The sequence below is a fragment of the Mauremys mutica genome, chromosome 19 (genome assembly GCF_020497125.1).
Source record: "Mauremys mutica isolate MM-2020 ecotype Southern chromosome 19, ASM2049712v1, whole genome shotgun sequence".
Lineage (NCBI taxonomy): Eukaryota > Metazoa > Chordata > Testudines > Geoemydidae > Mauremys > Mauremys mutica.
The window spans coordinates 11,511,298-11,655,476 of NC_059090.1; the positions used below are offsets into that span (position 1 = coordinate 11,511,298).

The following is a 144,179-nucleotide window of genomic DNA, read 5'->3' on the forward strand; positions in this document are numbered from 1 at the left end:
CCTGTGTCTATTCCCATGGACAATGCTCATTACTCTAGGAGGAGTTCTCATCCAATTTTTCCCAAGTTCAGAATGTGATGATTGATGGCTCTGATCCTGCAATCACTTAAGCATGAGTAACTTAACACATGCAAACTCAGGGGGACTACTCGCATACATAAGAGTTAGCAGAGTTATTCAGATACATAAGTGTTAGCAAGATTAGGGCATATGGCATACATATATAGAGAAATATATACAGATGTGCCTGCATACACACGTGCACACAGACCAAATTTCAAGTTGTATATTGGCAACAACTGTACAATTACAAAGATAAAGGGAATAGAAACTATTCCATGTGGTGTGTAGATGAGAAAAGAGAGCTCACTAGCCTAGGACTCAGGAGTTAAAAGTTCAATTCCCTACTCTGCCACAGACTTCTTGTATGACCTTGGGCAAATCACTTGGACCTAGATCCTCAAAGGTATTTATGTTCCATTGAAAGCAATGGAAATTAGGTTTCTAAATATCTTTGAGGATCAGGATTTGGGCCTTAGCCTTTGTGCCTCAGTTGTTCATCTGTAAAATGGGGATAACACCACTGCCTTGCCTCACACGGGAGTTGAAAGGATAAATACTTTAAAGACTGTGATAGTACTTTTATGGGGACCATATAATATACACAGCTATATATATTGAGAAATATTCCCAATATGACAGACAGTATTTATCAGAAAGTGCTCTATTTCTCTTACAAATGGGGCTCCGATATATGCAATGCTTCCCAAGTCAGCAACAACAAGCTAACAAGAATTCATCTACGCAATGAACAATCTTTAACAAAAACCTTCATGAAAATAAATATGCTAAACAATGTATAAGCAGCAAGGGAAACACTCATAGCATGCAATGGAGAAGATGCATTGCCTCCTAATTGCAGCTCTTTTGGTGTGTGTTTGGAATTACAAGATTGGTTTAATTTTTCTGTCTTATAAAATATCTATACATAAAATAAATAAATATAAATAAAAACACACAAGACTATTACATCTTTAACTGCAGAACAAGTCTACAAAGAGATTTTAAAAAGCTGGGTCTGAACTGCTTTCAGATTATTCGCTTCTACAGATGAACTCCAAAAATCAGCTCCAAACAATCTAGATCACTAGAGCTGTTTCAGAACTTTTGCTCTTCAGACCCATCTCTGTTTATGTCTTCCTCCCTTTACAGGAATCTTACCATTTTTCAAAAGTTTCAAGGTAAATTTACTGGAAATGACTTTCTTAAATGTAACAGAATACCTCTCCATCAGACAGACAAAAAAAGCTGATCACCACATTTCTAGGAAGTTCTATTTAGTGATAATTGTGCCATTACAAGTTGTCTTTTATCCTGCCTTCTACAGACACAAATTACTGCAGTACTTCAAGCTGGTTAATAAGTGGCAGTTTTATTTATTTTTTCCCCCAATATACATCTGGAAATGGAATTTAGAGATGAAGAAACTGTAGATTTAACAGGAAAGGTATCACAAAATTTCAACCTGCTAAGTAGGGTACCTAATTTCAGCCTGGTACATAAAGATGGTAACAATGCAGGAATGATGGTGGAAGTTTATGGACTATTTAACAAGACTAGGGTGACCAGATGTCCCAATTTTATAGGGACAGTCCTGATATTTGGGGCTGTGTCTTATATAGGCACCGATTACCTCTCATTCCTGTCCCGATTTTTCACACTTGCTGACTGGTCACCCTAAACAGGACTCTAATATGGAACTGCCCATACATGCACAATCCATTTTAAAAATTAATGTTCTCTACATGTAAACAACCTCCCCCCCACACAAACCTTAATAGATAGCTATTATTATGAACAGCAATTTAGTGCATATGTACACCACTGCCCTCTACAGGACAGTGATGGTTTACAGCTAACAGACTATATTTATCTAAATTGACCACTTAAGGGTAAATTAAAATCTACAGAAACAAAACCAGGGCCAAGCGCTACTCTGATTTATTCAAGGATACTAGGATTGTATTTGTCCACATGCAACACATCTGGATAAATTAGAGCTGGACGAATGCACCAGCTGGTGTGTTAAGTTAGGACAGATGTCTATCCCTGGTGTCCAGTGCTGTCCGTCAGCCAGATGTGTTGCTTGTCAACAAATTTAATCCCTTTAGATTTTTCCATTGCTAGCAGAAGTTGCAGGATTAGCCAACACAGTGCACATATGAAGTTGTACTCATGTTATTTTTTCCATTTCAGGGATAAATATGTAGAGACACTGTACCATGGGGCTCCCACATATTTAACAGGAGTCAAGCAGTTCATTCAGACTCAGGTGGTGGAATCATTTACTCCTCCTTGGGAATATCCAACAGCCTGGACAACATGAATGCTAAGGGGCAATCAACTCAATATGTAAATTCTCCAGATTGTGAATTTCTTACTCAGACTGGTGAGCAGGCACTCAACAAGGAGCCCCACTGCAATCACCACATTACTCGCAAAAGTAACTCTTTGCCAAAGGATTCACAATCTGGCTTTAAAATAGCAAAGCTCTCCAGATGATGAAGACATGGCAAATCCATTCTCGCTTGTGAAGCCAGTGGCTATGACCACAGTGTTTCTGATGAAAACAGTGCAGGTTAGATTTAAATGCCATGATGACTGAGACTGCAAACTCTTGAGGGCAGGGACTGTGTTTTTGTTCTGGATTTATACAGCACCTCACACAATGAGAGGACATTCTGATCTGATAATAAAGTTCCAGATTCTGCCACCCCCGGTTCATGCTGGGTAATACCGGTAACTTTATGAACTGTATTTATTTCAGTGGGAGTACTCATGCAGTAGAATGCTACTCAACCCGAACAAGGGTGACAGAATCAGGCCCATAGCAAATTCACTTATAATATGAAAAAACTAACCAAACCTAAACAAAAAACCCCTCACAATACACTACATAATGCTTTCTGTCAACGAGATTTTGGTTAACAGGATTGTGGCCACTCTCACTACACAGATCAGGAGTTACAATAAATGGTTATCTGGGAAGAAAACATGAACACCAAACATCAAATGAACTAACATTGCCTGGAAATGTTTTTGAGACTAGCCTATTTTTAAAACACATTTTTAGCAGTATATTATGGTAAACTGTTAATGTGACCAACAGAGAAATTTGTATTTGGTCCAGGCAGAATTCCACTTCTTTATATGTGCTCAGTTGTCAGATTCTCTTTCTAAATTAAAACCGGATGGGTGATTCAGCCCAGTAATTAAAAAGGCAGTGTCTTGACTTTCACAAGTTTAACTTGTATCAGGTCCATGGTAGCACATTGCATTATCTTGACACAGATGGCATTTTTATCTAATGCTGCTTGTTAGAAGGGACAAACTGAAGACGTAGCTTCAACTCACAGGGAAGAGGAACAACTGAGCAACATTTACCTCAACAGGAGTTTGTAGAAGTTTCCTTGTGAGTTTAACTTTCTTTAATGCTAAATGTGACCTAAACCTGGCCCATATGTTATTCCCTGAAATATTAAATATGGAAAGAGCATATCAAAGAGTACATCAGGGAAAATCAAAGAGTGGAGTTACACATGCAGATTCCAGATATGTTAACAATGAGGGACACTTCCCCTAGCAACTCTGTGAAGTAGCTGAGCAGCACACCTTGTTTACAGCCAAGGCAGGCAGGGCTGGATTTAAAGGCAGGCGACCCAGGTGACCACCTGGGGTGGGGGAGCCTGCACCAGGGCTCAGGGTGCTGTCTTTGGTGCTAGCGACAAAAGGGAAAAAAGAATGTTTGAAGTAGAAGGTTTCAGAGGTATTATGTATGTGGATTCACTTTTCACTAACCTCTTAGAATGTCCTGGACCTTTGCAGAATCTTGTGGAACCTTCCAGACTTTCCGAGAACTACATTTTCCTTGAGCTTCCTAGAGTGTTGTCAGCCATGCCCTGGTGGGTGTCTAAGGGGACGGGCATCGCCAGTCAATGAGATGTAAGAATGAAGTGAAGTCAGAGCCCAGCTGCGATATTGCGAACCCTTGTTTTACTGTGTAATTGTGAAAGCATACTTGTGTTTTAAGATTTGAAGAGTATAAGTAGCGACTAATAAAGGACATATTTAATGAGACACTAGAGATATCTGTCAAATCCTTATCTACCCAACAACATAAAAGAAATACTGTGACTCCTTTTGCCATGCTTAACATGTAATGTCTTTCTAAGACTGAGGAACAGAGACTTTTGCTCTCCTTGTTTCCCCCTGTAGAAAATAAAAGATGATTCCAAAGACACTTTCAGGAGCTGAGTATAGGAAGCGAAAAGCTCAATTCCAATCCAGCTTGCAGCAAGGGGCAAATTCAATGGGAAAATATCTGGTACAGAACAACATAGCCTGGGTTTTAGGCAGTAACAATTACTTGAAAATGCCATTGGCCAGTTTTTGGGTCTCTCTGATGTTGTGCTTCAGTTTGCGAGGTTGAAGGCGAGAAAAGTAACCCTTTAAACTAAAGGACTAGGGTTAACATTCTAAGGCTGTCACCTATTGTAACGCCATTTAATACTGGTCCACCCAATGCTGGTGCACAGTTCAATTTCTTGATGTTAAGACATGTCAGTTATTCTTAAAATTAAAAAGTTTCTATAAGCTTAGAGGAAATGTTTTTTATTTGCTTATATACAGCATGAATAAATATAGATGTACAGATCCTAGCGTGCAAATTTATTGTCTTTATGACATGGATAAATCATGCATGGAAATCGTGAAACAGCCTACAAATACAATAAAAATAAAGCATTCAAAAGTTTAACAAAGTGTGTGTGTGTGTGTGTAAGCACCAAAGATGCTCCTCACCTAGGATGCCATTTGGTCTAAGGGCTGGCCCTGAAAGCAGGGACCAATCCATTGTGGGTCAGGGGTAAAATGGGACCCAGATAGGATCAAACCTCCTCCAAGCACCCTACTGGACTCAGAACTGTTCAGGGGAGACCCTCTTCCCGCCACACACTCTGGGGGCACTAGGAACCAAGCAGTGCCTCCCTTCCCCACTCCCAAACCACCATGTGTCCTTGGGGGAGAAGAGCAGAGAGGAGCCAGCCAGAGATTCTAGCAGGTAGGGGCAAAAGCAGGGACCTTGGGCTATTCCAGTCAGAACTGTCTGTACCGTGTTCTGTCTCCGCCTGTGCTGATGGGCTGCTCCAACCCTCCCATCCCCTCTTCACAGTCTCTCTTTACCCCCAGCTTCACTCCACATCTGCTCTTCCCCCTCTGTCCCTTTTCCCCCTCTCTTTCCATTTAGCTAACCTCCTCCTAAGTAAACCCACCAGAAACATCCCTGGCCCCAAACAAAACAACAAGTCATGGAACTACCATGACGGTTGCTGCCATTGTTCACTCTGCTTCGGTGTTCTATCCCTTCCCCCACCCTGTGTCTATCTTATCTATTTAGACAATATTGTCTCATTGTTTCCTCCTCAGTCCTTATCCAACGGTTTTCTTTCGTCCTATAATGAAACTGTAAGGTCTTTGGGGAAGTAACTGCCTTTTTTGTTCCGTGTTTGTACAGTGCGTAGGACAAAGGGGACTTGGTTCATAGCTGGGGCTCCTAGATGCAACAGTAATACAAATAATAAATACAAATAAATACAAGGCACAGAGAAGTTAAGCTACTTGCCCAAGGTCGCACACAGAGCTATCACACATTGATCATAAAAAAACCACAGGACAACGGGGGAGACAATTTGGTTAGTAAGCTGATGGGACAGGAACCATATCTTTACTTACTGTAGAATGCTGCAGGCACACTCATGATGCTATACACACACACACACACACACACAGATGTCAAATAAGATAGCCCAGTGCTTTCATTATTAGGAAGTACCACTTTCTAAAAAGCCTGTTGATCCTATTTAAAAAGGTGTTACAAATGCAGTAAGACACTAGTGCTCAGTTTAGAACATACTAACAAGTAACCAGTCAACTACAAGCAAGAACCATTGAGAGAGAGCAGCATTAATATAGGATTCTTTCCCATTGCAGATTATTATTATTTAAACTGCCCATAAGAAACCTCTGATCTATTTTTTAAATTCTGCACCTGAAACACAAATGTTTTATAAGCTGACAAAAACCCACACCATTTCACATCATTACTGAGCTACCAGATGTATGAAATTTTCTAGTATACGAATGACTACAACACACTACCAGACAGATAAGAAATGCAGAGGGGTTATTAGTCAACAGAATCTTTAGCAGTTTAATATATTCCTAGCTGCAGCTGTTTTCAAAAAAGAAAATGATCATTACTCAGACTTGCTGCAAGGCTTTCCAAACAGGTGGAAAGTCACTCACTGTTCAGCATTCTTAACCGAGATGTTGCAGGAGTCATGATCAGCATGGAAAAAATCAGCAGACTACTGAGGTTATTTAGGAGCAGACTTTGCAATATCACCCTCTCACCACTCCTGTAATTTCTACATCATCTCTTTCTTTGGAACATAAATGTTCCTAGCAGAACAGCCTTGATGCAACATGAGCAGAAGCTTGTTCATGGTGACTGCTAACTTAAGTTGACTGTTTTTGTTCATTGTTCTGTAGCAGAAGAAATGCTAATTGTCGAACCATTTAAATTAGCACCAGTCAAAAGTCAGAATTTCCAGCTGAAAACAATGACCTTGCATTTTAGAATAAGTAGAATTTTCATAATTTCCCGAGGAAATAAAAACCTAACATTATTTCATTCTGAAATAACTGAAAAATTAAAAATGAAAAATGACACTGAAAAATGAACCATAGTTAAGCCAGCTCCCAGTCTCCTGGTTTAGCTGTGGTTCCCAGCTGTACATCAGGAAGGCTGGAAGCCCAGAGTTCCCTAACCCTGGGGCAGTTTATATAACAAGGCTGCCTCAAAGCTATGGACACTGGAAGCCCTGGGGTCCCCAATTCCAGCGCAGTGGGCTCCCCAGCAGCCTGCCAGGTGAGCTGATGGGAAACCAGGTGACTATTTTTGTAGGGAGTTCATCAAAACCAACAGAGTCCCTGAAACATTTCAGTTTTGATGCATCAACATTTTCTAATGAAAAATTGTTTCGTCAGAAAACTCCTGACTAGTTCTAAATATAATGCAGTCCAGTCATAACTGTAGGATGACTAGAACTCCTTTCTATGAACGTTTAGGAACATAATGAGTAGGGACTTCAGAAAACAATAGGGATATGGTTTCACTCCAGAGTTAACTCAGGTATTCAGCACTGGGTTAGTCTCTTTCCTCACTAGCACTGCACTTGCCCACATGTCACACTAGGGCTTCTGGGGGCATATCCTCCGGTTGTCTGTGCTGCAGCAAGCTCAACCACTTCGCCACCAATGGTGGGAGAAATTGTCTATCCTTCTGGGCACATGGGGGAAATTGTGGGAAAGCAGCAGAGGACTATGTAGCTTGCACCCTCACTGCAAAGTGGTGGGTTGCCTGCCCAAGTGAAAGTGGCACCTGGGCTCTAGTCTATACCCTCAATTAGGCCAAGTTTAAAGCACTCCCAGACTTAGATGAGAGAGATTTGTGTGTGTGGATGGTAGGGGCAATGCCTGAGTAAGAGCTGGAGTTAACTGTGCAGTGAAGGCAGACCCTAGAAAGCACAGGCTGTATGTAGTCAGTCTGGAAACTACAGAGCTTGGGAGAACCTAATCTCTGTCCAATGGCCTCATTATAAAAAAATCCTTTATGATGTTTGCCATCGTGTCTGGAGTGGCTCACAACCATGAGTGTCAATCTCAGGGCAGACTGTCAAAAAGCAGGGCAGACACCCCAAAGTGGGGTTATGTTTTATAGTTTGATTTCACTGCCCCAGTATGAAATGTGCTCCAGCTCCAGAGCGTGGGCATCCCCAGTCCAGAGCAGGGGAGGAGGGTGGATGGCTGCCGAATGGCGCCCGGGCCCGCAGCCTCCCTGGCTCCGGAGCATGGGAAGGCGGGCGCCCGGGCCCGCAGCCTCCCTGGCTCCGGAGCATGGGAAGGCGGGCGCCCGGGGCCGCAGCCTCCCTGGCTCCGGAGCATGGGAAGGCGGGCGCCCGGGGCCGCAGCCTCCCTGGCTCCGGAGCATGGGAAGGCGGGCGCCCAGGGCTGCAGCTGAGTACTAGGGTGCTGGAGCTGCATGCAGAGAATGTCATGGCAGGAGGCAGGGTCATGCCTGGCTGTTTGGGGAGGCAAAGCCTCCCTCAGCCTAAGCAACCTGCTGCCCAGGCCACCCAGGCACGCTGGGCTTAGTGATCAATGGTCACTTACACTAAAGATCACAAAATATTCAGGTCACTTACCCCAGGTCCATTTGTACCTTAGATCTCACACCAAAGACAAGGCTTGTAGCCAAGCCTATAGTAAACTAACCAAGGATTTATTAACTAGGAAAGAGTTATTTTCAGGTTTAAGCAGGCAATTTATATACTCTAACGAGTTACTGTCTGTGGTTCCAAGAGGTGACAGAGTTGTAGTAATCAGTCAATTCGGTTTAGTGTCTCTGGCTTTGTCAAGGCCCAAACATTAAAAGAGAGAGAAAATAGGGATAGGAGAACATTTTCTATCCCCTTCTCCCAGCAGTCAAGCTGATGGGGCAGGCTTTCTTGCATATAGCACCTTCATGGGTGAGAGGCTCATTAACCCAGTCTTTATATTTTGATGTTCCACAATAGCTCATTTAGTTTTGATATTCTTTCTTGATGGGTGGGGGAATTACTCCTCCTGTCTGGGTTCCAAAGTTCAGAGCAGGCATTTTTACAATTATAAAGCAGAATTTGTATATTATTTTATAACATGGGATACAGACGTTATAAGTTTAAGGCATGCAGCAATTTACAATCATTTTATAGAGGCTAAACACATTCTTATAAGTCTAATACCTATCCTGAACAATACTAACATACAAGTGAACTGTTCTTGTTTCCAGCTATGAATTCGTCAGTGCTCTGCTGATGCCTACATCCTTGGCAAGAGTTGGCACCTGGTCTGCCAGCGTCACAATATTCTTTACCAGCGAGCTCTGTTTCACCGTTAAGGAACAACAATATCATCACAACTAGCAACCAAAGAATCTTAGGCAATTAGCAAATGAAAATACAATCGAAGATGTCACTTACAGTGAACTGTGTGCCAATCACATACCACCATTTGAAAGGCACTAGATAGCTTCTCAAGGAGGCAGTAAAAGAATCTGCAGAGAAGATCAAGACATGGTTTAAGGGCTAGATTTGAACTTCAGATTTGCAGCAAGGTGTAGGCTCAGACAGGAGCAGATATTCAAGATGCTGAAATTTCTGGCGTAAGCTGTACATCTGAGGTTGCAATTGGTCCCATCAATTTTGCTGTAACTGATGCATTTGTTTTACTTTTACAGGGAATGCATGCAACAGTAAAAACCCAGGAGAAAATTTACTTGACTGAAGTCCATCTTATCACTAGAAAATTTCACATATAACATGCACTGTATTGCAGGCTCCAGGCCTGACCCAGTTACTCTGTTGGCTCTAGTTTAAAAGTCTACAAGAATATATTGTGTAACCATGTGCTTCAGTGAAAACACTGAGTTAGTCTACCCAGGTCAGAACTGCAACTTTAATAAGTGAGCACGATCATGGCTCATATCAATACACCATTCAGTGAGATCCAGCCGGCATCTCTGTCCAGTGTAAAAGCCATGTTTTTACTGCTTGCCATCTCACTGGCATTAGTTAGCAGCCTATTCCCATTTGGAGAGATGGGATCTCTTCTATGGATTAGCCTCCATCGGGCCTGCATAACAGTTGGGTCGATGGCATCTGGAGAAGAGGTTGCCCTACAGTAGCCAAGAATAAGCAACTTCTGCTAATTTATACACACAATATTTAGAATAGTCTAGAGATTGGGCATTAAAGGTGACCCTTTAGTCCCAGCTAGAGGTAGGTAGAAAATGATTTTCCCATCCAGGGAAAATATTTGAGGTTTCAAAAAAAATGTTCCTATCCCAAACTTTGACAAAAAAAGTCAAAATCTCAAAAAATTTCACCGACAAACCAAACAAAATTTTAGTTTGGGCCAATAAAAACTCTTGGTTCAGATTTTAACCATTTTTTATTTAAACCTGTAATTAGCTTAAAATTTTAAATGAAAAAAGTCATTTTGAAGAGGAAAACAGAAGTTATTCATTTCAGAAATGTACTTGCCAACATTTTTTGGTCAAGGTATTCGTTGAAACAAACCCTTTCCATGAACCATTTCAGTTTAAAGTAATCAATGAGTTTCCTATGGAAAAATGTCTCACTGAAAAATCCCCTACCAGCTCCAGTTCCATTCCAGCCCCCTAATTTACACAACCATTATTTACCCAATGTGGCCTGGCACCCTCACAAATAAGCTATTCCTTTCTTCCTTTTGATTGACAGGAAGACAATTTCTGACACAGTAGCAGCAAAATCACCATGTTTCATAACCAGACACGTCCTATAACCCTATCCTGCAAGCCGAACCTACTCCTTAATTTGCATTAACCCCTTGCAACTAAATCTTCTTTAGGGGGGTTGCTAGGGATGCAAATCAAAATCCTTACCTGCATAGCGAGCATCACTTTGGATTGTTTACAATGAATTTCAAAAGTCCGGTGCACTTTTCCCTGCTCAAGCAAGGAGGTTACTCAGCTTGGATTTCTCCAATGGGCAGGTTCTTTTAACACTCTGTTTTATTCTCTGCTGCGGTGCTTAGGTTTCCAGTGCTGTAGGGGATGCTTGAGGGGGGCAAAACACACACCACATTTTCAAATGAAATTTTTAACATAGTGAGAGACAAAAATGTAAAAGCACTTCTAGTCAGACCAAGTTTTAACAACCCCCCTCCCAGCTTGTCTTTTTTCTTTCCACCACCTTTACCTCATCTCTAAATCCTCTCACCTCACCAAACCCACACAGAACTCATTTCATGGCAGGGCCTGAAGCCCTTATCCATTATCACCTTTACGCTCTATTGTTGTCTGTGGTAGGAGCTTACTTCCAAGGTGCGCCCCCAAACTGCTTTAGGGTAATTGTTACCTCAGTAAAGCCTGCCAGACGGTCACACAGCTTACCTACCATAGAAAACATTCTAAAAGATGAATCAAATGACTTCCCCTTTTTAAAAAAAATGATATTTAAAAATAATCCTTTCCTCTCACCCTCTGAGCTTGACTATCCCTGAGCTTCAGGGCATGGCACTCTGCCCAGGTGAAAAACATTTGCAGTGATTGTGGTTGTTGCAATTAGTGACTGTCTCAGACACCTGGAACAGAGCTAGCCTGTGAGCCTTGGCAGTTAGACATCATTTACCTGCTTTTCAGAGTCTCTGTAACAGGTAAGAAGAGCCTTATGTGTAAAAGAAAGGAAATATACTAATGTTTAAGTTTATTGTTGTCTGTAAGCTACATTAGTCTCCTTGCTCTTGCGGTGTTTTCGGTTGTTAAGATGGAAAGGATAAAGAGTGCTGGATTTTCCCTCCATTTTTTCCCCCTCAGAGAATTGGTGGGGTCTGGTGTGTTTCCAATATTACCTCAGAATACTTGGAGGAGTCTGTGGTTAGGGAGCTGGACTTGAACTCAGAGACTGGTATTCTATTTATAGGTCTGCCACTTGCCTGCAGGGTGATTCTGGGCAAGTCATTTCTTCTCTCTGCACGTTGGTTTTCCTAACTATAACGAGGCTAATGCTTGCCTGCTAAGGTGCTTTGAGTTCTACACCAAACACATCCCATATATGAAAGCAATATTATTTAAAACAATTTCCTTGGTGGTTTGCAAAGAGTGGGTGGGTTAGCTACAGTGTTTATAAGCATCTCTTTGCTGAGTTTCTATGTAATTTGGAGATTTACTCTGCTATAAGCTGTACTAATTTGAGTAAGGGTGATTTCAAAACATGGTAAATGAGCCCATGGCCCACTGAAACACAGAAAAAGAAAATCCATATTCTCCACAGGAAGAGAGGGTTTTAAAAAGTTGTTGGAAAACTAATCCCAGGTGCCAGTGGCTCTATCCCAGGTTTAGGAGCTCTGTACTTTGTGGCGTATTATAGATTGGTTTTAGGGCACAGTATACCTTTTAGTTTATTACCATTATAACAGACTTACCAGGTTTCATGGAGGGAAAGACTTAGTTTTAAGTGATTTTATTTTTTGAGGTCTTTCCCTCTGACCAGGGTTTTTTCTCTATCAGTGAAACAGAGTCAAGTAAATAAGACATCATAAGGAAATGATAACGGGAAGTGTATAAAAAGAATACGTACCCTACCTGGGAAATTAGTAAGTGCATAAAGTAAAGGAATCTGCAAGCTCCTTTGTGGGGGAGAAGCCTTTGATGTGAGTGGTGCTTCACTGAAAGCAATGGTGTGTAGAAATCAGTCCCCATTGCGCAGCTTGCAAGGTCTGTCCTGGAGTTTAGGGGTGAGGCAGGGGCATTTCCTCAGCTCTTCTCTGCACTTAAAATTTGCATCTCTGGTAAAAACCCTGATTCCTTAGGGGTGTGGTTTTTTAATTTTTTTTTAAACTCTTGCTCAAATTCTTGCCCATTAACAAGCTCCATAAATGTCCCTGGGGGTATGTTGTTGTTGGTGATGAGGCTAATTGCTGTAAGGCCAGTGTCTGTTGAATGGGTGTTGCATGGGTGAGCCAAGGTCTCATTTGATTGGTAAGACAGACTCTCATTCCTTGTTTTCTGGGCTGCCCCCCAATCTATAAGAGCTTGCAAATAATGCCCTTAGACCAGCCAAATCTTAGTCATTTAGGATTTTTTTTTAAAGACCGGGTATGTATCTTTATGAATACCACTCTTATGTTGGAAGGATTAAAGTGGAGTGTTTCAAAGACACAATTAAAAACCCCATGTGCTAAATTGTCACTGTTTGACAGTACGGAAAGCATGCTGGAGGAAACCCAGTTTGGAGAGAAGGGTGTACAGAACATCTAGATAAGAGTGTGGTTGGTGGATGAAAGGAAATCTGAGCTATTCAATCCTTTTGGGGATAGACTTACCATGTTGAGCTGGGTGTGTGTGGGAGCATTCTGCTCACCTTAACACAGTAGGTGGAGAACAAAAGGCCACCTCAATGGGTGGGGGACCAATACTCCTCTACCTCCCTCAGAGAAGCAGAGGTGAGCCCTGGGACCTGACTTCAGGGGAGCAGGGGCAGAGAAAGGAATTTGGCGACTCTCCCTTGTCCATCTCATCTGCTGTTAAAAGCAGTGCATGATTGAGGGCCACTGCTCAGGGAGACAGCCTTGACATATTTATCTTTCCAAAGAATGGCTGCTTGTAATACTTTTGGGGGGGTTAAATGTGAAAAGTAATGGCAAAACAGCCATCCAGGCAATAAGTCAGTGGGTGCCGATCAGCACCCTTGTTACACCCACTTCTGTAGGAGGGAGAGGTGACACAGTTTCTCGCAATATCCTGAATGAAATTTATTGACTTAAGTTAAACTTCTTTGGAGTTCATTGTATTAAAGATGCAATTGTTTGTGTGCTACTGTGGAATTGCAAGTGGGTCCCTTCTCTAGGAGACTGACTAATGCACTCTCTGGAAGCTACTGAGAACTTCAAAGGCTTTTTAGAACAAGTGGCTTTCCTAGGAAGTATATGGGGGCAAGGGGAATACCAATGACCCACTTCAAATGTACCTTTTTATAGCTATGCCCTACTAATTACAGGGTGACCAGATGTCCTGATTTTATAGGGACAGTCCTGATTTTTGGGTCTTTTTCTTATATAGGCTTCTATAGCCCCCCACCTCCTGTCCCAATTTTTCACATTTGCTGTCTGGTCACCCTAACTAATTACCTACTCCTGGAAACTCCACAACAAGGACCCCTGAACTGTATAAAGGGTGGACTTACCATGTTATGAGCTTGTGCTTGTTCTGAGCTTAAGCTCCAAGTTGTAATGATCTTGTGTCCCCAAAGGACATTTCTTGGGTGCAGTGTTGGACTGATCCTGCCAGAGACCATGTTAGAGCTGGAATGATGCTTGCTAAGCCTATTAGCATGTATGCAGGTTCTTTTATTGTTTTTAACGTTTTCTCTGTAGTTCATTTACCTTAAGAATAAAATGGGCTCACATAAAAAGAACTGTGGGGTAATTCATAACTATTGGCAATTACTCTGTTACCGGTCTCTGAAGAGAAGGCAAGCCAGCCAACAGGCTGTCTCTACGGGGGATAACATAGTGAAGGCAGTGAACTGTGCATCCTGGAAACACTTCGGTCAGAAGGAAGAGAGAAAGGGAGCGACTCTGGAGCTGGAAGCCTGAGATTGGATGTCCTGGCTGGACCAATGAGAGGACATACAGATGCAGTGGCCCTCATCTGTGACGCTGTGCAGTGCTTAATACAATGGGGCACAACTGTTGATACTACATTAATACAGTAATTAATAATTTTACTGAAATATGTCTTTATTTCTACAAACTTACAAATGTACAGAATCTGTCAATTAATAACAAAGCACTTTGACTCATGGACTGTGACAACTAACTGAGAAATTTAATGTCGTAATTTTTATCATACTAACATGCATTGTGTATCAAAGCTGACCCTTTTGTCAAGATTTTGATCTTTCCACAGAAGCAACTTGATTCCTACAAAGCAAAGCATTTCAGATAAATCCAAGATAATGAACACATGAAGGTGGCAAATTTCTAAACTCTGCTGACCCTTCACCCTTCTGATAGTAATTCTGATAGTTCATACTTTGTTCTGCTACCATTCAGAGCAAGATGAATCGGATCATAGTTAATGACTAAAGTTAACCACAACATCTGTGGCATTTGTATAAAAACTACAGAACCCTGACATTAAATGAAATTACTCTCATTACACAATTCATTTTGAGGTTGTGAGAAGCCATGCTGCTCAATGAATGGAATTAGGTTGTAGCGTTTTAATGTATCTAATCCAGCAGCTAAACCAACATTATACTATGGCATTGATAGCCAATTATAGGAGACTTTGTTTAAATTTACCTTTTGTAGAGGAACTGTACCAGCCAAAATGTAGCACTTAATCTCCTTAATCTAAGAGTTTAGGTGGAGTATAAAATCTTGTGCGGGCCCTTTGTGGGTGTTGAATTTCACCCTGAATTAATCTGAGGCATTATTTTGTACAATGTTCTGCTAGGGGCTGCATTGAATACCATATAGAAAACTTACCTATTAGATAGGATTTAGCCATAACAGCAAGAGGACATATGACTGCTTAGTACCCGAATAGCTCTTAGAAAACTGGCAAGAATAAGATGCTGAAATCCCCTTAAAAAATAAAAATAAATTAACACTGCAGTATTGGTCTGAAACACTGAATCTTACAATGATAATTTTGCATTATTTTAGGCAATTATTGCAGAATGCTGTAGTATTTTCATATGAGTGACTGGTGGTGATTCCACTGTGTGTGTGTGTGGTGGGCCATCATCTAACACAGCAGGGACTGAACTGGGTACCTTTAGGGCTAAAACCATGCACTGCTGGAGCTGAGGAGCCATGATTGTGTGCTTTAACAACTCATGATCTGTGGATTGGCACAGAGGGGAACCTGAAATACATATTCACCAGTGGATACCATATCCATAAACGCTAATATCTTTCCCACACATGAAGACCTGCCACATACTTTTTTGGAGAGACCTCTTTGTGAACAAACATGGGGTCGCCGGAGCACATTATGGATGAGACTCTTCAGCAACTGTTTATTGACGCAAACACAAAATGGCTGCCTGTCTCTGTAGACAGCACAGCAACTAAGAGACTTAAAGCTGCAATATACAGAAAAGAGAGGCAGAATAATTACGTTACAGTTACATAATGTATAAAACTAGAGCTGTCTGAACTCCCTAATCTGGTCACCTCCCTCTTATTTGTACTCCCATTTAGGAATAAGACAGGAACACTATTTATATTCTTTGCCAAATTATCAAAATATACCTTTCAAATAATTTTTAAACCATTAGTACTTCCTGGAGGCGTAGGCCCTGAAGTCTTCTGTGTACATAGGGTGACCAGACAGCAGGTGTGAAAAATCAAGACAGGAGGTGGAGGGTAATAGGAGGCTATATAAGAAAAAGACCCAAAAATCGGGACTGTCCCTATAAAATCAGGACATGTGGTCACCCTATGTGTACATAGGGTTGGATGGCAATGCAATGGCCTTCAGCCATGGGTTGTGCCTGGGGTTAGGAACCCAGGAACTAAAGCACCAGAACTATCGGTCTCTGCTGCTTGAACTAAAACAGTAACTCTCTGGTGGTGGTTATGGGCATTTAGCTTGTATGTGGGCTAGCTGTTAGAGGAAGACTCATCTAATGTATCTCACCAGTCCACTTCTTCAGTATAGAACCACAATGAAAAAGTGTGTTCGCTTTAGTCCAGTGTGAGGTTCTTCATGATGATGATGATGATGACAGGAAAATTAAGGAATGTAGGACTGGAAGGGATCTCTTGGCTCGCTAAATTCTGTGCTCCGCTATTGTAGATTTTTTTTTGTAAAGGAACTGCTCAATGCAACAAAAATCTACTCATACGGCTGCAGGCTGAGAACTTGCTGCTTTATCTAATCATTAGACTCTAATGGCATTGGTATATGGTGGAGGGAGGCAGGACTCCCACTAACTAAACAGGTACAGCATGGATGCAAGCCATAATACGCAGCCCTTTGATGACCACTTTACTACAGGAGGCCACCTTGTTCCGTTTATGAATGGGATTATATGACACATACTTTTTCTTTAGTTAAACTGACAGGCTCTGATCATGCAAACATTACCAATGTGAATGATCCCACTGATGTCAATGGGACTACTTGTGTTGTAAAGTGGAGTACGTGTGTTTTTACATGACTCAAGCTACAGTCCATAACCTATTCTCACTACTGTTGACATTGAGGATAATATGCTCAAATGAGGAAAAGTGATGTTAACTGAGGCTCAGGTTGTAGCCAGGGATGTTTCTTTTCATATTTAAACTAATAAATGTGAATCTATGATACTTGTACAGAGATTTTACTCTACAGATAAACGTGCTGTGGACTCTTCCTGTGCAAGAAAGATTTTTTTTTAATGTTCCAGAATCGGAACTTGACACGATTCAAATTCATAATATGTTTTGAAGGTGAAAAACATGATACAAATGCTTAGTGGGGCTCACTGGTGCTTTAGTATGCACTATGAATGACTTAATATCAGAGAACATTTTGGTCTTGGGGAAACTGAAAATTCTGTGGCTTTTTCTGAACTCTACATTAATTCTGCATTTCCCGCCCCGCTTAAGTCTCTATACTCCCTGCAGCTTTTATTTTGCTGCTGTGGAATCAGTACTACTGAAAGCTTGTCTGTCCTTCATGGCATATGACCTTGGAAGAGGTTCTGTTTTGCTGAAGTGTTGAATCTGCACACTAGGAAAAAGAGATGCAGATGAGAAAGGGCTGGAGAGAAAGAAACAATAGGAAGAAGAAAATTAGGGAGGAATAAACAGCAGATGGAAGGGCAGTGAGGAGGGGAAAAAATGGGAAGAGATTCTCTTCTTCTTCTATTTATTTTTAAAACATCCAACCCATTACTTTACTTTCTGAGCACCAATAGTAATATGTAGCTCTAGTTGGAAAATTTCCAATAGAACATTATTTCCATTGGAAAATATCAGTTTGTCAAAAGTGAAACTTTTTGTGGAAATTTGTCAATTCTGACACCATTCTGTTTAGAAAAAAGTAATTTTTTTGGAACGGGACTGTTTCTGTTTTGAAATACCTTTTCTTTTCAATTTTTTCTTCTTTTATAATGTACAAAATTAAGTCAAAATCTGAGCAAAATGTTTTGATTTATAGAACTGTCAAAATGATTTTTTTTCCAGAATTTTAATTTGCCAGGAAATTTTAAAATGATGTTGTTTTCGATCTGTTTCAGAATAAAGGGGAAAAAATTGAAATCCCAGAATTTCCAGGGAAAATCCACTTCCTACTCAGCTCTAGTAATAAGGTACTCGAGGTGAGTGCAGAACAAGGAAAGTGAACAGTAGTCAGCAGAAAACTCATTTCATGAAAGCTTCTAAGCTCTCTGAGTCCTATGAAATAATAAGAAAGAAAAGAGCAGCTCAGGAGTTGGCGTAGGGTATCAATCAAATCTTGTTAGATTGAAAACTTCTGTTGGTGAAGCCAAAAGTCAGAATTATATGAAGGGATTCTGAATTTCCGTTTCTATTTTCCTTGATTTTTAGATGTTTTGTCCCTGCTCTGGCCCGTTTACACTGTGTAAAAAGGATGGAGCTGTGTAAAGGGGGTCCTTAAAGTCCCTCTTCCAATGAGGCAAGATTCTCCTGGGGCAGGATTACAGAAGTTAGCCATATGGAGAATGCATCTGTTTGAATTGAAATTAGATAATGCTGAAACTTTCTTTGAAATTTTTAGAAAAAATGGGGCACATTTTAACAAACAATTCTGTGGAAAAAAAAATTCCTGATTTTTTTTTTTAAAAACATTTCTAGCTGAAACATTATTTCAGTAACAATACATAGAACTAATAACAGATTTGATAAAATCATAAAAGCATCAATTTAGACAAAAAAGTAGATTTAATAAATTACAGCTATGTTCAGACATCCATCTTTATGGGGAATTCTTTAATAGAAAATAGCTTTTCTATAGAGTTATATATTTTTTTTCTTTCAAATGATTTAAGATGGTTCAAAAGCTTTATGGACTATTCTTTCTGATTGCATTTTATAAGTCTTTAGATATCATTTCTGTAGAACTCTTTTGAAATTCCATAGATCCCATTTGGTTTAATCTCTAATAAATTCTACGTGTTTCCATAAGGTGTCACTCTGTATCTTTTGGAGCTTACATGCTCCAACGCACTACATGCCTCTTCGCTCCTTTTATGCTGCTGCTATAAATGTCTTGGAAGTGAATAATAGTTTAAAAAAATCCTTTCAAAAGAACATGGGCATTTTTCGAACACTGTTTGTTTACAAAAACACTCTTCCCCGTCCCCCACAAACAAACCAAGGAACAATAAAAATAAAATCCAGAATTCCTATTTATAGTAAATGGGGCTGGGCCAGCTGTTAAAGGTATTTTGAATGAGACTATCAGATTTATCTTCCATTCTCTTTCTATAACAAATGAACAAAAGCCTTATTTTTTTGGACCTGTGTCATATGCATAAGGCAAATCAGTTGTAGAGATTTCATCATAACACTAGGTGGCAGTACTGCTCTTTCATTTTACCTTCAGCCTAATGTCGCTAAAAACTTGTTTTCACAGCTGCAGAATGACCAACAACAGTGTGTTTTTTGTTTGTTTGTGATGGTGGAAATTCGTTTATTGAAAACTTGCTGAGGTGGCTCAGTTTTTCCTTCTTTACTCCCACCTCTGCATGAGAGTATCCGTGGCTTGGGAGTCTGAATAATGGTATTTTAGGCCTTCCGCTTCAAGGCCCCATATCTGAATTGAGTCCAAGTTGGTACTGAATGCCAGTGGTTATCCCTGGTGGAGATTGTGGAATGAGTTGTGTGATTGGTTATATCACCCTCTAGTCATGGGTTAGCCACTATTTTTTAAAAGTCCTGTAGAATTTAATAGGATTCCATAGAAATTCCTCTAACAGCCTAGAACATTGAATAGAGAATGATCTCCTTCTACGAGAGTGCAATAGAATAGACAGAATTCTCTTTTTGTACCTTCTATATGAAGGTTCAAAACCCATATAGAAAGGTGGTTATTCATTGTTTAAACTCTTTGGGAATTTACTTTTCCATCAGAGTGAACTTTGTTGGACTCTTTTAATCTTCCCAGTCCTTCCGGTAGGCCTGTGTCTTTCCGGTAAGAAGGTGCACGTGGTTAAGTGCAATTTTTTTAGTTGCGTTGGCACCAAAGTTGAGTAGTCTGGGAACTGTTACTCCTCCCCATTCTTTAATATGATGCTTTGGGCCTTTATATTGGCCGTTTCTGCTGCCATATCCCATTGCAAACTAATATATAACTTGGTGTCCACTTTCACCTTTTTTTCAGTGTCTCTTTCCAGGTTTTCCTCTTCTAGAATATTTGTTTCAGGTTATATTTCTCCAGAGGAACACCCTCACACTTCTTCAACAATAACGGTGATATCTAGCCCTTACATAGCACTTTTCACCAATAGATCTCAGAGCACTTTACAAAAGTCAGTATCATTAACCCCACTTTACAGATGGGGAAATGGAGGCACAGGGAGGGGAGGGAGTTGCCCAAGCTCACCCAGTAGCCTAATGGCAGAGATGGGACTAGAACTTGAGTCTCAGGACAGTGTTGTATCCGCTTGGCTACAGTGCTTCCCATCTTGCTGCTGTTCTGCCTACCTCTCTAGCTTGTTTAGATTCCTATGTATGATCCTTTTTCCTTTTCCAGGTTACAGTTGACAATCTTTCTCAATGTCTAGATGTTTCAGAAACCTGTTAGTTACTGCTTGTCTTTTAACGGCTGGACTCGATGACCTTTCAAGGTCCCTTCCAGTTCTAGGAGATTGGTATATCTCCAGTTATTATTATTATTATTATTAGTGATGATGTTAAATGAGACTGGAGGGAACACCCAGGCATTGGTACCGCATAAGAGATCTCCTCGTCTCCTTCATTTGATCCCGTTTTCATTTCCTCTGCCAGTTTTCAGCCTGTGGGAGAAATGCTTCACTGAAATCACAACAGGCTGCATCTCCACTCATGATCTGACTGGTCAGCGTGATCTTGTGGGTAGAGAACGGGACTGGCTTTCTGGAGAGTTGGGTTCTGTTCTTGGTCCTGAGGCTGAGTTGCTATATGACCTTGAGGGAGACTCTTAACTGCTCTGTGGTTCAGTCCCCATAGTTGTAAAATGGACACAATATGTCTTGCTACGCCACATGCTATTATGAAGCATGATCACTTCTTCTGTGAGGTGAAATGTCTGATGCTCTGATTTTATTTAGTCTATTTAGCCCCCAGGTTTTCAGTAACTGCCCATTCCTGTAAAAACGGTATCAGCTTATGGTGCCTTGACTCCTGATATTTGGACAAATTCTTAATTGGGTTTGGTGGGAAGCATGAGCGAGGGGTATTTCAGGTGTTATTCAATTTCTTGCCGATGAAGAGCTAAATTCCATCTGCTGTGATACCATGTAGTCACCAGATGTCTCTCTTGATTCATGAAAGAGGACGGTGTAATGCGAAACCATTTGTTCCATAAGATCTGCTGGTAAACTCTGTTAATCCCTACCCACTTCTGTGTGCTGTGTTAACTGTATCACAGGTGTCTTGATGCTGGTGAAATATTTCATGTTAGCAATCTGGAGTAGAAATAATTCAGAGGGAGAGGGGAGGGTGATAACATGGACTGATGCTCTTTAATTCTTCAGTGCCTGTGATCACAAAAACCAACACATGAAATTGATTGGATTACGGAGGGTAGGGATCCGTGTCTCTCTCTCTCTCATGAATAGAAACTCGTGGCTTCTGAGGTTTGCCCAGCAAGAAGTCTGAACTAACTTATCTGAGTAAACAATTACGTTTCTATGTTTAGGCAATCACCCAAAATAATGCCTTATAATAAGTGATGTCCACATTTGGATGTAGAAAGTACAAGTATCATTTTCCTCATTTTGCTTGTGAGGAAAATGAGGCATGGTCAGGCTGGGCCTATGCTAGGTAACACAGTCAGAGGGAAATTTGGGACTAGAACCTGGGTCTGTTGACCCTCAGGCAAATTGCCAAGGTGCTAGCCACAAACAAACAACCGCCCCCCCCCCCAGTTTTGTCACAATGGCATTTTCCAGCAGAAAAATATTTGGGTAAAAGTTTTCTGACCCGCTCTAGGTCTGGCCTATCAGGCAACTTTTGGTGACTTACTTCTGGGTTGAGCAACACTGCCTTAGACTGCGTTAGGGCTTGTCTACCCTGGGTCTTAATCTGTACTAGTATGTTGGCCTGTGCGGACCCTGCACACTAAAAGTTCTCTAGTGTGCATTAATGCAGTCTATTTCAAACTGTACTAAATGCATACTAGGGAACTTTTAGTGTGCATCCTCAGGATCCACCAGGCCAGTTAGTGAGTTACACACTAGTATGGACTAAGATTTACACCCCTCTGGTGCGCACTGCTATTGCAGGATGTGGGCAAACCCTTAGACTTATGTGTATAGTAGAACAATATCAGGACATGCATGGGCTTATGGTGAACAAAGTATAGTATTCTGGATAAGTGTATGTGTGTCTTTTTCAAGCAATAAGGAAGTCCTACCACTCTGTTCAAAACCAGACTGGGGCTATTAAACACAAATTAAATCTTATAGTTTCCATTAATTTACCACATGTAGCTGGAGACTGTACTATGCTAACATTAGATCACTTCTTCCAAACAGAAACTGTGATTCACTATCTCATCTGTTTTGTATCCCTTTCTTGTCTTGACTCCGCTTAAAAATACTGAAGGGCTTTTTGGTGAGATTCCTTTTTTTTGGTCCGTCAGTTCATTTTACAAGTTCTTAACCTCAAGAAGAATAATGCTAGCTCTGGCGCTAAGGTGGAAAGAAGAATAGGTGGTTCAGGGTCCTCGAATGATTATAGTTTACTTATAATGTCCATCTCATGCTTTTTTTTCTCTCTCAATAGGTTCCCATTTGTTGGGGGGAAATCTCTTCGTGGAACTCTGCATTCTTGTCTGGTGGCCTTGCACAGAGTATGGGCCCCCAGGTTTTGTTAAGCCCATGACACAGGAAAGAGACACCCGCTGAGGAATACTGACACTGGGGGTGAACCAGATCGCTCCAACTTGTACAGCACAGAATAGCCCTCCCCCTTAGTAGGAAAAGACACAGAGAAGACATTACGTTGGCACCATTTGCTCCCATGCTGGATCCTATATCCAGCATCGACTTTAGGAACTACGGGGCCCGATTCAAATACCCAGTGGTGGTTCAGGTCTTTGGCAGCACTTCGGTGGCGAGGGGTCCTTCACTTGCTTTGGATCCCCTGCCACCGAAATGCCGGCGAAGACCCGGAGCAAGTGAAGGACCCCCCGCTGCCGAAGTGCTGTCAAAGACTCGGACCACCACTGGGTATGTAAAAAAAATTTAAAAGGCGCCTAAGGCGCGGGGCCCGATTCCGGGGTATCGGGGGAATCGGCCTAAAGCCAGGTCTGCCCATATCTTCTTTACTGGCAGTTTGAGGGTCTGAATTTCACAGCTGGGGCCTGGCTGCATCAGGGACTAACACGCCTTTTCTGGCATAGAATAATATCTTCGATTGGCAGGTCAAGCCTTTCCCTGCTGATTGCTAGAATCTTGAATGTCATCTTCTAGTGTCATCACTTGGTCGGTACAGAATTAATTGGCATGTTTTAAATAGAAACCTGTTGTGTCTAATGTTGTGCCAAGTCAAACAGTGAGATCATTGGTGTACACAGACTCAAGTTTGCTGAGGTAACTGCCTTCCACCGGAGCAATTAAACTGCAGAAATGTACCGCAGCTGTGGCATCAGCCAGCAATGTCAAAAGTTTGCTTGCATCGCAGTGGGTGAACTGTTCTTTTCTTTTCTCCTATGACTTTTCCCACCCCCAGTAGAGGCTAAGGGCCGGATACTTGTCAAATGCTATAGCATGAAGTTAAACATTTGACTTGGGGAGAATGACACGTTGACACTTTTCATAATAATTGCTTCCTACACTGGAAACCTCCAGCTGTTTTGGTGGAAATAACATGATGTGACTGTGATGATAATATAGTCCCTAAGCCTGCAGACAGAGAATAGAAATGTGTAGGTCCCATTTTAGTTGAAAAGTAGATTTTGTTTTTTAACCTGTATAAGACTGATCAGTATGGGTAGCTGGATGCTGAAACTCCAACAACCTTAGGAAAGCTCTTTCAGTTGTCCTTTCACATATATAATTGCCTAAATGCTGTTGGATGACATCGTGAATAAAGGGCTGCCTTTATGTCTCTGCAGCATGAAACTGCAGGAATATCCTTTAGGTCTCATGGTGGAACAGGCTTCTAGCTTCTTTTTGCTCTGGAAATTACATATTGCAAGACCTGTATCACTAGTTCATCCTCTACAGAGCTGACAGCACTCCTGTTGGAATGCCCTAAGATTGAACTGCAAAGGAATTTGAATGACTCCTTGTCCTTGAGGAAATATGGTTGTTTCAGGTTAAATTGAAGGTCATCTTAAGGTCAGTGAGTAAACGGATGCCTCCAGCTTAATGCTTTATGTCCTGGACCTCCTATAAGCCCAATCATTGATATGCAGAACTGTTAGGGCCTAATGGGGTATGTATATTTATTTATTTATTGCCTCCATGAAACATTACTGATTGAACAATAAGTCTTAATGAGACCCATAACTTTTTCCATGAGAGGTTGAATATGGTAACTGTTTCATTGTGTATTTCCTTGGAATTAATGCCTCTTCTCCTCCCCCCACACAATAAAAGCAGGATGAACATATGCCTGCTAAATCTTTAATGTCTCTAATGGCCTCTTGATCATTTGCATTTCAGATCCTGCAGCAGACACAGTAGCAATCTGCGATCTCAGAATATGCTGCTGATTGAAGCTGAAAGCACTGGTTTTCTCTCCCTCCATCCCCCAGCTCTCCCCCGCTCCTTCAGCCCAAGGATGCAACAGATAAGAATTCTGCTGGAGGAACTCATTTCTGAGACCTCAGCATATATAATTATATATGTCTGTCTCTTGAATGAGAGTGTTAAGACATCTTCCTGGAGATTGTAAGAGTTGCCAGACTGGACCAGTCCAATGATCCATCTTGTCCTGTATCCTATCCTGTACCAGCTGCTTCACAGGAATGTGCAAGGAACCCTGCAGTAGGTACTTGCGGAATAACCTGTTCATAGGGCAAGTTTCTTCCCCACCCTTATGAGTTAGAGATCAGGCTGACTATAAATATTCTAAGTTTACTCGCACCAGGAATACATTCCCTGTCTTATGTAAGTATTTTGTATTTAACTTGTAAAAATTTATCCTAATTGGAAATGAGCTCAGGGAAGTCTTTGAAAAATGGTCCATTATTTTATTTGATTTGTCATAGATTCTCAGGCCAGAAGGGGCCACAGATTATATTGTATAACCCACGCCAAAATAATTCCTGTTAGAACTAGACCATATCTTGTAGAAAAACATTCAGTCTTGGTTTAAGCTTTGCCATGACGGCTGTGTTCACAGTGTTAGATAACAGGACCGATGCCTCAGTTTTCTTCACTGGCCAGTGACTCTTGGGTCCCTAGTTTGAGACTTATCCAAAGGGCCAAGTTTCAGAAAATGTGGAGCCCCACCTACCCTCTGACAATCAGGTTTCTTCAATGTGTCTCACATCGGAAGCCCACGATCACAAGCCAATTGTGAAAGCCACTCCCTTTCACCTCTCCTTCTCAAGATTTCAGTGGGACATCTGTTTCAATGGGACATCAGTGGGTGACCATTTTCCCCCCAATAAAAACCACCTGGCTCTTTCTTGACCCTATACTGGTCTTGGCTGCTGATTGACTTCCCTCAGGAGCCCTCGGGTGCTACCTCACCCCTTTCCACCTCACTGAGTTGGGGAGCATTGAAGACCTGGGCTGGTGGATCCACTTTGGCCATCTGCCCCTTCTAGGTGGAACAATTACAAATCCCTCTTGCTGCAGTTAACCATATGAGACCAGATCTCATAAGAGGATCAGCACCATGCAGGATCTGGACCATAATGAGGAATTACCAGCAAAGAATGAACTTACAATGTAATTGTTTGCTCCTTTTTGTTGTTAGGCTTAAACTAAGATAAGTATTTCTCCAGTTGTGTGGGGAATCCAAGTGTGTTTTGTGGCACAGTTATTCAATAAGCGCCTTTTGATTTTATGTCTTGAGACCCAGCGTGCTGGAATGCAGCTCTGAGTGTGCTCCAGAAGATATCTGGACAGTCTCTGTTCATCTTAAGAAAGGATAACAGTTATTGATTGCATGACCATTATTGTCACTTTGAATTATTATAAGTCACTGTTTGTTTGCTGATTTAGGTTGCAGGGGACAGTGGAGAATATTCAAGGTACTCCATGCCAGCAATATAATTGGGTTAGTGTTAAGTCTGCCAGGCAGATTCTAGGTGCACATGTTGTTGGTTGATTATGGATAAAGACCAGGTATCAACACTGATTCTTTGCCAGAAGCCTTTGATAGCATTGTGTCAAGTAGCTATGTTAGTCTGTATCCATAAAAACAACAAGGAATCCGTTGGCACCTTAAAGACTAACAGATTTATTTGGGCATAAGCTTTCATGGGTAAAAACTCCATTTTTTCAGATGTATGGAGTGAAAATTGCCTGTATCTGTAATTTTGACTCCGTGCATCTGAAGAAGTGGGTTTTTACCCATGAAAGCTTATGCCCAAATAAATCTGTTAGTTTTTAAGGTGCCACCGGACTCCTTGTTGTTTTTAATAGCATTGGCTGTGAGATAAGATGATGTGTCTGTTGGAGCCTGTCGGGGATAATTTGGGCGCACTGGAGCGGTTCTGTTGTTCTTTCTCTTGGAAAATGCAGAGGATAGAATTGGGTGATTGCTCACCTGCCCGCAGGGCTCCCTCTTATGAGGTACAATAGGGTCCTGTCACCCCTTTTATTCAATGCATATATGATGTTACTATGGGAGGCTGAGAGATGATTTGGGCTGCAGTGCCATTGGTATGCAGAGATGACCCACACCTCTACTTCATCTGTGTCTTTGGACTCAAGTGCTGTGGTGACTAGGACTTGAATGAAAGCTGGCTGGCTGAAACTCAACCCAGCTTCCTGCTGCTTCCCCCAGCATCGGAAATGACAAAGTAATGGATGCCCCTTCGATTTAGGGCCATGTCCATCATTTCTCTCTGGGGCTTGGGATCTTGTGTGGCCCCTCAGTTGCTCCTGGATGTGAAGATAGCAGAGGTAGGCAAGAGTCTTCTGTTCATGGCCTGAAGGTGAGGACCATTCTTGCTGGGTGTAAACCTTCCCACAGCAATCCACACCTTTAGCTAATCTACACTGGATTATTGCAGGGCACTCTACTTGAGGCTATGATTGAAGGTCACTTCATAAATCCACCTAGTGCAATGCAGCTGCTTGCTTTCAATCATGCTTCATGCACGGCGTGTACTTTGAGTGTTCCATAGCTGCACTGGTTTCCAATTTATTTCCAGATGCAATTTGGATTGTCCATTTTGATCTATATAAGTCCTAGCATGGTATGGGTTCTAGATGTCTTACACAACCTCTGGCCACTTTTTATCCTGACAATTGAGATAAGTTGGAAGAAATGGCCCAAGGTTTTCAAAAGTGGCAAGTGATTTTTGGCTGCCTCCATTTCCAAGTGTCCAACTTGTGATGTCTGTGAAAATTCTTTGAAGAGAAAGGTGCTCAGCATTGTTTGAACATGGAGATCTTGTAAGGCATCAAAACAAGAAATAAATGGAGGCAGCCAAAATCTCTCTTTACTTGTCAATCCCTAGATATCTTTGGCTTGGGACTGGTAGCAAGGCTTTCTCATGGCAGAAGGGCTCTTGACTCAATGAATTTCATTGCCACTGAAGTCTGATGGTCTGTAGAGTGTGTGTGTGTGTGTGTGTGTGTTTTTTCCAAACTCTAGATCACAACCGTTAGTTTATGTGATATGCATGAAAGGAATGATGTGAGCTTGCTGTATAAGATGGCAGTGCTGGCAAGAGCTGTTATGCGTGGTTGAAAGATTTGAAAAATACATTGCATACGATTTTCAAAAGCACTCACTGTTGGTCTAATTTGGATCAAATTGAATTAAATGCTAAAATCTCCCATTGACTTCAGTGTGAGCAGAATTTAGCCAGCGTGGAGTATTTTTTGAAAATTTCCCCTGAAAATAATCTTTTTAAAGCTAAAGAAGACTTGCAGATATTTAAAGGAGTACACTAACAGTTCGTCTAGTGCTGGCTAATGCTTCCTGCCTGCTTTTTTAGCTGCATGGTACAATTACTTGTTTTTAGAAATTGGTTTACTCTATTAATTGACTCAGAAGAGGTTTGTATATATTTTGCCTGTGCAGATTTTTCTAGCTGCTATAAATGATCTTTTGGTAATACAAAGTTGAAAGATTTACAAAATTCTTTGACTAAATTTTACTGCTGGTAGAATTTGCAGTTTCTGGACTGTACAACTCATCTTTTCTTCCTGTCTCTTTGTGTCTCCATCTTAATATACCCACATTTGATGTACCATACTCAGTACCTGAGATTGATGCTCTACTGTTGAGCAATGATATTCTAGACTTTTTTTATGTACTACATCTTGCTCAATCTGTTAAACTGAGGCCCTCAGAATGTCTGACCAAAGTAATCGCATCATTTTTCTTTTATCCTTATTTCAGATTCCTAGCCTGTGACTCATCCCACACATTAACACCATACACTTTCATTGGGGTAGTCAGATTTACATATTGCTGCAATCATCCTGAAAGTTCAAATAAATTTCTCTCCTGTGGCATAAAGCTATTTGAATAATGGCTATGTCTCAAATTATGTGGACTTAATACCGATGAGTTTGTCATCTTTGTAGAACTTGTTACTTAAATCTTTATAGTCGCCTGGAACTGGTTACCTATTTACATGTCCCTCCTTTAAATGACTGTAAACTTTCCATTGCTTATAACTACTTTAATACTTTCCAATCACTGCTGGTTTCTGTCAGCTAAATTAACCTGACTATTCATCTACTCTGCCCAAGTCACTGATCATCTTCTCCCACACCTGTTTTGTTTACTGTTTATGAGTGAAATTCATACCAGCAGGAGGCCTGTGCACCATTGAAGTCCTCAAATTAAGGCTTACGTGGTGTGTGGTTCTCTTGCTGGCCCTCTGCACATGGTGGTTTTTTGTTGTATTGGTGGGTTTTTTTTTATTACTAGTATACAGATTGTACTGAAGGACCCTTTCTTGACTTCATTGGAACAATGGCATATCCAGTCACAAAATGTGCTCCCTGTGTGCTTGCCTATTAGTAAAACCCTGCATAGGTCTGTCTGGTTTAACAGTCTTATCTAGTTTCTCACTCAGTGTCCACCCTCATTTCTGTTACCAGAGAATATGGACATGTGTGGGAAGGGCGGAGTAATAGCTTCCATGCAGCAGCAGGACTTTGAGGTGTTGTTAAGCCTGGGTTTATAACAATCCAAATTTCTCGCTCGAGGGGGTGCAAAAGAACCCCCAGAGCTTAGCAAGTTTCATGTTGTAAAGCACCAGAGTTGACAGTGCACCAGCGCTGGGAGCTATGCCCCTTGTGGAGGTGGGTTTTTTTTTAAGAGGGCTGGCAGAGCTCTGACACGAGTACACAAGCCATTGCCAGTGTAGACTAGCCCTAAGACAGACCTAGAGTGCTTGGAGAAGTGGTATGTGACATGATATACCAGTGTTTTCTTCACATTGTTGTTAATTGGAATACTCATTGATAATACCAGCATGGTGAAAGGGGAAACAGGTAGTCTTCGTATGGTAGTAATATTTAAAATAGTACAGACTACATGCATGTTAAGAGTGTTTTCACAGACAGCACTGTTAGTATTTAGGGCCTAATTCTATCATCAGATTTAGACACGCAACTCCCAATGATGGCAGAATTTGACCTTTAGTGTTAGATTCAGAACCTAATCCAGCCTTCAATGAAGCCAATAGCAATATTCCCATTTGCTGGAGTGGAGTTGGCTCAGGCTGTTGGTAAGTTGCCAGCATGCTATGGAGCAGAGGTGATGCATGTGTGGGGGTGGGAGATGTGGGGTTACTGCCCCCCCTCCAAGATTTGCTGCTTGGCTTGTACAGAGCGTGCTCAGAAACATCTGCTGATGTTGCTGTCCTCAGTCTGCACCCCCCACTATCTGCAGGTACCGATCATCTTTGTTATGGAGATGCACTCATGATGTTGGGAGTTACTAGTCCTTGAGTTCTAAGCCCACCATTTACACTAATTTAGTTAGTTGGTGTTTCATTTTCTCCATCTGTAAAATGGGGAGATAATACCTCATAGGGTTTAGCGGATCAAACTTTATTTTGCTTCGGAGCGTGTGGACATTTCAATTGCTGAGCAGTGGCCTCTGCAAGGCAGCTGGATGTTTCTGAAAAATCTGTTACAATTTTTCAGTCTGAACAGTGAATAATATCACTAATGTATCGCTGCTGTTGTACTTGAAAACACAATCCACAGTGAACGAAAGCAGATAGCATTGTGACAATATAAAGAATTGCATAAGATATTACAAAAGTACTAGTTTTGGGTGATGAGAAATGGTAAAGTATGTACTGTCTCAAGCTTCTTGCTAATAAATAAATTACCTGCCTCTGTTGCATATATGAATTGCTAATAACCCCGTTAAAATTCAGACTGTGTATGCTCTGAGTTAACCCTTAAATTACCACCAGGTTTCTGTATCTCAGCTCTCTCTAAGCTGGCATAATTTAGATATGATTCATTTTTATCAATGTATTTTAGTGCTTAGAAATATTTCCTAGTTTAACCTCATAAACTCTAACTATTATTAAATAAGGACCACTTAAAACAAAATGCTAGGCAGGATACTTGGGCTCACTTGTGCTTATGCAGAGAAAATTAATCCTGGGAAAGAGATGAAACCCCATATAATTTGACTCTAGCTAGGCCAACGCACTAGAAAATGTACAAACGTTAGCGAACTGGCCAGGGCTTGGACTAGCTGACCTAAGTATCCATGTCTAAAGTCTGTGGTCATACTCAAGTGGAACTGGTTGTAAATTCCAGCTTGCCTAATGGCAACAGCTCAATAGGAGTCGTTTCTGTAAGCTTGGCAAAGTTCATTCCTGTTTGGTGAGAGGGAATTTTTATCTTCCTCAAAGCTACTGTGATAGGGTACAAGGGGAGAGGATGCCACTGGATTCCAAGTGAAGCAAGAGGTTAACCTCAGCTTAGCTTCTCCCTGCCCTTGCCTAAATGCTCACGGGAAAGGTCATAAATTTGCTGCTTTTGGGCATAGATAGAAAGTGAGATGGACTGTGGGAAGGTTGGCATAGGACTGGGTTGAGTCCCAACCTATGGAAGTTATCTGTTCTCCCCCCCCCCCCCCGCCATTTTTGACTTAACTAAATTGCTAGTCTGAGACTTTGAAGAAACCCCTTGCCGACTTCATCTGTGTATTGTTTCTGCTGAGTCAGGGTATGTCTGTAGTTGAGATGTAATTTCCAGCTCGGGAAGATGTATGTGTACTAGCTGTGATTGAGCTGATGGCCTAAAAAATAGACGGGTGAGTGCGGTGGTGGGATAGATTAGCTGCCTGAGTAAGCACCGAGGGTCCCAGGTGGTATTGTACTTGGAGTGGCTAGCGATCATGCTGTCGCAGCTATGCTTCTATTTTCAGTGTGTTAGCTTGATCAGAGCGTGAGTATAGATGAACCTTCAGCGTGAGTGTAGATGAACCTAGTCTCTCACTCGTTTACAAGATTATGCTTTTTTTAAATGGGATTAGATTCCATTCTTCTCTGATTTACCTTGTTTAGATATGGATCCCAGGGGGAAGTTAAACTGAGGTTAACCTCCTATTTCACTTGGAATCCAGTGATATCCTCTTTCCTTGTACTCTATCACAATAGATTGACTCTTGCTTTAAACGCCCAAATGACCAGGCTCATTCTCTTAAAGGCCTGCCCCTGCACATGTAAATTACCAGTGCAGTAGTTGGAACTGTCTTAGGGGGTCAAAATGTGTTCTGATTCCCTTCCCATCTAGCATCCAAGTGCTGACCGCTTTTCTAGGCAAAGAATGATAATGGAATGTAGTGCCAATTAATCTAATGGTATTTTTTCCAATCGGACAAGCAAGATTAATCAAGTCTTGATAACATGTATTCACATCTCCAGTTAAATTCCTAGTTTGTCGAGCTGCCTCATTGCTGAAAGACATAATTTAATAATATGAGTGATTTTTTTTTTTAGTAGAGGCAGAAGAATCATCTAATAATTAAATACAGGCTCAGCGATATATTTTTGGCTGTGCTACAGATTTGAGCCCAGATTTTTAAAAGGTATTTAGGTGGTGTTGCGCTCAGCATTACAATACCTAACTGATTTAGGAGCCTACATTTCATTTTCAAAAGGGATTTAGGCAGAGAGGCCAAAACATTTGCACATGTGGCAAATTTTAAGCACCTGAGTAGTTCCCTTGAGGACTGCTCATATGCTTAAGTTAAGATGGGATGTACGTTTTTGCAAGACTGTGGAACAATTTTGAGTGTGTCTGTTTTTTGGGGCCTCAACTTTACACTTGGAAAGGGACCTGGTTTTCAGAAAGTCCTGAGCACCCGTTCTTTGAAAATCAGGCCTCTGTTTAACGCGCCTCAAGCTGGGCATGCAAAATCACCAGTCACTTTTGAAAATCTCTGTATTACTATTTATGTAACTTATCTGTAGCACCACTGAAGTGACCACAGTGCTGTATGCAAAGGGTAAATGAACAGTTAGTTCTTTCTCAAAATGTAAAGAAATCCTTCTATTTGAAAACACAAAAGTCACAAAGTTCATTGTATGATGGAAAATAGTACGGTAGGAAGGAAAACATTTCCTGTGTCTTCATCTCGTCTCCTCTGCCACTAGATATTGTTTTTTTAAGTTCCATACAATTCCCCTCTCCACCCCACCAGATGTAAGTAAACAGACTGTCTCCCTGTAAGATATTTGCTATAGTTTGTCACCCCACGCAGCATTCCGGTGATTTTTGTAGCACGCCACATGCAGAGTTGCTGGAGTACAGAAAGACTGGCAGATGGCTGCACAGCTTCTAATTACAAAAGGGTAAAGCGAGTATCTGTCATGCATGTATGTAGATATAAATCAGGCAAGAGACAATGGAAGAATATTCTTTGTTCAAGCCAGGCAGCAATACATGCTTTGTATTGGCAAGAAATTAGATCCCCTGATTATTACTGGAACTTTCCCATTAACTTCCGAATGAGCATGACACTTAGAACTATGAGGATTTCAGCAGGGCAGGTCCCCACTCCTCATGTCAGATGTGTGAAAGAGCCAGTCCTATCTCCCATAAGCCCTAACTGATTTGGGCAGAGAAGGCAGCAGGTCCTTCTGTATCCAGAGCTCTGGCTGGCTAAAGGCCTGTAAAAAAAAATCCCACCTGTTGACTTCCAGTGGCCAGCCTGGCCCCCATTAGAGAAAAATGCTGTTGCATAGTCAGAGCTTAGCCTCGCCCAAATGTCTCTTGCGCACAGCTGACCTGCCGAGTGGAGGATGTCCCAGAAGCTCTCCTTTGGCATTTATATAGCCATGGGCGCCAACTTATATGGGCTCTTGGAGCTAAAGCCCCAGGAATATTCATAATCAGGGGCTCTGCTCCACCAATATTTGGAAATATTAGATTTTTCCCCCTCCCCGGAGTTTCCCTGCTTGAATGTAAAGAGAGCACACAGCATGTCTCTCTCTCTCTCTCTCTCCTTTGCTGCTGCTGCTGCCGGTAGCCTAAGGGCTGCAGCATTAACATAAGAGGAATGTGCTAAGCATTAACATAAGAGGAATGTGCTAACGATTGCTGAAGCACTCAGGAGGGGGAGGGGAGTGGAGGGGGCCTCCCCTCCCCTCCCGCCCTTACCTGGAGGAGACACAAACGGGCCAGGAGACAGACATCATTCACCTTAGCAGCAGTTGGGACTTTCGTGAGTGTTTGACCCTATGATTTTTTATTATGTTTGAGTGTTTGACCCTATGATTCCCCCCCTGCCCCAGCCCCAGTCCCAGCCCCCCAGTGAGGCACAGCAGGCTGCACAGGGGAGGCAGGAAGCCACATGTGAAGGCAATGCCCCCTCCCCCAGCACCCACCAACCCACCCGCCACAGGAGGGATGGGAGAGGGAGGCTTCCTAGACCTGAGCAGCTGGGGCTTGGGTGAATTTTATGACACCCTGCTCCCCCGTCCCATAGCCAGCCACCACCCTGCCTACCCCACTTCTGCCCCATGCTGGGCAAGGGGCAGCCCCATCCCCCATCCACAGTGAAGTTATGGTGAGGGGCAACATGGAAGGCCACCTGTGCCCCCCCCCAGTACCCATCATAGGGGAGGGGAGGGAGCTTTCTGGACCTGAGAGGGGCTCTAGGAGCATGTGCAGAGTGTGTGTGCCATGGGGGGCAGGAGGGGACCCTCCCCTGGAGCTTGCTGCTGCCAGTGGTGGTGATGGGGAGTCCTCTCTGGCCCTAGCCCTGGGGCAGCCTGTCTGCACCCCAAGTTCCTCATCCTCAGCCCTGCCTCACTCCAAAGCCTGCACCCCCAGCACCGAGCACGCTTCTGCACTGTGAACCCCTTATCCCCAGCCCCACCCCAGAACCCTCACCTGAGGGGAAAAACATGCAACTTAAATTTGGTGGTCAGTTTGGAGTATCATTGTATTTAATACAATATTTGATTATTTTACACCCTTCAAAGTATGTAACTGGTCGTATACAGGTGTTTTCTCTGAATACTGTCTGTGTGCCTCAGTTTCCCCAATGCATTTCTTAAGGCTCTAGATGGTGGGATAAGGGGGTGTGATTGTTGTAAAGCCCTAGAGGGCCAGTGTGATGCTGTCTGCACAGAGAATGGCTGACACCCTGTCTCCAGGCAACTGATGGCCTGGGCCACTCTCCTGCAAGGTGCCAACTGAAGGTGTTGGAGAACAAAGAGATCAGGTGGCCTCCTAATGCTTGGAAAAGAGACAAAGGCCAGAGGAGGGAGTGTCAGTGCCTGTGCAGACTTCCGGGAAGCGCATGATGTGGAAGGGGATGCTGGGATGCTTTGGAACAACTCCATACAAAGCCAGTCAGTACTCTGGGGGAGCCTTCTCTCTGAGCATACTGTCTCCAGGGCAAGAAGCTTCACCTTCCTGGGTCTGACCTCGGAGCATTCAGCATGCCCTTCCACACTGTGCACTTTCCGCAGCGAGTCTGCCCAGGCAGGTCCTGGGGCAACCAGAGGTCCCTGCACCCCAACTCTGCAGTCAGATGTGACTCTCAGCCAGACAGTAAAACAGAAGGTTTATTAGATGACAGGGATACAGTCTAAAACAGAGCTTGTAAGTCCAGAAAACAGGACCCCTTAGTCAGGTCCATCTTGGGGGGTGGGGAGCCCAGACCCAAGTTCTGGGCCTCTCCCGATTTCCCCAGCCAGCTCCAAACTGACACTCCCTAATCTGGCCTTTGTGTCTCTTCCGGACAAGGAGGCCACCTGATCTCTTTGTCCCCAACACCGTCAGTTGGCACTTTGCAGGGGAAACTGAGGTACCCACACAGTATTCAGAGAAAACATTAAGAACATTCCCACTTTGTCACAACAGGTGCAACAAAATTTAATACCGTATATTAGGTATTAATAGGCAAGTGCTGCTTCTGACTTTCCACTTTTAATTGACCCTTGTAATCTTGTGGTGCTGACGCATTGTAGCTTCATTTTATATCAGTTTACAGGGTGAGAGCGGGGGGGGGGGGAGGGACACCACCATTTTGGGCCCCACCAAAAATTATATGAACCTGCCGCCTATGTATATAGCCTTTTACCTACAAATTCAACCACTGATTGGATTTACATGAAAAGCATCCTGTGACTGCATTAAAGAGGAGGGAAAGAGATCAGTAAGCCAACTGCAAACTCCTAATTTTAGTTCACTTTCTCTGCTGGAAACAAATTCTGCAAAACCCACAGCTAAATCATTTGTGTCAGCCAGTAGTCGAAGGATAAGAGCCACAAATCACCAGGTCAGATTTGTCTGCGAACGTGTCACCAGATGGGAGTTGGCTTGTTAGCAATGCCAGGAAGTTCAACCAGGTGACAGTGGCCATTCTTTCCAGGCGCAGCAAATGGAGCATGCCGACTAAGCCACCAGAATAGGCGGTGCTGATATATTAATGTAATACAAGACCAGTTAAGCTAACATTCCCTTTGTGTATCTACAGCCATATTAAATATAGGGAGTAGTTATACTTGTAGTGAGAACCATGTAGTCCACCCTCATGGGGCACAGGACTTGGGCTCAAGAAACCTGGGTTCTATTCCCGCTTGGCATTTGGCCTGCTGGTTGACCTTGGGCATGATACTTCCCCCCCCCCCCCCTTGGCTTCTGTCTCCCTATCCCATCCCTTGTCTAATTTGTGGACTTGAATGATAAGCTCTTTGAGGCAGGGCGGTCTCTGACTTTGTATTTGTACAGTGCCTTGTACATTGAAGGTCCATTTAGGGCCCCGAGGGACTACTATAACGCAGTTAAAGTTACTGTTATAATGGAGTATCAGGAAGGCTGGGGACAGTACCTAGAAATACAAGGAGGTCTTCAATCAAAGCAGTAAGCTTTTGTCAGTGTCCTAGGACCATGAAGTGTGAGTTTGTGTGTGAGAGAGGGGGAGATTTGTTTTTACTATATGCTGGTAGGAGAAGGGATGAAATTGGACAGTGAGGAAAGCCGCTTAGCAGTATGCTGGAAAATGACTGCTTAAAGCAGTCAGGAAAGAGTAACACAACAGATTGCGACAGTTAGGGAGTACGAGTCTTTTCTCCCCTGCATCTAATAATGTATAATTTAAAGTGGTGTTAATCTGAAAAATGATCGGCAACTTTTGAAAGGGAAAAAAAATCAACCATAAAACAAATACTACTAGAATTAATAACATTGTATTTGATGTCAGAGGTCTGCCAAAGTGCTGTACGTGATTGGACCTGGATGTTCTAACAGTGATTTCATTTAGAATGCTCAGACCATGTGGAAAAGCCATAGCTTTACAAGTAGCTGGAAATGTGCTAATTAAAAGTACAATGAAAAATTGTGAAGTCTGGTTGAGCAATATATTTGACCTGAGGTCTTGCAGAAGAGTAATTTCTGCCTCAAGGTGCAGTGAAGTCACTGAAGCGTAACAGCTACATCTATTTCAGACCCAGATCTTAGTGAGATAACATGCAAGCCTTTGATTTTGTTTGTTTGTTAGTTCTCTCTTCTTTTTTGAATAGCAAAAATCTTCTAATGTGTGCGCTTGTAATGATGAAATAGGTCCGTCCCCCCACTCCCTCTTCAGGACATTTTCCCCCTAAAAATATAAATAGGCAAAATATGTAGTAAGTATAAAAATTATAGCCTTAGTTGCATAGCTATTCACAGAGACTGCTGATTTATAATAAAACCTCTCTGCTGTCCTAAAAGAGGTTGTATTCAGAGGAAATAGAAACAGACATGAGATTAATGCACTGGACTAGGAGTCAAGAGGTCTGAGTTCAGTTCTTGGCTATGCCACAGATTCTGGGTGAAACCTTGAGCGAGTCACTTTATAGCTCCATACCTCAGTTTCCCAGCTGTAAAATGGGGACAAAAATATTCCCTTTGTCTTGTCTATTTAGATTGTACATCTTCAGAGAAGGGAATTTGTCTTGCACTTGGTATGTACAGCACCTAGCACGATGGGGGTCCTGATCTTAAGGTACTAGTGTAATATGAATAATACTTAAACTAGGTGGTAGTGCACTTCCCCCCGCCTGCAGCATATAGAGCACTTTAAATTCTTCCGCTTTTCTTATTTAGAAGCTTGCTGGCTCAGCATATTACTGCTAATGGGCTTGTGACTCTCTATCCACAGCAATGTAAATCAAGAGTAACTCCACTGAATCCAGTGGATTATACGCTAGTGTAAAATTGATGGGAGAAGAGAACCAACCTAGTCTAAAAAATGGGAACAACACTCAATGAATATTTTCTTGAGTTTAATTTCCCTTCTTTACATAAAAACAGTCTGTAGACAACATTTTTCTAATGTGTTCTGGAGGAGAACTGGGCCCTGAAAGTAGGAAGTACACGGCCAAAGGGATCTTTTCTTCTATGAAAGGGAAGCCAGGGAAATAGACTTATTTCTTTTAGTGCCATAAATTATCAAGGGAACAAGGCTGTTCTATTATGCAGCTAAAGTGGTGGGGAGTTGTGTTCAAGTTCCTTCCCATTTTTAAAATTCTAGATCAAATAAAGGACCCCCGAATGGGTTTTGCAATGAAAAAATAGCCTGTTAATATTTTGGAAGAGACCTTCTCTTGTACCCTTTATCACATTATCTTGCACAGCACCACATGAATGTGGCTGCCTTTCGAACTCATGTCACCCAGCAGCATGTTCATCCAAACATCTTGGTTGTCTGTTCTGATTAGATGTGGATAACGCATGTGGAGGAGAAGCTTGTATTTTGCTGACAGATGCCTGTAAGCTGTTGGTCGGGGCTCAACCCTCCGGCTGGCGGGAGGGGAGCCACACCGACTCGCTCTTTGTCCCCTCTAACTGGAGGGGCGGCAAGAATCAGGGTAGCACTGTCTCACATCTCAAGCCCTCTGGAGCAGGGGCTGAACAACAATCAGTCTCAGTACCTTCAGGCCCTCTGGATCAGGGGGCTGAATGGCAGTTCAATATATGTCCAGGCCCTCTGGAGCGGGGGGGGGGGGGGGCTGGGTAACAGCAATCAGTCTCAATATAGGTCCAGGCCCTCTGGAGCAGGGGGCTGAACAACAAGCAGTCTCAATATAGGTCCAGGCCCTCTGGAGCAGGGGGCTGGATAACAGCAATCAGTCTCAATATAGGTCCAGGCCCTCTGGAGCAGGGGGCTGGATAATAGCAATCAGTCTCAATATAAGTCCAGGTTCAGACCCTCAGGCAGGGGCTGCACAAGGCACACAGTCAATCAGGGTAAGCCCAGGCCCTCAATTAGGGCGGGGCAGCACAATAGCAGTTCTACGCCCAGATCCTTACAGCAGGAGCTGGGCAACACAAATAGTTCAATATAAGCCCAGACCCTCTGGAGCAGGGGGCTGGGTCACAGCAGTTCAGTATAAGCCCGGGCCCTCTGGAGCAGGGGGCTGGGCAACAACAGTTTATATAAGCCCAGGCCCTCTGGAGCAGGGGGGCTGGGCAACAGCAGTTCAATACAAACCCAGGCCCTTTGGTCAGGGCGGGGCAACACACAATAGTCCACAGGGCTCAGGCCCTGGTGTCAGGAGCTGAGCGATGACAACTCAGACTAGGGCAGGCCTCTCTGTCTGCGCTGGGGTGAGGGGGAGACTGCCACCCGTGAGTGCGGTGGCAGGGGGGACACAGGCCCACCCACTCCACTGTGTCCCAGCCCGGGGCCCTATTAGTGGCTAGCACTGCCGCTGGTCAGTGGGGTCCTGACCGAAACACACTGACATGGGCACCTCGGTGCCTATAGCCTGACAGGGGTCGGCTATCCCCGGGCTACATTCCATATCCCCCTCTATAGGTACCTGCTCCTCGGTCGCCATGGGTTCGGGCCAGTCCACCGGCATGGGGTCTGCAGGACCAGGGCTTGGGGGCAAGTCAGGCAACTCCTGCTGGCAGTCCGGCCAGGCTGGCTCCGGTGGTTCCTCCGGATAACAGCAGGGCGGAAGCGGCGGCGGCGGCGGCTCCTCCTCGTACCGGGCGCGGGGAAGTCCTAGCGGCTGCTCCGGGGTCCGATCCCGGGGAAGTTCCACGGGTTCCTCATCGTACTGGGCACGGGGTAGTGGGGGCCAGTCCGGATCGCCGCCTCGGGTCCTAGAGGGCTCCCAGTCTGGAGCCCCCACCGGCACGTCTGCTCCCGGCGGTGGCTGGCTCCCGACTGAGCTTTGGCGTCCTCCTTTTCTACTTCCTGTCCCGCCCCTTGACTTCCGGGGGGCGGGGACAGGAAGTGGTGGCTCAGCCCAGCTGGGCTTCTGGGAGGGAGCGCCCTCTGCTGGGCAGGAGGGAAGCCACACCGACTCGCTACAATGCCCTTGCCACAAGTTCCTTTAAGATATTACCAGTTAATTATAAAAATAGCAGACTTTTTTCCCCCCCAGCCAGTGGTTTGGTTTTTTTGCGCGGCGGGGAGGAGGAGAGGAAGCAGAGGAAATGTAGGTTTTCAGATCTTTACATCCGTGAAGGAATATTGCTTAAGGGCTTAGTCCTACTCTTTAGTAGGCAGCATGGCCTACCATGTGACTTGAGCAACCGTCATCTGCATTTGGGTGTCATGAGGCCTTAGAGATCAAAGGATGGGAGTCAGCTCTTAGTTTTTATTTTGAAAATCAGGATAAGAACTGGGAACTTGCACCAACTTCTGTCTTTTATTTTTTTAAATAATGGGAGTATTTAAAAAAAAAAGGGAGGTTTTTTTCGCCATTAGCTTAGTGGAGGTTGTTTTAGGTATTTGTTTGCAGACAGCCAAAACTGTAAGCTATGCTGGGAGGTGCTGAATTTCTTCAATATTAATGGCCGCTTGTAGTGGTTTTTTTTCATCTGTAGATCTCAAAGCACTTTTACCAAGGAAGGCAGTATCATTCTCCCCATTTTACAGGCAGGGAAACTGAGGCACAGAGGGGTTAAATGTATGTGCTCAAGTTCATATTCCGAGTCTCATTTTAGTGCCCTGTTTACTTGGCCATACTGCCTTTGTAGCTGACTGTTTTAACTCCAGTTGAATTCCTTATTTTTTGTGTCTTGTACAAAGTTCAACACATTCTCGATACACAATAAATAATAACTAAGCAAATGAGTTTGTCAGTTGCCAAATGTTCCCAGAAATATTAGTAATTTACTGTGCTTTTCTTTTTCCCCATAAAACGTGTACAACTTTATAGAGAGACACTTGCAATATTAGGTGATTGTGGAAGGGGTATTCTTATGGTTAAGGCACTGGGTTGAGACTCACGAATTCTAAGTTCAAGTCCTCACTCAGCCACAGGCTCACTATAGGCCTTAAGTAACTTGTCCATAGGAGCTAGCTGCCTTAAATACCTTTAAAAACCTGGCCCTTCTCTCTGTACCTCAGGTGTACATCCTTGAAATGGGGCTGATAATGCTTCCTACCAACCAGGGATGTTCTACAAATAAATTAACGAGGAGTCTGGTGGCACCTTAAAGACTAACAGCTTTATTTGAGCATAAGTTTTTGTGGATAAAAACCCCACTTCTTCAGATGCGTGGAGTGAAAATGACAGATACAGGCATAGATATATATTGGCACATGAAGAGAAGGAAGTTACTTTACAAGTCAAATAAAAATAAATTGGAGCTCTCAAAAACTACAGTGAAAAAGGACTATACACTATAGTCCTACACTAAACATACACTATTTAGTGAATTTTTTAATAGGACAGAAACAGCGGTGTATTATCGCTTAGGCCAACAAGGCCTAGGCTCAGGGCAGCAAATTTGCAGGGCGGCAAATTTATAATAGCAGCATTTTTGTAATTGTGGCATCAGTGACGTCGCGATTCTACCAATAATAGTGTGTATTGAAACCACCAATGACGGCACAACACCATTTAGTAAACATACTTGCGAGAATCCTAAATGTTGTTAATATGACCGGAAGGAAGAAATTAAGCGGTTCTCAGTTTAAAAAAAAAAATCTATACAAAAGAAAGAGGGGGAAAATGAAATGATAGCAAAAATGCGCAAAATAGATTCTTTTGTTCTATCAGTTAGTGCTGACAGTGAGACAGAAAAAATAGTTGAGAGTAGTAGTGAAGTAAAAATTGAAAATATTGGTGTTGATATTGAAAATATTGATGTGATTAAAATACATGTTGAAACTAATGAAGAAATTCTGGCTACGGTTAGTGTTGAAGAAAATGCTCCAAATACTAGCATGTCAGAGACTACCGGGAATCAGGTTGATCTGGATATCTTTGACAATACTGCAGAGATTTACAAATCACGTCAATCAGAAATTCAATCTGACACTGAAATATCATAAGTGACGACCCGGCCCAATGGATATTGAATGATGGTACAATTGAGTATTTATCAATGCATGGTATTAAACAAAATATTGATAGTGATTTTACTAACTCAAAAACAGAATATACTGATAAAATGTGTGTTCTAACAAAAAATGTGTTTGAACGACATCTTTTAAATGGTGAAGTAAAGCCACGGCAATATCTTGTATATTCAGAGAGCAAAGGAGCCATGTTTTGTGCCCCATGTTGATTATTTGGAGGGATCTCTAGTCTGGCGATGAGTGGATACTGTGACTGGAAAAACATGTCAGCTCAACTACGTGAACATGAAAATTTGACTGAACATAAAATGTGTGTACTGACAATGGTGAAGAGAGGTGAGATATCCAGAAGAATTGATACGAATTTAAAATTTCAAATGGAAGAAGAAATTATTTATTGGAGGAATGTGTTGAAGAGGATTGTAGCAGTGGTAAAGAAAATTTCAAGCATTTAGAGGTGGAAAAATTTGGATCACCTTATAACGGCAATTACATTATGGCCCTTGAGCTTGTTGTAGAATTTGATCCATTTTTAGCAAATCACATTGCATGTTACAGAAATGAAGGTCAAGGTAAAGTATCTTATCTTTCATCCTATATATGTAATGAATTTATAAAATTGATGGCTTCAAATGTGATCTCAAATATTATGAAAGAAATAAAAGAAGCCAAATATTTCTCGATAAGCGTTGACTCAACTCCCGAAATATCTCATGTTGATCAATTGGCTTTTGTACTGAGATATGTAAACAATTATGGCATACCACTAGAGAGGTTTCTTTGTTTTTTACCGAATACTGGCCACAAATAAGAACAGTTAGCTTATGCTGTACTTTCAACTTTTAATTGTTATGGATTAGATATCGTAAACTGCTGTGGCCAGTCGTACGACAATGCCACTAACATGTCTGGTGTGTATATATAGCGGGTTGCAAGCAAGAGTAAGAATATAAATCTTTATGCTGTGTATGTGCCTTGCTCTGCGCATTCTTTAAATCTGGTTGGAGTATGTGCAGCAGAAAGTTGTCAAGAAGCATGTTCATTTTTCTCAACTGTCCAACATCTTTATTCATTTTTTCTGCCTCTACTCATCGGTGGGAGATTTAACTATCTAATTTGAAGCCAGGCAGTAAAGTAATAAAAAGACTTTCTGAGACTCGCTGGTCATCTCGAGTGGAAGCTTGTCATAATTTGAGTGAAAACTGGAATGCTATAATTAAAGCCTTAAATACAATAAAGGAAGATGCTACTGAGAAACCTGTTGCACGTAATGAAGCTGCAGGCCTGCAGCGAAAACTCGATCAACTTGAGGCAGCTTTTATGGCTGGATTTTGGAGCTCACTCTTGGATCGATTTCATATAACTAGCCAAAAACTGCAGAATGTTAATACTGATATACAGACAGTTGTAGAACTCTACAACTCACTAATAGGATACATTAACTCTATACCGGACTTGTTTGATATGTACGAAGAGAAAGCCAAAGAAAAATCTGAAATTGAAAACTATGAATTTGACACAAGGTGAAAAAGAAAGCGTAAACTTCAATCTGATGAGTCACACGAAGGTGAAGTGGAAATGTGTGGTAGAGATAAATTTAAAGTAGATACCTTTTTAACAATACTAAACCTTGTATGCTCCGAATTAAAACGCAGAAGTAATGCGTATCAAGAAATTTATGGCATATTTCAGTTTCTCTCTCTAACATTACCTATACTTCAACAGATATAACAGTTCATGCTAAAAAATTACAGCTATGCGACCAAGGAGATTTAGAAGAATCATTTGTGAATGAGTGTTTACATTTTCGATCATATTTGGAAGATGTCAAAATTCCTGAAAATGAAAAGAAGTCAATTTTAAGGTATTGCAGCCTTCTTTGAAATTGAAACATTCATTCAGTATATCCAAATATTGATATTGCCTTCTGAATGTTCGTTTGCACACCTGCTACAAACTGTTCAGCGGAACGATCATTTTCAGCATTAAAAAGAGTGAAAAACTATTTGAGGGCTAATCTCAGTGAAAAAAAATTAAACTCCCTTTCTCTCCTGACAATTGAAAAGGATCTAACAACTTCTCTGAATTAATTTAATAAGTTTGCCGCTCAGAGGTGTAGGTATAAACAAATGTAAGTACTTACTACTCCCATTTCATTTCTTTTACTGTAACTACATAAAATAAAAAATAAATATTTCATATACACCAGACCCCGCTGGAATGTGGGGTTTTGGATCCACATGCAGTCCTGCGCTGTAAGTGAAATTGTGCTATACAGACACGTGTTCAAGCAAGGGTGTGCTGTACTTGTAATTTTATTTATAATAAAACTTGTAAATGTTCAATTATTTTAATGATATTTAGATTCATTTTAGTTCAAACGAATTCGTAAAAAAACTAAAACAAGTTCATATGGGGCTGGGGGCGGCAAAATCATTCATCTGCTGCTGGACAGAAATAAAGATCACCTTAATAAACTGGTAAGTGAGCTAAAACCATTGATGACTATTACCCTATGTGGGTTCTTTTAAACAGCCTTAAAGATATCTTGATCATACAGATCTGGGGGGATGAGAAATCCAGACTGTTTAAGAATTTATTATAGGTGGTAAAACCTGTTTTTATCGTCACCCAAGGATCCATCAGAAACCAATTACTCAGCAGAGTGCTAGCGAAATCAGGATCTGTGGATTACACATAAGAGGAAATGTGCTGGATTCCTGGGGGTACTGTAAAAAAGGGTTTGCCTATTGAGTTGGATGCTTAGTTCACATTTCATTGATTCTTAGGATATGAAAATGTTACCTCTTTTGCTATCTCCATTAATTTGCTATAGCAAAACACAACTTCTGAATTTACATTTGGATTTAGGTATTTGATCTGACAGTGCTCACAGAAGCTGTGTGCATTTCGAAGCGTTTCCATCCACTCGCGCAACAGAAGCAAAGCAAAACCCTATTACCTAGTTGTCTGAGAAAAGGTGGGTAGGGCATAGCTTACATTGATTTTGTTTGTAGTGAATATTCCTGAGGATAATGCACATTAATAGAAAATCTGAGCTTTAATTGACAGACTCTGACATGAAAACAGAGACCTGACATGAAAAGAGAGACCATTTCTTATTTCTGGACACACAGAAGGTCAGACTAATTGGTTCTCCAGACAACTTGCTTATTTCATCATGGAAAAACTTGAGTATTTCTGAACAACACTGATTACCTTTTGAAATCATTAAGGGACTCACAAGAGTAATGCACCTGAGCAGATGACAAGGTTCTAGTAAACCAGTGCATATTTAAAATAAGCTCTAATTTTTGCCTTGATTTAATGCACCTTCATCTCTTTAATGAAGGTCCTTGTGAATTTTAGAAAAGGGGGGAATTGAAAGTGCCCTGAGATGCAGGCAGAGGCAGATTTTACCTCCATAATTCAACCAGTTGTTCTCTGGACAGGCTTAGCCAGTATTGTATTCACACCTGCTTGGATTCCCATAAACAAGGGCAGATGTGTCTACAGTAGGAGACTAATTTCAGCAGTGATGTTTCCCATGATCTATGGTGTGATATGTAACACTGGGACGATAATATCAGAATCCTGACAAGGGCAGTTGGGACCAATGGTTAGAGCAAAGTCAAACCTGAGGCTGAGTGTAGCAGAGGAGTTCATAGTCTAGTTCCAGGCTGGGGTAGATAACCAGGATCAGAGTCCAAGTCAGATTTCAGGGTCTGGGTCAGGAGGCGAGGTCGAAGCCAAGAGTTCAAGAACAGGAATGATCATGGCAGTTACAGGAGATTCACGCTTTTGCCTGGACACTTCTTGGAACATCCCTTGTGTTTATATTGGGCAGGGAGCCAATCAGAGCCATGAGGCTGCTGCTTGTCAGACTCCTTGAGGCGGGACCTCCTATGGTCTGCATCCACAATGAGTAGTGGAGCGCAAGCTTGTTACCCGCTGGCCCTTACAGGTAATGTGGTTTTGGTAAGGGGGAATTAGCCAAACTTACACATCACTAAATTTGACATGAGAGTAGAGTCTGTTTGCAGAGGTCCTATGATTTGCATCCTCAATGGAACGTAAGCACAGTGCATTCCACAAGAGGATACCCCAGTGTCTTGCTGTTTATTATAGGGGGAGGTGGTAGGGACTGAAGGTGGTTGAGAGTTTTTCAGCAAAACATTTTTCCAATGGAAAATGTTGGTTCGCCAAAACTTCATGGGAATAGGTCTGTTCTGATCAATTTCCTGTTTTTGGAAAAATTTTTGAAAACAAGTTTTGAATGTTTTGAAACGTCTTTTGATATTCTCAAAATGAAACGTTCTTTTTTATGGTTCAGAATGACTTTTCATTGCTTAAATTTAATTTATAGTTTGTTTTTTTTAAAAAAAAGTCAAAATCCTAATGCATCAATATATTGAAATGAAACATTTCGATTGACCTGATCTGAATTTTTTGGAGGATTTGGGTTGGCTAAAACCAGGGCCAGCTGTAGGCACCAGTGTTCCAAGCATGTGCTTGGGGCGGCTCTTCTTTTTTTTTTTTTTTTGCTTCGGCAGCAGCACTCTGGCCACGCCCCCCCCCTTTTTTTTTTTGCTTGGGGCTGCAAAAACCTGGAGCCGGCCCTGGCTAAAACTTCTTAGTGTTCAACTTTTTGTCCCAATTGGGGACAGGAAAATTTTGTGAAATCTCAAAAATTCTCACGGGACAGGAAAACCGTTCCTCGCTCAGATCTAGTAGTCAACCCCTATATTTAGTTGCCTAATGCTTTCCAGGTGACCTTTTTTGAGACTCTCTAACACTTCCATTATTTACAGCAGGCCATAGCAATTCAATAGAGAAAAAGGGCATATGCATTATGATACAGTCTTTAATGACCTGATCACATGCTATTTTCCTCCCCAGAACCTCGGTCCCTTGGTGCACCTGTGCACTGAATCTTGCATCTGAAGAAGTGGGTATTCACCCACGAAAGCTCATGCTGCAAAACATCTGTTAGTCTATAAGGTGCCACAGGATTCTTTGCTGCTTGTGCACTGAATGAATATCAATAGTGCTTCCATGGACAATGTTAAATGTGGCATTTCATAGCTACTGACTTTGCATCCTAAACAATGTTCTTTTAACAAAGAGCGTTTTGTATTAATGTATGTATTTATAGTCCATGATGTATCAACAAAGAGGAGAGTCCTGTTGTGTGAAGTGCTGTACATACACATAGTAAGAATCTCCCGTGAAGAGCTTACAATCCAAATAGACAAGTCAAAGAGGGAGAGGTATATTTTCCCCCCATTTTACAGGTGGGGGACCAAGGCACCAAGACAGTAAATGATACACCCACAGTCACACAGGGAGCCTGTAGCAGAGTGGATCATTGAATCCAGGTCTCCTGAATCTCAGCCCATTGCCTCAACCACAAGACTGTCCTTTCTGTGTAGATATGTTTTGCACAAGAGAGTAAAGAGTATGTCTTGCTGTGTGGGGAATGGTGGTTAGTACATGCAGATCTTTATACAAGAAAAGAAGAAGCCTTTTAGTGTTTGGCATGTACATCCAATAGCTCTCCCAGAGCAGTTTCCAGGGTCACTAGTTATATACCGAGCTGTACTCTGTTTTTTCCCCCTGAAAGTGCATAAAGAGCTGGAGCAATTTAAATCAAAGACGTGCGAGAGCCCTGAAGCGCTAGAGCTTTCACTGATGCCACAGGATCAATTATCTGTGAAAACTGATGTTCTTCCAGGAAGAACTTAAAAAATATATCCTATTTTGAAAGTGGAAATGTCAAATTTGCCCTGTTGATAGGGCCATTTTAGAGTGGAAAAAGGATTCCTATTGCTGACTGAAATGTGGCAATCTTAGTATGGGAATGAGGATAGTTCACTCAAAAAATGGTGTTTCTTTGAGCAGAAAGGCTCTGTTTTAGAACAAAACCCTATAAAATTTGACCTAAATATGGGCCTCAGATTTACCCCAGGGCATGGAATGTTCTGCAAACCCTTAATGCAAAGATTTCCTGTAACATATATGGCAGTTTCTATTTAAAAAAAAAATTTAAGGCTCTGAAGAGCTCCTCTTCCACTACAAAATAGAATCTGGTTTCATGTTTATGGGTGTGTGTGGGGTGGTGGTTTTTTTGCTGCTTAACTTTGCAGTTGGAAGCAAGAACAAAAGTACAAAGAACTAAGGCTAATCCTTTTATCACCCCTTTCTTTTTGGTATATTCCCTGTTTACTGCTTCTGTTTTACCTTGACATCTAGACTCTGAACATGCATAGACAACACCTGATGGTGTCAGTGGGGCTGCTGCATACATGAGTTTCCTCACAGTAGTGTCCTGTCAACAGCGATGACTTTCAAGCCTTGAATTTGACATTGATGTCTATCCCAAAAAAGAGCTAAGAACCTGTGTGTGCACACGCTTGCATATTCAGTGTATTTAAAGGATTTTCTTTCTTTGTTAATGCATCTGAATGGCCCTACATTGTTAACCTAATTCTTACTAATGAAGCCTCAGTATTGTAATATATTCTGGAATCATGAGAGTGAGTTTCCAAATAATTAATGAAATAAATTATTTGCTCAGAGTCTATAGGCATGTTACTTGCTTTTGCTGTTGAAAGATATAGGCATAGATTTGTTAATTAATTTGGCGCATTTTGTTTTTTAGCCTTTTCAGCCAAATTAACAAGAGTCAAATTCTCTAGCTTCATTTTGTCTGAAACCTTTACTACTGTTCTTATAGTTGTTGCAAGGATCACATGAAAATTAAGTTTCCACGTACCATCAACTGATGTCTATTCAAAAGATATTACTTTTACCTGTAAATTACAACACAAGTTTTGCCTTCCTATCACAGAGTTATGTAATATATGTGCATCTAATATGGACGCAGGTCAAATAATTTAAATGAGTTCAGTCTACAAAGGTTTGATATGTGGCTTATAAAAATTAGGAACCATGTATAATATTGCTTTTTACTTGATGTGAAATAATGGAAGCCAGCTGCTTATTATATTAAGACAATATTTATGCAATACTTATGATCCCAGCATTCATATGGCCTAATCCAGCAGATGCTTAAGTTATTATTGGTTAAATAGTGGGATTCTCAGACATGCCTTGGCGTTTAGGGGCTTTAGAATATCTCACTAGACCTCTACATGCAACTTTTGGCTCCTAAATGTCTTTAGAAGTCTGGACCATAATGCTTTTGACTGTTAGTACTCCCATTGGCTTCAGTGGGATTGCTTATGTGAGTAAAGGTTACTCATGTTCCTAAGTGCTGGCAGGGTTGAGCTATAAAATACCACTTACTGGAGTGATATGGAACTTAGGAAGGCCTTATGGAAGCCATATATTACGAATTCAGAAGTTAAATATGAGGGTATGTATTGAAGGGTTGAGTGGGTTGAACAAAGTAATGTGCTCCCCCAAATAAAATGGGCCAGACCCAACAGAGCTATACAGATTTACATGAGTGAGGAGGTGATTTTTAAAAATGTTTGTTAAGTACCATGCAAGTGCTTTAAGAAGGAGAAGAATATACTGGTGAGTAAATGTACAGCTACTGCATACAGGTACTGAAGAATGCACATGGGAAATAGTTTGCTCAGAACTAGTAATTAGTGCTGGTCAAATTAGTTATTGACAGCAGGATTGTGACTTGGCCCATGTGGCTGGGCACGAAGGTGAAGCGTATAAGGAGGAAGTGTTTTTACTTAGACATTTGGTAAGACCTGTCAGTTGGCATGCATGTCAGTTGGCATGCATGTGTGTTCTCTCCATGTGTGCAGATAGCTGGTTCAGCAGGATTGTGACTTGGCCCATGTGGCTGGGCACGAAGGTGAAGCGTATAAGGAGGAAGTGTTTTTACTTAGACATTTGGTAAGACCTGTCAGTTGGCATGCATGTGTGTTCTCTCCATGTGTGCAGATAGCTGGTTCAGCAACCTCGACAGGATTACTCAGAAAGACCACGGACTCAGTTCGGTGGCAGAGGCGCTTGGCCAGGTTTATTGTCCACAAGACACAGTACCAGTGTCCCATAGACTCTCTACAGGTACACGAACACGTGAATGCCCAGTGGCAAGGACTCAGCTCAGTCAGCAGCAGGACTTTCTGCTGCCCCCTTGGCTGGACAAAGATGCCCCTCCATTGATATAAGCAAGTTACATATTAAACTCCTGACCTGGTTAGTTACCAACTCTACACCTTGTTCTGGCTGGTCTGAACAAAACATTCCCATTCACTGTCCTCCCATCTTTGTCTTAACTTGGCATCTGTGTGTTCCTGTACCATCTTCCAGGAATGTGTTTACATGAATATCCAGCACCTAGTACTTCAGGGTGCCTGTGTTTCAGCAGTGCTAACTGTGTTTTGGCCAAGTTTGTGTGCCAGACAGTGAATTTGTAAGCAACCATCTGCTTTATGACAGGGCTTGCCTTGTTGCTCATATTCTGCCTTTTGCTGACTTTGGTTCAGGCCTCAGGTCTTACACCCGGCCCCAGGCTCTCCCTCTTTACTACAAGACAAATCTAGCTCGCTTTCAGATTTAATGCCAGTGGTTCTTCACTTGAGAAATATGATTCATCTGGCAGATTTGCTGCATAAGATGAATGAAAACTGTGCTGCTGGAGGTGCAACATGGTTGGCTAAAAGGACATTCATACCAACATTTTGTTGTGTCAGTAATGACCTTGCTGTTTAGAGAGCATACATTCCCCAGTCTTCTCTTGCATGTTAAAGAGCAGCAGTTCCACTGAAGCCAAATTATATTGGTGAAAATCAGAGACGGTTCCGGTAATTTATTTTCTTTTGAAGTAAAGCACAATTTCATTTATACAGCGTGGCTCTATGAAGAGATATGGCCATTTGGAACCATACAGGCAGTCTGACACGTACTGACAGAGTTCCCATCATAAGATCAGCAGTAGTAAATAATAAAGCTCTTCCATACCAAATAAAAAATAGAGATGGGTTGCAGAGTTGAGCCTTGATTTTTTTGTCCCTGTCCAAAGTTCAGGATGGTTGGGGGAAGGGGTCTATCCCTTTGAATCACTGCTCCCCTCTTCTCTGCTAAACGACACTGTGATCACATTTATAATAACCTTGCAAATGCTGGGTTGTTGAGCAGAAGTACAGTCAGAAGAAACAGAGTGACATGATACCAGTATACAGCCCTTCTTTCACCCTGAGAAAGGTATCAAGCAATTAATCAAACTAGTCCTTACCAAATTCCACCTTCAGGAATATAGATATTGCAGTCCAGCTATGAGGGATTTATTGCCACTTGGCTCATATTTTTCTCTCATAAAACTGACTGTCAGAAGGCATCAGTTTAACAATTTCTGGAAAGGAAGCAGAGGAGTTTTTTCTAGCAGGGGAACATGTAAGCCTCTCTGTGTGTGCAGGTCACTTCCTACAGCAGGAAGAATGAGAGACCAAGGAAATAGGGGGCAAAGGGTAAAATCTGTTGCAGAAGTGAATTTCTATCTACCAGTAACTCATTCCCTGGCAAGTATTTTCTGTCATAATGGCATTACTGGCCATTCTAGATGACTGCATTGTAGTTTAAAAACTTTGTTGATGTTTCATTAAAAAACAATGTTTGACCATCTCCGCTCACTTCCTAGAAGCAAAGAGTAAAAGCTTATTGGACTCATTTCAGCATAGCTACCAGCCTCCTCCCCCCAATGCTCATGACCTCCTCGTCTCTCCCAGAAGAGGCTCATGATGATTGCTGGTGAGCACTTGCTCTGTAATATTGCTGTTTGGGCATAATGTCTGGCCAAAGTTTTATATGCCTTGGGTAAACATGTAGTATTTGAATTAGGTTTCTTAAATGTTTTCTTCACCCCAGGAAAATAATCGCTTTTGAGATGTTGTTGGGGAGATGTGCAGATAGCTTGCCCAGGGAAAAATGTTGAACTGTACATAGTGCTCAGATTTTTGCCTTTGAAAATGTATTGCACATAAATAAGCCACTACTGATCATGTATTTTCTATAGATTTATCAGAGGCTTCCAAGTTATATTTAACATTTTAATGTAAATATCTCATTTATTTAATTTAGTTTTCTGATTTGAATTAATTCTACTGAAAGTAAGTTCAGCATTGGCTTATTACCTTTCAAGCAACATCAGCATACTTATGGCCCACGAGCCAGAGAAAAAGGATATCTTGTGGGGGAGGTAACGGGCTAGCACTCTGGAGAATGAGGTTCCATTCGTGGTTTCTTATGGGAGACTGTCCTTAAGTCGCTTAATCTCTTTGTGCATCAGCGCCTCATCTATAAAATGGTGATAGTGATACTTCCTACCTCACAGTGGCTTTTGTGAGGAAGAGTTTGTTAATGGTGGTGAGACAGTCTGAGTTGTGTCAGAAGTTGAGCTGATACGTATTAATGCTCTACACACTGCAGGAGCTGCTCTGTAAGAATCTAGAGACTGGTCTACACTATAGAATTAGGTCGGCTCAACTACGTCACTCAGGGGTAAAATGCTTTTGTTCTAAATAAGTGATACTTTGGTTGGTTGATTGCTAACTACCACTACCAGAGGACACAGACTTGCAGGGTCTGGACATGAGTCAGACCTGCTGAGGTGATGACAGGTGAATACACAGGGGACTGCATCCCAACATCTTGTCTGAGAATGGGAAAATTGCATGATTTCACCCTTAGAGAGAGGCATGAGACCTCAAAGGGATGCACGTGTCGTGGACTGAACAAGAGGGGGTTGGAAGTGTAGCCTACTAGCTATGAGTGGGGGCATGGGAGGAACATAAAAAATAGGTGATTCTATTCCACAGAGGTTTTTATACTGCTCCCTTTGCCATAGTGTTTAAACACCTTCCAGTAGTGCATTAAGCAATGTGACTAACATCTGCCACATGTGGTTCATTCTTTCTCTCATCTTATGAGTCTTTCCCACAACCATGAGGACTAGAAACTTCTTAAAAATGAAAACCAAGATTCTTACATAATCACATGACTCCAGGAGTTGGGCTTTACATGTCATGAGGATCATGATAAAATCATGGATGTTTGTCAACACTGTTTGTTTGTAAATAATCCATGAATGAGTGGTTCTGTAAAACTGGTGTGTAGTATGAAGTCTGAAGATTCCTTTTCAGGCAAATATTTCAAATATTTTACCGATGATAAACTAAGCCACAGGCATGTTAATGGCCTGACTCTGCCATTCTTTCTTTTGTTGAGTGTGAACTTGTTCTGTGAGTGGTTCCTTTTAATTTTAATGGGACTGCTCAGTTGTTGGGCTTCTATTCATCACAAGTAAAGGTGACATAATCAGGGCGTATTGACTTCTGTGGTCTTTGCCTCAGGTGCTTATGTGTCTACCTCAAGGTAGCACAGTGAGTGAGTGGCAAGTGGGCATGGAACTCCGGATCCTTGGCTCAAAGTTCTATGTTCTAATCACTAGACAGCACTGCCTGCTCTAACATAAGCAGAACCTGCATCTGACAGAACTTAAAGCACACAGTTGGCAAATAGAAGCCTCCAGTCTTCAATCCTATAATTACATGCAGGGTGAAATACAAAACAAATCATGTGCAAAGGTTTATTCAAGAGTCTTTTAAAATGTGGGCCTTCATGACAGAAAGTAGTTAGAGGAAGAAGTTCATTGTGCTTTAAAATACAAAATGTATACGTACATTGTATACAAAGGAGTGGAAACCAAAGGCATTACACTACAATGGCTAAATTCCCCTCCTCCTACCCACAAACTCTCTGCACATTTTAATAATATTGTAGTATGAGTAAGGACATCATTGTGCGCAATTCATTTGCTGACTCCAGTAATAAAGCATTCTGCCCTTTATTTATAGGACTGCCTCAAGGATCTGACAGGAGGAATTGAGTATGCTGCCAAGATATTAAATGAAATTCCCCAGAAAGACATTCAGTGTTCTAAAAGAGCCTCAAAGGCAGAAAGGGAAGGAAATGGGCAAGGTAAGTCATACATAATGATCTCAGTTGGCGTCCATTGATTTGGTCCAGCATCCTTTTGAGGATGGAATATCCATCAAAGTCTTTTAAAAGTCACTAGACTGTTCTGGTTGTGGCTGCTGTCACAAACACATGCTGTACAGGAGGCAGGCTATTTGTGAAAGGGCCAGTTTCCTTTGACCCAACTAAAGGAAAAAATAAAACCAGGAACTGGGCTCTTTTACAATCAACCTGAAAGTCAAGGAGAGAAAATGCACTTGAAATACATAAGGGCAGATTGTCTCTTGGGCATCTAGCCCCTTTGCATTACTCATTTCCTCAGCTGGGGATTCTCCTGGCATCGGCGAGGCTGGCATGACTGGTTCCTTCAGCACCTCCTCATGCAGCCAGTAGTGTAGGAGGTCTCAGAGATGGGATGGGTCTGGATGGTTGTAGTGACAGCTGTCTGGAGGACGACAATTCCATTTGTGAAGTTCTCGGGGTTTCAATTTTTTTTCTACCTTGGAATGAAACTGCAACCTTTCAAACATTTCTACAAATAAAAGGTGTGTCAAAATGGCAGTCTTGGGTTAGAAAAGCTCAGGTTTTCACTTCATGACTTCCTCTCTGGTCAGAAGTGACCAGAGAGCTCTGGACCTCAGAAAAATCATTGCAACATTGTTAGTGGAAAGCAATTGTCTCCGCAAAATGTTTCTGCTTTGGCAGAACAACATATTTCAGTGTTCTGACCAGCTTTGTGCAATTATGTTCCAGCTGTTACGTGCTGTCATAATGGTCCCCTTGGGGAAGAAAACCAGCCAGCATTCTTTGAAGTAGCCCCAATCGCTGCTCTAAATATTGCCAGGGCTGAGGCTTATGTGGATCTGGCCCTAAAATCATGGAGCAACAATTGGCTTTTTTCAGTATTGTCTGCTTTTGTGATTTCATTGCAATTCTAACCATATTTGGTGTTTATTTTCTTTAAAGACGCTTCTATTGGGTTCATGTGAATACATGAGAATCTTAACTTTCATTAAAAAAATAGTTTCTAGGCATCATGGTTGTAGAGACAAAATCTTATGACTTAAGTGCACACTGAAGGTTTAAAACCCAAAAGATTAATATGAAGAAGCCAAAATTATATTATTTTTCAAAAAGCAACAGAGTCCTGTGGCACCTTATAGACTAACAGACGTATTGGAGCATAAGGTTTTGAGCATGGGTGAATACACACTTCATCAGACACTCCTTGTTGCTTTTTACAGATCCAGACTAACACGACTACCCCTCTGATACTTGACATTATTTTTCAAAAATCTCATGATTTATGGGGGAGGAAAAGGGCCAGTTTATGATTTTTCAACACTTGGGGTTGGTGGTATGAGCCACCTTCACTCAGCTGCATCCTGCAGAGAACAAATACAGCTAAGAATCTGGCTTAGATATATACGTGGTGAACTCTGCCTGATTAAATGTAGACATTTACTTTCAGCCATGTATCATGAGGACAAAAACAAACATCTGCATTTGATGACACCTTGGTTTTGTAAAAAATGTACCAGATGAGCTTTTAGGTAGGGAAATAAAACTACACTTCAGATACATATGTAGCAAAGCTATTTATATGTTCCCTGTTATCATAGTATGTGAGCACCTCAGAGTCTTTAAGGTAGTTTATCTTCCCAGAACCCCTGTGAGATGGAAAAGTACTATTATCCCCATTTTTACAGAGAGACTCTCTGTGTCTCTGTTCCCTAAGAGACTTGCTCAAGGTCACACAGGAAGTTTGTGGTGGAGCAGGGAATTGATCCTGGATGTCCTAAGTCCCTGGCTAGGCCCGAACACGGGACAATCTTTCCTTTCAAACTAAATATATATATTTTTATCTGAAGCACAGAGAATTTAATGGAGTGGTTTCTTTCTCTAAGGTATTATATTCCCATTTATCACACAAGACCATGTCCTTTTCTCTGTGAGAATGCTCAGGAATACTCTGAAGAAACTGGATAGCTGCCAATTTATGGAACGGGAGGGGTTTTTCAATGACACCGAATGGTGAGAATTCTGAATACAGCCATGTTACTGCTTCATACATTTCTGGATGTGTTGCATCTCTTGGGAGCCCCAAGGGCCTTCTGCCTCTTGGTTGTACTTGTTAGTGAGAAAGGAGGCTGCAAGAGCTAGACTGAGTTGTTAGACCTGTGTTTTATCTCCTGCTCTTTCACAGACTTCCTTGTTGACCTTGGGTAAGTCACATAATCTCACTGTGCCTCAGTTCCCATTTATAGATGGGGATAATGGCATTGGCCTACCTCTTAGGGGGATTGCAAATATAAATACATTAAAAATATGTGAAGCACTTATGCACCATGTTAATGGGGCCATACCAGTACCGTACATAGACAAATCATTAAACTGTCTAGGCAACTCTAGTATCAATATATTTTCAGTTAGACAGAATAGCATGGAACTATATCTGTCTCTGAGATGAAAGGTTCTTAAACTTTGTGTGGAATTTCTCTTATCTCATAGGTTTAAGGAACAGATGAATACAGGGATTTGTTGGTTGTTGTTTTTTTTTCCCCACTAAGTTTGTGTTTTGAGGGAGTAAAATTTTGTAGTGCTAATAAGTGTTCACTTATATGAAAAGGGCAGAGACTTTTTTGATTGGCTACTTGAAAGCCTTTACAAGCTCCTGGTTGCAGAAATATTAAAATTTATTTTCTCTACATCTTAGGGCCTGCACTGCTCCTTTATGATCTCTTAGTGATCATTAAAATGTTCTAGGGTGGACAAATCACAAATTGTACCTCTCTTTGCAGAGCACAGGGCCGACTTCCTCTGAAATACAGGAAAATGGCATAAACATTCCTTAATATTCCATATGGCTTAGATTTAAAAGCTAGGAGAAGAAAGACAGATGGCCTGTCTAATAGACATAAATAGAAAGACCATTACACTGGTTGGAAATGTTACCCCTGTTAATGGTTGCCTGCACATAGGGCTTGAGCCAAAATCCATTGAATTCAATAGGAATAGTTCTGTTCACTTCAATAGGCTTTGAATGGGTCCTGTTGTGCCCATTATCAATTTCCTCCTTGGGAAGGACAAAGTGGTTCTTCAGAAATTTGGTGTGCTCAACTCTGAACTTGAATCCAAGAATTATGAGCCAGAACCCACCTAAATTGTTGGCCATTTTTCTGGCCAAGGATATAGTTTTCAGTACTGTATGTGCTTTAATGCCTCTCTAGTAATCATCTGACCAGTCCTTAAATGATGTTTCAATAATTTATATTTAGCTTTTTTTTAAAAAATGCCACATGAATGCAATGCATTATTATTCAAGTGGTGAAATGTGCTTGGGGAGGTACAAAATATAGCAAATCTTGAAGTTGCAAGATGAAGCATTCTGAAGACTAGTAAATTCTGAATGCAAACCGATGTAGTGGGTTTTAGCCCATGAAAGCTTTTGCCCAAATAAATTTGTTAGTCTCTAAAGTGCCGCAAGGACTCCTCATTCTTTTTGCTGATACAGACTGACATGGCTACCACTCTGAAACCTATTTTTCATATGTTATATCCTTGCCCTTTAAATAAAATGATGTTGATAGGTGTAAGTTTCAGGATCCAAAGAAAGCTGTTGGAGGTCCCTATGTTTTCTTCTGCTCTATTTTTGGTTGCTTGGACTACTCTAGGACAGATGAATAAGAGTAACTTGTCCAGCTAAGCAGATTGTGTCATTTTTAACAGCAACACCAATCACACAATATATGTAGCCAGAGCTTCATTCTGCTATTGAAAAAATAGAGAATGTGTAGATGGGTAGCCCATAGGGCTATCTTGCCTTTATTATAGTCACTGCCTTCATTCCATTCTGTCTTTGTATTCAGCAGTAATGAAAGGAACCTATAGGCCTGTATCCTGTGAGACATTATCTTCAGTAGTTAGCATAAGTCTTGAGGCCTATGAACTTTGGCACAGATAAATGACCTAATGGTCACCCCATAATCTATAGCTCAGGGTACAGATGTTCATTGGGACTGGCTTTCTCATTTAAAGACAAAGAAAAATGTAGATTAGCCGCACAGAGACCAGAGAAAAGTAAGGCTAAAAGGTACTGTGTTCCAGCTCCAAACATATGAGTTGTGCTACTTTCATGTGGAGTAGTTGTTGAAGGAATGCTCTTCTGGTAGCAAGACTGTGAGAATAGCTTTGATCTATATAAATTAAAAATTTATGCTGCCATATAAAGGCATACAGACCCCTTCATACAGAAGGATTCCCAAAGTGTTTAACAGACTTATCTGAGAGGACCATTTTGCTCACCAGTGCAATGCAGTCACCTCTGGATTGGAAATGTAGAAGTCTTGCTGTATGAAGAATGCTACAGAACAAAGGATTTTTGGGCTTGTGATGGGAGAACTATATTACTCAGCTGAAACAACCTTAAATAAACAGAATGCAGTGCCCAGGCTGGGAACACACACACACATGAGCTGTAATGACTGCAAAGTTGTCAGTACTTTCTGTAAAAACCTCTTTGAACTTGGGCAAATGCTTCCCTCTGTTCCACAAAACCTTTATAGAATTCTTATTGATTGCAGAGAGAGATTTAACTACTGACTATGCTACCATTGCACTGCTTCATTGACCAGCTGCGCCTGAACTTTAGCAGATGTTCCCATATTTCAGGCAAGTAGAAAACTCTGAGTATGTTGTCCAAGGAATTAGGAGCAAATTGTGAATTAGTAAAGGTCAAGAAACCTTGTTGTCAAATTAAAGAAGTGTTTTTTTTAAAAAACATGAATGGCAACATTAGGCCCTGTATCACTGTTTTAAAAATCAAATTGCAACAAATTTTCCAGCATTTAGTCCAATAAATACTTAGTACTGAATAAAAGCTGTAACAAAATAGCATGGCTGTTAAACAAGCTGAGTCACTAAAAAGGAGAATCTATTACAGCTGGGAAATTGCCTTTGATTTGTCATTATTATTTCCATGCAACCCCAGGTGCTATTGGTAAGCATGACACTTGGGGTGTGTGTGTGTGTAATCTCAGCTTCGGATTCTGATCTTAAGGCTACTGGAACTACTGATTTGAGTAAAGGTTAAATCATAAGAACAAGGGATGCAGGATTGGGTTTTCAGGGTTATAAGGCTGGAAACCAATACATTGCATCTATGGACAAAACAGCTTAGCTGGCAACTCATTGTGGCACAGAAAAAGCAACACATCTTGTAGGCCCATATTTTGAATTGTTTTGCCATAAATGTCTCCCATGGCAAAGATAAACAGGGCAGTATAGAATAAACCTGCTACACTCTGGCTTTTCAAGCTGTCATGACACACTATAGAAGGAACTTGAAAATAACCCATCCTCCAAATCTCTTTCCAGTTTGTTTCCGTGTCCCTCCATTTCTTCAGGTATCTTAGGAAGTACCATTTCCATTTTTTTCCAGGGCAGTTAGATATTTTATTAGCATTTAATATTCTGTTGTCTTCATTGCCTGCTGAAGGCAGCTCTTTAATATCAGCCTCCTGCAAGCCTCTGAAACATCACTTTAAAACTTTTTTTTTTTAAATTATTATTTAAAAGTTCATGTAGTGCTTGGTAGGATGCCAGATAGACAGCAGTGGAGACAGAAGTTTATCCATAGAGCTGGTAATTGGCAGACAGCAGCAGAAAAATCTTTCTCACATTGCTCCATCTTATCTCAGCCTTGTAGTGGACATACCACCTCTAGAACATAGAGCAGGGGTAGGCAACCTATGGCACGCATGCCAAAGGCAGCACGTGAGCTGATTTTCAATGGCACTCACACTGCCTGGGTCCTGGCCACCAGTCCAGGGGGCTCTGCATTTTAATTTAATTTTAAATGAAGCTTCTTAAACATTTTAAAAACTGTATTTACTTTACATACAACAATAGTTTAGTTATATATTATAGACTTATAGAAAGAGACCTTCTAAGAATGTTAAAATGTATTACTGGCACGCGAAACCTTAAATCAGAGTGAATAAATGAAGACTCGGCACAGCACTTCTGAAAGGTTGCCGATCCCTGACATAGAGTATTAGTCTCTACCCAGTGGTTCTCAAACTTTTCACATAGCAAGCCCCTGAGTGTGGACGCCCCTTATAAATTAAAAACACTTTAAAATATATTTAGCACCATTATAAATGCTGGAGGCAAAGTGGGTTTGGGGTGGAGGCTGACAGCTCGCGACCCCCCATATAATAACCTCGCGACCTCCTGAAGGGTCCCGACCCCCAGTTTGAGAACCCCTGCTCTATGCCTATTAAGTACTCCACCTCTTCACTGACCCCATCAATGGGATATCCTATTGTGCCAGTTGTGGGGGATGTGTCTGTCTGTTAGGACATGATGTGAAATAATGGTGTATTGGCTTCATATCAGTGCCTGATTAATCATTAGAAATTAAAACTTTTGGTCAGTAGCTACTCTGACCACCTGGTGATGAGCTGTTCAATAGCTAACTTAAATCAGTCATTGTGCTCTGAATTATAGTCTTTACAATCCATAGAGTCCTTAATGGAGTCTGACCCTGTCTAAATCCAATGACCACTTCTTGACTGCATGAAGCACTAACACTAAGGACAGCTGTTTGCCCACTAGAGGTAACTGGGGAGTGAAGTGCCAAATGTTAAATAAGCTTAGGCACTGCATGGTATTATCTCTCCCCAGAAAAAATAGCATCAACCAAAGGAAACAAAAGAAGGATCCATATTGTCATATTAGAAGAAGGGAAACAAAACAAGAATCCAGGTTGTTTAAAGTGGCAATGGGTCCAAGAGGCATGGGACCTGATCCTGTCGGATATCAGGCAGCTCCTATGAAGTGCTGCTCATTCTTTTCTTCCTCTGAAGTTAGGATCCAGAGTCTGACTTTCCCAAAGCTCCAGTTTTGATTTTATCATACCATTAAAGTCAAGGTTGGTCACAGCATTCAGATTCAAAGGAAGGTTAGAATTTTATCCATAATCTGTCTGGTCCACTATCCCCTCTCTAACACTGGCCAGTACTAGATGCTTCACAGGAAGGTGTAAGAAACTCTGCAGAAGGCAGTTGCAAGGAAACTTTCCTGCAAGGAAACTTTCCTGCAGGGAAAGTTTGTTCCTCACTCCCGTTGGTTAGAGGTTGATTTATGCCCTACAGCATGAGGATGATTCTTCTTACTGTTGTAATACTGAGTATTCTGGTTATCCATATGAATGTCCAAGCCCTGTTTGGATCCCACTAAGCTCATTCTGATCCAAACTTCCCCCATAGTTTGTGGTGGTTTAAACCCGGGGTTTTAACTTTGGTCCCCCTTTTATAAGCCATTCATGCTCTTACTCCAGCTACCCCGTGAGCAGCTTTTCAGGTGAAAGCCATTAAGCCTGGGAGACCTTGACTCTTAGAAACCCCCCAAATATTTGTAGATCAGTGCAATAGTTGTCTCCTTTTATTCATAACTAAAAGATGTTAACACCATTGAAGCACTGGACTGTGCTGAAATGTCTGAACATGAGTTAGACTAAATGTGGCATCAGCCCTAAAGAGAATATAGCATAAGGGTTTCTGTCACAAGCCTTGAACATCTTCTGGCTTTGGGGCTTGTGCTCTCCTTTACAAAATTATAATGGAATCTGTTCAAGTACCTAGGCCTGAAATACTCTTTCTGTTTTAACAAAGCTAAACCACGTTACACTCTGGAGAGCAGAAAATCTCTTGAGAGCACTCTTGAGGGGCAAAGGTAGGGAGGATAAGGAACAGACCTGTTGGAGCTGGAGAAGGTAAACACTATGGGGGTTCCATCCAAATAATTTCTTCAGTGGAGCTTAATTGTGTGCAAGGAACAGAAATTTGCCTTCCTGGAACAGTTACATTTGCTGCTTAAAACTGCAAATATCTTGATATCTGCTGATTTCCAGGACCATTTCTGCAGATGCCCTGAGTCTGTTCATTAGCTCTGAGGGTTTCACCATCACGTTGTCTAAACAGACAGGGATTTGGATTTAAAGGCCTTATTTATCTTCTTGCAAATAGCAGAGGCTAATGATTTATTCTGCTTGGATTGAATCTGGTGGCTTGTTCGGTTCATATAAAAATATATCCTTCAAGGATTTACACTGTCATTTAATTGTAGAGGACTTTAAGTTACCAAATGGCAAATGAAGAATTTGCTCTTGAGGGTTAGAAGCTGGAACTAAATTGATGTGTAACTCTGAAAAGGCTCTGATGTAATCACTGTTCAGTGACTCAGTGTATTTAAGTGTTCTTTTCCAGCTGGTGGTCCCTGTTTAAATAGGATTTTTCTACGTTAGCCATAAATAACTAGGAAGGCTTAGGCCTTGTCTACACTACAGGGGGAGATTGATCAAAGTTATGCAACTTCAGCTACGTGACTAGTGTACTGAAATAGACATACTTAGATCTACTTACTGCAGGGTCCGCACTACGTGATGTCGACTGAAGACACTCTCCCATCGACTCCCCTTGCACTTCTCATTCATGTGGAGTACAGGAGTCGATGGGAGAGCGATCTGCAGTTGATTTAGCGGGTCTTCATTAGACCTGCTAAATTAACTGCTGATGCTTTGGTCACCATGCGTCGAACCCCCAGTAAGTGTAGACAAGGCCTTAGTGTTGAAACAAAAGATTTTGTTCAACCCTAAATGATTTTTTTTTAAACTTTTTGATTGGCTGAAAATTTTGACACATTTGGTTTTCAGTTTGACCCCCTAAGAAACTTTTTTCCCCAACTTTTTTTTTTTTGAATTGCCAGTGAACCAAAAAATTAATTGTCCACACAGTTCTAAAAGTATTTGGCTTATGCCAAAATGAGGCAAGCATCAGAACACAGGCCCAAGGAACCAGCTTATTTCTTTCCCAGCTTCTCTCATTTATAAGGTTTGGAGAAATGATTTTTGAAGTGAACTGAGAATACTCAAGTGACCAAAGTTAGCATGGTAGCTATCCATAACTAGAGAGGGATGTGACCTGACTTTTGTGTATTTTAATGCTCCTGATTTTCTGTATCCTAATGCACCTGAGCTTTTGGAGCACAGTTGGACTTTAGATCCATATTTCACAATTGGCTTTTACCTGAAAAATGATTTGAAGTAAGACACTGGAACTGTCTGAACAGATCCAAACTTCTCTGAAGTTCATTTATGGGTTCTACCTACAAAACGTATACCCATTTCTAATCCCATCTGGCTCCTTCAGTTTCTCTTGAACACAGAATGTGTGTTGGATCTAATGTAAGACCAGTGTCTTGAAAAAATTATCAACATTTCTCTCAAAGTCAATTTTAGATGACCTGGTGCGAGAGAAGTTTTAATAAAATGGTTGTCACCTTTTATGAACTAAAGCTCTGAAGACCATTTGCTTATAGTCTGTAGGTCTGCCAGTTTGCTGTACTAATACTTCATACAAGCTGGTAATTCTTAAGGTTGTTCCGTCATATTTCCAGATGCATGGATCGCTCTTAATGGACTCTACAGCAGTTATGGGCCTCAGATTTCTACCTGCCTGAACAGCTGCTAGGCCAAACTGAAGTAGCTAAGAATTCTGGGAAAGTTAAGTTGAATGAAATCCCTTTAAACACATTAGGAGCCTGAACTATTGCCAGTTAGAAGGTATAAAAGCTTGATTTTTATTGCTAAGAGGGTAATTTCTATAGTAACGTACCTGTCTCTTACAATTGATATTTGCCTAACTAATGTGCAATTATTTCCTGCAGTACTGCAAGATGGTTTTAAAGCTATTTCTGCTAATACCTTAATGCTTTTATGATTATTGAAATATTTCCAAGACCAAATGTATCCAGTGGGGTCTGATATAATTAGGTAAAAGATTTCAAGTCCTGAATAGGAGAGAGTGAGGTGTCTAAATGAAACTGTGGTCCTGAAAGATGTTACATGTGAATGAACACTTTCTTTGTACGGTGTTATCCATTCATTGTTATCATCACTGGCCTTTTGTCTAATGAACTGCCTTAGAGAAAGGACTGAAAATGTGAATCGTCTTAATGACAGGATGTGAACTGAATAAAGGTAAAAGCTGAGGTGGGTTATCTCCTGGGTTACTCTCATTAACGCTAATGGAAGTTTCATAGGCAAATCTCGTGAGTACGCATAATGAGCCCCTTAGGAATTTAAAATGATTGGTACTATCTACAAAACAATGGAACCAAGAACAAATGTATCTACACTCCAGTTACATGATAAAGCTCACATTTTTCAGTGCTGTTCCTTATAGAGAGCTTGGCTACTGAGTTAACTTGACCAAGTCCTATTTGGACTCAGACTTCATGAGACAACCCAGCATGTTTGACTCAAAAGGATTAAATTATGAAGAAAATGAGCTAACTGTAATGAGCATAGAAATTGGAGTCGGTTTTAAAAAAGCCGGAGTCAAAATCCTCCCAATTGAGCCCTATTGCTGAACGTATGGAAAATTGTGTGAACGGTACAAGAGTATATTTTTTAGAGTTGTTATGGCTGCGCACACACTCCGAATGAAGCTGTGTACAGTTCATTTCTACGACTATTTAAGAAGTGCAGTAGGACAGGCTCCCCTGACTATATCCAGCTAGCATATGCCATGTTGAACAGTCTTAGAAAGGTCCGCTGCAACTTTATTCCTGTTCTAGAGAATCAACAGCTGTAATCAGAGGAGTATATTCAGCAAGAATTCTCAGATTCATCTTATAAAATATACATTTCTGCTCCTACTAGGAATTTGTGGTTCCATTGTTTAGATAGCTATGTCTTGATATTACGTTACGATGGGCTTCATATTCTGGGCATTGCCTTGTTTTCAAAGCTGTTTAATATGTATTCATTTCAAATAGGGCTCATTTGCTTTGTAATTCTATGTGGTGGATTCAGCACAGGCTTCAGTAATGGTTTTGTTAAACCTCTTGATCAGCTGTGGCTCCATGTCTCCTCCTATCAGTGATCTTACTTTCTTCCCACCTTTCTGTAGCTAATGGATATCCCGGATTAATGTCCTTTCTAGCTTTAAGCCTTGATTACTTTCTTTGGTCTTCATTTCTTTTGAAACTGCCATAACAGGCTGTGACATACAGCTGAGGGGTAACCTGTCCTTCTGGTTAGCTGCAAGCCTCTCTGTCTGTCTATGCCTTTATATCCTGCTTATCACTATAGTATCTGAGCATGTGCTTGACCTATTTCTGCCTGGTTTGTAACAGCCATGCCAGTGTAAGATTTATTCTGGTAACTCTGCTTGTCAGTGTTGTTTGCTTTTTACAGTATTCACTCTTATTAAAAGGCTATCAGTTGAAAGGATACTAAAATCTGATTTCCAACTCTATTTATATCTGACATGAATTCCCTCATCACAAAACACAACCGCTGTATCGAGAAGACGCAATATGTTTCTTATTTTGTTTTTGATCTGTTCTTTTCCTTAATCCTATAGGACTGGATAACATGATTATAGATCTGTAACTATTGCTTTGCAAAGGCTCATGCTGCCTTGGAATCAGGTGGTTTCCCGTCCCAAATAGGTGAATCTAATTCCCATTGCAAACAGAGCTTCCTGGGGCCTGTTAAAACCAAGTCAGAGGAAAGATGGTCCTGTGGATTGAGTGGTAGCCTTTCCCTCTGGGCTCAGTTCACAGACTTCCTGTGGGACATTGGGAAAGTTACTTCATGTCTCTGTGTTTCACTTCCATATCTGTGAAATGGTGATAATGGCATCACCCTTGCCCCACGATACTAGAGCTGGATGGAGAAAGGCAATTGCATTTCACAGCGGATTTTGATACGTCAGAAACTGTGAAATTAGCAGTGAAAGGGAATGGAACCCTGGTTCCAGGGCAGTCTGGTTGGTGAGCTGCCCTGGAGCTGCAGACCCCAGAAGGCCAGGCTCCCCAGCTGTCTGTCGGGCAAGGTGCCAGGTAAACAGGCTTGCAGGAAACTAAACAGGTTTGGAAACCCACCTGGGTTCTGTCAGAACTTGGTTGAAATTTAGCTATTGCCACTAAATGTTTTGGTTCTGGCGAGTTGACAAATTCTGGCAAACAATATTTCATTGGAATTTTTGCAACCAGCTGTAATAAATATAGTGACAGATTGTGAGAGGCTCAGATAGTACATTAATGGAAGCCTTATAAGTACAGTAAATAGTAGATCATCCAACTATGTAGGCACCTCCAGTGTATCCGTTTCCAAAATGGTGTACAAGATTATCTATCACATGAGATGAAAGATGGTTACATGTGGTGTAGAATCTCTTACCTCTTGGGAGCAGGTGGTTACAGAATTGGATTTTTGTGCTTTTGAAGGAATAAAATTCTGTAGTGCTAATAAGTGTGCACTCATATCCTAATGAGATTATTTTTTGTCTGGTTGGTAATTTGAGACATTTTGCAAGTTTCTGGTTGCTGAATTTTTAATGTTTATTTCTGTCCTTAAGGTTTAAATTCTTCCTTTAAAGGGTATTTCTTAGAGAAAACTAGAATGTTCTGTGGAAAATGCACCTCTTTTTCCAGAACACAGTAAACAATTGTAATTAAATGAAAGATCCAATGGAATGAAAGAGAAGGTTTTGAATTTGCCAAAATATCTTGTTTTTTTTTACATGTTCTCTGAAAGAAGTATCCACAATTACTGAGAGATCCTGTAAAACTATCTATTGCTAAAAGCAAGTAAGAGAACTGTTGAAAAAGATGAATATGTACCAGTTAGTCAGTCTGGATGAGGCATTCTTTGGTACTAAGAGAATTTTACCAGTGGATTGACTGTGACACTGACTGAGGAGCCAGTTGGGGAAAAGCACCCATTTTCGGGAGGGCCCTTCAGTCTGCGCTTAAATTTAAGCAGTAGCGGAAATGCTGTCCTGAATCGGAAAGGTTTTAGGCATGTGGTTAAGTGCTTCTCTGAATTGGAATAATCAAATGTCCTATTTAATTTTCAAAAAGGAAGGCATGATCCTAGAAATTGCAAACTGGTAACTCTACGTTTTGTCCCTAATAATATAATGCAGCAAATATTAAGATTTTTCCCCCCTAAATAACTACAGAGTGGGGCGAGAGAGATTGCATCTACATATTCAATCAAATCAAGCTTGTTAGTCGAAGTTTCTTAACCATTCAATAACTGAGGGAGGGACTTCACACACGCCTATGAGGGAACCAGGCAGCAGTTGACAGTTGGTGGCACATGCAAGTATGTGGCCTAAGTCTTCTAGCTGGACGTGGGGAATGTGGGGTGTCATGAAGGCCCCACCGGTCAGTAGCAGCACATCTGATCGCTTCACATCTGATGCAACTGGGCTTTACCCAAAGACGGTGTGGAAGGTCAAAACCGGGGGGACTAGACTGTCACAAGACAGTCATAAGATAAGCATTGGCTATGTTTGAAGCTTGTTCTTCCCACATAGTACACTGCCTGGAGGTGATTATTGAGGGTTCTTAGGGGAATTGTCCAAATGGGGTACCTTGAGCTGAGGTGGTGTTCTGGCATGTCTTGCACCATAAGGAGCAGATTGTGCAAGGTGACTTGTCATCTGATGTCAGGTGGGTGATGGAAAAGACCAGCATCCAGGCTAGGTTCGTTGGTCTCATGGTACCTGGTACTACATACATGGTCGCATCCAGCTGAGAGGCTATTGTTCCTGTGTGAAAAGAGCTGAGCAACACGGGGGAGCAGTACTCTTCTACACAATAGCACAAGGCAAGCCCAGAATTTTGTAGTGTCTCTGCACTGGCTATCCTGGTAGGACCAGCTAATTTGTTGATGGGGTTGTTTCTTGTCTACTTTCAGCAAGTTCTTGGTAAGGTATTCCTCGAAGTCAGGGTATGATCCTGATTGTTTTGTTAATGGAATTACAAACTAGTGGATGGAGAAAATGAGGTAGAAGAAATTGAATTTTAGTGAAGCATTTGATATCTTGCAGAGCCTTACTTGAAAAATAATACAAATTGGCTTGTTCACATCATGTGGGTTTTAAACTAACAGACTAATCAGTGTGGTATGGGAAACTCTCTGTTAGGATATAGCAGGGATCACGTGGAAAGCGGTCAGCTAATACAATGATGGACAGCAGTACGAAATCCTAAAATAGATCTGTTTTAAGACTAATACTATTTAACATCTTCATTAATAATTTGAGATGGGGCTGTTTACGCTGAAACATCTGTGTAGTTAATGTTTGAAAAGACAGAGTGAGGAATAGAAATGCATCTGTGAATAAGAGGCATTACTGCATGAGCTCATGAAACAAACAAACAACAAATGTGAATTCCGCATGTAGGGTATGGTGAGACCAGGAAAGAAGAAAATCCGGGGAAGAATGGGTAAAAAATAGGAAATTTTGGGTATGGGCATAGCAAGAAAAGGGCAATTCCATTTGTCCCAATAGGGTGGAAACTTTAATTTAGGACTGGAAAAGATATATTTTGAAACTGAAGTCATTTGAAATTTGGCATCCCTGTGCCTTTGTCATACAAGTTACACAACCCAATATGCAGTATGTGCAATATCTCTCCTCTCCTAAACTCCACCAAAAGGGCCAGTCCTGTTGATTTGAGCATGGCTGGCTCTCACCACCATAGCAAAAGGTCCATGTCTGACTGTGCTCCTCCATCGTTGCTTTTTAACATTTTGTGACTGGACCTGTGCCATGTACCTGTCATTTGCCATGGGACTAATTTTAGCACAAATTTATTTTTGAGGCATTGAGACTATGTCAGATTGTCCTTGTATACAGGATTAAAAGTCTAGATTATTAATTCACTGCACAGTGTTGCTCGCTGCTCCAATTAGTGGATTTCCTTCAATCATGAGGGTCTGCGCACACAGTCTAATTCTTTTCTGTAATCTGCAATATGTTTTTAAATGTAATTTGGTTTTGCACATTAGGCATCAATGGGTGTGAGGCAGGTATAGAGTCATAGGGCATCAAAAAAAATGAAAACTGAGACAAGGGAATACATTTTTGTGGTATTTAAAAAACCCAACAACAAACAAACCTGTAGAAGGATTAGACATTTAGATAGATAATCAGAACATCCATATTTATTGTTATATAGAAGAACTGTGTTAGGGTGTGTCTACATAAGGTCAATGAGGAAAGTTAATCTGAATTAACTGAAGATGTAAATTTTAAGTGGATCATTTAAATTGCATTCGAGCCCTGGGTGAGCACGCTTATTCAGAATTAAAGTGGCCTTAATTTTTTTTTAATCTGTGAATTGAACTAAACCAAATTAAAGCCACTTTAATTCTGAATGAGAATATCCACCCAGAGCTTTAATGCAGTTTAACTTGTACCTTCCTTTGAACCATGTGGCACTGGTCACTGTCAGGAATCCAATACAGGACTAACTGGACCACTGGTCTGCTCCTGCAGTTAAGTTCCTGTGGATAAATTCCTATGCTCGGTGCTGTCATGGAGGAGGAACTTCTTAAAGATGAGGTAGTAATGAATGAATGATGCAGGCTGTACATTTAAAACCACCTATGGTTGGCATCTTTGCCCTAGTAAAGCTGGCACGCCACCCTAGTAAGCAGGCTCTATGCCATCCTGACAGATGGCTTTGGAAGTAAGCAGCCAAGAAGCTCTGTATGTGCATCAAACGCATTTGTTGAGGGCAGGTTATCCAGCCAGAAATGTCAAAGTAGTTTTCTGCCTGGAAATGGTGAACCTACATGCAGGAGAATGTCATTGATCCTCCATCTGAAAATGGGATTATCTTTGAGGGTAAGCGCCTAGCTCCAAAACCACATGTTTCTGGAAGGAAAGTTTTAGATAAAAATGATTTTGCTGCAGGTTTTCAGAGGGGAAAGCATATTACAATGAATGTTCCACTTTTTTAGCTTTAAAAGGATCTCAGTGGAAGTGACTCCAATGTTTAGTGGTCAAATTGTAGCTAAATTAATGATTGGGGCATTTTAAAAAATCTGATTAGCATTCCTGCAAGTAGGCTCCTCTGGCAGGCTTATGTTTAATCACAAAAATATCTAGTCATAAGCTAATAAGTAAATGACCATATTTTATTTTGTATTGTAAATTGACAATTAGTTCATTCCTTCTTAAATAATTTAAATTTAAAAGAGAATTTCAAAACAATTTTTTAAAGCAGGAAATAACTATAGGAAAAACTGTAGCCTAGCAAGTGTGAAACACAGCTGGCACATAAGGATATATTATCTGTGCCGATTTGTGGAGCCGCAGCATGCACTCTTAAATGTGTAATTACATTGATTAGCTGTATTTATGCAGTAATCAGATCAGTGTCTGGTAAAATGAGGCTTTTACTTTGTGACATAAGGAGATTATTTTCAGAGTTTGTTAGTGCCAATATGCTAAAAAAAAAATTGGTGATGGTCATGTGATAGAGTAGGAGCATGTTGAGTGATTAGCTGTTAGGTTTGTTCAGAGAGGCACTAATTCCATGAGACGTGTTTGATCAAGGACATGTATGCTTTGCAGAGAGGACGGGGGCCCATTCTCCCGCATTATCTATTTATTTATTATAATGGTAGTGCTTGGAGGCTGTGACTGAGATAAGGGATCCACTGTGCTATACACAGTGCAAAGACATAGTAAAGAGACAATCTAAATAGCTGAGACACCAGGTGGGAGAAAGGAAATAAAATTATCCACACTTGACAGATGGGAAACTGAGGAACAGGGAGATTAAGTGACTAGCACAAGGTCACACGGGGATTCTGTGGCAGAGCTCGGATAGAGCCTAGCTCTCTTGAGTTCCTGTCCAGTGCTGCCTTCTGAGCTTTATTTTCAATACATCTAACTAACTGATGTATACGCAAACAAAAAAATGTTGGTTAATGTTACTTAAGGTTCCTCTCATCAACAAACTAAACCATAGAATATTAGGAAGTACAACATTCAGGATTAAAACAGATTAAAAGGCTGCAAGTCGAGTCATCTCAAAATAAGAAATGCCAGAATGAACACTGACTGTGCATCCTGAATTCAGTGCCTTTGAGAGTGTGCATTATGAAACAGCCTTTCATCATACATAGAAGTGACTACTTGTAAAGCATTTGGTTCAAATTCCCCATGGCCTGTTTACAAACAAAAACCGTGAGAGAATGAGATACAGACCCTGCAAACCAGAAAAGTCTATTGTGATAGAGCATAACATGCAGTGCAGAAAGTCTGCTGGGCAGACCTCTTACCCTTGGTATAAATATCCCAGTCCAAATAAAAAGATTGATGTGCCCACTCCATCCGTTTTGTCTGGAGCTATTACTCAGTTCCAGCAGAAGGATAAGCCTTGTGACATGGCACTGTCCCAGCCAGTGGATTGTCAGTTTTAGACTCATTGAGTATGACATGATGGCATGGCCTGCTCTGATAACTGCACTCTAAAGTCCCAATTCAGCAGAGTTCTTAGGTAGGTGCTTAACTATATAAGCACCTGAAGAATCTCAATGATTTTTCAGGTTTTCATTTACTCCAAGTTTTTGTGAAACATTGTATTGACCATTTTTGGTTTCAATTTTGTTTTTTGTTTTTTTCTTCCTCCCCCACCCCGCCCTTCTCTCCTTTTATTTCCTTTCCCCTCCATTTTCCTTTTTTCTCCTTTCTCCTGTCTTGTCATTTCTCCCCCATAAGCTCTCAGAAAAAAGAAGTGTGTGGGGGCCTAGGACTAAAACTGGAAATTAGAAAACAGAAAACACTACGTTTTTCATTTCAGTTATGTTGGAAAGACTGAAAGTTTAGGGAGAAAATGGACATTTTTGGTGAGTCTCCTTTTTTTTTTTTTGAAAAATTTTCTTTTTTTAAAAAAGGCTGCTTTTCAATGGAAAAAAGAAATCCGTTTCAAAAATTTCAACCAATTGTAATTAGAAGACCTAAGATGAATAGGCCACCAGAGCTAACTCCTTCCTGAGCATGCTGCATCAGACCTATGTTTCTGTTGCCATAAATCCCTCCTGAAAAAAAGCCAGTCAGGCTTCCAGCCAGGAAATTGCCACTCCTATTTCCTATCAAAGTTGGCACCATATCCCCACTATTTTTCCTGGGACAGGCCCAGTGCTAGAAATTTAGATGCTTCTGTGCCCAGATTAGTAGCAACAAAGTGAAATGTACCACGTTTGAGTTTCTAAAGTGCCACTTTAAAAATCAAGACGCTTAATATTTCATTATACTACCAGTTTGTATGCACAATGTGGGTTTTTTTTTTAACAAGGCGGATGCAGTGCAAGAACTAGAGATTGAAAGGGTGGTGTGGGTAGAATCCTTCTGCCTAAAGGAAGGGAGCAGAGGATGTGGAAGGGAGCTATATTGAAAAGTGGAGATGCTTGCACAATACTAATGATAATTAGAATACTTCACATAGAACACCTTAGCCAAGGCTTCACAGCACCCCGTGTCTGTTAGGTGTTATTTCTTGTGGATGGATATATTTTTAAGGCCATCACCATTGTGATAACCTTCTAGGTTGTGCACAGACCAAAGGACTTCCCCAGTAATTCCTGCATCAAGCACATAATTTATTTTATCCTATCACATATGAGAAAATTGAGACAGAGAGGTTGTGATTTACTTAATAAAATAACTTGAATAATCTGGATTTAGAATCCAGTTTTTCTGACTCTGTCTTGCTTTCATATTGCCTGGGAAGGGATTCATCATAATAATCTAGATAAAAAACAAACAAAAAAATCTTGGAGATGCAGCTTTCCTAATGATTAGTGTCTGGAATGTTGATAAAAATCCATAATTTGCCTTGTTTGAATTTCAAAAATACTTTTCATTATTTTAAAATTAGGGTAATTCCTGGTACTTAAAAGAAAGACGTTGTTTTCACATGATAAAATATTTCAGCCTGTTTAATACTTGAACAGAAATCTAATGTTGACTGGCTCAAAAGCACTGCGTATTTTGTCTGTGTCGACTTTTCACTGAAGAGAACAACAATGGGTCTTGCAAAATTCAAATGAGACTGTAAATCTAGGAATACGTTAATTAAACCAATTTATTGTTGCATGACTTTTGAACTCATACATTTATTATTTTGCTTGATGAAGTGACCTGAGCCCATATTCGCTAATGTTCAAAGGAGGCTTGTGATCTCAGTAACATAGGTGTAATTTTAATCAGTCAAAAACATGCTTGGTCTCTCTGCACCTTTAAAAAAATGAATTTAGATTTGATTGCACTATTGTCAGGCACATACATTTCTTGTACTTGTTCTAAATTATTAAAATGTGTTCATCCATTGAAAGCCCAGATTTCCTGTTTACCTTTATTATTATTGTTTTATTTGTATCGTGGTAGCACCTAGGAGGCCCAGTTGTGGACCAGGACCCCATTGTGCTAGGGGCTGTACAAACACAGAACAAAAAATGGCCTCTGCCCCACGGCGCTTACAATCTAAGCCTTAGCATCTCTCTCCCTTTGATAGAAATGTCTCTTATTCGGATCATTTTTTTTTTAATCAGAGCCTTAACTTTTTCTTCCAATTTTTGCCAGTTGGAGCCCTTCAGGGATTGTTTTACAAATTCTTTGTATGCCAGCAGCACTTGCTGAACTCAGGTACCGTGTGAGGGTCCTTACTCAAGCAAACTGCCGTTGATTTCTGTGGGCATTGGCCTGAATTAAGGACCTTTGATTTGGCTCCATAAGAATATGCTCTCGTAAGCCAAGTGTTGGTTTCCCTTTCTACTCAAACAAGCAAAATCACATTTGTTTGTCTAAATCTAAATTCCACCTAATGACTGGCTTTGTTTAGGGTTACAAAACCTGGAAAGGCCACGAGGCTTGTTACAAACTCTCTTGTGTCTCTCTTTCCAGCCATCTCTTGCATGGGGACACGGCTTTCCTTTAGCAATGTGTAACAATATGCAAAACAACAGCTTAGGGTCAGAACTGAAGAATATTGCGCCCATTGGAAATGACTGAATTTACAGCATCAGTCGTCCAGTGAGGTCAGTGCATTGACAAAGGTTGGGAACTGGTGCAAGTGATGTCAGAATAGGGTGACCAGATGTCCTGATTTTTATAGGGACAGTCCCGATTTTTGTGTCTTTTTCTTATATAGGCTCCTATTATCCCCCAGCCCCTGTCCTGATTTTTCACATTTGCTGTCTGGTCACCCTATGTCAGAATCAGACCTCTAACAACAATTTCTGAGCAGTATCAACCCTCCTTTGCAATGCTCTCTCTCATACCTATTTGAATATACTTTATTTCTTTATTTCTCATGAGTATTAATTTAATTTTAATACTCATGGGAAATAATCCATTTAAAAGTGAAGTCTACGATATTGAGTCTAATTCCTAATGGCTTTAATTTTTCTGCATCTCTTCTTCTGTGCCCTCTCTAAAGTAGAACTTTTTCAGAAGATTACCTGCAAAGAAACCAAGCCATGATTTGAGGCAAGTGTTACCGGGGAATTGATTCTTATATTCTGGTGTGCCTCTTCATGTTTGATCTATCTTTTTATGAGGACTTGGAATAGGCAAAGAAAATGTTTGTGGATCTCATTGTGACAGTTCAGGTCCTAACAAAAATAAATAAATAAAAACCGCTCAGTAAATTATAACAGACAGTCCCCTTGTTTTATAATTTCAGGAGGATCTGTGCCTTTTAATACTTAATTTTATGAGAAATAATTGCATATTTAAATAACTCCCACCTCTCCATGTAAACAGCCACAGAGAATGCAGGTTTCCAGCATATATTTAATTTTAAAATGAATGTACTAGCTAAGGGCAGTTTTCTCTCCATTGTTTTCGAGAATAAATCTGAGTTTCCCCTCTGCCCCTGCAATGAATTCCTTTCAGAAATGGATTCCAAGTGTCTCTGAATTCTTCTGCTTCATTTTCCATGCAATCAGGACAATAAATGCTCCCAATAACCATGTCCTATGTCGATGTTTGTGCCTATTCAGACATCTACTCTCCTTGTAGCCATTTTTTGGTTTATAGGTTTGAGCATTGTTTTGTCAGTCAGTACATTACCAAATCATAGCCATGAATAGTTCAATGAATAAATGCAGTGCAGGAGAAATCTCTGCTGACAAGTTGTAGGAGATGTGGATTGCCAATAAGTGACTATTGTTTTCTGGTGGGGAATGCACTGATTGATGTTAATTTATTAATTTCCTTGAGTCCATAAATACATTTTTATATACAACAGAAAAGGTAAAGACTAAGATACAGATGAGAAGTTTTCATAGCAAGACATTATATAAGATATGCAAGGATTTTCTTAGTGGGTCTTTAGTATTTTGAATTGCTAGACTGGAGCCTTGACCTACTGTATTGATTCTTGTCCTCTTTCTCCTGAGGCTGGTGGTAGCTACAAAGGTAGCAGCTGGTTGTGAAAACTCTTTGTAAAACTTACCTCGTTCACAGGGCTATTGGGAAACAACAATTATAGTGAAGGTTGAGTCTGGCTTACTGTTAACAACTGATTTTTTTCCCCTAAGTGATCTAAATAAAGAAATATTTATAAATTACTTTGGGAGCCTCAACGGCACTCACTGTGTACATATTATTTCTTCTTATTGTCATGGCTTTCAGGCAACGAGGAAGGCTTGGACTCTGGGAGTTGGTTATTTTCTTGCTGGCTAAGAAATGAGTTGACAGGCACAGAAATAAAGGACACAACATTTTTAGTTTGTAAGCCCTTGAGGACAAGGACCATGTCTTAGTATGTGTTTGTACAGTGCCTGGAACTCTTCTTCAGGGCCTCTTCTGTGTGTGGGGTACTTGATTATCAAATAATTATGTTTACAGATATGCATGCTCTTGGAAAGTTATTAGGTAGCAAAAACTAAATGTGGTCTATAACCTGCTGATATGGCACATCATCCTCAGAGTACCAGCAATGAGCACCGTCCAGAATTCACAGCCGCTGCTCTCTACGTTACTGTTCCTACTGTTCTTACCCAAATCTATTCCAGTTGCTTGCTAGCATTGTGTCTACACGAGAAGGCTTTGGCTTTTCATTACCACCTGGGATGTTTGCGGAACACTTGGTATTCTAATACAGACGTGCACCAAGCATTTCGCAAGCATTCCCTTTGCTTATGTGCACACACCATTTCTGAACAGCCGGGTACAACCATTTCAGTGGTAGTGCGGTCAGGAGCCTGAGGTGTTGCAGTGTTGTTGTTCAGGTAGCCTTTTCCGTGAAATCCCACAATGCTCCTGGCTGACACATTAATGTACACTACTTATTAGGGGCTAGAGTACGCTGAAGTCTATCGAACAGCTGCTGTAGTGGAAGTTCATAGCTTTCCAACATGACATCAGTGTGCATTAGTGAGTGTGTAAAGGGCCTGTGTGTGCGTGCACACACTTTTCATCTGACAAAAGTAATTTCATTGAGCTAGTTATGTCTGCAAGACCCTGCAAACCCTTTCTTTAGCTTCCCTCCTTCTAATTAAGGTATTTATTTACTGTTGTAACCTCATTGCTGCTTATTGCCATTCTCAGGGCCACATGCTGCCCTGAATCCAAATATGCAGCTCGTCAGTGGGAACCGCATGTGCCTTTGAAACAGAAGAGAAAAGATGGATCTCCAGGATTTTCAGTTAGATTTGGGATGAAGGCTTCTATATGTATGTGTAGATAATTCTAGCACATTAAAAATTTACTGAATTACTGTCTTCCACCTCTGATGGGTTGTACGAGCATCAGAGGCCTGGTACTTCATAACTCTCTTTCCATAATACATCTGGTGAAATTTTTGATCACTTGCAGCATTTTGGAAGTGTATATATGGACTCCTGGTATCTTTGTAGGGTTGACTCAGCAGTCTGGGCAGGGCTGATTGCTAATAGGAGAGGTCAGCTAAACACCTTGCAGTTTGCTAGGGGTAGGATGTCTGTCTAGAGCCTTAAAAACAGGGTTCTTGAGTGCTGTGTATGAACATACAATTTCTTAATTCACTTGCCATATAAGTGATGATTTGCACATGGCCACCTTGTCCCAAATGTCCATATCTCCTTCCTGCAGCATTCCGTGCAACCTCTTGGCTACCACAGCCTGCTTTGGAGGTAGTTGCATTTCATGGATGGTGTTAATCTTATGTAGTTTACAGATATGCACGCTCTTGGAAAAGGTTATTAGGTGGCAAAAACTAAATGTGGTCTATAACTTATGTAGTTTGCAAAAATGCTTTGGGATTCTGTGGGAGAGTAACGCATCTCTCTCTTTTATTGTACTCTAAGTGCATTGCTAAGGTGGGAAAGTGTCATTTCTCCCACTTTATAGATGGAAAACTGAGGTGATATGACAAGTCAGAGATGGGACTAGAAAACAGTATTCCTGGGCCTTAATCACTGGAGTGAACTGCAATATATGCTCCAATTCTGGGCCTGCATCTGAGCCGAGAGCTATTTCATTCTATACAGGTTCTTGTACTGGGCCCATCACAGTAGTATCTTCCAGTAGTGCATGAAGCTACGTGGCAAGTATCTGCCACAGGTTTGTGTTCTCCTCCTCTACCTGTGGGGAGAAGTGTGTGTAGTGGACAGTGTGTTGATTTCAATTTTTTTTCTGTGGATAATTGATGGCGCAAAGTGCGATGGCACATTCAACTAAACAGTTTGTCTGTAAGGTGATAACTTTTCGACACCACAGATAATGAATTAAAAAATGTCAGGGAATGATTTAGGTATCAATATATACAACTCCTTTGACTGTGGCGAATATTGGAAAACTAGAAGGGGAAAGTGAGGGCACAAGGAACCTATCTGGTTAGCAGACTCAGCAGTTGGACCCACCTCTATAAATGTCCACAGGCCAATGAACCCATTGATAGTAGCTATGAACACCTTCCAGCATAAGACTACCCACCCATTTTAGCTCAGTGCATCCTCTCAATACAGATGAAAAATGTTGACATGGTATAAGTACGTTGCTCACGAGTGTGATAAATCCACGACGCAGTTAAACCAACCTACCCCTTCTTCCTCAGTGTAGATTGCACTAGGTTGATGGGAGAATTCTTTTATTGACCTAGCTGCCGTCTCTCAAGGAGGTGGAGTACTTAGGCCAATGGGAGAACCCCTCCCGTTGGTGTAGGTAGCGTTTTCACTGATGTGCTACAGCAGCGAAGCTGCAGCATTTTAAGTGAACACAAGCCCTGAATTGCCTCTCAGACAGAAAAAAAAGAGATAAAAATGGTGGAGGGAAGAGGGAGGTAATGGGGTCGGGGGAGACAGAGACCCTGTCATGATGTGGGGGAAGAATGGGGTATCCTGGCATGGAGGGAATGGGGATGGACAGTGCACATGATATAAGGAGGAATGGGTGGGCACACAGAGCCCCTAATTGGGGAGGGGCTGCTGGGAATAAAGGGGGATGGGAGGGTGGTACACAGGAAGCTTGTGGGAAAGAATGGAGCGAGGAGCTCCTGGTGTGTGCAGTGGAGTTGATCTACAGAAGCTACTTGTGTTGCTATGTCTTTGTGTTAGAGAAGGGCAGACCAAAGAAATGTGCCTTGCACTTATTTTGTGTGCTAATTTTGGGTGTCTCAGGCTCAGGAGATAAATGGAATGGCCTGGGTGCAAGTAAGAGCTACCGCGGGGGCTGGTATCGGCGGGTAGCAATCGATTTCCCGGGGATCGATATATCGCGTCTCATCTAGACGCGATATATCGATCCCCGAACGCGCTCACGTCGACTCCGTAACTCCACCAACGCGAACGGCGGTAGTGGAGTCGACATGGGGAGCCATGGACGTCAATCCCGCGCCGTGAGGACGGTAAGTAATTCGATATCAGATACTTCGACTTCAGCTATGTTATTCACGTAGCTGAAGTTGCGTATCTTATATCGATTTTCCCGCATAGTGTAGACCTGCCCTTATTGTGCTGCAAGAGGTTCCTATGGAGCTGTCCTGCAGCACAAAATTGACACAACGCAGTGCTTCCCCAGGCACACTCCTACAACAAGCTCTGTGAAGGGGGTAGCATAGAGATGTTCCACTGGTCCTCTGTCCCTGGAAAGTCCCTCTTGCAGCTGGAGGGCAATGGGGATGCTGCAGAGAGAGCACACATGGGCACTTGAAAGGCCAGAACATCTGAATAACAAAAATGTCATGAATTGTTTGTTCTTATCTCCCTGAGACTTTGTTTCTGCCTGGAGCGTGCCTACTTTGGGTAGTACAATGGGGAACCAAACCAGAATGGAACTATCGGGTCCCTCCCACCCTTAAGACTTTCCTTTTTTTACAGACAGCTACCCATGCCAATATAGATCGTCCTTAATTGGGAGGTAACCTGGAAAGTTGGTTATGACTTGGCTTTCCGAGCCGTTGTACCAAAGATCACCAAGGACACTTGTTTGTTTGTTTTGTAAGTTTGTGTGTTTTTTTTAAGAGACACACTTGAATGGATGAATTAGGTTTCAAAAGGCTTTCCCCACCCCCGTCAAAAAGTTTCCTTTACCCATATTGCTACAGACCTCTATTTCGAATGTAAACATTGGTGCTGTAGGTTGTATAGCGCAGCGCATTGCTCCCTATCCACATAATTCCTCCAGTTTACGATCAAAATAAAACACCTGAAATATATTTTCCTCTACTGGGTGGGGAGAAGGAACAAAATGCTGAGGGGAACCTCCAAGTAATATTTCTCTGGACTTATTTATACGATTACATGATCTTACTCTCTTCTCTCCCCATCCCTCCCACCTTTTGCGTTTCTTCTACCCCTCCCCCTTCTTCTTCTTTCAAATATTCTGACTGATGCTGACAGAAATGATTATGCCTTGTGAGTGATAATATAATTCAGTTCCCTTCAAGGAGCGATGCTATCAGAGAGGGTTTTTTTTTAAATATAGTGGTTGAAAAGAGCCATCTTTCTTCCAAGAGGAACAGTTATTAATCTCTTACTAGTACATTTTCATATTGTTTTGGACATTTATTTCCACACTGTGATATTATAAAACCAGGCATTTGTGTCAGTTTTGATGCAGTGCAACATGCCGGAACATGAAAAGGCGTAATTACCACTGTGGTCATTTGAATTGCTAACCAGATCCTGACATTTTCAAATCGGACCCATTTCTTAGTGATCCAGAAGTGAGCATGGGTGCTATACAAGCTGCATTTAAATGAGGCAACTCAACATTTAAGAAGGAAATGAAGAACAATCACATCCCTGAAGCATTGCCAGAACAAAAATGCACTTTGCTGGTTTTCTGTTGCTAGCTGTAGATTGAATAGTCTTTTAAAAAGCCATGTTCCAGTTACAGTAAATTTGATGTATTTTAAATCTTTAAGACAGATACCTGCTCTTTGAGGGATTTCACTTCAGCTATAACAATTTTGTATTAATGGGCAGTAACACAAAAGCTGCATGACTCTGATCACAGCAGTTCTATCTGTGATTTGTCTTCAGAACACCATGCTGTCCATTAGCAGTGCATTGTACAACTGTTCCTGAGGTTACGCTTTAAGGAAAGCCACTCATCGAGCTACGTTCATTTGGGCTGGCTGTCACGTAAGGTGATATGCATCTGCTCTCTATGTTGGAGAGCACCCTCCTGCTCCCTAGCCAATGGGCAGTAGCTCTTCATGTACTTTCACTGTGAGTTCATCACATAGGCTTCCATTATTTGGCTTTGCCTGCTGGGCTGGTTAGATCTGTCCTGAGCTGCACTAGCAGGGAGGGAGTAGAGAGAATAAAACAGAAGAGCCACAGAGAAAAATCTTTTGATAATTTACAGTCCTTAAAAGAAAAGTAAGACTTTTACAGTGGCACTAAAACTTTTATTGTGAAAGAATAATTCAGAGCCTCTCAGCATCTAAACATGGCAGAGTAATATACTTTTGTTAAACAGGCATCATATAATTTTGGCCTGTGGACCTAAGGAATGTAACGTTAATCGGTAATGACATCTCTTAGTCCTGGGGCCAGGGAAGGCTGTACAAAAATCAGGCTATCAGTGTGAGGAAGAAAAGAAAGAAAGAGGAAGGAGCTTTTCTTTTTCATTTTCAGGAGAAGAAAGAAGTGGCAGCTGCAAAAATAACTTTACCCTTTGGCTAGCTAACTATGGAAAAATGGCACCAGTACTAGAAACGGTGAAGGGAGAAAGCAGGAGACAAATACAAAATAATCTTGCTGTCGTATTACAAGGAAATTGACCACTTGGTGGCTTGGATGTGATTCTGTTGTGAGCAAACCACATCAATAATTACACTTTTACATCTAAAATTGAGTGATTAACTGATGGTTCAGTTTGGGGGCCAAACCACAAAATCTGAAAAAAAAATGTTTGGGGAATGTGTTTGTTTTTTTTCCATTTAATTTAATTTTATTTTAGGGGGAATATTACTCATTTATAAAAATCGAGCTATATTTTGAAATGAAATGTCATTTTTGAAACTAAGTTGAAACATTTCATTTAGACTTTCTTTTCCATTACTTTTCATCTTTTGGCTGAAACTACATGCTGAATTTAACCTGAATTCATGAATCATTTCAGTCATCCTGAAACTACATTTTTCAGCAAATAAATTATTCATCTGAAAAATTTCACCTAGCTGTGATATAAACATTATTATCAAAATGTGTGCATTAATATGGGTAAAGATATTTTGTTTCTATGATTGTGCAACATATTACAGGGGGAGTTTGTAGCAACCCTTTTGTTCAGGTTGCATTGTGCTCTAAACAATTCATGTGCCCTTTTTCTGAGAAGCACTAAATGTTCTCCGGCAAAGAAAAGGTGAACTCTTTTGGTCGAACCTGGGATGATCTGCTTTCTGGGAACAGCACTCTTTCCCCTTCACCCCACATAAAATTGGAACTTTCCTCTAGCAACTGATCAGCTTATTGAGTCAAAGAAAGAAAGAAAGAAATGACAGAAACCTGCTGTAGGCTCCTTTCAAAGATCACACATCAACTTTTCATACATAGGCATTTTACCTTTCCTGCCTGAAAATCAGATTTGCATATCTGTCACAATATTTTTGTGCATTGAGCTATAAAAGTGTGGTCTTTATACAAATAAAGCTGCATCTTAAAAGCAGGGATTCAAATTAGCGGTCACTTTCATATTATTTTATTTATTTAATCATTGTTAAAGCATGTATCCTAATGCTCTTTCTGTAATATTCAAAATATAAAATTAACAGCGCCCTCATGGGTAGAATATCCCATTGTCCCTACTAAATCACTCAGATTAAAACATTACTTGCCCCAAATAATATTTGATAGCAATCTCCATGCTAACCATCCAAAAATCTTTAATTCCCATCCTCATCAAAAACCCATGAGAAAATGAGTTGTGCAGAGTATCCTAAAGGTTAGAGTTCTGTTGGATTGAATATAATTTTTAGGATGGCCATAATCAAGTTGATGTGACAAATTTTAAGTAGTTTACTATAACCTTAATGCAAACTTTCTTGGAAAGTTGATCTTATTCTCGAGTAAATAAATCATTTGAGCATCTTATATAGAGCTTAAAATCTGTTTTGCACTGGAAATTGGACAAATGATGTAGTGGATATTTTTTTACTATCATATCCTTAGGTATAGGACTGCTAAGACTGAAAAATCTGATAAGACTGTTAGGTTGTGAAGACTATTATTATCATTATTTATTATTTATCTAGGTGAGGCCCAGAGGCCCCAGCCAGGGGGCCCCATTATAGCTCAGGGCTGTACATGCACATAATGAAGGCATGTCCCAAAGAACTTTACTACTGTTCCTACAAGCGTATTTCCTTATTCGTTTTCAGCCACGCACTGATGAACTCCTCTGAGAGTTTCTGCCTTCATCCCTGTCTTGTATAGGCACAAGGAATGAAAAAAACACCACCACAGTAATTGGTCAACCCTCTCCATAGGTCTGTGTCTGCTCAGTACACCAGTCACAGCATGCAGACCCTTGCCATAAACAGTGATGGGGGGTGGGGAAAGCATGCTTGGCTTAGTAGACAGAATACTGGGCTTGGACTCGGGAGGCCTTGTTCTGTTTCTGGTTTGGCTACTGTCCTGCTGGGTGACCTTGGACAAGTCATTTCATTTTTCCGTGCCTCAGTTTCCCCATTTATAAGATCAGGATATTGATGTTTACCCCCTTGGTAAAGTACTTTGAGATGTAGTGATGAAAAGCTTTCTAGAAGAGCTGGGTGGTACTAGTATAAGGATCCAAGAGAAGCCATCGAGATGAAAGTTGGAATGTGGAGTAATAAACATTGAAGCAGTCAGTGTTGTTCCTCTTACCCCATGGAACAAAGCAATGGGATGCGTCAATTATGCCAGGACACGATCCCACAAATTCATGTGTGTTTGGACATGGGTCAAGTTACTCCACTGAATCAGCTTCATGCTTTTTTACCGAGCCGCAAATTGCAACTTTCCTTAGGCTATCCAGCGGTGCCCTTAGTGTTGTGGAACTTGAAAGTGTGTGCAGTGTGTTTGTATATTTCATATATAAATGGTGACTTCCCATCGAATAGACACTGTAGTAGCATTTCAGTGAATGTGTTCAGAACCACCACCACGGATTTGTGTTTTCAGCTGTGGAAGGAAATCACTGGACTCAGACCCAGACTGGAGATGAAGGCTTGAGGACAGAGCAGTGGTGACTAGCATCCATCACTTTTTTTTTCTGACAGGGAACAAGGTGAAATGTTCCCAATCCCTCCTGGCAGCTCTCTAGCCTCATGTCACCCCTCCATCAAGAAGCTGTGTCACCTCCAATGACAGCAGTGACATGAGTAAGTGGCTTGCAGGGACATAAGAAAGCATCACAATGAACAAAACTTGTCAGCTTTAATTAGCAGTGTTGAATTATGTCTTGAAAGCCTGAAGGGATAAACAGAAAAATAAGTTGGTAGAATTAAAAACAGATGTTAGGCTTTAACTCCTTTAACAACAACTTCCTGCTTCCTCCCCCCCCTCGCAAAAAAAAATTACCAGTCTAATGTCAGTTTATGCCCAATTCTATTTATACATTTCTCATTTATATTCAGATTTAGGATAATATATTCAGGAAGGGAGTAAGACAACATGTGTTTTAATGAACAAAGATGGCTTTTTTGGAATCAGTAGCTATTTCTGTTCTCTCTGCTTCCTGCTCAAACACCTAAACAGGACGGAATTTAGGTTAAAACTGGCTGAGCATTACCTTGAATTCAACATATTCCAGCTCATACAGTAGATGTTAAACAAAAAATGACAAGTCCCACAAAATGTCTGTAAGACTGTTTACACCAGCTAGATTAATGGAAGGATGTACTGAAGCTGTTGTATGGAATTGCTTTGGTAGTTCAATAAAAAGGCCCCTGGGCACCATAAACCCAGTGATACATATGCTGCTTCCAAGGTTCACATGTCTTTTCAAAGCAATATACTAATCCTGACCCTGTGTCCTGAGAATGTTTTTGTGAATCTTTTGAATTTTTTAATTGCTAAATGCCTTATGTTACCTTAAGCCTACACAGTTGGATCCAAGCTATTGCATTTCTCTTATCTTTGAATTATGGATTTTGACTGGAGTTTGTTCTCTATGTTCTGTCATCTGCCACCACTTGGACAAGGAGCAATGGTCTCAAGTTGCAGTGGGGGAGGTCTAGGTTGGATATTAGGAAAAACTATTTCACTAGGAGGGTGGTGGAGCACTGGAATGGGTTACCTAGGGAGGTAGTGGAATCTCCATCCTTAGAGGTTTTTAAGGCCCAGCTTGACAAAGCCCTGGCTGGGATGATTTAGTTGGGGTTGGTCCTGCTTTGAGCAGGGGGTTGGACTAGATGACCTCCTGAGGTCTCTTCCAACTCTAACCTTCTATGCAAGTGCTTCATTAACAATAACCTGGAAGTGATACAGAGCTGTAACTACTTTGGGGTGTAATGAGACTTGCAGTTCACTCTTTCAGTGGCTGTCAGCACCCTTCCAGGGTTTAGCTTTCTATAAATGTGTGCAGTATTTAAGCCAAGCATTTGTATGACTAGCACACTCTCAAACACATCATGTTTTACAGGCTAGGTTCAACCCTGCTGGTCTACGGAGGTGAAAATGGGCATACTGATGGGTAGGCTGAGACACCCTAGCTAGGTAGTCTGTCCCAGGGATGGGAATAGAATCCAGAGTCCTTGCATTCCAGTTCTTCAGCTATGGTTTCAGCTCTCCACACGCTGGTCTGGAAGATGATCCTAAAAAAGCAGGTTGTGATATTGATATATACAGAAAAGCAAATTGTCCTCGATGGTATAACTACAAATTGATACTGCAGGCATCACAAAATGTCCTTTTCCTCCTGGTAACACGTGTGTTGTTAAAATTTCCCATCGGACTTAACTGGCACCTAAGAGCAGTACCAAGCAATAAGTACATTTGTACTTCGTAGTGATTAATTGGAATGTACCATCACAGCTATTAGTCACTGTTTTTGCTGCAGGCTAAGCCTGCACTTATAGAAGCAATGAATGCCTCAGTAAATTATAACTAGACATTTTGATGTATAAATATTCAAGTGTTTGGAAGGAAGGGAAGACTCTGGAAAATCTGCTACAATTCTCTGCTCCATTGCTAAATGCAACATCCATAAGATGAATGATTATTGATGATACATCAATCTCTGAACTTCTTGTTTGGTTTATGACCTGTGTGAAACAATATGTGTGTTGCAAAACAGCAGAGAGCAGAGTAAGATCTCCAGTTGTTAAGACTAAATTGCTTTTACCAAGTACATTACCAAACGTAGTGTGCTAAGAAGTAGAGATAAATGACACACATTAAATAAACTAACAAAACACGGATTGAAGCCATATCCTCTGTTTTTTAAATATTTTTACACTCAACTCAAGAACTCTCAGTTGGTCTCCTGATCATTAGTATGATTGTGATGTAAAACATGACTCTTAGGGTTTCATTTGTTTTTTCTGGACCGTGCCATGCTGAAAATATGATGGGCAGTGGCTACTGTTTATTTTGTACCCTAGCATTAAAAAGGTCGTGGGTAAATATTGTACGTGAAAGTTAACACGGGCAACATAGAATTTTTGAGGAGTCTGAAAAGTAGTGCGAGGTTATGGAAATTATAAACACATTTGAGATTACAAAACTGTAGTATCTGCTAAAATTCTCCTGATGTTTTAAAGGTAGTTGCTCTAGAATTTGCATGTATAAAAGGACCTGCAGAATGCAGAAAGAGCGACTATATTAAAACTTATGTGGGAGTCCCTGCGGGAACTGAGAGAGGCCAACACGGATATTGCATTGATGAGACTCCTATGATCTCATGGGGCACTTGAAACAAAAATCAGGGAAACAACAGTGCAATCATTTCTCTACAGAATGTTCTATTCTTATCCCATAGGTAGTGACTTCTGAACGGCACTAGTGATGTTTGATTACTGTACTTTTTGAAGGGACCTGTAACTGCTGAAGTCTTTACCGTAAACATCTATGGGAGGATCGATACCAATAATTAACACAGGCATAGTGTTTGTTCTAAAACTACTTTAGTTTATTACTGCCTCTTACTATTGCAGTAGTTGGCACCAGTTTTTCATTGGCTCAAAGCTGTAGCTAGATAATTCAGACTAGAATTGCACCTAGAAATTAGGTGCGTTTTAACAGAGAGAGTAGTTAACCATTGGAGAAACTTGCCTAGGGCTGTGGGGAAACTTGCCTGGGGTCCCCTCTTCCTCCCAGGAAACGTCACAGAATCTGCCATTGGTAAGTTCCAACATCCCTATCAATTGGCTAGGTTGGCTGGCAACCAGTGGCAAGCCACTCAGTAGAACAGCTCCTTTCCTGCTTGAGTACCACTGCTCTGCCTGCATCAACTCCCACTCTTCTACCTCATGGGTTTGGTTATTGTTGGACAAGGTAGTGATGTGATCCACTGAATTTAAATCAGTCTAAAGGTGCAGATCCGTGTTGGTCTCAGCTTTTTATGTGCCTGTGCATTTCCGTTCACTTTGCATGGACTGCTGCTTTTTCCATGCAAAAATATGGGTCTAATATTTCAATGAAGAACATCGGTGTGGGTTTAAATCATGTTCCATCTCATTTCTTGTGTATCGGGATTGCAATATTTTAGAGGCATGTCCTGGTAGGAATGACTCTGGATAAGTTTTGTGGCCTTTCCAACTTGTCTGCAATGGTTTGGAGATGTGTTTTCTGAATGATAAGGCATCAGCTTAGCTCCCCATGCTGACATGGATTGGGTGATTAAGATTGTGGACCTGCATCAAGTACTGAAAGCAATGGGATAGGGAAGCTGGTCTTTTGAGTTACTACCCCTTTCGTTAGTAGCAGGATGTGCTGCCTTCAGGTTTCACCTTCTTAATACATTGTCACAAAATTGTGACTCTTTGCCCACATTTTCTATCCTCATTAGCCTGAAGAAAGTCCTACAGCTACAAATAAAATGCCAACACTTAAAAAGTTGGAAAGGCCACAAAGGGTGACCAAAGCCAGGTTGTCTATGCAGATCCCTCCTTCTCATCCAAAACCTTCTTTCTGTGTTGGCTTAACACATTCTCTTCCTTGCAAAATATAAACAATCCAATAAGGATTATTTCTAGTGCTTCTTGGCTGGTGATGTTGAAAGCTTTATTATAGTTCACCATAGTCAGTATAATTTTGCTGCCAACTTTTCATTCAGGATTGCGTGCATCTCATTCACTAATGAGGAGCTTAACACCATGGAATGTAGAGAACTGAACTTTGGGCTTTAGATTCAGAGAAAACAGTCAGAAAAAACCCACTGTTTTCAATTGAATTAAAATGACTGAGTTCACTATTTTCTGTCATTGGCAAGTTGCTGGATTTGTTTTTCTGGTTATGCCAGAAACACTGTCTGGGACTTATTTCTCAATTTGTTTAGTAGTAACAGTTACAGAATATGATTGAAGCAATGAAAAGATTAAAATGAAATGCTTGAGATATATAAAAATTCACAGAAGTTTTGCCTCCTTGGCAAAGAGCACTTGGGATCCAATTTCTGTTGAAACGGATGGGAATTTTTCCATTCTGTTCACTAGGCTTTGTGTGGTACCATTGTTTTTCACCTGTGCTCTGTACATGTAACCTCGTCCCATTAAGAGTTCAACTAGATCATTGCTTTGCTGTGCTGTTAAGTGCTGCAGTATTAAGTCTTTTAAAGTAAATCTTCAGTCCGTATGTTAGCAAATATGTGCATCTATGATTGCCTTTTACTTCACATATTCAGAACCATCCCCTTCTGTAACAGAGTTGTCTGGGAGGGCTATACTTTATACGATGGTAGAAAATATTTGCTAACAGAGATAAATAAAACACTGCACAAGACTTGATTTGCCTCAGTCTTGGAAGAATTAGCTTGGCTACATAGCTTTTAAGATTTACAACCAATTTAGCATTGCTACTGATGGAAAACAAGATGTGTTTGGATCTCGTTTTTCATACAGACGGAGGGTGATGTCTGCTCTGTGGGAGAAGGAAGGAACAACTCTACCCTAACTCCCCAGCATGTTCTCACAAACCGAAGAGTTTCATCGGACAAAGACACTGCGCATTTTACTGAGAGAACGGTTTGCTGGATCACTGGCTTATAGGTAAAGTTCTGTTGCAGACTAGCTTGAAGTTAACCAAGCCAGTGGTCTTGGCAGACCACTGCTTCTAGTAGGTATGCCCAAAAAGCTTTTGGTTGATTTAAGATGATACAGTGTGAGGAGCTTAATTCAATTAAAATAGTGTCTAATTTGTGCAAAAATGATATATTTGAGTTTAGGACAGCTAGGTGATTAGTTTTCTCTAGGCTGTTGGAGTACACTAACATATGCCATCCTTAAATCTATCTAGATTGATGAACACCAGATGGAACTTGTGCAGAATGTTTTCTGCAGTACTTGTAAGTGTCACTGGCAGCTTTTCATTTTTTGATCTATCAACAGACAGTTGTACTCACTTTAGCTAGTTGAGATAAATGCCTGCAGACTCTAAAATGTGTCTAGGAAAAGAACTGTTACTCTAAAAGCTAAGAGATCCTTCTTGTATGGTAGAAAAACCTATGATCACTCAATACAAGCTCTCAGTGCTTTAAAATGTCTTAATGGCTGTTAATACCAGATTAATAGCCCCCTTTTTGTCCATTTTTGTTTACGTCTCATGGATTTTTCATTCAAACTGGAGGCTCTTAGATTTTCTTCAAATAAATGAGAGCTGTGCTTTGAAGTATTTATTAAATATTCTTCCATGAACATAAGTAGCTACTAAATCTTGCATTGTTTTGCTTATTTCCTCCAATCTTTTGTGTCTCTTGTTCATATAACCTCTGGACCTGCAACTGTATCTACATGGACAGATGCTTGTAGGTTGAGGACTAACACAATTATCTCTGTAGTGCTGGGACTGTGTGGTGTTTGTGTTTGCACCTAAAAGTGAGGTTGCATTTGTTGACCTTAGTAGAAAATGTCATAATATGGAGCTTTTGTGCATCGGTAAATCAATGCATCCAGTTGTAGCATTTTGCCACTGTGTTCTCTTGGGATATCCTGGCTGAGGATTTAATCTCAAGGGGAACAGTTTGTTTCAAGGTTTAGGTGAGCGGACTCTCAACATTTTTGCAACTTCTTTCAGTTTTTGAGTCTATAACCCATAGCAATTTCTCTGGAGAGACCCTGGTTTCTGACTTGGATCATATATAATCTCCACATGGGTTTTTTTATCCACATCAAAACAATTCATCTTGACTGGCTTACGTGTGGCCAAAAGTGAAATAGCTGAAATTCCAGATCCATACTGCGAAGCTTTTATACAATGCTCTGAGATTGTCTACACTATGAGCTAGATATGTGTTTTCCCCAGTAGTATATGCATACTTGTGCTAGGTCTCATTGAGCTAGTATAAATATAAATAGTAGTCGCAGTAGCACAGGTAGCAGCAGCAAAGTCATGGCTTAGCTTTGCTGAGTACAGATTGGCCTGAAACTAGTGTGTAGCGGCTACACTGCTATTTATTTTATACTTGCTCTAGCTGCATGAACAGAGGAGTGACACCCTTTGTTCTCAGTGTAGATGTAGCTTGAGAGGAAGTGTATGTATAGTGTCTGCCTATATATAGTCATTAGGCGCTATCCAGAGTTATCAGTTTTGTTTTCATAGGTGCTGCATGTTAATTAGCCTAGATAGGAAAATATAAACTGTAGAGTGACATTACCGAGGGGGAAAACGAAGATACAGAGAGATTAAGTCACACATGAAGTTTGTGACAGAGACAAAATACAACATAAATGTACTGCCCCTGCCCCTCAAGCTCCTCATCCTGTGCCTTACCCACTGGGCCATTGTGCAATGCCTATTAATATCTGCTATTCGTTTTAGTTCCTGAGCAGGAAATAATTGCAAGCATAGGTATCTGCTATGAGATAAGTCCTCTTGGAAAAATGAGAGCCAATATGCTTTATAATACAAAATATGTAGACGCAAGGGCTTCACTTCTCCTGAGTTATTGCTAAATACTGTACTGTAGAGATTTTCTGTTGTGCATATTCCCTACATGAGCTGGCAAAGTAATTCATTAAGTAGGCTTGAGACTGTTACTTTTATGGAGAGTTTAGAAAATTCTCTAAAGAGGCAATGTGCCTTCTGTGAGAGTTTGTCAGGAAAAAAATACTTCTCTTAGGTATGTTTCCAAACTTTTTTGTCAGTAAGCCACATGGTGAAGAAAACAGTCAAGAGAATGAAGAGTTCAGAGAGAACACTGACAAAACACACACAGCTTCAAAACCCTTGACTCTGCAATAACATTTGTAAGTCATTCCTACTTGGTGGGCACTCTTCCTCCTCCAGTGCTGGCTAAGCCATCTGGAGATTGATGAACCTACTACTGCTTTGACCTGTGTCTTTTAGCTCAGGCAATACAGGCTCGTGCATAAAGATCCAGAGCTCGCAGGTTGGATCCCTGCGTTGCTGACCCACTGAGGGATGTTGGCTTTATCCACTGTTGGTTTGTTCATTCATTCAGTGATGATACAATAATTCCATGGAAGTATTTCTCTCAAATCCAGAAGAAAACTTGGTGATTTAGGTTCATGTTCTGCTCAGATAAGTGGGTGTCTTGAGGAAGGATAGATTCTATAAAGACCGTGGGCTGGGCTGTGTTGTATACAACTCATGAATGTTGGTGGCCCATGAGTAGATCTTCTGTTTTTGAGGCTTATTATTTTCAGCTTTTGGAGTTGATCTTTAGCAATTTTTGAGCTGTATGTAGATTTCTAAAATAGTTTTTTTGAGGGGGGTTTTCTTTGCACATGAGTAATCTCTTCATAATATTCCCCAGTGTGTTACTGTTTCAAAAGCACTACCTTAATGTGCAGTAGAGAACCTTTAGTGTGCACCAGCGGGGTCTATACAGGCCAATTAATGCTAAACACCCTAGTGTGCTTTAGAAATCACATGCCCATAAGTCCGCATTACTGCTCCATGCACACACAAGCCCTTAGATATAAGTAACCACTTGTGGTGTTTTTCTGGTGCTTATTGGATAAATAGCAATTTCATTTTTTTCATATGGGAGTGTTTAATCAGTGTTTTTTTTTGGTTAAACGTAAAATCAGAAGCCCTGCATAAGAGGTATGGATAGTAAAAGGAAGTTTGAACAGCTGAGAGTCTGCATCAAGGCTTGACACCAGACATGGACCAGAATGATCTGATATTTCAGAAGTGTCACAGACAGAAGAGAAAAGTTACTTGCAGATTTTGGACTCTTTGGTGTATGCTCAATTATGCTCCATTGGACAAAGAAAGGTGGAAGATTGGCCAGAAAAATTTGAACTTGCTTGACATGCATAAATTATTCTGCCTCGTGTTAATTCCAGCTCTACATTGGCTTCATATCCCCCTTCCCCCCTTTCATGTAGTAGCATAGCAATAGCTCAGGTATTTGGCTGACCTCATCCCTTTTATTGGCAGAGCAGCAGTCGTGAATATGGAAGACATGCAGCTGTGCTAATGTGCTCTGTCTGGAGACTGAAGGAATCCAGATGGACCAATAATCTAAAGTGGAGCCGTGTGTCAACCTCTCTAATGCAGAAGTAGTTCAACTTTTTCCCTTTTTACAGTGGAGCCCTGATGTCTGAACAAGCTCTTATATGCACATGAAATGATATTTATACAGTCGATGCCTGTTTAGTAATTGGCGTTTAAAATTAATTTTAAAAATTAAAACGAATGGGGCTTTGGTGTCCAAAACTGCTAGGCTGCTTTAAGACAGTTTCTTCTGATCATTATTGTCATCACTGAACTGTTTTGGTCCCTGACCCCAGAGCATGTCCTATCCAAATTTAAGAGTTGGTGCTAGGAGAGGCTGGTGTAAGGGATATGGGGCTGGGAGCCCAATGGGTATGTTGGGATACGGATAGGGGGTGGTGGTACTGGATACAGGTGCTGAAGCTGGTGGGCATTCTGGTGCTAGGCTTCAGAGACTATAGTGAGGATATATCCTTTCCCCCTACCCTTTGTCTGGCTTGTCTATTTAGATTATAAACGCTTCATGGAAGGGACTATGTACTGCTTTATCTTTGTTCAGTGCCTAGCACAAAGGGGCCCTGATCTGGGTTGGTCCCTGGGAACAACTATAGTAAACATGATTAATAAATAAGAACTAGCGTGGCTATGTAGAGGGTTGAAGTTTAGGACGGGGCTGTTATGATAATTTCTTCCTCCTTGTCTTTCCATGTGCTTAAATTCCAGTGGCTATCCAGCCTCTCGGAGCAGTGTTTCCCTCTCTCCTGAAGTGATCATGGGCAGGGAAAGATGATGAGTGCGGAGCAGGGGTGTCATTTCAGACTTTGGGGGGGAGGGAGGGCGGACTTTAACTGTAATTCCATGAGCTATTTAGGCGCTTGAAAACTATTTTTTTTACAGATAATTTAGAAATTAGCACTGAATCTAATTCCTATATCAAGAAAGAATAAATATACACACCCACACACCAATTAAAGCCATATTTTGTTTATATATAAATTTAGAACGAGCAGGAGATAATACAGCAAGATCTTTCTAATTCCAAGCCTTGAGGTATCAGTTTTGGAGCCATAAAACAGATATCAGAAACACAAATTTGATACTTCATATTTATCTCCACTAAAGATAGTGTACAATCTGCTTACTTTCTCTAACAGACATACTATGTTACTGCCATTATCTACTCTGTTTGTCAATTGTTTTTCACTCCACTAAAAATGTATTTACTTAATTTTAACATGATTGTTTTTTTTTCTCTTTTATTAAGAATGGGTATTTATTTTTCTAATTATTTTGGCATTTATGTTTACCAATCACAATCATATACATGACTCATTAACATTTGACTCCATCATTACTATTAGTATCAGACTTGGAACCTCATTTATTTTTGTTTAAATTTTAAATTATTTTACAGATATAATTAAAAACACAATTTGAAAATAAGTGACCTTCATCTGCACAGTGTCTAAAGTTGTATTTAGCTAATACATTTTTTAAAAACTGGCACTGCTAAAGTGAGTATAAGCTCAATTTACATTCTAGACAGATACAATTATTTGATTGTACCACTTTAAATAATGAATGACAAAGCACAATATGGTAATAAAAGTAATTACTCCAGCCAGGACAGGTTAGGCATTTTAGAACTCACTACTCAAAGAATTAAATTTAATTGTAAGAGAGAAATAGAATTATGAAATGCACAGACGAGTCAAAAAACTAAAATAACAGCACTATAATCCTTAATGAACTTTGAAAGAATAAAATTAGAGTGTATATGTGCGTTGTGTGGGTGCCCCCTGCCTTCCCTAAATGGTGCTTCTGGTGAGGAGGCCTTAATGAACTGCAGTGGGATAGGTGGTGGTCAGAGCAGTGGAGGGGTTGGGAAGGGAGGGTGCTGCTTTCTATTTTTTTATTTTATTTTGCTTTCTAATCTTATAACCCACCAGGTGCCCACTTCACTTCGTTCCCCAGTTCCAGCTCCCGCCACCCTGACTGAGAATGCTATGAAGCTGTAGAGCAGGCAATTATCTGGGATCCATCAGATAACGAGACATAAAGTAGAGCTGAACTCTGCTCTCATTGAAATCAATGGCCCAGTTCCCACCGTCTTCAATGGGTGCAGATTTAAATTTAGTAAATATCCACAAATCTACAGGTCAAAGTGTTGATGAATTTTCCTCTTGTGAGAATTAACAGTTGATAAATATTTTTAGTTAAGTTGTATGTACGGTTGTGATTTTTATCGATATAAACAACCCGTTGACTTTTCCAGCAATCTGAATCATCACCAAATTCTTGCTTATCTTCCTCACTGTGGCAGCAGGGCTGCATAGGGAATTTTTTCTCTGGATTAAGGTTTTTCAGAGGCCCTTGAAAAATCTATTGCTTTTGAAAAGCCATCCTAGGAGATTTAAATAAAAGGAGCAATTGTTAAGCCAGCCCTGGAACTAGGGGGAAATTGGTTGACGGCGATGATGATGATGAAACATTACATGGAGTAGTGATCAAATGGATTTTTTTTTTAAAATACAGACATAATTAAAATGAAAGTGATAGATTTCAATGTAAAACACCAAGAGACCCCCAGATATAAAAACATTGTTTATATTTAAAATAACCCAGTGTTAACAAGTTTGCGAGGACCACTATGGGGCTTTGACCAGATGATGGCACTGTGGTTTCACACAAATTCTCACAGCCAAAATAAATATACATTTTCAAATGGCCATTACTGAACTTTCATTCTAGCTAGATACATCAGCAAATGTTAGTGCTGCAGTGCTGTGTCACTTGGGATGCCTGGCCGTGACTTGCAGTGATGTGGAAAGGAAACTCCTTCCTCCTCCATGGCACAAGATCTTTGATGAAGATGATCAGGTGCTACTGCATCGTCTCTTCCCGGGAGTTTCTAGGTAATGTAACCTTGTTAATGCGCTGTGCCATAGATGCACTTGCACACCATCAACGCTGACATGTAGCCATCACACCCTGTCCTGTATGGCAAAAGAATAGCCCATTAAATGTATCTTTGCTGTAAAAGCTCGAGTGAGGGTAACTGACGACTGAATTAGTGCAAACTTGCTCATGATAGTATCAGTCTTCATCAGAAGGCCTCCCAGCACTTTGCAAACATTAATGAACTGAGTCTTGAGATAACCACCCCTCCTATCAGTTACACGGGTGTGACGAAGTGGGACTGTTCTTAATGTTTCCTCTGAATACTGTAGGGGTGCCTCAGTTTCCCCTATGCATTTCTTAAATCTCTAGGTGGTGGAATAAGGGGGTGTAATTGTTGCAGAGCAAAGGGTCAGTGTACATAAATGGCCGACACTCTGTCTCCTGGCAACTAATGGCCTGGGCTCTTCCCCCCTGCAAGGTGATAGCTAAAGGTGTTGGAGAACAAAGGAATCAGGTGACCTCCTGGCCCGGGAAAGGAGCAAAGCAAAGGAGGAGGGGCTGGAGAGTCAGTTTGGAGCTGGCTGGGGACTGGAGTGAAGTGCAGATGTGGGTATCTGGCTCACTGCCCCCCAAAATGGACCTGGCTGAGGGGTCCTGTTCTCTGTATCTACAAGCTCTGTTTTAGACCGTGTTCCTGTCATCTAATAAACTTCTATTTTGCTGGCTGGCTAAGAGTCACGTCTGACTGCGAAGTGGGGTGCAGGGCCCTGTGGCTTCCCCAGGACCCCGCCTGGGTGGGCTCGCTGTGGGAAGCGCATGGAGGGGCAGAGGATGCTGAATGCTCCAAGGTCAGACCCAGGAAGGTGAAGCCGTGTGAGCTGCTTGCCCTGAAGACAGTCTGCTCACAGAGAGGAGACTTCAGCAGAGTCCTGACTGGCTTCATAGGGAGCAGTTCCAAAGGCATAAACTTTGTCAAAAGTTTTTCATGGGAAAATGCTGTTTTGACATAATGAATTTTTTCCCACAAAATCATATTGATTTTAATTAAACTTTGCTCAGAAAAAATTGGAAATATCATTTTAGAAAATATTAAAATGTCTCATTTTGACACTTACAGACGGTCCTCTCTTGATCATTTCATTTCAAAATGACTTTTTGATCCAAAGTTCACTTTATTTTATATGTATAAAAATATGGTTGTAATCTTAAAAAAAAATGTTTTGAATTTATTGAAAGCTTTGGTTGACCTGAAATTATTTTGTGCGGGGGAGGGGAGAGGGAGGAATTATGTTTTATAAAAATAAGTCCATAAATAAAAATTCAAAATTATTCACGGGATCCATTTTACAATCAGCACTACTTCATATCAGTATTTCACATTCAAATATCTTATTGGAAATGAGAAATGTTTTTGGCTGTTGGTGGCAGTGTGAAAGGAGAATTGTGACAGAGGTGTTTTGAACCACTGTTCGATGCCTGCTAGGATGCTACCATAGAGTCTCACTGATCTAACTTGGATGTAGCAAGCTTGGATGAGCACTTGAACCTCTTTCTCAGATGGGTTGTGATGCCACGTCAGTGTCCCTGAAATAGTAAAACGACAAGAAAGTGGCTGAACCAATGTTATGATGACATGATAGATAAAAAGTCATGATCACATTAAGTTGTTCATGCCTGCAGTTTGAATTAAGATCCATGTCGCTTACCTTATCAGAAAGAAAGCCTTTTACAGTAAAACAAGGATCTACAAATAGCAACATGATACACATCTACTGTACTATAAGTGAGAATGAAAGGTTCACTTAAATCCTTAATTTCTAATGGAAAGTGTATATCACTGTAATAGCCCTTGGGAATTAATGCATAAAAGAAGTATACAGTATAAACTAACAACATAGAGGTCAATAAATGAAGCATGAATGCCTGCTCTGATCTGTGCATGAATGGAAATACAATATCCTAGAATAACCTATTGACCACAATGCCAAAGGTATAAGCAAAACCATAAGTATGGTGTTGGTGTATCAAATAAAAAAAACCCAACACATTTCAGGGCAATTCCACAAAAACTGAAGAAAAATTGCATTTCTAAATAGGCTGCTGTAAATCACTGCATTATAATAATACTAGTCTACTATAACCCAGGCCACCAACCTATTAGTGACAGAGTTTAGATATAAATGTGACGTCTGTAAATACACTCTTTGGGTTTGACATAAAATATGAATTTACAGATACTGTATGTGAGAGAGAAGTATTTATTGAGAGACTCTTTTATTCCTTTACAATATTATCGGTCATGGGATTTACTCTTCATCTCTACAGAATTCTCTAACATTAAACTGGATCTGAATCTGTGAAAATGTTGAATGAGCTACTGTGATGAATGACCCTCTTTAATAGCACTGGCAGAACCTCGAAAGGTTTAGTTCACCTAGGATTAGGGTGACCATCCATCCCATTTTTAAAAGGACAGTCGTGTTTTTTGGGACTTTTTCTTATATAGGTGCCTATTACCCCTCACCCTGTCCCATTTTTTCATAGTTGCTATCTGATAACCCTACTTAGGATAAGCATCCAAAAATGAGGAGTCTTAAAATATTTTAGCCTCCTTGATGTAGAAGTGGAGTAGGAATTCTTGCAGAACCATGATTTCTTACAAGGGTTTCCAGTGCTTTCTTGTTTTACTCACCTAGAAACAGCAAGAGGACAAGTCCTCCTTCTCTCCCCCCCGCCATCTGCTGCCACTCTGGCATTGGACAAAACCTGGAAATGGCAAGACTAACTAAATATAAAGCAAACAAAAATTTTACGAAAATTGCTCAAACCTGAAAGGTTAGGTTTGGTTTGGGTTCAAGATTTGAGTCAATTATCTGTATTTGTTTAGGCTGTCCTGAACTTTTGAACATTCGCAACCAGTCCATTATACTGCTGTTAGTGGCAAATCAACCTCAAGGCACAGTGTTTCCAGGAAACTCTGTGTGGTGTTGGGTTGCCAAGTGCCACCAGCATGCACTTCAGTTACTTCCTTCTATGAAAAAAGACATAATCCAAACAAGTAAAAATCACAATGTTGGAGTAAAGCTGACAGCAGCACCATCTTTCTGGAAGCTCAGAGCTTCCATTATGGAAAATGTTGTAGGATTTGATTGGGATGAAACCAATAAGGTCCTATGGGAAATAAGATAGGGTTCTAAAGAAATAACTTTATAAATCCATAGAGCATAATAGACAATTATCTCTTTTCTGTAGATTTTCTTAGATAACGCTCTCGAATTGAATACAAAATTGTCCATGCTATACATCAGGGGCAACAAGGGCCAAAGGTCAAGGCAATGGACTGAGAGTAAGGAGCCCTGTGTTGTAATCTCAGCTGTGCCACTGATGCTGCTGAGGGTCCTTGGGAAAGTGACTTAATCTCTCTGCAGATCAGAAAAATGTGGATAATGATACTTAGCCCCCTTGGTAAAGTGCTTTTAGATTCAAAACACTATGGGAGCTAGGTAATTCTATAGGTTGGCTTAAACATTCTATAAAAAGGTTACCATTGTTTATTAAATTACGGTAGACAAGACTTTTCCTATTAGAGTTGAATTGCAGTAATAAGGGGGAAGGGTGTCTAATTTACAGTGACTTCTGACTTCCACATAAAACATTTTCTCAGAACTAATTAAAACTTTGAGGGATCATCAGAACTTAAATGAATCAGTGCTGTGTAAGTAACAACTTATGTTGAAGATTTTGAACAAATATCCACAATGCAAATTAGTTTTCCATGGAGGGAATCTGGCTCATTGCAATGCTGTGCATTGATAAAAGATTTCTCAGTGTCTGTAATTTTCCATACTTTTAAGTTTATTGGTTTTCATAAACTCTCTTCCAGGCCTTTTAACATATAGAAAAACACTCTTTAAAATGATTTACTAAGTGACACTGTGCTTCAGCAATACCTCGCAGTTAACAAACAGTGTCTGAATTAAAGACTGAAACGAAGCTGGGCCCAGTTATTGCTCAAACATGGCCATTAACTTTGGTAATCTCTTTTAAAAAGGATTATTGCAACTATAAAATATCTTTCCCTGATTATACTGGCAGTTATAAGGAAGATTCATGGCTGGCAGAACTTTTGTTCAGTATAGTTCATTCCTGAATAGTTTAACTTTTTTTTTTTTAACTGGTAATATAAAGTAGGTCTCAGCGCTGGCTGGGAGGTGGGGCAGCATCCAGCAATGATTATAATCAACACCACCAGCTATCCCTGTCTGATACAGTTTTTTTATGAAGTAACTGACTAATGGAGACCTCTCCAGTGTCAAACATTTAGGATGATATGCCTTCCATCTGTGCATGTAATGCATACTAGAACACTGGGGCTCAGTCTCTTTCGATGGTTGACGAATCTGCTACTGTCTCTAACAGACGTGAGTAGAGGCTCAGGCTTTTGGAGCCAGGGATCCTGAATTCAGTACCCATCCAGGGACATCATTCTACTTGGAACTCCTATTAGGCTAGACTGTGATAACCTTACTCATATTGCGTAGCAGCCTATTGATTTAAATGGGACTCTTCACCGAGTAAGATAATTACGGTGATATTAACGATATTGCAGACTGGGCCACTGGGAGCTGTACAGAAGGACTAGTGCATTCATCACCCAAAAGGCCTTTTTAAGAGCTCCAAAAGCCAAGGATAATTACCATCATTTTTGACTCATTAATCTTGGTTCCTGTCTTCTTTCTAACAGCCCTTCGAAGAGTAGTTGAAAGAATTTGCTAAAACATATTAAATATATTTTCTCTTATTAGATTTTAGTTCAATATCTTTAAAATCTGGTAGAAACCTTATTCTTTTTCTAGCATTTATGTTCTGGTAGCATCCAGAAGTGCTCACCGAACCCAGAATCCGTTGTGTTGGACTCTGTGCAAACAGAGATGGGCATGGCACATACCCTAAAAACTTTAAAAAGCATAAAGCGGATGCATAAATATTTTGCTGTATGCATCTGTGTACTGTACTGGAAGCTGTATTTCCTGTTTATCTGCAGCACACAGAGAGCTGATCTGAAAATTCTCCTTGAGATAGTTACATAACTAAAATAAAGTAGTGCCTTTGTTTTAATTGAGGTCAGATGGCTGGTATACATACAGCACCTCTTTGTATGGAAATGCTACAGTATTGCCATCCCTGTGCATTTGAAAATAATGATATGGACTTAAAAATCATGACTCTCTCTTTTTTTTTTTTTAAGTACTGGTTTCTTTGCATTTGCCTTTTGGTTTTGAGCATTTAGGATACATTCCATCCACACTTCCAAGCTTTATGTCATGACCATGAGGGATAGATACTTTATACTCTATAAAAATGTAAGCTGACATTCTAACCTAATTGCTTGACTCCAGTAGCTGGGTCTTTAATAGAAGCAGCAGCTCTCACAAGACTTGCACAAAAGTCGTGAGAGGTGGCAACACTGATATTGTCACCCTACCTTCATGAATGTCTTCATCAGTGTCAGACGTACATAAGGATGAAGCTCACAATTCCATTTTGAAAGTGTTTTCAATAACTCTGCTATTGGTAGATGTGCTGTTCAGCAGACTAACTTTTTTCTCTGCTTCATGCATGCTTTTTTTTTTTTTATGTTAGAGTTGTCATGATTGTCAGCTCCTAGCTTCTTTCACTTGCATTACACTAGTGAACTGGAACTCTGATAAAGGAGTTATGTACAGTGATGACAAGAATTGATTTCCAATTTCCTGTAGAATGACTCTATCATTGCTTGTGACTCAGGCAATTTAGCTTATATTACAGAGCTAGCTGGGGGCTATAGATCACCCTGACAGTCTTCTAGTCACAGAGGATGCTGATTTTGACAAGATATTGAAAGAGAGATTTTATGAATGTTTCCTTTCTTTGAAATAGCTTAAAGTGGAGTTTTCTGTTGTGGGAATTGTATGTAAAGAGATTTGGCAGGAAGCACAATGGGTGTGTCAGGCTTGGAGTTTGTGTAGATCAACCTTTCTTCATTTCTGCTGATGCACTAACCCATTTCCTGTTGCTTTTTTATAAAGTAATCAGTTAGCCAGGGCATATTTCTTCATCACAGGAGAACAACAGGAGGGTGCTAAGATTTCTCCCCACTCCTCCATTTCTCACCATAAACTTAAACACTGATTCTTAGGCTAATGAGGCTAATTATTTGCGAATCTTAAAAAGGGAGCCACCAATGATTGAAAAAAACGTATTGGCCTAGTAGATAGAGCACTGTACTGGGCCTCAGAAGACCTGGGTTCTATTCCTGGCTCTGCTGCTGGCCTGATGGGTGACATTGGGCAAGTCACTTTGCATCTCTGTGCCTCAGTTGAGATAGTTGGCTGAATGAAGTGCGGTCTAACGCTCAACTTGGTGGCATTTCTGTGTAATGCGATATCTTTGGAACACCACATCCAATCAATTTCAAAATTTCAGAGAATGTTCTGGCATCAGTGGATACAAGCTATTGTGTTTGGTGCAAACCAGGAAAGCCTGATTCAAAGGCCAGTCAGGATCCCCAGATAGGGTTACCAACATTCTCATCGCACAAAACCGAACACCCCTGGCTTGAGGCCCTATCCTTCCTCTGAGGCCCCACCCCTCACTCTCTCCATTCCCCCTCCCTCCGTCGCTTGCTCTCCCCCACCCTCATTCACTTTCACTGGGCTGGGGCAGGAGGTTAAAGTGTGAGAGATGGGTATGGGCTCTGGGTTGATCCTGGGGATGAGGGCTCCGGGCTGGGCCAGGGGGTTGGGGTGTGGGGAGGGCTGAGGCGTGTAGGCTCCGGGAGGGAGTTTGGGTGTGGGAGGGGACTCCGGCCTCATGCAGGGGGTTGAGGTGCGGGGGCGTGTGCGGGGTCCCTGTGGCACATGGGTGGCCAGTGAGGTTCCACGCGCTGCCCTCCCACCTGCAGATGCTGCCCCCACAGCTTCCATTGGTTGTGGTTCTCAGCCAATGGGTGCTGCTTAGCCGGCACTTGGGGCATGGGCAGCGCTCGGAGATGCCTATGCACCTAGTGGTCGCAGGGGCCTGGCAGTTGCTTCTAGGAACAGCGCTGAACTAGGGTAGACAGCGAGCTTGCCTTAGCCCCAGGCTCCCGCTTCACCGCCGACTGGACTTTTAACAGCCAGGTTGGCAGTGCCGACCAGAGCTGCCAGGGTCCCTTTTTGACCAGGTGTTCCAGTAAAAAAAAGGACGCCTGGCAATCCTAGTCCCAGACTGCCCTCTGCTGCAGAGAACAGCATCTCTCTGAAGCCTCCATTTGCTGCCTATACATATCAGAGGAAGCAGCTTAATTTCCTGTGTGGGGAGATTGTTTGTAGCCTGGACTCGAACAGAAATATGGGCTGGGTTTGTAGGAAGAGAAGCAAGGTCCTAGGGGAGCGTGGAGAGTGGAGTGGTGGGGAGAAATGGGGATCTTTGAGGGGGAGCAGGGATGACTAGGAGTGGGGGCTAGTGCCAGGGACCACAGAGGTGTAGAGGGTGGTGGTGGTGGTAGCGGTGGGAAATAGGGACCTAGAAGAGAAGGAATGGAGATGGAGGCAGTGAAGAATCAGGGATACAGAGAGGACAGGGGATGAGAGGTGGTGGAAGAAACGGGCCTCGGAAGTGATCCTGTGTATATGTGGAGAAATGGACTTGGTGATGAGGGTTGAAGCAACAACTTGGGGAGGACAAAGGGAAAATTTTGAAATTTTTCATGTAAAAATATGAGTGAGAGAGACCCACAGCTTAGTAGCCTGGGGACCGGAGCACTTGGGATGCAGGAAACCTAGGTTCATTCACAGGGCGGGCTTTAGGAACTGTGGGGCCCGATTCCAATACCCGGCGGCGGTCTGGGTCTTTGGAGACACTTTGGTGGCGGGGGGTCCTTCACTCGCGGCACTGAAGGACCCCCTGCCGCCGAAATGCCGCCAAAGACCTGGACCACCGCCAGGTCAGTAAAAAATAAAAATAAAAAGGCGCTGCGGGTGCGGGGCCTGATTTCGGAGAATCTGGTTAAAGCCGGCCCTGTTCATTGAGACGCCTAATTCAGAGCTGGGACTTGACCATGTATCTCCCATACCTCAGATTGCTATTGGCTGTTCTGCGGTGGGTCTCTTCCTCTCTCACATTTTGACCAGAAATTCCTCCTTCCTCTGAAACCTTCCTGACTAAATTTTTGTTGAAATTGACACATTTCTGTGAAAAGTTTTAGTTCCGATGAATCTGTGTTTTCTGACCAAAACATAATTTATTGAAAATTCTGACCAGCACTAAATCCAACCCAAGCCCCCGGGTGTACCAGGCTAGTGTCGCTAACCACTCCTCAGTCCTTCCTCTCTTTTTTTTTTTTTAATCCTTAATGGAGCTGAAACAACTACTATGTGTGTTTCTCTCTCCCTTTCCCCAACCCCATGCTGACAAACCTAACCACACTGTACAGCTTTAGATCCAGGCTTGGGATGGCTTGTCCAGAATAGGGAACACAAACTCTTATTACTCTAAGTCCTTGAAAAACATGAATCAGAGAAGTTTGTCTTCCTCTTCAGGGAATTACTTAAACTAAACAAATTCTCATTTTTTCTCTCTCTGTTTAAATGACAGTTTAGGGTCTCATTTTCTTCAAATTGTCAAACAGGGTGAAAGCTAATGAAAACACACTTTTAAGTACTGGGTTTTTAATTGGATTTTCAAAATCAGCATCTCTGGTAAAATGACAGTCATCTAAAGTAAACCACAGCATGGCTTAGTGAGAGAATTAAATTATTTTGAAGCAATTGTAAGGATAAAAATTGAAGACTTCAGGTGATAGTAATAGCAAGTGTCTGTCTAACCTGTCTGTAGGTCTGTGATGTATCTATGGTATATTTATAAAGTGCATATCATGTTGGAATCTAGGTACTGATAACAAGCAAACATACTCTTAATAGTCTGCATTTCAGCTTTAGTACTTCCATCTTTATTGCAAAGTATGCTGCTTAGGGCTGTGGTTGCAAACTTAATTTCCTACGGCAGGATTCATGTTGCAATTCTCTAAACAAAACTGTATGTATGCTGTCTGAGCTTGGATGAAGTCAGAAATCAAAATGTTGCACTACTTTGTTTTTCTTTTTTAAATTATATGCCTTGTCAGGGTAATAGGCACACAGGATTTCCATACTTCATGTAGTCCAGTACTGTGTCTCTGACATTAGCCAGTGCCATATGCATCAGTGAAAGGTGCAGAGAAGGGATAATCTGTGTGTGTGTGTAGAGGGTCGGGGGTGGAGTGGGGAAGAGAGAAGAGGGGGAGCTTGAAACCTTTTTGGAGCCTGGGGGGTGAAATTCCTGAAAGAAATGTGAATGCTTAAGTTTGAAAAGCAAGTGAAATATTTACAGAGAAGGGTGAAACTACTTTGAAATCCAAATCTTTTCTTCTAAATTTCATTGTACTCTTGAAAATGAACCCATTTTGCCTAAATAAAGGGTATGCTTCATGGATGAACATTTTTATGAATGAAAATGGGCCTATTCCAAGTTTCTCATATTTTATTGAACTGTCAGCAAAGTCACCTGGAACAAAAAAATGACAAAATTTGGTCAAGATTTTCAAAAATAGGAACCTGCGGTTAAACTAAATAAATCCACTGTGAATTGTTGGGTGCTCAGCCTTTCTTATTTGGATGCCTAACTATAGATATTTGGATCCTAACTTTTGATTTCTCTTTTTGAAATTCTTGGTCTCCGATTTTTTATGTGGCACATTTTTATCAATATCACACAGTTCTACAGGAGATGGGAAAACATAGCAGACTACTTCCTGTTTTAGAAAACTTTATGTAAATCCTCTCTAGTCAGTTATATTGTACCATATTGTAACAAATATATATATATTTTGTAGATTATGGCCACTTTGCAACAAGAGTGGGGATGGAAATAAAATCTTCTTACTATTTGAAACTTAAGGAGAATCTCCATTAGCAGCTAGCAGTACATGATTTATGATACACAGTTGAATAGTTCTGATTATATTCAGGAGCGGACAGTGTGTTACCCAGTATGTTACAACATATTTGTTTTCATTGCATAATGCAAGACATTTGCTCTTATTTTCCTTTCCCTGGAGTACTAATTAATTAGTGTTTGTAAATGTAAAGCTCTATGTAAGTGCTAAATGTTATTTATTGTTATTGTCTGCTAGTCTAATTCTTAGCTGTAGCATAGTGTTTATCCAGAGGGATATATACCCCTGTGATAATTTAGTGGCCACTTGTTAATAGCAAAGAAAGAGCTACAGCATGGAATGCAGGATGTACATTTACTGTTGGCAGTGGAATCTAAACTGTAATGCCAATAATTTTCCAGGGACCTTTCAGTGACCAGAATATTTTTCATAGCCTTTTACTTAAAAAGGCCCGTATATTTTATCATAAAGCATTATAAGGTATGAGGTGCTAGGTTATATTATATAGCTTCTATGATGAAATTATATAAAGTTCCATTAAAACCACTGGGACTGTTTCTGTTGTTTTAATTGTTAAAACAAAATCAAGCAACTCTATCATATACTGTATGCTTAAAATTTATGGAAGGAAGATTTTGCATATTTGCAAAAGCGATGTTCTTTAATATTAAATGCCTTGGTTCTTTATAATATTTACAAAAATGTCAACAGTTTTATCATAGACGAAGAAGTTTTAAATATTTCCCATGAAACTGGCTAAAAACTAACACTGCACTTATCTGAAATTACAAACCTATTTCAGTTAAATACTACTTAGCCTTCTATAGAATTTTTCATTCACGGATCTCAAATTCCTTCAAAAAGAAGGGCAACTTTCATCATGCAATTTTATAGATGGGGAAACGGAGGCAAACCATTTAAATGAGTTGCTCACGTAATGAGTCATTAGCAGAACGTAGAATATAATTGAGGTCCCCCACACTGCCAGTCCAGTGCCTTATTCCCTGGACCACCTAGCATCGTGTTTGTTAAATCAACGTTAAAAACGTATCACTCATGGGTAGAGCTGAGACACTTTTTTTTTTTAATGAAATTTTTTTGTTTACCAAAAAAATGCAGAGTCAGGTCAACCAAAACATTTCACCAAACTCATGTCAAAGTGCTGAATTGTCTTGGTAGAAAACAAAACAAATAAAAATCATTCAGAAAAAGTCAAAACATTTGGACTTTGCTTAGTTTTGAACAAAAAGGCTTCAACATGCAGTTTATCAATGTATACACCTGTCTCTCCACAAATAAATTAAGCTAGTCGCTAGCCTAGCAAGATCTGGACAGGTTTAAAAGCAGAGTTAATTGCCCTATACCTTACAAATAACATGCTAGTTTAGGAGGAAATAGATTTCCAGTTAGGACTTTGACTTGTAAGTTAGCTTGCTGTGCGTTTCTGGAAATCACTAGCTAGGCCTATGCAAATAATCATGCAGCTAATGTCCCCTGAACAGTGTCTTGACCTAACCCCACCTACTTGCTATGTCTCACCAAATGTCTGATGCTGTCAGTCATGTTGTGCTGCATTAATGGCTTCAGAAGAGTGAATGTGACAATATAATAGTTCCCTTCATACCTGTCAAGTACAAACTGTATTAAACAGTGCATATAAGGTATTTTTAGTTGGTGATCAAAGCGATTGAAATTGATGTACCCCAGGGTCTTATTAATTGCTGTAAAAATGACTTACCAGACATCTGTATTCACTTCACGAATTATATGTATGCTTCTGATGCTCTCTCCCCACCTTTTTAAGCAAACAGCTTCACATTTTCCTGAGAAGACTTTATATGGTATAGATAATTAATAAAGACTCTTGTTACATCATGGTAACTTGCACTACATTAATGTGATTCTTATGATATATTGTAGTAGCTGGGATATTTTTGCAGAGAAGACATCATTAATTGAACTTGGTTTTTGAAGTCGTCTTATTTTAATATCAAGAGAATTCTTGCCGTTTGTCTCCAATATTTGGAATGACTTGGCTAGCCCAGATACTTTTACTCAATGGACTTTTAGCATCTGAATGAATTGATGAATTGATCAATGAGAAGTTAATTCTTGTGCAGCCTGTAGATTCTAAGGAATAAATCAATTCCTCCTGACATGTTACATAAGAGCCCCATACTGCAGGTCGGTAAACAGGAGACTAGAAAGAATTCAGTATAATAGGCACACTCATATTGGAATGGTCACATCTATTTATACTTATTAGGATTAGTATTTTTATTTATTATTTACATCATGATAATGTCTAGGAGCCCCAGTCACGGCATATGGTCCCATTATGCTACCCACTCTTCAAACATGGAACAAAAAGGCTGCCCCATCCCGAAGAGTTTACAAGCTAAGAAAATAAATATTCTAGTGAAATAACTGTGGATCTGCTATATTTAAATGTTGACAAAGTTTTCACAAAGTTACAGACACAACATGCACTTAAGGCAAAGGAGTAATTTGAATAATACACAATTAAAGAAGTTCATTTATTGTAGAAATAATATACCTAGAACTAAATCTGTTAGAAAGAGTTATTCAGAACTAAGTGATTATTAGAGAAGAAGAAGAAGAAGAAGCTGAAATATATCAAATATTAAGTTTTTTGGCATTCGGGCAGCTAGTTTAATTTTTCTTTAGAACAGGTTGATTCTTGTAATGTCATTTAATGATAGTGGGTCTGGATCCTAAACTTGTGAAAATTTGTGCAGCTCTGTTTACCCCAGCTAAAGATCTAGCTCAGTAATTAAAACAAGGGGCTTCTGAAGTGGTGTAGGAACTGTTTTTATAGTGGGGGTGCTAAGTGCCATTGAACAAAATGGTAAACCCTGTATATGATGGAAACCACTTCAAGCCAGGGGGTGTGGCAGCACCCGAAGCACCCTAGTTCCAGCACCCATGGGCTTCTGCTCAAAAATATTTCAATCTAAAAAGGCACTGTACCGGTGAAGGATGGTGGATCTCAGCCACAGAAAGCAAGTCTAACTTGCATGCTTTTCCTTGTGATTGGCAGTGAACAAGGACTTGCATCTTCTACGAGAAGTGTGATTTAAGAGGAGTGTGTGGAGAGCCGGCTTATGAGGTCGGAGAGGGGGTTTCACGTGAAAGAGGATGTAAAGGGACAGAGATGAGTGGGCAAAAGGCATGAGGACACTTAAGGTTTGTCTCCACTTACTGTGGATTGATGCTGCAGGGATCGATCCACCGGGAGTCGATATAGTGGGTCTCGTGAAGACCTGCTACATCGACCAGTAATCGCTCTCCCGTCGACTCTGGTACTCCACCGGAAAGAGAAGCATGAGGTAAGTCGATGGGACAGTTTCTCCTGTCAACCTAGCGCGGTGTAGACACCTCAATAAGCCAACCTAAGCTATGTTGACTCCAGCTACATTATTCATGTAGCTGGAGTTACATAACTTAGGTTGACTTAGCCCTGTAGTGTAGACCTGCCCTTAGTTGTGTCTTTCGAGGGACATGAGCCATTTAAGTCCTTAATGAAGGGCTTAAGTAAGACTTGAGTGACCTGTATCCTTAAGTGAGCCCTCTGCACATGGGTGAATATATTGAGGCAAATGAAATGAAAGGTATACTGCTATGTGAGCAGCTGCCAGATGTTCATGCTTTTGCTATATCAAGTGTAATAGCAATGGAGAATTGTACATTTTTCAAAAATCCAAGAGGAATTGGAGTAAAAGAATATATTTATAAGCTGGTTCTCCTCTATACAAGTCTTTTCCCTAGTGATATCCACTTAGTTCCTAACAAAAATGTATTCAAAAGATTAGTGACAGAACACTTTGAAGCTGAAGCCACTCAGGACTAATGATATAATTACTCCATGAAACCATTTGTAAAGTAATTATGTACTATTGTTCCTTTTTTCTATGTCTTTATATGAGTGAGCCATCTTGGCAGACAATTTTTAAGACTGCATTGAATAGGCTATTATGTAAAAATATAAATAATTTGTGTGCATATTTATACAAGAAAAAAAGAAATGCTGCTTTTTGCTGTATGACTACATGGTTTTGTATAAAATGTGTATGAAATCTTTATATAGAGGCAGTGTGCGCTATAATCTCTGATACGGAAGACAACGAGCTTGAATAGGCATGCATGGACCATGGTCCTAATGCCCATAGAAAGTTTTTCCTTATTGAGGAATTGCCTGATGTGTTTTATTAGAACTTTATCTCATTAGCAATAAACACCAATGTAATAACTAGAATTAAGGGACAGTATAAATAAAATGACTGTGAATATTCTATTTCAGTGTATTTGCTAAAGCCCCTCCTCACTTTTTTGTTCACTTTCCACTAACACTCAAATGCTACAATTTGTTAAGACGTATCAGCAGAAACAAATTTCAGCAGTGCCACCGGAAATGTGTGCGTAGTTGTTCAGCCAGCCTTATGTTCCCTGACCAGGGATGCAATCTTATGGCATGTGGGCTACCCAACAATATGTGTTGCCATCCACAGCTAACATTACTAATCTTGTTGAATTGAAATTAGAGCATTGTCCAAAATAATAGGCAGGATGGAGAGGTGTGGAAAGAATTTCTGCTTAAAACAACAACAGAAAACCCCAGCCTGAATGCTAAATTCTAATGGAATTTTGAGACCTGAGTTTAACTTGTCTGCAAATTCTTTAGGCTTCAATTGAGCAAAGCACTTAAGAACACGCTAACCTTTAAGGGTGAAAATAATCCTATCTGTATTCAGCAAAACACTCAAACACATGATTAACTTTTCATCAGGTGCCTAACTCTCATTCACTTCAATGAACAGGGATGGGATTACTCACATGCTTAAATTTAAGCATGCACTTTAGGGCCTTATAGATAGGGGCTAGCGAGCTGAGATGGTGGTGTCTTGTTAACAGATTTCTGCTTTCCATGGTCGCTGGTAAATCAAAGTAACATTAAAAAAAAAGACAAGTATTACCCATGAAGGAAATGCAGTTTTATTGGGCAACACACGGTGCATAAGCTGTGTTTCATTTTTCACTGTTTTACAGCTTTTGTGGCACTGCTTGCCAGCCTCCAGAGACCTTTTCATAGACTGAATTATAAATGAGCAGAATATTTGCACGCTCTCTCTGTTTTGCAGCGTAATCAATGAAGAGCATGCAATTTCTAGTTTGAAGCTCTTTGGTGAGGGCTGTAATTTGCAATAAACTGTACACACATAACTTTTGCAAGTGTGACAACTGATAGCAAGAGTTTCCTCCAAGGCACATTTTAGACGCAAGATAATTCACCTTATCAATGGTAACATTTTAAAAAGGATGCATATTTTTCTGTGACATAGGTGTCATTTCTTGGATGGCTCAGTTGAATACATGATTGGATATATTTTATGTGCATTGAAACCTTATTGCTTCTGGAGACAGAAAACATTATGCTGCAGAGGCAGATGGATGTTATCATGAATCTGTTTTTTCACGTACAAATGTAATCTATAAGGCTCACTTTCAGCACATTTTGGGGGTTCAGAAAATGTATGTTCTGGATAAAACTGCCTTACTATAACAAACACATATTCAGTACTGAAACGTTATGCAGCTCTGTATAAATCTGCATTTAAGAGAGAATGGTTTTATTGTCCTGTTAAATACAGTGTTAAATATCCTTGACTGTAATCTTCATATACATAACCTCTGTGCAAGAATCTATGAAGAGAGAGATGGTTATTTATTCCCATTTTACAGAGAAGGAAACTGAGACCAGGATTAAATGACCTGGCCAATATATAGCAGTCAATCAGCAGCAGAGCTGGAACTAGAACCAAAATTTAAATTAATTAAAATTTCACCAAAAAGGGGCAAAAATTCAACAATGTTGTGATTTTATTTTTCTCTATTTTTCAACAATCTGTCAGTGTGGACAAAAATAATCAATAATATATATGCAGCAAAGGCAGTGTGTCTGGAGGATAGAGCACCGGACTGGGCCTCAGGACAGCTGGGGTCTATTCCTAGGTCTGCCACTGATGTACTGAATGGCCTTGGGCAAGTCACTTCACCTTTCTGTGCATCACTTTCCCCATCTGTGAAAGGAGATAATGATACTGCCCTCCTTTATGTGCTCTGAGATCTCCTGATGAAGATCTAGGTGGTGGTATTATTATTTGTTGTTTTATTTATTGTGTAAAAAATCTGCTGATGCCGGCATCCTCCTTGCCTATGATAAACTTTAAAGGGTGGATCTTTTAATGAATGTCCATATTTAACCTGTTTTCTCCAGGCTTTTCTCCTTACTATTTTCTAAAGGCAAGATATAGGTGGTAGGTGTTCAGTGTAATCTGGTCCTGTATGTGGAAATCCCTGACTTCCTTCATGACCTTTGGGTAAGTCCCACTGAAATCAGTGAGAGTTAGGCATCTAGGAGCTTTGTAAATCTTACTAGGGGGCCCTAAATACCTTTACAGTCTGGCCCTTTGCTGTCACACTATCCACCTCTGTAAAATGAGGACTATAGTACTTCCTTTGTCTGTCTGGCTGTGATTTTAGGTGCCTCAATTGTTGGGTGCCCAACCTGAGATGCTTTAAAGGGGGGCTGATTTTCAGAAACTGCAGAGCCTTTGCTCATGCTCCCATTTAAGGCATCTCACACTGAACATTCAAAATCAAGCTATTAAAAAAAGTGTTGGCCATAGATCCTAAGAGACATTCCCTGCACTAAAGAACCTCCAGTGAGATTGTCCATTGTCTAGCGCAACGGGCTCCGGTTTCACTGGGGCCTTGAGGTGTTACCATTTTACAGATAATATCTAACCACGGGGACCGATCTCAGTTGGGACTTCAGGACACCACTGTAACATGAAAAACGATGATAAAATAAATTGATGGCAGCCACGTCTGTAATTCTTGGAATGTTGTTGACTCCGATGTAGCTTTAGCTCTACGCTCTTTGCTGCAAAGTGGTTTGGAAATATTTCACACTTAGGTGAAAATATCCCCTGAATATAATTTTGTCCCCGAGTTTCTCATGTTACTAAGACACAAATTTTGGGGTTAATCTCTAAATTCTGTTTACTCTCGATCTCTATTCAGCATGCGTGTGTTTCTCTGCTGGAAGGAACTTCTGCAAACAGCAAGTTGGCAGCTTGCGCTCAGCAAGAAATATGGTATAATTACATGTTTTCTGTATCTATTTGAATATCTGGAACTGTGTCTTTTCGGACTGTGCTGTTGCTTTCCATTGCAAATTCACTGTACTTAAAATATTGACTGGAAGAAGTTGTGAAAACTAGTTTCTTGAAAAATAAAACCCACAACAACCAGGATTCAATTATAGGCTCAGTTACACACAACGAAAAACCATTTAGTTGAAATTTTATATGTACATAAAATAACTAGTTTCCACTTGAATACAAATGGCGGCTGCTGCTTTTGCCATTTCTGTTGTGGCAGGGATTTCTATTCTAGCAAGGTTGCTCCTCAAACAATTTCTTATAAACAGAATGCTATTAGTGTAACTTCTTAATACCCACTTCAGAGGGACACATGTCATTGTCAGGTGAATTCTGACTTCGGTATCTAGTACATTTTCCCCCCAGCATGAATAACATACAAAAAATAATATAATGCTAAGATGCACAATGGAATTATAACAGTATGAAGAACATAAAGGGATTGTGCAAATGGAATGTCTCTCTAAGTGCAGTAAAAGGGGGGGTTAATTCCCTCTGGGAGTGAGATGCTCCACTGTGCACTGAAATAGAAGTGTTTAAGATGTATAACAAGAGATAGGGGAAGTTGTATTCTTGCAGGCTGTCTGATTCTTTATAATACATTGCCACATGACTTTGAGGGGTGGAATGGGGTAACAGGCCAGCTAGCTGGTTCCTTAAGAACATGGAGTGAGCCAACTTGTTGCACAACTGAATACTTTGGATTGGTGGAAACCACCAGGCTTTCTCCCAGAAGACCATTTAAACTAAGAGTTATCCTGGGTCTCCATGTGTACAGGACTGTATTTCATTGGGAGGCAAAAGTGGTTCCCTGTGAAACAATCTGGAAACTTGGTGGGTGTGAGCTGATGGAAAGGTTAGCTGAAATCTGCACAAATTTGAAACTAGCTGGTGGTTCAGATGCCCAATGCAAAAAAAACGTACTGTAAAACTTTTATAAAGCATAGCTGCTTTTGCCGTCCAAAATCTGAAGCTTTGATTTAAAAAATAAATGTAGCACCAGAAACTGAAAGGTCTCACTCTCCAGCTGAGGATCTGGCCCATTATTGTTACATATTGCTGAGATAGCTGCTATTCAGCAGAATGGCTTGCATCACAGGAAGTTATGTAGCATCCACAATAAAAACATCTTGTTTCATGTGATGAGGCAATTCCAGTTCTGAAGGTGGTAAAGGGAAAATCTTCCATTACCTTTGTCTAGACTTTTGGGAGTTAGAGCAATTCTAAATTAGGAACATCAGTTTAATCCTACTAATATCTGTCCAGCAAATGGAGAGGTAAGATGCTATGCAACTTGTTTATGGTATTTATTTATTTATCTATTGATTAATTTATTACCACATCTTCTGCATCAATCAATACAGTAGTCTCTCATCTACTGGAGAATGAAGATTTCAAATCCCTGTCAACAAAGATGACAGGCCAGTGTCTGTCTTCACAGCAGATGCCCATGTTGGAAGAGATGTTCTACCAAACATTAACTGATCCTCTTGAATGTCTGGCAACCTGTATTTTGCTTATGTGTGCAGAAATGACTGAAAATCTTGTTTCATATATGAGGAGCCAATAGGTCTCACTGGGTCACATTCTGTGAGATTATTTCGAGAATTCAAACTCCTAGAATCTAGTCCTAGAAAAGATCTGCTAGGTCATTGATGCTACTTCCCTACAATTGCAGAATTATTTTCTGTTAGCCTGTTTCTAGTTTTTTATTCAGCCATATTTTGTAAATGTCGCATAATGGGACTTTCACCACCACCATAGTTTTATAAGATCACAAAGTCAATGGTTTACCATAAAGCAAATACCCTTCATCAGTAGGCTGTATCATGTAGCATGAGTCTAACCACGTTCCACTCAGTGAAATGATATCACTTGATATCATTGTGAGCATAAAAGGAATATATAAGAATCACTTTGCCTGTAACCATAAATGAATTATTTACTTCTCTCAAACTACTGCTCCTTCCACCCAATGTTTGTTCTGCTTCTCCACTTAAAATTAGCTCTGTAACTTGTAGACTTGGGCTGCTGATGGGAGCTAGTTCTCTTTCATGTATATTATGATTTGGTCTTCCATTTAAAATTGAATGCAAAGTGATCATAATCTGTACATTAGGTAGCACCTTCCAATTAGCACTGCTGAATTATGTGGAAGCTGTCATGAAAACATACAGGACACGCACATGAGAATCTGCACTCCTTGATGCATCTTCTAAGCCTGACATAATGCTTTGAAGTGACTGAAGCATTAATGATGCAAAAATTTGGCATGATAGAAGGAGGGAGCTGTCATAATGTATTGAGTCAATTCACATGGTGGAGCCTTTAAAGTGCTAATTTAGATGTACAGTGTAAGCTCCTTAGACCAGAAATATGGAGAAAATCCTAAATTAGCCACTTTTGTCTGTGGCTAAGGTGGGAAAATGAGGCTTCCCTCATGTCAAAAACCAGGGAGCATGGATAACTGGGGTTGTGGAATCAGACTTCAGGAGGGAGAAAATGAGGATAGCAAAGGATCGTGAGATTCCAACTTTGATTCCATTGGTTATATGTCACAGTTCAGGGCAACTGCACTTGTACTTCCCCTTTATGGTTCAGCAAAGATACCTGCTCTCAGGTTTCTGGCTCCCCAGCTGTAACCTCTCTGAGGTGAGAGAGGCACATCTCTCTGCCTTCTGACTGGGGTATCTCCAAGCTGAATAGTTTCCTGCCTTCTGAGTTCTATTCTCAGCAAAAGACAGTCTATCTAAACAGGCCTCTTTCCTGATTCAGCGAATGGACAAAGAAGGTCCCAATCCTTAGTGAAGGTTTGGAAGAACTGGCTCCCCTGAGGCCCAACAAGACACTGTGCTTGTTCTGAAGCTCTGATGAACCTGAAACCACAAGGAAATCCCTGAGGTGGGGTGTTGAAGCCTGGCTCCTGCCAGAGTCTGTGTTAGGGTTGGGGTGATCTCTGGTAAGCTTGGTTAGCATCTTTATAGGTTCTTTTCTTGTTTGTTAATATGTTTTCTCTTATAATATGCTTTTACCTTAAGAATAAAATAGGCTTGCATAGAAAATGCTGGGAGGTACCTTATAACTGTAGACAATTACTCAGTTGTTAGTCTCTGAAGAGAACGTAAGAGAACTTTGCTTAACTCAATAGCAGAGAGTTATCCACCGAATAGTCAGGGGGCTGTGCAGCCTGGTCAGAAGGGAAAGAGACTCATGTCTTCACTTGAGAGGTGACAGCCAGAGGAGACTGAAACCTAGAGTGGGTGCCCTGGCTGAACCACAGAGGGGGAATATAGGTTCAGTTGCCATGTACTGTGACAGCACGAGCTGAAAACAAACTGTACTAGGCCTGTGATTAGCAGTGTCTGCTATAAGTAAAATGCACATTTATCCACAATCAGTTTTTTGAAAAAGTTTTTTGGGCCAAATTCATAGAGTTTAAGGCCAAAGAGATCATCAAGTCTGCCATTGATTTCAGGGGGGCCAGGATTTCACCAATTGTCACTGTTCCTGTGAAAAGGGGTTTATAAGTCCAGGATCTATGTCTGTCCCTGCAATTGTTTCACATATTATGCTTGACTGTATTAGTTTTTATGTGTACAGAATTGGTACAAATAGGGGGCAAACCTCAAAAAGCTGAGCTATGGCTTCCTATCTAGAAACAGGTACTTTTGCAAATCTTTCCAGTATGCAAAATTTGGTTACAAATCTCACAGGAGAGTTCCAATTTTACCGACACCTGTCAGATGAAATGGCCTTTTCCTGTAGTATTTTGGCGTTTTCATTTCTGCTGCTGGTCTAAATTGGAGTGGCAAAATTGAAGAAAAAACATAATTAATTGGAAGGAGGACAGATTAGGAAGGTAATTTGATGTCTTTGGATCTACAGAAAGGCTTGGTCATGTTCAGATCCAGAAGTGGTCAATAGTTCAGAAGGGATCCTTTAAAAAAAAAATAATAAAACAAATCAGATCACCTATTTCTAGTTAGTTCTACAAAAATCAATCCTGTGAATTTTTAGTATTGACTCCACAGACCCTGCTATTACATAATAGTTTTTCTTGACTTTAGGTTTCTGGTTGTCTGGATCCATGAATTATTTTCCCTTCTTCCTTTTTTTAAAGGATAAGCATCCAACATTTGTTACAGCAAATGCTCCTTTCTTCTTGCTCAGTCTGTAGCCTTTGAGGAAATATCAGAGACGCTTGTATAGTCATGAGTGTAAATGATTTATATTACTCCAACAAAATTTTGCACAACCTTTCATATGCAGTGATTGATAGTGGCAGTGATATCACGCAGCTCGAAGAGGCTTTTTGGAGCTAATAGTATCTAGCACAGTAGTGGGAGCCATTTATAATCAAATTATTTGCCACAAATGTCTATTACTGCCATTTAAAAAAAAAATTAATTGTAATTAAATTAATCTGGTCCTGTGGAAGTATAATTTCCACAAAGTATGTTTCTTGTTTCTGGAGACTGCTATTAGCTCACTGAGTTTTATGTTTTATGAGTGATTTAAGTACTGTACCAGTCAAAATAACTGCAAATTGCTGGTACCAGAGGTCATTAATGCAGAAGCACATTTCTCTTCTCCTCCCTTATTTTCAATACTCTATAAAAATAAATTCTGGAGATTATGCATTGATTAGGGAATTAACAGTTACCTAATAACTTCATTTTTTCCTTCTAAAGAAAATACTTGCTGCCATTCTGTATGGTGATCAGAGACTTAACAGTATCCTTAGTCCTCTTATATTTCTTTAGTAACAGTATACAGACTTGGGTAAATACCGGTCCTGGTGCTATATAGTCTTGGCTTTATTCTCTTCTCCTCCTCACTTTGCTCCATTAACTCGGTGCGTTGGGAGCAAAATGAAACTTGGAAAGCTTCCTGAACTTGAAAATGCTTATTCAGAGCTCGGCAAACTGTGCACAGTTTTCACCTTCTCGTTCCAGAGACCTGGAGCAAACCTAAACAGGGATAGCACTACTGAGGGGGTGGGGAAGACAGGATGCAGCCACACAGAAGGGGGCAAAAGGTAGAGAAAGCAAGGCAAGAGGGTACCGAGAGTAGGGAAGGAAGAGAGAGAAGGGGAGCTGAGTGAAGCAGAACAGGTGGTGTTAGATGGTGAGTACTGCACAGGGAAAGAAGTGGATAAGTGAGTAACGTCAATATATGAGGGCGAGAGAGGTGAGATTGAGCAGGATGAAATGGAAAAATTGAACCCAGGGAAGTTACCATTCCAGAAAGGGCAGGCACAGGGTTGGAGAAAGGAGCCTTTTAAGCTGCACAATAGTAGAGCTGGTCAAAAAATTAGATGGACATTTTTGCAAAAACATCATTCCCATCAGGGCTGTCCTTATATGCAAAGTACGCAGCTGCGTAGGGCACCAGGAAATTTGGGGCACCCCAGGGCCCCTGCCCCTGCTCCGCCTCCGCCCCATCCCACCCCTTCCCCACCTCCACTCCCCCGAGGAGTGCAGCAGGGCCGGGCCTACACTCACCGACGGTGGGAAGTACAGTGACCCGGCCTCAGCCGCACCACTGGTGAGTGCTGGGGGGTGGTTCCCCCCTGCTCCGCAAGCCAGCCCTGTGCCCCCCTATGAGGCTTGGGGCCAGCCTCTCCCTCCCCCACGGAGGCCTGCCCCCTCTCCCCCACCTCCCACAGGGGGGCTGCATAGGGCCCCAGAATAACTAGGGACGGGCCTGATTCCCATTTTTTTTCTGTTAAAATTCTTTTGACCATCTCAGCAATGGAGCTTCATGTGAAATAACAATCAGTCCATGACAATGGAGAGATTCAACAGAGATTCTGATCTGTTCCATTAGAAGGATGGTGGCTCTGGTGTGGGAACTCAGGAGTGGGAATGGACTCTTAGATTGTAGAAAAACAAGGGGAGGAATCGTCATGCTTTCTAAGCAAGAAAATATGGGCATGGTGAGGCTTGGGGATAAAGATATACTGAACAAGATGCCTAGTATAATACAGAGTGATCTTCATTAAACAGTCACCATACATTTCTAGCCTATTTTTGAGTAGAGGCTAAACCACTCTACAGAAATCTAGGGTATGTCCACACTAAAAACACTACTGTAGCACAGCTGTAGCACTTACAATGACCATGGGACGAATTCTTCTGTCGCTGTAGTAAATCCACCTCTCTGAGACGCAGTAACTAGGATGACAGAATAATTCATCGATTTGACCTACCAGGCCTGGTCTACACTGGGAGGCGGGGGAGGGGAATCGATCTAAATTATGCGACTTCAGCTACATGAATAACTGCTGATGCTCCCTCGTCGACTCTGTCTGCACCTCTCGTGCCGATGGAGTACAGGAGTCGACAGGAGAGCGCTCGGCCATTGGTTTATTGCATCTAGACTAGACGCAATAAATTGACACCCGCTGGATCGATTGCTGCCTGCCGTTCTGGCGGGTAGTATAAACATACCCCTAGAGTTGTCTACACTGGGACTTAGGCTAGTGTAACTACATCTCTCAGGTGTCTGAATTTTCCACATCCCCAAGCAACATGCCGAAGTAAAACAATACTGTCCTGTTTAGAAGAAGTAACCACACGGCATGAATAAAGTTAGTCAAAGCGAACAATCCAGAGTCTGAAAATTATTCAGCCAAGTCATTTGGCAAATACTTCAAAGTGCCAAATACACTAGAATCACCCACAATCCACGATGATTCCCTACTGACAGCTACTTTTTGAGAACTGTCAGCCAAGTCTCAGCCACTTTACATGTGCTTTACTGATAATGTATAGTGTTAATTTTTATCAGGATGTTGTGCAGTACTGTCAAAGCCTTGCAAAAGCCTATTACACCTATTCAGTTACTTTTATCAACCAAACTGATAACGTCAAAGAATGAAACGTTTTCATTAATTATATTCTTTCTTTATTAATTGAATCCCATATCAGCTTTTCCATTATTTTGCCTGGAACTGAAGTCAGGCTAGCCAACATGTAGTTATCTGGGTCATCCCAGTTGTCCTTACTGAATATTGGCACAACATCACTTTTCCAGAATGCACGTGGTTAACCTTAAGCAAGGTTGAAATGAGCTAGAATTGTTTTAAAAAATGGGAAAATTTGACAAAATTGAAAAAAGCAAATTCAGACCAGCACTCTTGACCAGCACTATATCTTGCTGAAAATTTTTAAAAAATTAGCACGTTAGTTGGCCAAATTTTTCCTGCGATTCTTCTCCCCTCTCCCCCGCCCTTTTAAAAAATACTACTTGTAACACATTTTGTTTGTAACTAATAGTTTGACCAATTCTAGCAAAGAGTCATCGTTGTGGTATATTAGCTGAAGAAACCTAAACATTCCACATGAAACATTTTCTGCTATGCCATTCTGGAAAATAGATGCACATTGGTGGCTCTTTGCAACAGTATAGCAGGAAATAAATATAAACATCAGAAACCACTGCAGATGCAGTGGGCCAACTTCCATGAGATATGTATCAGCTTGAAGCGATCAGTTAGGGAGATCACCTTGACAGCTGTCAACAAGCCCCAGAGACACAAATATTTAATTCATCTTATAGATTCATAGATTCTAGGACTGGAAGGGACCTTGAGAGGTCATCAAGTCCAGTCCCCTGCCCTCATGGCAGGACCAAATACTGTCTAGACCATCCCTGATAGACATTTATCTAACCTACTCTTAAATATCTCCAGAGATGGAGATTCCACAACCTCCCTAGGCAATTTATTCCAGTGTTTAATCACCCTGACAGTTAGGAACTTTTTCCTAATGTCCAACCTAAACCTCCCTTGCTGTAGTTTAAGCCCATTGTTTCTTGTTCTATCCTTAGAGGCTAAGGTGAACAAGTTTTCTCCCTCCTCCTTATGACACCCTTTTAGATACCTGAAAACTATCATGTCCCCTCTCAGTCTTCTCTTTTCCAAACGAAACAAACCCAATTCTTTCAGCCTTCCTTCATAGGTCATGTTCTCTAGACCTTTAATCATTCTTGTTGCTCTTCTCTGGACCCTCTCCAATTTCTCCACATCTTTCTTGAAATGCGGTGCCCAGAACTGGACACAATACTCCAGTTGAGGCCTAACCAGCGCAGAGTAGAACGGAAGAATGACTTCTCACGTCTTGCTCACAACACACCTGTTAATGCATCCCAGAATCACGTTTGCTTTTTTTTGCAACAGCATCACACTGACTCAAATTGTGGTCCACTATAACCCCTAGATCCCTTTCTGCCATACTCCTTCCTAGAGAGTCTCTTCCCATGTTGTATGTGTGAAACTGATTGTTCCTTCCTAAGTGGAGCACTTTGCATTTGTCTTTGTTAAACTTCATCCTGTTTACCTCAGACCATTTCCCCAATTTGTCCAGATCATTTTGAATTATGACCCTGTCCTCCAAAGCAGTTGCAATCCCTCCCAGTTTGGTGTCATCTGCAAACTTAATAAGCGTACTTTCTATGCCAATATCTAAGTTGTTGATGAAGATATTGAACAGAGCCGGTCCCAAAACAGACCCCTGCGGAACCCCACTTGTTCTACCTTTCCAGCAGGATTGGGAACCATTAATAACTACTCTCTGAGTACGGTTATCCAGCCAGTTATGCACCCACCTTATAGTAGACCCATCTAAATTGTATTTGCCTAGTTTATCGATAAGAATATCATGCGAGACCATATCAAATGCCTTACTAAAGTCTAGGTATACCACATCCACCACTTCTCCCTTATCCACAAGACTTGTTATCCTATCAAAGAAAGCTATCAGATTGGTTTGACACGATTTGTTCTTTACAAATCCATGCTGGCTATTCCCTATCACCTTACCACCTTCCAAGTGTTTGCAGATGATTTCCTTAATTACTTGCTCCATTATCTTCCCTGGCACAGAAGTTAAGCTAACTGGTCTGTAGTTTCCTGGGTTGTTTTTATTTCCCTTTTTTTATCTTGACCCTTTGATGTTGATCTCTTCCGCTGCAATTTGGGACCATTACACTACAGTGATACCATTCAGTTTGTCAAATGAAATGACACTCTCTCTCTCTCTCCGTCTCTCTCTCTCCATATCCTGTTCTTCATGGGCATGGGATTCTGTCAGAAGGTTTTGCACATGCTGCACAGACGGTGTTAAATTTATAGCTGCAATGTTAACCAGAAGTAGAAGGGAACGGCATAATTGGGTAATACAGCTTGTTAATGATCATTTTATGCAACAAGATATACAAAGTAAAACTGGATGCTTGCAAAAAGCCATTAAGTGATGATAAAATTCTGAAGGCGTATAAAAGTCAGATGTTAACATCATGGTTTTGCTCCCCTTGTCAGCTTTCTAGTTTATCCATTGAATTTTAAAAAAGTGGAAAATGATGCTTGCACTGAATTATATATACTAACATTATTTATTTTTCCAGCAATTGCCTGCACAGTTTCATCTGTTTTCAAATGCCTGAAATGAGAGCTGGGAAAACAGGGTGTGGCAAAACAGCAAATATGCGAAAGTACATCAGTTCTGTTTGTTTCAAGAATGCAGAAGAATGTGGGGAACTGAATGCTGTGGTAAACAGGTAAGTGATTTGAAATGAGGCTGTTAAAAATGGAAGTTGGCTTCAGCTGTTCAGAGAGGGTTATTGCAAAGGTAAATGAAAGGAACAGCAGTCGTTCATCAAAGCAATAATCATGTTTAATATAGTATGTATATTACATGTGTGATGGGTTAGATCATAGAACCTCCCTTGGGAGCTGCCCCCTGATGTGCCAAGACTGCTTCTGCCCCTGCTTTCCCTGCCAGCTCGGGGCCCCAGCACCCTGTCTTGCTGAGCCAGACACTCCCGTCTGCTCCAACACAGACCCAGGGTCTGAATTACCTGCCCCAAAGCTGCAGGTTTATCTGAAAGCAGCTAACAGAAGTGTGCTTGTCTTTAACACTCAGATGCCCAACTCCCAATGGGGTCTAAAACCCAAATGAATCCGTTTTACCCTGTATAAAGTTTATACAAGGTAAACTTATAAATTGTTCGCCCTCTATAACACTGATAGAGAGAGATGCACAGCTGTTCCCCCCCCCCAGGTATTAATACATACTCTGGGTTAATTAATAAGTAAAAAGTGATTTTATTAAATACAGAAAGTCGGATTTAAGCTCTTCCAAGTAGTAACAGACAGAACAAAGTGAATTACCAAACAAAATAAAATAAAACATGCAAGTCTAAGCCTAATACAGCAATACAATTGAGTACAGATAAAATCTCACCCTGAGAGATGTTTCAATAAGTTTATTTCACAGGCTGGATGCCTTCCTAGTCTGGGCACAGTTCTTTCCCCTGGTACAGCCCTTGTTCCAGCTCAGGTGGTAGCTAGGGGATTCCTCATGATCTCTCTCTCTTCTTGTTCTCTTCCACCCACTTATATTTCTTTTGAATAAGGCGGGAATCCTTTGTCCCTCCATGGGTTCCCACCCCCTCCTTCTAATGGAAGGACACCAGGTTAAAGATGGATTCCAGTTCAGGAGACACGATCACATGTCACTGCAAGACTTCATTACCCACTTGCCAGCACACACGTATACAGGAAGACTTACAGGTAAAACACAGCCATCTGCAGTCAATTATCCTGGTTAATGGGAGTCATCAAGAGTCCAAACTACCATTAATGGCCCACACTTTGCATAATTACAATAGGCTCTCAGAGTTATATTTCATATTTCTAGTTTCAGATACAAGAGTGGTACATTTATACAAATAGGATGACCACACTCAGTAGATTATAAGCTTTGTAATGATACCTTACAAGAGACTTTTTGCGTGAAGCATATTCCAGTTATATTAGCATATTTTCATAAAATCATATAGAATGCAACATCACAACATGTATATGTATATTACATGTATATTAATGTTTAATATAGCATGTTTCATCCTGTAGTCTTGGAAAGCATTTTATGCTGTGTTCAGCTAGAGATCACTCCATGCCACAGAAAGACAGCCTGTTGAGCAAGTGGCCACCTCCCGGCACCCCCTACTGGCCTCAGGGCAGCCCTGCAAGCAGCCCCTGCCCTTGGTTTCCCGCTTCAAGGGGCTCCTTACATAAACACCACACAGGTGTTTTTGTCCAATTATTCCCCTTCTCTCCAAGTCTAATTTACTGACATAAAACAGGAAACAAAACTCAGCCCTGGGGCTTCCCTTCTCCCAAGAGTCTGATTTCTGCAGCTCTTCCCTGCCTTGGCAGGCCCTTCTCAGCCCTACCTGGCTGGAGTCTCTCTCTTATTCATGTGGCGTCTACTCTCTTTTTTTTCATTCAAACCCACTCAGAATAATGTCTTCTCTAGTCCATGTATTTACCACTCTTATCAGGGTTCCTCCCAGGCCTCTCCTGCCCGTGGTCTCAGTGCCAAGTCTTAGGACTCTTTGCTGGAGCCTGCACACTCCTAGCAAAAAGAACGAGGAGTACTTGTGGCACCTTAGAGACTAACACATTTATTTGGGCATAAGCTTTCGTGGGCTCCAGCCCACTTCATTGGATGCATGCAGTGGAAAATATAGTAGGAAGGCACTGAATTTAGCCGTATGAAGTGGAAATCCATCAACTTATATATCTTCCTACGGTATCTTCCAAATAAATTTGTTAGTCTCTAAGGTACCACAAGGACTCCTCGTTCTTTTTGCTGATACAGACTAACACAGCTACCCCTCTGAAACCTGTCACTCCTAGCAGTCTCTGATCACCCTGAGCGTTTTCCCCACTGCAACTGCAGCTTCCTGCTGTTCTTTATAGGGGATCCAGGTAAGTAAGGAGTAATCAGGGTTGGCTGGCCCCATGACTCTAGGTCTTAAGAGGAAGCCACCGAGTTACACAGCTCTTTTAATGTGCAATGTGGCAGCCAGTTTGAATCAGCAGCCTTGCACAATAGTTTCTATGGGAAATGTAAAGAATAACATCTTCAGTTGAAAGTACATGGAATTTTTGCAACAGATATGGGAATAAAACCCTCTTCTGAAAAGTGCTGTAGTCAGGGCCATGCTTGTACATCTCATCCAAACACACACAGTGCCAGATAGTATCATGCTATAGCCTTGCATCACATCATATGCCACTTACTAATTCACCACCACCACCTTCTGCAGCACTTGGGATTTTCTCTGGAGCCTTCTATCCAAGTACTGCTCAGGCCTGCTCTCTTGCAATATGTAGTTTGTGGGATTGGATCACAGATGGTATGGGTGAGAACTAGTCCTGTTAAAGCATTGCTTTATCTTTCTAATCAGAAATGTGCAGGTGCTTGAAAGCTCTGTGTGGCTTGAAAGCTTGTCTCTCTTACCCACAGAAGTTGGTCCAGTAAAAGATATTACTTCGTTCACCTTGTCTCCTTAAAAGCACCTAGGAAGTTATGTATCCTTGAAAGTCAATGGAACTCAGGCTCCTGAATGGCCCTTTTGAAAATGGGACATAGGCGCTTTTGCAAATTTTACCCCAACGTTTAGTTCTTACATTCCACTTTTGGAAAACCTTCCCCAACATTAACTAAAGACAATGACCAAGATTTTCAAAAGTAACTAGTGACTTTGGGTGCCCAATATAAGGTGCAGGGAAGGTAAGGTGGCCACTCATATGTTCTCAGAAGAGAGGACATTCCAGTACTTTCAGGAACAGCCTGGGCCCATCCCCGCCCAATGTACGGTGCATGTGAGATCACACTGCAAGCATGGCCATGCTGCATGGGTGGCACCATCTTTAAGAGCCTACCACCCTGCCTGTGTGTGACCTTGTACACATGGGGTGTGCAAGGTCACATTGCACAAGAGGCCCAATTTTAAGAGTGTGCGTGTCTGTGTGTGTGAGAGAGAGAGACAGACAGACAGACATCCCCTGTCAGATACCAGAAGAAAACCTGTACTGTAAGGAGGACAGACCTCTCAAAAAGGGGACAATCCAGTTTAATACCAGATAAGCCGCTTGCTAATTAAAGAAGCCTGCTTTTCAGAGAACACTTTTTGAGCTCTGCGCTTTCTGATCACCAGCCCCCTTTAAAGTGTTTCAAAGTAGGATGCCCAAAATCACTAGTTTCTTTTGAAAATCTTGCCCACTCCTTTCTCTTGGAACTCTGATTGCTTTTTTTCTTGGTTTTATAGTAGTGGGAAATATGAAGTTGCCCCATGAATTAATTTAGTGCTGTGTCAACCTCTGTCTACTGAGGACAAATGAAGCTTCAAGTTTGTGTGACTGCTATGTGGAAGTCAGTGAAATCAGATGATGGCTGCAAATGTATTTTAGCACCTTTGTACATTTGCCTTCAAACAGGAGAACTAACCTCAATGGTTAACGACTCTTTGATCGAAAATACAAAAGCAAAAAGCCTGGTTGAAAATACCGAATATTTTACATGGATCAACTTGAGGGTGAATTTGCAAGTTCTATTAAGTTCGTATGTCAGCAGCTAGCCTGGGGAATGTCTTTTGTCTACTTTTAAGCAGGTCAGAATGCAATGGAAAAAAGTGAATGTGCTCTATTCATGATTCATCTACAATTGCTGAACAATTAAATGGTCATCACTGAGCTTCAGAATTGGTAACACCTTTCTTGGTGAAATTGCTTTTCCTATGTTTGCAGAGACGTAGTTGAAGTCAATGGGAGTCTTTCTGTTGACTTCAGTGGGCATTGGTTCAGACCTCTAGTAATGCAGTCAGGCATTATTTCCTATTCAAAAGGTTATCTTCAGAGCCATAAAGGCTAGAAACCAGAGAGAGGCATGTTTAGTGGCTTAGGTCACAAAGCATGAGGGCTATTGTAATTTTTTATTTGAGCTTTTGTTACACTGCTGATGCTGCTCTTACTCAACGTGGACAGAATTTACTCCGGTGCAAAGGGCCAGCAGAGGCCTGTGTATCACTGAAGTTCCACTTCAGACTTGTAAATGGAGCTTAAGTTGGATTGATTTGGAGTGCATGCCTTGTTCTGGCCTTCTGCACAGGGATGAGTTTCACCCATGGTGAATTCAAGCCCTACAGTGGAAGGTAAGCAGCTTTAATCATTACTTTCAAAATCACACCAGTCTCAACTACTTTCATGGCTTTATTTATTTTTTCACATGCTCTCAGTGACCAGTGTGGAAACTTGACTTCAATGCTGAATGCACTTTTTCTGCAGCCAGAAAAGGAACATCAGATAACAGTAATTAGTTCCTAATTATACAGAGAGGTTAAGGACAGTGGGCTCATTTACAATACTTAACAGTTAATTTGTGACGTATAACTCCAGAGTGATAGACTGCAATTTGCTAATAGTTTTGTACTGGGTTAATTGTCTGACAATGGACCTTTTTGTTCCAGCAGAGGTACATTAATGCAAAAATACCTGAACTAAAAAGCAACCTTTAATTGTCTGTTTATGAAAAATATTATGATTAGCTCTTGTAAAATACTCTGGCAATATAATCAGTAGTCGGGAAACTTCATTTTTCCAGGCTAAAGCTATCACACTGTTGCATCCTAAGCCTGTTTCAGTGATAGCGCTGCCTGTGGGTTGTTATGTATTTTTCAACTACACACGTCACTCATCTCTGAAAACTGAAACAACCACAGAATAGTGGCCCTTTATGTGGCTGCTTTGTGCCAAAGAGGCAGCTGAGGGTTGTCCTGGTGCAGCAGAATCCTAGCCATCATGGCTGACTTTCTTACCAACTCCCCTTCTCCCATCTTGGGCAGAGGGCTGATGTAGGGTGCTGGGAGGATTGCTGGGGAGTTGAAAATGGATGGATCAGAACAGTTTGTAAACCAGTGATCCGGTGCTTAATGTATAATGAAAGAGGTGCCGGGACTCAAGCAATTTTTTTACGTTCATAACTGATGGGGCAAGCCCAGAGGTGCCAGGGCTATGAACTGCCAAGCTCAGAGGTGCCAGGGTTATGAACTGCCAAGGCCAGAGGTGCTGGGGCTTAGCCAAATGAAGTGCAAATTAAGCACTGCAGTAATCCAGGGATGCTGAAATGTTCCCTAGGGGACACTGTCAGCTGATTTAACCCAGAGCAGTCCTCCAGGTGACTCCAGGTTGTGTTTAGGGGCTAGTGGCCTCAATCTGGCTTTAGGATTGGGTGAGATGTTAACACAGGACATGTCCCTTCCCTTCCTCTCCTCCCCCATACTTGCTCAGCTGGGAGTTGTAGGAAAACCCAGGGGGAAGGTCCTTGTGAATTGGTCAGCCATAAGACCTACCAAGCACGTGAAGCTATCAAATACAAAAATGAGTAAAAGTATGCTAACTGCGGGACTACCCTTCCTCTCCTCATCCTGTGACAAGCTGAGCTGGCTCTCCTTTTGTCTTGACTCTCCAAGCAAACGGGTTCATGGGCAGGAATGCTCACCGGAGTGGATATTGGAGAATAGTCATGGAAAATGAAGCTGAAACCCGCTTACAGCTCTGGATTGTTCTGCTGCAAATGTAGCTCTATGTACTTTGGGTGGTTCAAGGGTATTTGAAAAATAAAATTCACCCGAACTTATACTTACTAGTTGGTCCTGCCTCAGTGCAGGGGTCTGGACTGGATGACTACTCGAGTTCCCTTCCAGCTGTACGTTTCTGTGATTATAATGCTGTATTAGTATACTGAAATCCGAATGACACGAATAATCCACTTGAGCATCATTTGGTTTATATTATCCTCAAAACCAGTGATAAAATTATAGCCACAGATTGTGTAGTTGAGTCTAGTTGATTCACTGTGCCACTCTGTATCTCTGTCTTTGTTTCTTTCTCTACCAAGGGAATGTGTTAAATCTGGGAAGGAGAGCGAGTATATTATTTAGTTCAAAACAGGTCTATATTGTTTAAATTTCAGGCTTTGGACCAATTGCTTTTTAAATTGAAAGAGGCTGAACTGGCCTGATGATTCATCAATTTAGGAAGACAACTGGTAGCTTCAGCTGCTCTGAACCAACTTTATTTCAGCCTTGCTTAAAATAAAGTCTGTAATCCCAATAATTATCACTGAATTTCTGAACTATAATAGTTTAGAAAGGAAACAGAGGGGCTCATTTGTCTGTAGGGTTCTCTCCACCCCTTTTTTGTAAATAAAAAGGCTGCTTTTTTTTTGCGCATTTGAATAAGAAGAGGAGCAGTTTATGTATGTGGCAGATGGCTGGAATTCTTTCCTCTTAAGAAATCAGTTGGAAATGAAATGTATATTATGTTTTGTTCTGCGTGTAAAGTTAGGAAGAAAATAGCCATATAGGAACTTGGATAGAGATCTCCATGAAACATTTGTATTGAATGTTACCCACAAGATGACAGAAATGTATCAAATAATCAAAATAAAATGTGAGGTTAAAAAATAATGCACATGGCATCTGGGGAGGAGACACCACAGGTGGCACATCTGGAACCTAACACAGTGACACATCCAGGGGCTGCTCCCAAGCTGCTAACACAACGGGTGCTGAAACCTGCAGATGGGGCAGATGCTACTGCTTTCTCTTTGTATGGCTTGCACCTGGTGAAGAATGGAATGGTGTTGTCTACATATTCATGTTCCCTTTTTTGATTTAAGTTGGAAGCAGATTTTTCAATGTTGTTGAGATGATCTTTACTTTAGACTACAGTAGAGGTCAGTGGAAGGACTTTAAAGTTCCTGAGGGTTTGGTTTGCTCTGAGGACCATCCAAAGGCTTGGCCAAACTCTGAGTCTGCAAAATGACACAGAACTCTTGGAAGGGGAGGCTTTCTCAGATTGTGGCAAAGTTTCTGCTTCTAGACCTGGCTGGAATTAAGCAATGTAAGGGGCACGCAGCAGACAAAGGCCATTAAAAAGAAAGTTAACCTGTTTTTCTGATTTAATTCCTTATAATAAAAGAATGCTTCAGTTAGGGACAGGAGCCCTCTTGAGCGAGGTGCTCTACAAACACAGTAAGAGAGGGTCCCTAACTTAGAAATCTCACAACCTAAATAGACAGAAGCAGTCAGTGTGGTACAGTGACTAGGTCTCTGGTCTGGGAATCCGGAGACCCAGAGTCTATCCTGAGCTCTGTTGCTGACCTAGTGCAAGGCACATAACCCTCTCTGTGCCTATGTTTCTCCTCCCCTTTCCTTTGTCTTTCTTACCTATTTAGATTTCAGCGCATTAGCTCTCTCTCACAATGTGTTCATACAGAATAATGGGGCCTTGAGCTCTGCTGGGGCCTTCAGATGCTACCATAATACAAACGATGGGAAAAGGCAAGGAAGATTATCACAAATAGACCAAAATAAATGACAAGGGACATATATGCAAGAGAATAGAATTTATTAGAGCCTGGAAAAGAATTGGGTTTGAGTTTGGGGCCAGAGTCCAGGTCAGTGCCTTTAACCTAATCCCGTCTCCTCTATGTGAAACTGCATCCCAGCATTATACCTGCCTGACATTTGAGAAAGCAGAGGCCTTTTAAATTCAGCCTTCTGTGTTGTGGCAGTCTGTGGGTGTCCTGAGGCAATGAAGTACTTACAGCCAACACCCGGGGAGTGGGGAGAGTGGATGTGAATTGCTATTAATAATAATATTAATGAAAGATCTCCAAAAGATCAAGGCCTTTCAAATTAATTATTCCTTGTTACAATATGCAGCATGAAAAGAGGCTGCCGAAACCAATGGGCTTCTAGCCTTTTCCTTATTAAATTAATTCTGTTTCACATCTTCAGCTTCTCCTCCCTCACCCCATCTGTGAGGTTTTTATAAATATTTAAAAGCTGAATTAGTAAGAAAAGCTTAAGGAGAACAGGGGCAGCAGTGAGCTGGCTGAGAAAGGACTATGGAAAAGAACTCATGAGATTCCTTCATATATAGGAATATCTGAATAAATACCCTTTCATTTTTATGAGTATAATAATTCTTTTTCAAATACTCTTATGACCAGATCCTGCGTTTCTTGTGCATCTAAATCTTCCATTAACCTCAATGCCACAAATACGCAAAGGACCCAGTCTTACTTTCCTTGAGCTCAATGGGAGTTTTGAGTTTGTGAGGACTGGAAAATTGAACCTTTGAAATAATTGATTCATCTTTTTATTCTAAATTTGATTAGTAGAGATTGAAGATAATCTAATACTGCTGCATGAACCATACCTTTCGTGAAGTATCATTGCCAAGTTTCTGCTCAACCAGGGGTGTTAATTTTATTGCAGCCTATAAAGAAAATTATCACTCATCTGGTTCCTCTAGGGTTAGCTCACTGATCTGTTGATAGTTCTAACAAGGCTTAGGCCTCCCTAGAAATCCAGAACTGAAATCCTAGCTCCATTGAAGTCAATAGCAAAACTCCCACAATTTCATCCTGGGTTTCTACTCAGATCATAGCCTGAAAATGTTCAGCATTATCCTTAGATGCTTAGAGACAGCTGCAAAATAGTTATATAAATTCAAAGGTGTGTTTGTAGAGGCTATGGCCATTTATTTTTAGTATACAATATGTGAGCATGAGTGGTGAATAACAAGAAAAAAAATCAATTTCTGCTAGACATACTGCTTTTTGTATTTTTTTTCTCTACAACTCTTTGCATTATAACATGTTTTCCATTCCTGATCTTTTATATTTACTGAGGTGATACTTTCAAAATGTACTGTAAGCTTTTAAACTATTATTTAAATAGATCATTTAGTTCTCAGGAAGACTTGTATTCACTCTGAAGAATATTATTTTAGTTAACATAAGAATGGACATGCTGGGTCAGATTGATGGTCCATCTAGCACAGTATCCTGTCTTCTGGCAGTGCCCAATGCCAGATGCTTCAGAGGGAATGAACAGAATAAGGTGATTATTGAGTGATCCAGTCTCTGTTGTCCAGTCCCAGCTTCTGGTAGTCAGAGGTTTAGGAACATCCAGAGCATGGGGTTGTGTCCTTGAATGAATTGGCTAATAGCCATTGATGGACCCAGCTCCCGTGAACTTATCTAATTCTTTTTTTAACCCAGTTATACATGAGGTCTTCCCCGGCAACAAGTTCCCCAAGTTAACACTGGTGAAGAAGTACTTCCTTATACTTGTGTTAAACCTGCTGCCATTAATTTCATTGGTGACCTCTGGTTCTTGTGTTGTGTTTTGTGAAGGTGTAGATAACACTTTTTCTCCACACCATTAATGATTTTATAGATTATCACAGGGGTAGGCAACCTATGGCATGCCTGCCGAAGGCAGCACGCGAGCTGATTTTCAGTGGCATTCACACTGCCCAGGTCCTGGCCACCAGTCCGGGGGCCTCTGCATTTTAATTTAATTTTAAATGAAGCTTCTTAAACATTTTAAAAACCTTATTTACTTTCAGAGGGGTAGCCGTGTTAGTCTGGATCTGTAAAAGCAGCAAAGAGTTCAAGTTTGTTAGTCTATAAGGTGCCACAGAACTCTTTGCTGTTTATTTACTTTAAATACTAAACTCAGTACATCTCTTTCATAATCCCTATGCTCATTGCCCTTTCTACTTCTAGTGAGCAATACATTCCATGACTATTTTGTTCAAATCCAAAAATGAATTTGGGTTCAACCATGTCTATGGTCATTTACCATCTGTGAGGATTTGAGGGCTTGGCTAATAGATTATTTGCTACCAACTATTGGCTCAGTTCTTATTTTAAAACACCTACTGAAGAAATAAATACCCTCTCATTCAGCCTGGCTAATCTCTGAATGTGGCTCCCTCTGTAGGTTCTGCTAGATCAGAGGGTCCTGAGGTGTGGTCTGTGGACTACCGAATTGTCCATGGAGCAGTAGCTGTTGGTCCGTGGTGAGTTGACTGGCCAGATGGGACTTGCTGTCCCCTTTAAGTTCTAGCGGTTGGAACTGAAGAAGCTCATTAGGCAGTAAATGCTTTCTTGATGCACAGTCTTGAGCAGGTGCTCCTTGCGGGCTAAACTAGACTTGCTGGGAGCTCTCTGGTGCAGAGGAAGAGCATGCCTGCTACTCTACAACCTTCTGCAGTGTCATGCCTACTCTGCACACCAGTCTATTCCCACAGGGGCCCTTGCCCCTTCCTTTACCTCTTTTATGGCACAGTGCACTCCCAGGGGAGCAGGAAAGGTGCAGCCCTTCCACTTGGGGACTGTATCTCTGCCTGGCCCTTGGGCAAACTGTCAAAAGTGGTGTATTTTTGGTGAAGGAATGCTGCTCCTTGAGCCCTCAATGCACACAGCTGTGTGAGGACCAGGCTACATCTGTCCTTCCATGAGAGCTTGAGAAGTCTTGCACAACACACTCTGCTAATGTCAGTTAAAGGAATGGTTCTCCTCTGTACTCATGGATCCAACTGTGGCCATCACGATGGCATGGGGCTCACTTGGCTCTTGCATGACGGATGATGTTAGAAGCACTTGAGGTGCAACCTTTGGGTACTAAGAAGCCATTTCATTGCTTCATCCTGTCAGGTGGGAGCCCCATAGAAGCAAAGTCTGACAGTCAAGTAATGATTTGGCAAGTGTTTCTATGATAAGCTCTTTTGCATACCATGGGGGGAATACCTGATAATGCGTTGCTTACAAATATTTCATTGACGTCGTATTAATAACTAATGATTTTGCTACATCTGTTAATGCTCTCTTGTCACCTTGCTTCTTTTCAAGAGACGAATAAGTTAAATGCTTGCGGGATAGCAAATGGGGAGAAATAGATTTTTTAAGCTCTAACTCCAGTGGAACTCAGCTAGTTTACATCATAAGTGTCCTGAAATTGAGTTAAAGCTTTAATAATCAATCTCTCTCTTCGTCCATCATGTCTTCTAAAAATGAGGAACTTATTCTGTATAACTAGAGTTGTTCAACTGTTAACTAATCTGTGCATGGTTGTTTTAGGGGATTGTTTTTTCTTAATGACTGATACAGGAATTACATTTTTATTGTTTTAATACTCGTGGAAGGCAATCTGTGCTATTAAAAATCAAAAACTCAATTGCATACTTTCTAATCAAAGCTCAGAGAAATTCCATGGCCTGTGATATACCGGAGGTGAGACTAGATGATCGAAGGTCCCTTCTGACCTTAAACTCTTGCGCCTCCCTCCTCTAAGAACAGATGTATATCTTCTGTGAGGTAACTATAGAAAGTCTCCCATCTGAATTTTTCTATATTTCTGATATGTTTATGAAAAATATATTCAATATATGAACAAGTTGGCCTTATTAACCTTTCCCTTCAGGCAAATCCATTTCAACTTAGCTCTTGGCAACAGCTAAACTAGTGATGGTTGCATATTCTCTCCTCAGTTGCTGAGTGCGAAGTGAGAGTGATCCAATAAGAGATTAAAATCTTTCCCTTTTTCCTGCATTTGCTTTCATCTTTCCTGTTGCCAAGTTATGGTTATAGAAATACTACTCCGGTGCTTCCTACATCTGATGATGGCAGGGGAATTAAACTATTATGAACCTTTTCTTTGTGGAGTGCCTGGGATTGAACAATGTGTGTGGGATCACTTTCAGTATTGTTCTGCACTCCCTTGTCTTCTGTACTCCTCTCTAAAACTGAACTGGAATCGTGGCAGATACAGTGATTATCTCCTCTATGCACCAAGCAGCAGCATGAAGGGATAGAAAGTTGAACAGTGCTTTGGTCATCTGTGCAAATGACAGAAGGCTCTGTTGTATCTGCTGGGCACAGCCCTGCTTAAGGGGCAATATGCTATTGAACCAGCCCAGGGGGAGCACAGGCGGATGTTGGGTCTTAAAGCGGCAAATGCCTCCTGAAAGTCCTTTGTATTCAGAAGAAGCTTGCCTCCAGCTGCTGCTGTTCGAGGAGTGCAGCGTGTCTGATCAGCCAACGGTGCAGGCGGGAGCAAAGCCATTATTGTACCTACTTTCTGTGCTCTTTTGTATAGCTCATACCCCCCCGGATGTGCTAAATGTAGTCCCTGTGCTTAGTTTAGAGAAGAGACAATTAAAAGGGGACCTGATAGAAGCATGCAAAATAATGGATGGTATAGACAAGATAGATCAAGGGATGTAGAATAAAACTGGTCGGTAAAACACTATGTCCTTCTAGCCTACCTACCTCAAAGAAATATTTGCTAAGTCTAAAATCAGTAAGAGAGAAAACAGAAGTGGCAAGCGTTGGATTTCTGTCAGTGGGCAATAGAGGGTGCAGTGCCCTTATGTTCCTCCAGTGGAGAACACCATTATAAAAATAAAATCAGTGTGCCTGTAGAAGAGTGGGCATACACAGTAATGCCGTGTTCCAGCTTTCTGCATTTTTAGAAGGGAGACAGTGCTTCTATAGCTGTGGGGCAAAAACTCTTTCTGAATTGCCTATCAGCAGACATTCATTCTGAGCACATACTTGGCTCTGCAGGGGGGCATTATTGACAGACCAAAGAGCATTAGTCAGAGTGGCAAGCTATGGGCACTTCAGTTTCAGAAATGGAATAATAAAATATTCCTTGACTAAACTCCCATTTTTAAAATTTATTGTTCGCAGTAGGCAGAGAAGATTGAAACTGTAGCGGCGATTAAAAATGAGCAGATTGAGACTTAGCAAAGTCCTGTGACAGTTGTGAAGAATATCCAGCTCTCACTGGAAGAAACGTGAAAACAGCACTAAGCCCCCAGTTCCATACATAGATGTGCTTCCTGTGGTGATCTGGCAGCTGTATGCCAGAACTCTGTGGCATCCTGCTGATGGTGGCTAGCAGAGAAAATCTGATGCCTTGTTTAAAAGAGTTCCAGGGTTGGCCCAATTGATAGGATTCTGTGCTAAAGTGGATAATTCAGTCTTTGAGCCTTGGACTAATGTGTGTAACTCCTTGGTTTTGGAGGTTTATGGTAGCAAAATGTGTAGCTGTTTTTGGGTTGGTAGAGCAGTATCCTGCTCTAGTGGTATGATATATTTTGTCTGATTGATAGGGTTCTGTAGGGATCGCACTAAAACCTCTAGGATGTGACAGAAAATGGGATCCTTCCTATAGCTTTTTTTTTTAAATTATCCCAAAATGATTCTACAGTAGGGGTGTAATTCTCTGTTGAACTAGGCAGGATCCTGGCTGGTGGTGGAAATTAAAGGTAACTGGTAGATATAAAATGAAAGGTCTGGTGAATAACTCAGCTACTAGCCCTTGCATGATCCAATATTAAGTGCTTTGGGATCCACCAGAATCAAATATTACAGTATTACCTGCCAGAAAAAAGAAACCCTGGCTTTTAGGATTGACCGCCTAGGATACTGGGGAGAGTTGATGTGAGTTTAAAGTCCTGATATATGTCATCTTCTGCCAACACAGGAGTACTTTGGAAGAAGGGATCTCCCACTCGGGGATGGAAAGATCCATGTAGGCACTACAGCTTTTGGGTGTGGGGGACTCATCCCAAGTCAACAGGATCTTCCCCCAGTTCAGTCAGCTATCTATTAAGGAGCACACTTAATCGCATGTTTAAGTTCCCTTCAAGATAATGGTACTTATCCACATGCTTAACATTAAGAACATGCTTAAGTGCTCTCTTAAATAGAGATGGACTAATGGAAGTGCCTAAGTGCTTTCTTGAATTGGCGCTACAATGTGTCAAGCTCAGCATGTGCATAAATCTTTGTAAGATCTGGGCCTTCGTTTGTCTTTACAGCTCTAGTGTGATTTTTTTGGTTTCGTTAGTTGTATGTGTACACAATATGTGCTCATGTTTGGCATGTGACACACAGGACATTGTTCAACTACATATTACACAGTAACTAAATTTAAGTTCTTCCGTTAATCTAAGATTTAGAATTCAAGATGACAATTCTGATTTAAGAACTCATGTCAATTTTGACATTAATCATTCTCCAGTGCTTTGACTTAAATACAGTAGCTCCCTGCAATGCCTGACTTCAGAATTGGGCTACAATATATTTTTCAATTGCTTTTATCACAGCCATTTGTCTTAACCTGTCTCAGAGCATTGTCTCTGTTGAACACACACGCGCTGTCAGTAATGATTGCATAGCTAATTTCCTTACTCCACAAGCATAGGAATAGTGTGTTTCCATCTCCAGCATTCTGTGGAAAAGCCTCCTAATTTTCTAAACTGCATTCATTCCTCTCCCCAGTAGGATACTACTTACAGCTCTAAATATAGCAACGTTCTGCCACCATGCAATATGTTGTTGCCGATTACTCCATTTAACAGTTGCCTCATATTACACCAGGTTTAAAGGAGGCAGGAGAAAAATAAGACTTTTTACGGTCTAAGGTTTTGACTTTTATGCAGCTTGTTTCCAGCTATGTGTGTTCACAATTGGGAAAGGTTTTTCCAGTATTGTAGAAACTAGTGTGCAACCTCCCCCCTTCCAGCCCCTTCAGATTGAAATAGCAAAGTGGCACCTGCCATGTCTTGCTGATGACATCTCAACATTGATTAAACAGAACACTAATGATTAAGACATACTATCTCACTGCTCTTGTTTGCTTCCTATTGCAACTTCCCATGTAAAGCTTTCAGGAAGGTCTCTTAATTTCTTCCATTGCCAGTATTGTTTAGGTTCATGAATTACTGAAATCCAGATGTGAAGGACCATTTTATCTGAACATGAATTGCTTTTAAATTTCTATATTTTAATTAGGTAGTTAATTACTTACAGCCATATTATATCATTGATGAAACTCCAATTATTAAGATAATTACACAAGAGTGTGAAGCGACCGAATCATTCTTTCCAGTTCTGTAATTTTAGCTTTTGCTATCATGTACATATGAAATAGAGCCCCATAATTCAGAATGTTTCAATTTCCATAAGTTAAATAACCATTGATTCTTCAGTGAAGTTTTCTAATATTTCCGGATGGACTCCTACTAATCTAAAATAGATTGTGTTGTATGTAAAACTGTACTTTGGAAGGCATAGTAAACTCTTATTGATATGTTTAACTGTGCTCTGGGTTTTTTCTGTAACTTCATGCAATGTAATTTAATTGGGTAAAAGACATAATCCATGGAAATGTCTAAATCCAGGCAGCTGCAAGTAAGAGGTGCTTAGATTTAAAAACCTCAGCATTAATCTACTGTTTCCAGGCAGTGATAGCCTTGTCACATTGTGATATTCCACAAGAATGTGGCCTGTATCTCAGATACCACTGTGTGCGAATAGCTGACAAATGCTGACTTTGTAATGGCCACCACTGTACAAAGTGTGCTCTGGTGAAGGGTATTTATGTAGAGACTTTCTAAATCTTATCACTTGTCTAGTTCTTTGTTTCAAAAGGCGGTACAAATATTAATGACGCCCATGAGGTGGGTGACTAAATATAGTATTGTCACCTTCCCTTTGCATCGCCCCACTGGCTCCCTTCTCTCTATTGCAAATGTTACTTTTCTTCACTTTCAGGGCCCTTCACAACCTGTCCCCACCCGGCCTATCCTCTCTCATTCAGTATCAAGAGGTCAGGCCTCTGATCAGGTCATGATACCAGCCTCCACTTGTTAAATTTTCAAACAAGCACCTGTGTGCCTTTCTCCCATGCTGCCTCTCACGCTTGGAAGGAGCTCCCCATAACTATCCCCAAAGCCACTTCCTTATTCTCCTTCAAATCCCTGCTTAAAAGTCTCCTTGGCCACGATGCCTACAAAACACTTGACAACAGGGTGGCTGCTGGAGTGCGATATCGTTGCCTACCATGCTGACATGTTGTTTCTTTGTACCCTCTCCTCTCTGTTTTCTTTTGTCTTATACTTAGATTGTAAGCTCTTCGGGGGCAGGGATGGTCTTTTTATTCTGTGTTTGTACAGAATCTTGCACATTGAAGCTCTGGTCCATGACTGGGGCTCCTAGGTGCTACCGAGGCATATTACAGTACAAATAGTAAAAAGATCATAAGAAATTATCCTTAATTTACAAATGGGAAAGCTGAGGTAAAATGAATTTCTCAGAGTCTCACGAGTGAGCTCCAGCACTAGGATTAGAATGTGGACGTTTTCTGTGCTCTCTCTGTTAGATGATGCCTGCTTCTTTATCTTCTAAGCATAGCTTTAAAACAGGGAAGGGTAGAACCAAACCCATTAGAAGACACTGCATTAGTAAAAAGGACAAAATGGGAAGTGAATATCCATTTCTCTGGATACTGCAGAAACCCTTCACGGCCGAGAGTTGTTTTTAATTCCTGCCTCATACAGATACTCCTCAAGAAGCAGTTTGTGGTATTTGCTTTCTGTGATGTACCAGATGGCCTGTATTGTCAATATCCTTTCCTGGGAGATTGCCTAGAACCCAAATTAAACCCCTCAGATGTATGAAAGCTCTACTTTCCGGGAGTGTGATATATGGAAATCTGCTGAATGTACAAGCACTGTACCAATATGAAGAACGGTATTGATAACATCATAAAAGGGAGACAGCATAATGAAGGCTATGACTACATTTATGGTGGGGTACAGAAGACATACACTGCATGCTCCCTTAGCACGGGCATGAATAGCAGTGTTGATGGTGAGGCAACCTTAGGTAGGTAAAGACACACCACAGCCTAAAGGTTTGTACCCTACATTGCTCTCTACAAGCCCAAGCATGCCTCCTCTGTCAAAACTGCTGGTTTTTGCAATGCAGTGTCCCATGCCTCCCTGCTGCCGAAGCCTTTCCCTGCCACAGAGAGAGGCTGTGGCAGCGGGGAAAGACATTGGCATGGGGGAAAGGCTCTGGCTGGTGGGACACAGTGGGGAAAGGCTCTACCAGCTCCTTGCTGCCTCCCCCTGTCTGAGCCTTTCACTGACACATGTAGCTACACACTGCAGCCTGCTTTTCCCTGAGGCATGTCGCTCCATGTACCTTACGCGCCACCACCAGAGGTGATGCAGTGTAGCTGTAGCCTCAGTCTGTATTACTTTTTGGTAAATGTTTTCATATAGGAAATTATAATATAATATAATATAATGATATAGCCACCACTCCCCCAGCCACTTCTCCCACAAAAATCCTACAGGGCAACCGTATTTTTGTTTGTTTTCTAAGAATTTGAAATCCAAGCACATTTAGAGAATATTGCGAACTTCTATTCATCACTAGTTAGTGCAACACAGTCACATATTTTTCCTTATGAATTATTAATCCCTTACAAAAATAGGCATGGAGAATTATTTAGCAGCAGCTAGGGGCTGGTATTGGGGGCGTGAGGAGTACTCTGGCATCTGGGAGGCCAGAACAGGGGAAGGAGAGGTTCCAGGAAGAAGTGTGGAACCCAGGTAAGCCGCAAACCCCACACAGCTGCCACTGAGCCAGATGGATGGGCACAGCTGCATGCCAGCTGGTGTGTGTATTGGTGGGTAGGGGGAAGAAACAGGCCTTAAGGGGAGGAGTTGCAGATTGATGGGTGTGCTGCACAACCCTTTGATCTAGAAGGAAACCGTTTCTGGCATGCTGCATCAGAGGAAAAGGGTTAATAAAGGTTTATTTTTGGATTATACTGGGTAAAATCTAACCAGCTTTCAGTCTTGTGACAAGCTCTTTGTCTTTCAAAAATAGAATGAAACCACATTGTCCCCATATGGCCTTGTTGATGTTTACTAAGACAAGGCTGGTATGGAAGACTGTCAAGAATGAATTGGTTTTCAAATGAGACAAAGTTGATGCAGCATGATTGCCATGCCATTGCCATCTTTGTGCTGCTTGTATTTAATCCAACCTAACGACTGAAGTCCAGTTTTTGCTGTAGCAGCCTCTTACCTGTTGAGCACAAAAGAGTACTGCTTAGGGCTGGCTGAAACTTTTTGATCATAACATTTCCACGTTGAAAAAATGAGGTTTAATTGAAAATGATTTTTTTTCCAGAAAAAAAGTAATTTTTGTTGAATTTTTTTTCTATTGGAAATTTTAAAATGAAATGAACTTTTAAAAAAAATCCAACTTTTTTTTTTAATTTGGCATTTTTATGTTTTGCCTTTCTATTGCTTCCCCCACCCCCTTTTTTTTTTTTTGGCCACTAAAAACAATCATATGAATGATGTCTAGGTTTTAATTTTCTCTTTTTCTTTTTTCCTTTTTCTTCTCTAAGAAACAAGGAGGGGGAAAAAAACTTGGGAGGGGAGGAAACCCTTTGGATTTATTTGTTTTATTGCATTCAGTGCCAGCAGGAGCGGCGCCTGGGTTTCTGGCGCCCTAGGCAGAATTCGGGGGGCGGCATTTTGTGCGCTTCCCACGGGGCGCGCGGGAGCTTCCGGTTCCGCTCCCATCGCGCCGCTGAAGAAGGACCCTCCGCCTAAATGCCGCAGGCGACAGCGGCAGTCATTGAGCTGCTCAACTGCCTGCTGCTGTTTTCCGTGGCACGTCGGCAGAAGGTCTTTCTACGGCGGCGCGATGGGAGCAGAACTGGAAGCTCCCGTGCGCCCCGTGGGGAGCGCACAAAATGCCGCCCCCCAAATCCTCGCGCCCTAGGCGACCGCCTAGGGTCGCCTAATGGAAGCGCCGGCCCTGAGTGCCAGAAAGGAAAAGGAGGGAAAAAACAGAACTTTGACACTTCAAAAATTTTCAAAAACCTGTGTTTGAAAAAGTGTAAAACTGTTCCATCTCCAACCTTGCAAAATGGAAACAACTGAAAGTTGATGTTTTTCATGGAATCATTTTTTTCATTTTATAATCAGTTCTATTTCCTTCCTTGCAGAGGTAACATGTGACAGAGAAGGAGGGAGACAAGTTAGAAAGACCATAGGAAAGATTAATACGCTTCAAGTACACTAAAATGGACTGCTTTGTCATAAGAGGAAATATATTTTAAAATATGTGCCCCCATGTATTAGATGGGAAATCCCTGGAAAAGGCTGGACAATAGAAAATGTGTAAACATTTGTATTAAAATTAACAACAACAAAAAATCACTGCCAAGTACCAAGCATATTCATTTCCTCGCAGGGTCCTAGAGCCCAGGCTGTGGGCTGAGCCTGGCCATCTATACCACAATTAAACAGCCCCTTAGCCCGAGTCAGCTGGCACGGGGCAGCCATGGATTTTTAATTGCAGTGTAGACATACCCAAAACTGCAGTGTAGATGTTTGGGCTTGGGCTGGAGCCAGGACTCTCAGAGCCTGTGAGTGGGGAGGGTCTCAGGTCCCTGCAGCCAGAATCCCGCAAGCCCAAGTCAGCTGAGACTCGGTGATGTGGGTTTTTTATTGCAAGGCAGACATATCCTTAGAAACATACTAGTGCTCAGGCCTGGTCTTCACTTGAAAGTTGTGCTGGTCCAACTATGTCAGTTAGGGAGAGAATTTATACTGGGAGAAGCCCTAATGTGGACACAGTTATATGAGTATAAAGATGTTTTATTCTGGTATAATTTATTCCCTTTCCTGTATGGGAATAGCTATCCCCCTGTAAAGCACCTGTATACTATATAACTGTGTCCGAGCTAGCGGTATTTTACTGCTTTAACTATATGAGCATAGTCAGATCAGTACAACTAAGCAGGGTAGACAAGGCCTCAGTAACTATTTTCTGTGTTGGCTATTTTTTTTATTTTTTTTTAAGTTGGGAATGCATTGATTGTGGGAGATGTTGGAGTGACATTTCTGGAGAATGAAGTGTCCCTCCCCCTGAATGAGCAAATAACCTTTGCAGTGGAAGCTATTCCTCAGATGTACCTCAAACCTGCAGCCTCTGAGGGTCTGTCTCTAAGCTCATTCAGCGCTTGGCAGCTCTGCTGAGCATTCCCGTCTGGGTACTACCTGTGTTGGGGGGGAGGGGGTTGCAGTATAGACACCTGTCAACCACAGCAGGACTGAGAACGACAATTCATTTGAAATGGGCTGCCTAACCAGCCATCAGATGCCAACGTCCATCAGTCACTGCTGACTTGGGCTGCGCTGGAGTCCGTGACCTAAAACTGAATGTGTGTGTACTATATTCTGTTTGGCGTCCCCCGGAAAATGTTTAATTCGTATATCTAAATTCTTGGTATTGCTGTTGATTTTTAACTCCTTCTCAATGTGGGGAAAAATGGTAAAATCTTGATCCAACCTTCAGTGCACAGAGATTAAAATAAATAACCCTACCACTATTCCTATTATTTATTGGTATTGCCATAGTAGCTAGAAGCCCTATTCGTGTACCAGGACCCCACTGTGCTGGGCATTGTGCAAACACAGAACAAAAAAAGGGTCCCCACCCAAGAGGGTTACAATCTGTAGGCAGACTATTTATGGGCAGGACACTTTTTGTATCTGCAGCTTTTTCTATGTTTTCATTTAGTCTTCGTATTATTATTTACTATTTCTATTACATAGTTCCTACAGACTGCAATCAAGGTCTGGGCCTCCTGGTGCCAGGTGCTGTACATACACATAGTAAGAGACAGTCTCTATCCCAGAAAACTTACTGAGAGCCTAGAAATACTTACTCATAAAATGCTATCAATGTTAATGAGTCAATGCTCAGGCAAATGAATAAAGCTGTCAGTCTTGCCCAAAATAAACTAGACAGAGAAAGGGTTAAGAGTATGAAGTACTATTATTACCACTTTGGAGATGAGAACCTGAGGCACAGAGAGATTAAGTGACTCGCCCAAGGTCATACATAGGAATCTGTGGCAGAATCAGGAGATGAATGCAGTTCTCCTGAATTCCAGTCCAGAGACTTAACAAGGCCACCCTTTCTTTCTATAATATGCACACACAGTTCCAGTCTTGTTTGTTTGAAGAGATTTGGCAAGCAACGCTTCTTTAATCATAATTGACTATTCTGTTTGTAGAACAGTGTTTCCTTACTTCCGAGCAGCAGGCAACAATAGTAAATGCCATGAGAAAGGAGCAAGTACAAACAGCTTTTGCTACAAATTCATGTTAACAGTGTGCACCGTGGCTGTGTGACCTCTTTGTAGAAAAGAAGAAAGATAATTCTGCCAACTGTATATCCCAGAGACTAGTTCTCCTAATGATCCCACTGCTAATAACTAAGTTGAAATGCACTTTATTTTGCCGGCCAGTTTTACAGTCTGGAAACTGTTAGCTATTAATTGTAAATTGGCTTGTTTTTAAAAATGATGCTTTTTATACAGCACGCTTTTACATTCTGTTGGGCCATCTGTTTTGTGGGCATGCTTTGCTCTGTTGTGTGTATTGCATACGTATTCCTAAATGATAAAGAAGGGTAATATAAGGCACAGGATTACAGCAAGAATACTCCACGCTTTTCCATTTATGTGATGCAAGCGTGAAGATTTGTTCATTTATCATTGGAGCTGTTTGGGAATTTTTCAACAAAATGCTTTTTCATTGGAAATGCCAACATTTCTAAATGAGCAAAAGGAAATGTTTCAATTGACCCAAACCAATTTTTTTTCCAGATACTTTTGTACATGAAAAGTTTGGAGATTTTTTTGGCTATTTTTTGGTCCTGATTCAGGATGGGAAAATGGTTGGATATCTTGAATTTTTTCAGGACAGGAAAACCCAGCTGTATTTATCATATAGCTGATTGGGATGTTCTGTTCATGACAGCCACTTATGTCTGAAAATTCATCCAGCTCTTCTCGTTAGTGGAGTCAAATCATCACCCTTTTATTTCCATGTCAATTTTTTCCCTTGCAATCATGAATCTCTCAGAGTGCATGTTCAAACTGCTATTCCTGCTGTCTGATTGCAGGAGATAGTTATCGACAAGTTGTCTGGAAGTGACATACTTGTAGGATTATCTCTCTAATGGCTGAAAAGCTGAATTTAGATTCACACTGCAGGAAGTGTTTATGCAGGGAGTCACCAATGGTGATCTGGATGTTGATGGCTATCTGTACTTTTACAGTGTCCTCTTCCGTGGCTCACTCAAGTGTTTTAATATGGATCAAATTGAGCACAATAATGAATGACCGACAAAACAAATCCTTATGCTTAAAATAACTGAACAAGCCCGATAAGCACCCAGCTCATGCTATGCTGAGAGGTGCAACAGAACTAGAAGCTAAGTGACATCCTGAACCCTTTAGCTGCTGCTGGACCCATAGTGTGCTCCCCATTGCTTTGAAGTCTCTGAGGTGGTATTACAACATGCTGCCTTTTATTTCCCTTCCCTGCCAAAGATTTTGTCTAGATGGCTGGTTGTTATTCTCCTACTGGCCCCCAGGTTCTTCCCTGCACTTCTGTTAGATAACTCCCAATCTTGCTCTGACCCAAGTCTAAGTGGCAGGGCCGATGAGGGGCGGGGAAGCTGGTACAAATTACCGAGGCCCGGCACTCTGGAAGGGGGTCCATGGCCCGGCTTCCCCAGCTTCGTCAGCCCTGTTTAGCCGGTCTGCCCTTGCTGGGGGGCCCGAACATTTTTTTTCAGCGGGGCCTGAACCCGCTATCAGCGGCCCTGCTAAGTGGAGGGTCTTCAAGCATTGGACAGCCTGCTTGCTCCCCGTCATACAGCAGGGCAAGAAAATTCCTGATGAGCTGTATTTGAGTGTATTTGAATTACTTTTGGGTTTGCTCTCCATGAATACTTCAGCAACCCCACCTCCGCTGGCACATTTACTT

General features: G+C 41.1%; 1 long non-coding RNA gene across 1 annotated transcript; it reads left to right on the forward strand.

Annotated features, from left to right (window-relative positions):
- Window positions 1-11,236: 11,236 nt before the first annotated feature.
- LOC123353098 lies at window positions 11,237-91,568 on the forward strand. Its single transcript, XR_006574399.1, has 6 exons — window positions 11,237-11,358; window positions 53,649-53,772; window positions 88,132-88,278; window positions 88,526-88,574; window positions 90,373-90,474; window positions 91,282-91,568. It is a non-coding gene; the product is annotated as an uncharacterized LOC123353098 (long non-coding RNA).
- Window positions 91,569-144,179: the final 52,611 nt, after the last annotated feature.